At 38.6% G+C, this 144,179-nt stretch overlaps 1 protein-coding gene across 2 annotated transcripts; it reads right to left on the bottom strand.

Annotated features, from left to right (window-relative positions):
- Positions 1-53,637: 53,637 nt before the first annotated feature.
- Positions 53,638-113,858, bottom strand: pcdh19 (protocadherin 19). 2 transcript variants are annotated; one of them, XM_079838839.1, is made up of 5 exons: positions 110,623-113,858; positions 106,906-107,233; positions 80,643-80,701; positions 78,358-78,530; positions 53,638-56,250 (listed from the first exon to the last, which is right to left on the bottom strand). In XM_079838839.1, the coding sequence occupies exons 1-5, from the start codon at positions 112,767-112,769 to the stop codon at positions 55,691-55,693; spliced, it is 3,267 nt and encodes a 1,088-aa protein (XP_079694965.1). In that variant the 5' UTR covers positions 112,770-113,858; the 3' UTR covers positions 53,638-55,690. The 2 variants fall into 2 exon arrangements, with proteins under 2 accessions (XP_079694965.1, XP_079694964.1); XM_079838838.1 differs by having other exon boundaries at positions 106,906-107,251.
- Positions 113,859-144,179: the final 30,321 nt, after the last annotated feature.

Genomic DNA, 144,179 nt, shown 5'->3' on the forward strand with positions numbered 1-144,179 from the left:
GGAACCTCAGTAAAACTAGCAGAAGTGGGTGCTTACGTAGATATGTATATTTTCGAAGAAAATGTGAGTGGTGCTTGCCTAGAATGCAACTGAATGCTTCAAGCGCCTCCATACTTGAAAAACCGTGGAAAACTTCTTTTGAACAGGAAATGACAGAATATATGCACATATATTTAAAGTGGTTCTATTCGCACGGGAATTACCTGAGGTAATTTTTCTGGACCTTTTTACTGAAGATAAAAGTCACCGTGATCTTTACTGACATGTCCGTAATGATTACTGAGATGGCACATTCAGACAGTACTAAAACCACTGAGAAATTCTGGTTATAATTATTTACCCCACCTCTCCATGTAAAACTAATCCCATCCGAATAGGGATTTTGGCTATCAAGGCTATTTCCAGGATTGTGGGGCCAAACTTTGAATAGAATAGTAGAAGAGTTGAATTTCAGGTTTATCAGAAAGGGCAAACATTGACACTAGATACGTTTATAATAATACTGGTTGGTTGGTTTGCCTAATTTAGGTGCTATAAATGAATACCAATGTGATCTCATTATTATTCATAGAAACAACTATCTACATATTTGCAACATCTAAAGTGAACTACCTTTAATTTATGAATAACTTTTGAGACATGCAAATATATTTTAAATCCAAAAATAAGTTGTTTATTTTAATGTTAATGTTACATTGGTGTTTTATGTTTGCTGATAATAAGCTCAACAAGTGTGCCAAATTACTTTATGTTTGTTTTATGTATAAATAATATAAACTTATCTATAAAATGTATAGATATAAATATTTATAAAAATGTAATTATATAATATAATGATACATAATTGCTATTTAAAAGGTCTTTCAGTCGTACTATGAAATTGTCTAACTCATTTATCTGTGCCAGTACCCTCAAAGATGGTTCCAAAAATGTGTCTCCCGACTAGTCAGGGGATTCGTAAATATCTAAAAGTGAACTAATCCTTTAAGAGATCAACTTTTGCTGATAATTTACTCACCCCCATGTCATCCAAGATGTTCATGTCTTTCTTTCTGCAGTCAAAAAGAAATTAAGGTTTTTGATGAAAACATTCCAGGATTTTTCTCCATGTAATGGACTTCAATGGGCTCCAAACGGTTCACGGTCCAAATGACAGTTTCAGTACAGCTTCAAAGGGCTTTAAACTATACCAGTCGATGAATAAGTTGACTTTACTTAGAAAAAGTGAGGAAACCGATTGCCTTAAAATTTTCAAGTAAAGCAGCGTATTATTTTTTTGTCTGCAAAACTTAACAAAATTTGTACAGAAAACTTGTTAATGAAGTATACTTAACTCAAAATTATTAGTTATGTTAACTTGTTATTAGTGCTCACATTACTAGGAAAATATTAGGAAACCGATTGCCTTAAAATTCTCAAGTAAGCTGAACTTAAAAAAATAAGTGATGACAAAAAGCAACAACTGAACTCCATTCAACACTTCTTTATTACTTATCAATAGTCTACAGGTACTACACTGTAAAAACAATTAAAGGTGAACTATGTAGGATTTTTGCAGTAAAATACCCAGAAACCACTAGGCCAGTGTTATATATTTTGTTCAGTTGAGTACTTAGAATATCACAAATGTTTTCAACTATTTGTAAATCGTGAGAAAATTGCTATTTTAACCAAGGAACCGGGACGTGTGAGCTATGCGTGTGAGGGAGTCGACTGTCGATTGCGTCATATCTGCGTCACCCTCGGTTTCCGGTTTTATTTAGCAGAAACGCTTTACTCTCACTGCATTGTGAACAAGTGTCATAGCAGCCGCCGAGCGAACGTCATAACTTCCTTTTCAACACACTCAGATATATCTAATACGATAAACAGAGTTGCGTTACCTCAAACTCATGTTGTATATCATTAATGGACAAATATTTTATATATATATATATATATATATATATATATATATATATATATATATATATATATATATATATATATATATATATATATATATATATATATATATATATATATATATATATATATATATTACTTACCTTCTTTTGAAATCATACAACTATGATTTCTTGTTGCATTCCTGCATTAATAGGAAGTTAATTACTATAATATGAATGAAGTTCCTAGTGTCCAACCAAAGGGAACACTAATCACAATTATGGTGAGAGGAAGTGGAGGAAATGAGTGATAAGTCTATACAAAATTGCACCACCTCAAAAACACTTTGCCCACCCGCCCGTCCGCCTGCTTGTTTTTTTGCTTTGGCAAAATGGTACTCAAACCAGTCAAGTAATGTTTACTTGAGTTTTCTAAGTAACGAAGGCATAGCATGCAAATAAGTAAACATTAAGTAAAGTTTATAGTTTACTAAAAAAGTCTTAGTAAGAACAACTGTTGGATTTTACAGTGAAACGATCAGTTTCTGCGAGAAACCGAGCAGTATTAGCAGTATCCGCTAAGTGAGGTCAAAATACGAGCGTGGTCATAGATATATCGATCGTAGATGCCTCATTCTATTGATCCGTGCAAGCACTAATGAGGCATCTACGTATACATCTATAACCACGCTCGTATTTTGACCTCACTTAGCGGAAGTTATGGCGGAGCTCAGAGATGATCACGTTCGTCTGATAAGAGGTAAAATAATAGCATAAATACTGCTCGGTTTCTCGCAGAAACTGATCGTTTCGCTAGATAAGACCCTTATTCATCATCTGGTATCGTTTAAAGCCATTTGAAGCTGTACTGAAACTGTCATTTGGACCTTCAACTGTTTGGAGCCCATTGAAGTCCATTATATGGAGAAAAATCCTGGAATGTTTTTATCAAAAACCTTAATTTCTTTTCGACTGAAGAAAGAAAGACATGGACATCTTGGATGACATGGGGGTGAGTAAATTATCAGCAAAAGTTTATCTAAAAGTGAACTAATCCCTTAAGTGTCTGTTTTATGTACTGCCGCTATGCGGATTATTGCCAGTTTTGGTGTCTTTTAAAACATACAAATTTGTGCTTGAAAATGTTTCATATGAGTTCCTATGAACACTAATGAAATTACACTGACTATACCACTAACTATTTACAGAGATAAACTAACTCTGGTTTTAGTTATCCTGAAATCCTGATGTTCTGCAATACCTGCTGCTTATGCACGCCACTTCTTCATACAAATGAGGGAAAATACATTTATACACGAACCAGGGTTTCCGTTGTCCGGTAATTACCGGACATTGGCCGGGAAAAAAATTAAATGTCCGAAAAAATTAAATCTTTTCGGTCAAATTGTCAGATTAAAATTTCAGATTAAAATCTGACAAATAGCTCTCCAAATCTGACAAATAGCTCTCCAAGAATATGCAGAACCAGCGATCAGAAGGATTGTTTGCCATTTTACAAGCCTTGAGTCTGCGGCTCCTCTTATTGATACCGTAAGCCTGCGACGTGATGCCCTCGCTGTCATGACAGCGCTCCGTGGCTATGGAGGATTGCATTTCTCCACAGCCTGCGAAGTCCTCATATGTGATTTCAGCGAAATGTATCCAGAGTGGACCAAGCTCGCCAAGATAGCCTGTGTAATCCCTGTCTCGAGTGTTCCTGCAGAGAGGGGGTTCTCACTGCAGATTGTGCAGAATCGGATCAAGACGAAGGAGCGATCGCCTTGCGGAGAACAAGGTTACGCGGCTTATGCGCATTGCAAGTTGTGGAGAGACACTGGGAACTTTTGATTTTAAGTCGGCAGCTGCACAATTCAGCACTGCAAAAACGCGTAAAAAGTAGCCAAAAATGACGCGAGACAATGTTATAGGCCTAGTCATTTGTTTGTTCAAGTTCATTTGACAAGGAGTCATTTACACGGTGGCCAATTTAAATGTTACCAACTAAATGAGACACACTGAGTTTATAATTAAATTTGCTTGAGTAAAAACAATGCTATATTCGGATATTTTATGTGGGGAAGCGGTTGGTTTGTTAAACTATGAAATGTGAAACCATAGTAAAAAAAATTGGTTGATTGACGCCAATCGGACGTTCATGTTTTTTTTCCCGTCTATTTGAAAGTTAGGCTAATAAACATGTTGCATATACGGCCTGATTATGTCATTTTTTTAAGTTACATAAACTGCTTTCAGTTTTCCTCAACTTGAATAATTAAGAGGCGATATTTGACCGGCATATCATCAAAATGTCCGGAAAACGAAACCTCTGCCGGTCACTTTGACCGGCACCATTTTTTTCTAGCGGAAACTCTGACACGAACACTGTATGAGTAATGACTCCCTGAACAAATTAGACTTACATGAGGGGAAGTATCACCATGCACTGTGCATGTACACACTCAATACAACACCTTCATCTCAAAACAAGAGATAACATATCAAATGAGGATGTCAGGGGGAGGTGAGGAGCTGCAAGTGTATGAATTTGCTGCAATCAAACAAAGAAGCACTTTGTATAAGAAAGAGGCAGCAAATTCTATGATCAAAGGTCTTTTTTTGTTACGGAGTACAATTTCATTTCCTCCAATCTGTCTGCAAGATTAAGTGCCAGCCCTACAAATGACTGTTATTCGTTTTGATGTCAGTGAAGACAGACACTCTGGAACAATGCAATATTGAGCCTACAGACATGCAGATTGTAATCGAGGGGTATACAGTGGAGACATGGGTCTAGCAGCACTCAGACTGGAGGTATTATCTCGCTGGCATGTTTATTTAATGGGAACAGACAAAAGCGTCTGCAATGCGATGCAGGAGGATGCGTTTTGCATGCTGTGGAAATGAAGGCAAATGTGCACTTTGTGGATACAGCTGTCCTTCAGGACCACTGCCATGTCGTGATAACACAATTCAGTTCCCTGTCTTTAACCGGAAACATTACAAATTAGACATTAGACGAGTGCCAAAGGTGAATCGGACTCAAGAGATTTAAAGTTCAACAATCTTCTGCTTATTTTGGAGAAAAGATGAAAGTCGGCCACTGTAATCACCCAGCGTATTGGAACTAGCTGCAGTGTCATGGCATATAACAACCACTGGCTGAAAAGGGGGCACACATTAATAACCAGGCGGCTCCACTCCTCTTCTATTAATCATTAAGGCATATTGATTCATAAGAGCCTTGCTTTCCTCCTCAGTTTAAATGAGAATGAGCTCCAAATTGATCCATCGATCAATCATTGGTTGCATAGTAAGCATCAAGACGGCTTGTGCTTGGGCTTCTTGTGGTCTGAAATTACTGAACACCAGCAAACAATGTGTTTGATGAAGCCCGTAAGCCAGTGTAATTTTGCACCACACAGAGTCACTTAAAGGTCAGTTGAAGCTGGTGAGTGCTGCTATTGATAGGACTCTTTACAGCTTGATAACAAGTACATGAGATGACAATGGCATGGACAAATTTTGTGGGAACAAAGTATATGCATCTATATTAACCTCAAGACCCAGATGTCATTACATTGTTTAGAGTATAAGAAATAAATTAGATTTTTATTTTATTTTATTCATGTTATGCTATGTCTTCTGTAGTAGACACAGGGACTAAAATTACATGAAAAGACAAAACAATGGGCAAAAACAATGGGATTGTTTTTTTTAATTCACCAATCAATTTTAGGTTTCAGGATTTTCTTTAACCAAACTTTGTTTAAAGATGATTCTCTACTATGTTATGAAAATGAATATACCATTTCACTTTATGCAATATGTGGGAAAATGGCCATAAATGTGTTTTCCCATTTAATGCAATGCATCTAAACACTGTCTCATTTGCATATTAATGTGTTATTGGAGCAACATGTAATGAAAAAAGAAGTTAAATAATGGGAGTAATAGTTGGCAACATTTTCATAATATCTAATATTTTATAGAAATATTGATATGTAATTTCTTTCCCTATTCACTTGTTGCGTCTCCCAAAATGCCTGATAAACATGATTGAAGTCCTGCTGTCCTTTACAGTGACATGTATGAAATCAACGCGCTGTTTTGTAACAAAGTCATATTTTGAATAGAAAGCCCATAGCATTTTCCTGATATGTTGATGCATAAAAAACAATTAGACAATGAGTCAGACTTAAATGATAATGACAAAATATTTTCATATTTCTATAAGAGTGCTACATTTGATAATTCAGTCATTTTTAAAGACCAAGGAGTTGTTGTTTTCCTGGTGAAACCTCCAAACAGATGGTATATCTGAAAAGCCCTTAATGTGCTCTTTACAGGACATCCAGACATCCAAAACTGTGACATGTATGGTGTCAGATAAATTCATTAAAATATAATGTCCTTGTACGTGGACAGAGGGAACCAGGAGGTTAAGATACAGTATAATACTGCTAAAGTTGGCTAATCTGTTGCAATTTTCTCCTCAGATGAACAGACTGTTTTGCAAGCTCCCACATTTTTTTCCATTAAGGACATAACCAAAGTGTCGAAGGTTAATTTGCAAAACATGTCAGATGTTAGACTATTACAGAGGGCACAGCCTATATATTATCCATGAATTCTGTGTTAGTGGGCTTCAGTGGGGTTCTTCCTCCATATCAAGGTTAACATAAATGAAGGGGAATGAGAGCTTTAGATGAGACATTTAAAGAGAGAATTACTCACTGGTGTTTTCAACTGAATCAATGCGTTGAGTATCAAGAGTTATGTTTTATTTAAGCTTGCATGATTCTTCAATTGCAGTTGCACTGTGGAATAAATGCTCAATACTTTGCTGGGTTTACTTTGGTCTAACAGTTTAAAATAACTGATCATGGAAATTGTATTACATTATATATTACTGAAAAGTTCTTGAGGTATGCATTGTGTCTTGTGCTATTAAATATTCATTAGGCTTCTGAATACCCTTAAATCAAGGTCTTTGGCATTATCTGTCTCCTCACGGATGTCATTAAGCTCAGCTACAAGCCCTCTTGCTCCACACACATAGCGGCACATAGCAGGCCACAGATGGACACACACGGGGAGGTGTGTGATGGGAGCACGGCCTCAGACGCAGAGCTGTCCCTCACAGCCATGTAATAAAATAAACATGGTCACACACAGACACAAAGCTCGCTACTCAAAAGTAAACTTGTGTGTGCGCAAAAGAGGCAGAGAGGACACTAGCATGAGCGAGAGGAAGAGGTGGTCCTGGGGAGAGGGTGTGATTAGCGTATCAAGCATGCATCAGAAGCCCTCCAAGCTGTCATTGTGTTCGTGGGGCGTCAAGATAAGTAGCTTTAATATTCCGAGTCATCACGGCATAGCAACAGTTGCCTTACCCCCTCGGAACGGTGCTGGGGCTTTCCGAGAAGCCAGGCTTTAGAAAGTTGTCTGACCTTTCCCTTGACCCCTCTGCCCTTGCCTTCTTTAGCCCTAACCTCCCGCAGGCCTAGGAACAATGAGCACAGATCCTCAAAGGTGCGAAGCTCTTGGGAGACTACACCACAAAGCAGTGCTAATGCTTTCTGTTTATCCATTTTAATCCTCTGTGGAACTAGTCTGACCTTCTGCCCTCTGCCCTGACCCCACAAACACACCCGCAACTCCCCCTGCTCGCCAACCAGTCACCAAAGCTTGTGAACAAACCCCAACCACCCCCTCATCAGCATATTCTTTTATTATATCCTGCAGCATCCCTTAAGATGGCAGAGGCATGCATTGGAATGAACTGATTGTATTCTCAAAATAATGAATGACCTAGAAGATCCATGCAACAATGTAGTCGGCATTGCTTTTTGCAAGTTTTCTGCAAGCATTCTAAACAATAATGCTTCCATATTTTGTTACTCACAACTCTCTAAAGGAAAATAAATGTTTGAATCTGTTTTTAACTGACCAACATTTGTTATGGGTAAAAGGTTCCAAAACCTACCTAGTGAGCCGACTACCTAGAAAGCATTTTAATACACGTCTTCCCAAGGATTGTTTTAATCAAAATTATGGCAAAATTGCACATAGAGTAATTTTCATGAAAGTCGAGAAATGTCCGTTTGGTAGGTTTGTCGAAATTAATAGTTTCTTCGATGCATCGCGATGCAGACGAGGACGGTTCGGTATTGTTTCAGTAATAGACCATAACCGATTCCAATGTACTGATTCTTTTCTGACGTCATTTGTCACGTACGTGCGTTGTCGCGGTAGCATACAATGGCAGAGGGAGGCGAGACGCCAGTGAGAGTAATTAAAATGCTCCAACTACTTTAAAAGCAGACATCTGGGCACATTTTGGCTTTTATGAATAACCTGGTAAGCACGACCTGGAGAACACACGCGCTGTGTGTAAATCAAAGCTATCTGATTTATCAAAACAATTTAATTTACACTTGGGCACATAAACGTATCTCCGCAAAACGGATATAAATCCGATCTACATTTCCCGCACTATATGCAGATTTAATGGAGTTAACGTCACCGAAAACAACAAATATGAGCTGCATTTTATTGATGATCTTTGAGCCGCGTGCTGATTTCTAATTTCAAAATCAAAGACCGCAATAGGAGAGCATGGCAACAGCACTGGTCAAATCATTCAGTTTCTTTAATTTGAATGAATATGATTGTATGTTGAGCACCTGCAACTTTACTTTCAGTAGTTTGTGCATTTGCTTGATGAAGAGAGACGCAGATGTCGTATAGCCCATAACACGCTCACACATGATTTTTTTTAGCATTGTTGCGAGGAGTAAAATTTACATATGTGGTTTCAACAACCAGATGCATTTAGGCTTTAGTTTTGACTTTATTGAGTGGAGACCACCTTCTGAAGTGGCTTTTAGTATTTTCTATTTGCTCTAAATGCTCCAGTTGTCTTCTGTGCCCAGACTTGAGTTTTGTTTGATACATTTAAGAAGCGTTTTCTTTGAGCAGGTAAAATTAAAGGTTCAGTTCATATAACTGACTGACACAATTGTATAGTATACATGAGGATGCAGTGCATCGTCAATGCATTGTGATGCATCGTGATATCGAATTAAACCGAACCGATGGCATGATAATCGTAATCGAACCGAACCGTGAGACCAGTGTAGGTTCACACCCCTACCGTTTGGCATTTCAGTACTGAAAATTAAATAAATAGATAGTTGACTGTTTTATGCTTTGCTTGTGTGTGCTGTTTTTATGCTTGCTTGTGCTAAACTTAGTTTTGCAACGCTGAACTCAAAGCTTCAAGTTCACATGATTCAGTTTTCAAGTGGTATTTATCTACTGTAAATGTACGTTTTTTTGCAATTGATCGACAACAGCCACCTTGTCAGCACATACGTACTTCTTAACTCTTTCCCCGCCAGCGTTTTTAAAAGTTGTCAGCCACCGTCAGGGTTTTTGATTATTTTAAAAAATATATAATGGCCCATAGAATATTTTGTTGTATGAATATCTGAACATGCAATATATCAAACTAAATAATAGACCCTCTGCTTAAATGTTTTTATTTATTTTTTATTTTAGCTTCATGCATTCCGTTTTTATCAACACTGTAATATGGATGTTTCATGAAAAAAAGCAAAATTTTGAACAAAAAGCTGAGAAAATCACGTTTTTGTCAAAGACTACATCCAGATCAGATTCAGAACGATGATCAAACACAGATGGAGTTCAACACTCCTAATGCTTGCACAGTCCTATAGCTCATCCTGGGTCAACATTTCATTCAGTAACATTAGGCAGTTTTGATTTATATGATGTTTAATGTTGATGATCACGTTATTTTACATATGCATCTGCTTACATACGATCGCTTGTTTGTTCACGTCTTCCTCACCTGTGTTTTGATCAGGAGATTCTGTACTCATTCAGAAGATGCGTAGTAGCGCCACCTAGCGTCTAACAGTGAAAACAGTGTTTGGCAGGGAAGCGTTTTCTCACAAATAATGGAAAATTCCGTGTTTGGCGGGGAAAGAGTTAGCCACAACATGTAATTTTTTGCAGCTAGAGGTCGCTTCTTCAAAACAAAGGCATAGCTTGATGAATGTTTTCAAGATTTACAGAGAGTACCATGTTTTACCATGCCTAATATCTAACTTACTGCAGTGTGCAACAAGTCTCTCATAGTAGCCACCGAGCTACTATGAGCGAACAGAGAAGCATTATAACATGAATTATTTATTTACTTCATGTGTATAGTACTATAATTAAAACTATGAGTAGATATATATTGCAAGGAGGTGAGATTTCACCTGCTCCTTAGTGTTTTTAAAGCAAATCTTAATCATCGTTGTTTTGTGGTATAGTTTGGTGGACCCTCCTTTTCTGCGCAGCTGTTTTCAGATTTGTCTGATATCCGAATTGGTACATTAGTAGTGTACATATGTAGTTGATTAGGGTTGGTTGAAGTTATAATTGTGAACACTCTTCTAACAAACTCATACTGGCCTTCTAATAAAGGCCTTCTAAATTGAATCGTTGGGTTTGTGTAAGAAAAATATCAATAATTATAACTAGATAAAGTAAAATACCTAGCTTCTGGCGGATCGCCTTCTGTATTAAACTTACGAAGAAAGTGTAGCGCCTCTCTCTGAGGTAGGGAATAGGAAAAGATATTCCATCAGTAGAAAGATCTGAAGGTGGATTTGATGAGCAGTGTCCTTTTGTTCTGCTGACCAACTTCAGTAAAAATAACTGTTCTGAAGCTGTCTTTCCATTCCATCTGGATATCTGCCATGTTGTCGGATCCATCAAATGATTAATGGACAAGTCTCTTGGGATGGGTCTGATCAATTAAAAATAGATACTGAGACAGTCTGCAAGAGCAATTGAAAAACAAAAAGCATCAATTACAGTAAGATGTCGGTTCTTGTTTGGTAAACCACATTGATGACTAGACCAAATTTGCCGTGAAGCCATTTTCATTTAGTTTCTAAGCTCATGCCTTGCAAACTGACAAAGGAGTCATCGCTTTGCTAGAAGGCTGTATGCTTGGAAGATACTCGTTGAACATGTAAGGGGTAATAATTGCAAAATGCTAAGGACAATTAGCACAAATAAAGGAAGATCACAAATGACTGGAGCACAGATGGTGCATGCAGAAACACACTAGCATTTGTCCAGGATGTCTTGCCAGTTTCTTAGATTAATGCTGGTAAAAATTAGATTGTCCCTGCAAGTAGAGGGTTGCATTAGAGCTCTGTCTTCTGGAGCAATCTCCCCTCAGTATTCATTTATTGAGAAATTGGCATTTTCAAAGACTGCATCACACAATCTATAGTCATCATGAGTCTTCTTTTCTTACCGCTCTCTTTTTTTTCTTGAGAAAGACCGATTTGAGTTGTTTGAGCTGGAGCCTGACTGATGGATGTTTTGCGAGATGAATTATTTGCAGAAAGTTTGCCCTTGAAAATGAATTCACAGGAGCATAGAGGGCAAAGGCACTATGGCAGTGGGATTTTGAGATTTTAGTCTATGGCAATGAGGTTTTAGTCAACTGTACTGGCCACTTACCACTTTTTGCTTTGCTTATGATTGCCCTTAAGTCTTTAACTCACCCTTTGGCATTGTATGTACTTTATTGACTCAGAGAACGAGAGTGTATTTTTCATTGTGGCTGTAATGGTCTGAAATCTAATGACTCATGACAAAGAATAGTTTTTTTGTTCGTGTGATCATTTAAGTGTTGTGCCTTTTGATGGATGAAGAAATTCAAGTTATGGACTGCAAGCATATTGGCCTTGAAATGTGAAACAACCGAGCTTTAATCCTCAAGCAAAAGTGAGATTGTACTTCACTAAACCATTGCTGTACTTTTGTGTGTGGTAATTCAGCTTATTCACGAACCTCCTGCAATCCGCTTGCTGCGGCAAACTGTGGCGTGCAGATTTTGAGGGCACGTTTGTGTCAATACCTGATTCACACAATTCCTATAGGGAATTTGTCGCTACAACTAAAAAGCCAGCATGTGAAAAATTCCCCTTAGTTGTTTTTGTGTGTGTGTATTAATTCAAACGAAAAGGAAAGATGACACTAGGAAACCTAACATTTGTAAAAATTGAAAATGTCTTTTTGTCTTCGAAGGTCAAACTTTTACTTGAAGTTGTCTAGCATGACCTTTTAATGACATTTGAAGAGGTTTCAGACCTGAGTGTAGCTTGACCTTGAAGCTCTGGTGGCCCTACATCGCTCACCAAGACGATTCTTCAATTACAGGCAGGGCATTGTCTGACAGGAGATGACATCATGTTTCATCTGTACTGGACAGTCTCTTTGCTCCAATTGCGTTAGTGTGACTTGAGGCAAACCTTTGGCTTTGATGAAACCATTTTGTCCAAAGTTCTTCTTTCTTCCCCATAGAGGTTATATTGGATCAGTGTCAGCAGATAAATTATTGGTGTATGACTGAAGTCAAGTAAGGTGAAAATAGGATCATAAAAAAAAGGAAACTGAGCAAAAGAGTGGCCTTGTCCCTCTGACTCTCATTAGAAAAGTCACATGTGGTTGAGTGCACCAACAAAAGGTCAACAATGGCCAGTGTAAATGCAACCAAGAGTGAAATAATCTGATGTGGTGGGGCAATGCAGCATATTTTTACTTTTTTGTTGTTGTTGCAGTCCTCATCCTTCAAAGGCTGCGAGCCCAATGACAGTGCTAAAGGTATGAGTGCAATGACAGTGCCAAATCAATGTACTTTACACGCATCTCTCAGAATACTAATGTACAATATAGATGACTTTTGTTTGAAAGTACTTGATGGGTCTCTTTACTGACAGGACTTGATTGATTGGGCTATCAAAAGTAACAAAGCTTTTCAAACTTAATTTTGAACATTGCCATTAAAGGCAAATAGGAAGGGTAGCAAGAATCTTGGGTGCATTTGACAATGATCTACATTTTATAATGAATGCATTAAATAATGTAATGAATGCATAAAATATCATCTGATATTAAAGTATTTGTTTTTTTATTTGGTGTATATATAACAGTTTATGTTAGATATTGATTTGCTCATGTTAATTTCCCTATTTTTACAGTTTATATTACTCTTAAACAGTAAATTATATGCATACATTTACTTTAAACCAAGCATTTTAAAATATTTTTGTTTTTTTGTTTTTAGTGGTTTATAGTTTATTTACACACAATAGTATAGAATTTGAATATGATCTTATTATGCATTATCAGCCATAACATGAAAATAAGTATCTGCTTATCAGTATCAGCTATAATTTTTAATATCAATACGTAACATTCTACTTTTGTGCTATATCTCTGCCAAAATGACAATAAACCATAACTGTTGCTATAAATAAAAATACAAAAATTCTCCAGGTTTAAACACAGAAATATGTTTTGTTTCACCATTGTAAAGTGTATTTTGTACAAGGAAGCCAGGCCAGCAGGGTTTTTTTTTATATTTATCACAACCCAGTGTTTAGGGGGGAAAAGTCTGCATGTGTTTTGTTATGAACAACAGCTGGTTCAGAGATATAGCCAATAATTTCAGTCACTGCTCCATTCTCCAGACCTAGAATATGTAATAATTATCTACTGCAGGCCCTTTTACTTCAACCAGCAGATTTATTCTTTTGTTTATAATAAAGTGTATATTCCCTCTTCAAGGTAATGCGTTTTTATTATCCCAGGTAAAGGTTGATAGACATCTCAGAGCAAGCCATTTATTGATTGATTTCCAACAATATAAATAATGTGGCTGCGTGGTGCATTCAAGTATAAGCTGTGTTTGAGTATTTTTCAGTTCTGTTTAGTTCCACAGAAATTACACTTCACCTTTAATCAATTGGAAACTTCACAATATCAGAATTTTCACCTTAATGATTTCAACCATGACAGTATAAAGTCTGATCTACCCAAGTATGAACATCATCAGACCCATGGCTCATCCAGAGAGGGGGGCCTATTCAAGCACTTTTAGACCATCAAAGGGCCATTCTGAGGGCCATACAGGCCATTGAGATTGTGCTTATTACAACCTAAAGAAAGAGGCTGAATCGGAATTGAAGCCTGACATTGGAGACAGTTGGAGGCAATACAAAGTATGCTGGACTTCTTTCACTCACTTACTGGGAAACCATGAGTGTGGTATAGTCTGCAGTATGGATGGATGTACTGATATTGTCACCTCGTCTGTCTCATTCTGTGAGGAAATCTGTCTACCCAAGAAAGCAGTCATCAACAATAACAAGTCCTCTCTCTAGAGATTTGACAGAGCTCAGAAAAAGCAACGAAGTATAGCCTACAAATCAGGAGGCAGAATGGTGGACAAGGAAACAAAATTGAACAAGGATGTAATGTCTACAAAGAGGGATTGCAAGGAGTGTCTGGGCCATGAATATACCAACAACAGCAGTGTGAACATCTCAACAATGAGTCAGCAGGTACAATAGGGTTGAAATGATTTCTTGTAAAGAAAAAAGACACCGCAATTGGATGTAATGAATAAATTAAACAATGAACAAAGATGCAATTATAGTACAAGGCAAATATAGTCAAATATGCTTGCTGTATCATGATTGTGGCGGTCGCACTATATGTGTATCAGTTTTAACAAAACCCTCAATAGGGTAAATAATTAAGGAATATTGACGACGAGCTGAGGTGTGCATTATTTTGTGCATTATTAACGGCCTGGAGTCAATTATTTCGCTTAAACAACTGTTACCACACCTCAAAACATTGTTCAGATGATTTATTTCAAGACATTTGTCAGGTTTTGTCTTTTAAAACACTCTTGTGGGCTGGACTAATTTCTTACACATCTAAACCCAAGCCTCTTGAGCCTTTGATACCAGACTGATGCAGTTATTAATGGAGAGTTGTGTTTCTTTTCTCAGTGGATGTTAACCAAGGCAGCAGAGTTTTAGACTGGCAGCTAGTAGCTAGTTTCTCTTGGCATTCAATTGCTGACCACTGACATGGAGCGAATTCTAAATGCCGTTATTGCACCCTTGATGGGCATTTCGGGGGGGGGACGCCATTTGTAGGGGTGTCCAAACAGAAATGAACAAATGAATCCCTTCAGGAAGGGCCCTTCCACAGGTCCGTAAGCGAAGGGAACATACAATGGCCACGTCAAAGAAGTAATGTAATCATTTATTTGTAGGGACAGATTGTTGATGTTCTGCCCTTCACCGTGAGTAAGGCATAGGGATGCTCACTTACGATTGGATCTGTCCCTACAACTTGCTACATTTGAATCACTTGAGTTGCATTGGAGTTCAACTCATCAACTCGTTAGTAGAGGCTGCAAGAACTAAATTGGGTGTGTCTGATAAGGGAGACATACAAAATGTGCCTCCAGGACAGGTTTGAAAAGCACTGCTCTAGAGTGTCAATGTGCCTTGAAGGATGGAGCCAGAGGTTAGAGTTCCCAGGACTCAAGCGTCAAGCCTTGTGGCAAAATTGAGACTTGTGAGCAAATCGCATCCACCAGCAGACAGTCAGAGACAGCAGAGTTTGACCTATGACCCTGCAAGGAGGAACAGTGTGCTAAATGTGTGCTATTTCATTTAAGAAGTGTTCACTCAGCCTTGCAACATGAATCCAAAGCCTACATTTTTGAATTGTTGTTAAATTATAAATCCAATTAGCACACTTTTCTCAAATAAGCTGTCAAATCTGCACAGAAAGTGATTACAATGTTATATGCCTACTACACTCAAATAATTCATAACATTGCTGTCTCTTGCAATTACATAACAGTGATTTACTGATTTATGTAATGTTTTTTTTTTCATGACTTTTCCATACTTTCTTGTAGGCTGGACTTTTCCGTCACTGCTATATGAGATGACGATAACATTATTTACCCATATGCTTACCAAGGCTGCATTTATTTGATCAAAAATACAGTAAAAAAAATTGTTTTACACAAATTTAATACAATTTATTTTTTAAATGTAATTTATTCCTGTGATGGCAAAACTACTTTCCATCAATAATTTTCATTATTTCATCATTCATTTCATCCTTTCAAAATACTGATTTGGTGTCTAAAAACATCTAATGTTGAAAACTGTTGTGCTGCTTAATATTTTTTTGGAAACCATGATTCCTTCAGGATTTTTTTTGATGAATAGAATGTTCAAAATAACTTTTTTTGTATATTGTAAGTTTTTACTGTAACTTTTGATCAATTTATTGTATACTAATATTTTATAGTAAACTATAAAAGTGTTAATAACTTTAAATATATATATATATATATATATATATATATATATATATATATATATATATATATATATATATATATATATATATATATATATATATATATATATATATATATATATATAATATCTTACTCATTAACACTTCAAAAGGCCAAGGATTGGTGCTATCACTGCCGTTGAATCAGTGAAGTAGTGTAGTGCAAAGTCTTACCCAAGTCAGCTAATCCCCCTCTCGCCCTACAATCCATAATTTCATGTGGTGCAAATGCAGAGTTTGGTACAAATATATAGGTAAATCATGGCCGGCAGCACAAAACATCCCAATCACACTCACGACCTCACACGCCATTTATCTCTCATCAGACAAACTGAATGTGCCCTAAAATGGAATAAAATGAGGGGAAAAGTGGTTGCTTATCGAGGAACTCCCAGGTGGCAGTGCTTAATGTATAATTATGGCGTGTGGAATGCGGCTTTCATTTTGAAGAGAGCAACGGTTTAATTACAGAGTTACCTCTTGATAGAAGTGTCTCGGCGTCTGCTGCCGTTGTCAGCTAAAAAACTCTGTGTGATCCCATGTTCTGATACTCCACATGTCTCATTAACCTGCCGGTGCTGCTTGTGTTTTTCCTTGCAGAACTGCAAGACGTTAGTCTTCTAAAAGGCTGTAGAAGAGTGCCTTCAGCAGCCTCAGTGTTAAAATGGAATGTTTGAAGTTTCAGCTCTATATCTGATGACAGTCAACTGCAGGAGGAGGTGCAGATGGTAGACGTGCAGTCAGTGATGAATCATGCATATCCACCTCATTATTGTCGAAATGGTAAAAAGACATTGTAAACATATACCGTCTATATATATATAGCTAGCAAGCGCCATGTCTTATATGTCCTCTGAGATTTTGAAACTGATACTGAATGGCAGTCGTTTTTTTTTCAAAGCACATATTAGGACTCCATTCCAGAGACGGATTTGCAGTAGTGAGTCTATTGACCATAAGCTAAAGTCCTTGACAAACAGTCTGTATGCTGTCTTTGAGCACCTGAAAGGTCCCTCCAGAGATCTAGCTTTTGTACTCCAAGAAATACTCACTCTTACACGCAACACAAAAATAAGACCGGTCAGTTTGTGAATCTCTTTTCTTTATAGAAAGCATTAATGTTTCCAGCATCCCAGTTTCCTGCACTATAAATCAGAATATTTTCAACCTGATGGCAAGCTTTGGTTGAATGAAAATCATAGTGTATGCATTCAATTTGTACCAAGCTATTATAGATAGTCAATATGGTTTCTCATCTTGAAAAAACTTGATCCAATAGTGGGATGAAATGTAATGCTTTATTTTAAAGGAATAATTTGCCCATTAATGGCCACTTCACGAGCAAGGACCAGTTAAATCTCCGTTAACAGTCATCTCAGTTAAATGTCGGCCGTGTGATAAGGACTTCCCGTTACAACCTGGAAGGGAAGAGAACGGGATGGTAAAGATGGTTGAATGGGTGAGAGAGGGAGGGGAAGGGGATAGAAAGGATATAAGAAGGTTTTGAGAAGTCAGGTGATTGGTTGAGGCGTGGCCCCGCTCCCGAACCTCAGTTAACCCTCAGTTAACTAGTTGACTCCATATATGAGATTTAAGAGTAGTGGCCTGAGTTGTAATGTCCAGGGGGATATTTATTTTTAATGACCCTGAAAGTTTGGTTAAACGATCCAAAATATGAGTGCAATCCTTTAGCAGTTTAGTGTTTTTTTTTCTTTACTCATATTTGAGATATATGTATAGTCCTTTAAACTCACATTCTATATTCCAAGTCTGATTAATCCATACACTAGCAAGAAACGGACTGAAATTAAAGCCGTTGTTCAATGATTTGGTAAATCTTTACTTCTGCTGTATGTATGTACAGTAGTGGCCAAAAGTGATGTCCAGTCTAGAAAATTTGACAATGAAGCAGGCAAAAATTATGTCCACATAATTTGGCATATCATACAAAGAAATTATGAACGAGATGACCAACAAAATATTAATAACTGATTGTTGTAGTCAATACATGTTTTTTTCCTGTGAGCTTTTTGCTTTGCTATGGGTTTTTTTTTTGTATTGTAAATTGTAAAAAAAGTATAGTTACAGTAGTTTGCCTTTTTTGCCAAATAATTTAATTAAGAGTATAAATCACCATTTTCTTTTATTATAGGGACAATGGAAGCTCTGACATTCTCCTTGATATTAAGTAACATCAAAAAGGGTCATTCTTTTAAAATGCTTAAAATGAAAATCATGGCTTGTATCAAAACAATGACAGTAGTACAAGGGGAAAGACAATAATTTTGCATTAGGCATTTTCTCCTTAAGAAAACAGAAATAAATGCTCTTGTGATGCTTTGACTCAATATCTCATAATATTGACTTAATTATTCTCAAAACATTACAACTTTATTCTCAATGTTACGATTTCATTCTCGTTTTTTATTCTCAATATTAATACTTTAATCATCTAATGTTAGAATTTTATAATTTAAGTTGTCCTCCACATTACTTCAATTGCTACTTTTAATGTTACAATACAATTTTTCTTTTAATTTTACTTGATTCTTTTTAATGTAATGAATTTTGTGTAAAGATTACTTCTTTAAATCACTACTTTAATGTTACAGTTTAATCATAATTATTCTTGTAAAATGCACAATATGGATAATCTTTAAATCTCTTTTTCTTTTTGTATGTGTGTTTATTTTAACGTGCCACTAAAACTGAAAAACCATACCTTTTGTTTTTCACAGAAGAAAGGGAAAAAATACAGGGTTGGAACCACTCGGGATAAGTAAATGATGTCAAACTTTTTGGCTGAACCGTTCCTTTAAGCCTTTGTTATCATTTAGTACTGTCAATATAAAAAAGTAATGCAAAGATCAAAGCAGAAAGACAAGATGAACTATTTGAAATACATTATTCAGTAGTGGTGGATACTGTTGAGACCACCTAGAGCAGATTTTTTTGAATAATTGCCCCCATAATGGCATTGGCTGTGCTTTTTGATGTGAAAGAAAGATAAATATTTCACATGCTGGTTCGGAACGCAGTCATTAATATCACTATGGCATCGGGACTGACCTGTGGGAATGTGTTCTGAACAAAGAACTTCCTGTGGCATTCCTCTATTTGATTTCCTGCAGTAACCTTGGCGATCGCCTCTTATGGGCCAATTAATTCAGGTCACAGTTTTATCTTATTGGTCCATGCAGCAGAGTACCCAGCGCTGATGCAGCCTGAATACCAGCCAGGAAGAAATGATTCTTCGCTCCCCTGGCTCCTATTGGCGCCTGCCTGACACCACTCCCAAACTGGGCAAGTCCTTGGTCTGAACCCAATCTCAGCTGTCAGACCAGGGCCCTTTCAACTTCCCTTTTAAATTTACCCTGTGTGTCTTTTCCCTATGGAAAAAAAAGCTTTTTTTATTCACAAATCAATCTTTTGTAAGCTGTCTGTAAGGCTGTTCGTTTTATTTGTGCCTCATGGCAATAGGGTGTAAGAAGACTTCGGCATGCGTGTTTGTATGCGTTGGCATGAAAATGGGCAGGCTTGTGCTTCTGTGAGCAGCTTGCAGATTACAAATTAGGCCCACATCCTTTGCAGAGCTCGTGGGTCTTAGTCTGAGAACCTCATTACCTATTCAGGTCACTACAGGACAACAAAGCTGGTCTGCTCAGAATAAGCTGAATATAGCCAATGCACTAAGGGATGCTCTGCTTATTCAGGCCCTTGATTTCAGCTCCTCCAATAAAATGGCAGCTTTGATGTCAGGTAGGTAGGCCTAATGGACAACTAATGAGCCATCACATGGTGACCAGGCATTTTGAATACATGTCTGATCTTAGGATTAAAAGGCCTGGCTTGAGACACTGGGAGATGAAAGATGAAAATGGCTGACTATTTAAATTATTTTCAAAGCTACATCAGCCATGCATGTTTTAGTGCTCAAGCTTTGCCATGTTGTTGTGTTTTTATGCATTTCTACAACATGTTACTTGATGCTTTAGGGGGCTTGCCTGCCATATGAAAAGATCTTGTAGAACAAGCTTTTATTTCCTTTTTTTGTTTTTATACATGTTGCTTAATCCTCAAGGTCATTTATACACTATATTGCTAAAAGTATTGGAACACCCCTCCAAATCATTGAATTCAGGTGTTCAAATCACTTCCATGCCTCCAAACTTTGTGTGGCCTTCAGATTATCACAAGAACAGTGCATAGAGAGCTTCATGGAATGGGTTTCCATGGCCGAGCAGCTCATCCAAGCCTTACATAACCAAGTGCAATGCAAAGCGTCGGATGCAGTGGTGTAAAGCAAGCCACCACTGGACTCTAGAGCAGTGGAGACGTGTTCTCTGGAGTGACGAATCACGCTTCTCTGTCTGGCAATCCGATAGAGGAGTCTGGGTTTGGCGGTTGCCAGGAGAACGGCACTTGCCTGACTGCATTGTGCCAAGTGTAAAATTTGGTGGAGGGGGGATTATGGTTTTCAGGGCTTGGCCTTAGTTCCAGTGAAAGGAACTCTTAATGCTTCATCATACCAAGACATTTTTGACAATCTCATGCTCCCAACTTTGTGGGAACAGTTTGGGGAGGGCCCCTTCCTGTTCCAACATAAATGCATATGTGCACAAAGCAAGGTAGATAGAACACCTTTGGGATGAATTAGAGTGGAAACTGCGAGCCAGGCCTTCTTGTCCAACATCAGTGCCTGACCTCACAAATGCACTTTTAGAAGAATGGTCAAAATTCCCATAAACCTAAGTCTTGTGGAATTCCTTCCCAGAAGATTTGAAGCTGTTATAGCTGCAAAGGGTGGGTCAACTCCATATTAAACACTACGGATTAACCCCTAGAGGACTTTACAGTTTTGGGGCCCTTTAGAAGTTTTGACATGCTCTGACATTTGTGCTTTTTGCAGTTGCTTATAAACATATTAATGGCAAACTGGGCTACCGTAATATGTTAGCAAAATGTATGTACATGTATTGTATTTTTTAGAGAGTAACGTTTATGCGTGTTTTTTGAAAAATCAAAAAAAATGTGTGACACTCAAATAAGGCCACAAAACACAATAGATGTGTGTCCACAAGACTTTTGACTAATGTTGACTGATGTGAGAATCATTGTGCCTACTCATTCACATAAAACAATATATTGATTTAAATTTTGTAAGACACATTTTCTTTACGAAGCCCATATGAAGAGGCGTGAACAGTCATGAATAATGCTGTGATTTACACCTGAGAGAATAACAGAACCACATAATGAGCCACATAATTAATGAGCCTTTGAGTCAGATATGTGACTGAGAGGAGAATTCTTTACAAAATGTACAAAAGAAAATGTTTTTTGTAGTTTATTTAGAATATAGTTAATAATATAAAGTGAGAGCCAAAGGCACATTACAAAGGCCTACTATATCATCTCATGCATGCACAGGCTAGACCAGTATATCAATTAATGTGAGAACTAATGTTTTTCATTAATCATGATCAAGCATGTTCATGTCTTCATAGTAGCCTGCAGGTAAATGGCAGACCCCAAAATTGGTGGCTTAAAAGGTGTCTCCTTTTAAAAGAGAGCTGTTTGTGAAACCTTTAGTTTTTTTTGTAAAAACCTTTACCGCTTTATGGTTTTGTAAAGAGTTTTCAGATATACAGGCAATTCAAGTTCATGGTACTGAATTCCTTCTTGGCTGTGCCCAGGCATTGCTGTTGATTTTAACTGGCTTATACCATTTAAGAATAGGCCTAAAGCAGTAACATTACGACCAAAGTCCTTTTGCTTCCACAGTACATTGTGTGTAAAGGCTTGAACTTTCATGTTCATAATCATGTCATTTAACAATTATGCCATCATTAACACTTTGTTCATCAGTGTTTCAAAGGACCAAATCACCACTTCATTTGAAGGGCAGACACATGAAGTCATGAGAAGCTACTGCTTAGTTAATGATGGCTACTGTATTTGAATGCCAGCAGAATTCATGTGCTATGTGCTGCGATTGGCCAATTTTGGGGTCTGTCCATTTACCTGCAGGCTAACTCAGAGATCATGATTAATACAAAACATTAGTTCTCACATTAATTGATATACTGGTCTAGCCTGTCCATGCATTAGGTAATGTGGATTTTCGTATATTCCTTTAATAATTCACAAGTTCACACTTGCATCCAATTAAGAATGGGATGTTTCATGTGCATGGAAAGGCAGGCATTCCAAAACTTTTGGCAATATAGTGTATGTAGAATACCTTAGCAAACCCCTCAATTGTTCATAAAGTCCTGTGTTTCCGAGCTCTACAAAGAGTCCAGATTAGTGATTGATGAATTCTTTTCATAGATATAGCTTTAGTCTGCAAATTAATAGTTTGTTTGAAACGGCATGATTGCTTTTACTCTAACTGGTAATGTACCAGAGCCTGTTCACCCTGAAGGCCATCATTTGTAGGCGAGCGAGAGTTGAGAATAGAGCATATTATAATGCAATACAAATTTGTGAATTAGAGTCGATTTGAAGCAGCTCGCCTGTCGCCTCTCTCTGTTGTTATTTTGAAAGGTTATAAGGTTTATAGTACGGACCAGGCGTGTTTTGTAACCTTTAGTCATGATGTGCCAAGCCCCTGTAGGCTGATTGCTGATGCATTAGTGCTCTCACTTTGACTTCATCATGCAGTGTTTAGAGCAGGACACACTCACAGTTCCCTTTAAAAGCAGTTGTGACCCCTGCTTGCTATGTGCTGCTGGCTTTTCAGCTCGGTCCAACACAATAAGCAAGTTTCTATTGTTACAATTCAAAAGAGTAGATATGAAAGAGAAGTGTACAATTTTATCGGTGTTAGACTAAGCAGAAATGTTCTTGCCGCAAGGTTATTTTCTCAATGTATTTAATGCACTAGGGCTGTGGCACTAAAATCGTTTATCGTTTCGTAATTTAATATATATACTTTTTTTTTTGGCGGGGGGGGGGGGTTGCTGTTTCATGCATACTGAGCTTTTTACACTGTTAAAGACTTGGATTCCCATCCTAAACATGGACAAAGTTTTTTTTTTGTAAGTTGGACGTTTGATGGAGTATTTCTGTGCCAAAAATACTCCTTCCGCTTTTTCATAAGTTTCGGAAAGTTTTTTTGGAGTATGGGTATATGTGACATCAGATGGGGCGTAATGTCCTTGTACGGTACGGGCTCTTCTCCTGGAAGGGCGCGTGTGCGACTAGAGCGAGAGAGCAAGCTGGCTGCGCTGCAGTCACAGGACTTCACGGAATCAACAATGTCACCAAAGATGTGTGTTTTTGGTTGTCATAGAGACAGAGCGTATTTAGGCCACGCCCACACCGGGGGGGGGGGAAACAATCCAACGCTCTCTATTGACTTTGCATTGCGGGAGGCTGCCTCATTGTCATTTCGGACTTATAACAAAAAACAGAACAATGTCTAAAAGCTGATATGTGACAAGGTGTACAGCAAACAAGCTAAAAAACACAGAAATAAGTTTTATAAGCTGTCGACCCAAAAAAACGAGCGTTTAAGAAGATAAAAGTGGATACAGGCAATACGAAGTGAAGCTTCAGCAGGAAGAATGGGTAAATTTTGGGATCCTGACACTCAGTATGCCTTAGTATGTGTGCAGTAAACATTTTGTCACTGTTAAGTCAAATATCCAAATGTCCGTTTTATATATTATATTTACTGTCGCTGTTTACTGTTCCCCTCTAGTCGTCGTAGTTTTCAGTGTAATATGACCCGCGTGCTCTGTCTCAATGGCCTGAATCCACTTTTTTGTACTTAAACGCTCGTTTTTTGGGTCAACAGCTTATAAAAACGTCTGGGTTTTTGCTTCTGGGTTTTGTTTAGCTTGTTTGCTGTACACCTTGTCACATATCAGCTTTTATACATTGTTCAGTTTTTTGTTATAAGTCCGAAATGATAAAAAGGACGCTTCACGCAATGCAAAGTCAATGGAGACAGTTTGATTGTCCCCCCCCCCGGTGGGCATGGTCTTCAGATTATGACGCGTGTCGCTCTGTCTCTATGGCAAGACAACCCTGCACAGCTTCCCAAAAAACCCAGTGTTAATGGGACAGTGGATGGAGTTTGTTTTTCCGGAGTAGCAACGGAGTTGTGCAAGTGTTTGTTAGTTCCCTGAATTTCGGCGACGATGGTTTATAAACAAGATACAGTTCAACTCCAGATTTGTAGCTCGCCTAATGCTGAAAGATGGCGCAATCCCAGCGAAGTGTTGTTAGTTATCGATTCCATTGTTTTTCTTTGTAAACATGCATAGCTTAACGCAATAGCTGCGCGCGCTCGTCATTCTTTAGCTCTGCCCGAACGATACGCCCCCAGCCGCTCTGCTTTTTTCAGAAAGATTCGGTACAGCGTATCTGTCTTTTATCAATATAATAAAACTAAAGACTTTTCAGAGATATGAAAGATGCAATACTACTCTAAAGGTACTCAAGATTGACATGAGATGTCTGAAAATGAGTCTGAAAATTATTTTTAGATCTTTTCCCATCACATGAAAGGCTGCAGTGATGAGCGTTGAGTACACATGCAGTCTTGTTGATCGTGTGAATGCAGTGATCTCGTTATTGCAACGCATTTTCTCTCACAAAATGCTTTCTCCACAACTAACAGCAAACACAACATCGATATGAATACAGTAAGAGCTTTGTTGTGTAGCTTAACAGCGTCATTCGTTATTATGGCAGTTTGGACAAGTGTGCACTGTAGATATACTCGCAACGTGTGATTGATTATATATTATAAAGAGCATTATAAAGAGAGTGTTCTTTGATCGCTCTGTAATCCATTTAAATAACTGATTTGTTTCATGCTACCAACAGAAATGATGTGAAGTTGATCGTTTAACGTTAGCCTAGTAACTAGCTTGATTCATTGATGCAGTTGATTCAACGATTTAGAAAGAAAGTCTGTGTGAACTTTGAATAATTAGCTTACTCACTGTTTGTGGCGGTGCTGTCGAATCCATATGGTACAAATCTGTTTGTAAAGCCTGTGCTGAAATTGCAAAACGGAATCCATTTTCTCCAAATTCTCTGGGCGGGCAAAGCTGAGGAAGGGGAGGTAACCTTTCCCCATATGACGACATACAGGGAAGATTCTAGATCGGCTCGTCTGAGTTCTCATTTTCTCAAAGGCAGAGCAGGACACCCAGGACTCGGTTTACACCTATCAAAATTTCTAGCCACTTGGGGACCATATACAGGCTAGGGGAACTCATATTAATGTTAAAAACCTCATAAAATGAAAATTTCATGCCATGGGACCTTTAAGAAACATTTGTTATCATCAATGTTGAAAACAGTTGTGTAATTTTTTTTCAGGATATTTTGATGAACAGAAAGTTCAAAAGAACAGCATTTATCTGAAACAGAAAGCTTTTGTAACATTATACATTTATTTACTGTCACTTTTGACCTATTTAATGCATCCTTGGTGAATAAAAGTATTCATTAATTTAAAAAAAATCTTACTGACACCAAACTTTTGAACAGTAGTATATATTTTAAATATTTTTTACATTTATTTATTTTGAGTCGTATATTGAGGTAGCAGGGATGCAGCGCTCACTATTGGGATTGTGATGGTAGAGAGAAAGCAGATATATGGTTTAGTGAATTATAGCTAGAAACGTAAAGCATCTGTCTGACTGAAGCTCATTGTAATTGCTATTGGTGTGCCATCATCTCATTAAAATGGAGCCCATGAGAAGAAAACAGCCAACTTCTTCCCCGGTGTGTGACTTGGTCTTCATTGATGCTATAGCTCACATTGGGCACCAAACGCCTGTTGCCTGCTTCAGTAAAATAACAAAAAATTATATTAAAGCTGCAAGCAGCAATGAAAGGGCCCTCGCACCCGTCAGGAAAACAGTGAATAGTGGGCGACATGCATATATATATACAGGGCTCGACATTAAGCCTGTTCACATTCTTCACACAAGTAAATGTCATTCAATATTCTCGCCAGTGTTCAATCAGCATTGACATATTTAAATATGCATATTTGTGATATTTTTACCTTTTTATAAAGGGCATTTTTCCATAATCTTGTTAAATATAGGCTATGCTTCAGCTTTCATTTTATATTTTTAAATTTGATCTATAAATTATATTAGAATAAGACACTATAGGCTGTTACACTGAAAAAAATTATTATAGCCCTTATTAAATTAAGCTTAATAAAATTTAGCTTGCTTAAATCATTTAAATTTAGTTTTTGAATTTAATAAAAAAAATTAATTGAATTATATGTGTTTTGAACCAAGCTAAGTAAATTAATTAAATCCAGTATAAAAGTTGGTCCATTGGCTTAAAACCATGGAACTGAAATGCAGAAGGTTGCTGGTTCGATCCCAGCGGTCACCACCAGTGTGTCCTTGAACAAGGCACTTTTCTCCATGTTGCTCCAGGGGGATTGTCCCTGTAATAAGGCAACTGTAACTCAGTCCACTTTGGATAAAGGCGTCTGCCAAATGCATAAATGTAAATGTAAAAAAAGGTTGGTTCTCTGCGCATGCGCGCGAATACTGTTTCTTTGGCGCCTCTGCAGTCAGTTTCACGCATAGGTTTCACGCAGTGAGAGTTGAATCGAGTTTCATCATTCGATGGATTCGCACGGTAAGTAATATTTCATATTATACATTACTGTTTATCACAATAAATAGTTTGTTGACTATAACGTTAAAGAATATAAAAGGTTCAGAACGCATATTGGACAAATTCCACAGCGGCCATCTATCACATAAGTTACCTCGCGCGCCGGCAGCCTTATATACAAATACTACCGATTTATGTCATGTAATGTACTTTTAAGATATTTTTTGGCAAGAATGTTGCTTTATAAACGTAAAATATACCGTTTATTCATCAAGATAGCTCCTATTTAAAGTTGCTTCAACGTTTTTGAGCTCCAGTCGTCATCAGCCGTTCTCACCGAGAACAGCTTTAACGTTAACCGCCGCCAGTGCTGCTAGAATCGGCAGTGGCTTCTAATGTGTCTTTGGTTGTTACACATACACATTAGCCGAGCGCCGGGCGTTTCCAGTGGCTGAAAATCACTGTGGTGACACGTGAAACACGTAAATGTAGCGTTTGTGTAAGTTAACTTACATAGAAAAACAATGGAATGGAAAACGCGTTCTGTGTGAAAAGCCTCCAATATATCAGTCAACGACTGTGTGTGTGTTTGCGCTGTAATATTTTATAATATGTGGAGAATTTCCACATATTTCCTATAGTTCACATTCACAGTATAGCGTTGGAATTCTGAACCTTTTTAGTGTTACACGTTAACAAGGGGTTACTATGATCCTGCAAATATCTTTACCACTGAAGCCATTCATTTTTCTAACTTTAATAGTCTGATAAATGTATCCAGAATGAACAATAATAATCATTGTATGCTTGCTTTTCTTTGAGGTGTTCCTTGCACAGACGGAGTTTCCAGGTTCACATTTTAGTCCATTCCCAGAGTTTTGTTCCAACAATTTGCACAGTAAGTAGTATTTCGTCATGGAACATCATTCAATATAGTAAACAATCTGTTGACTGATTTAAGAAAATAGTGTTTATGAAGCATTATATAATATGCTCAATGCTAGAACATTTATATTTGGTTATGGATGTTTTTTTTATCTTTACTACAGAGACATCCCTTCTTTTTCCTAGCTTTAATAGTGTGGTAAATGTATCCAGAATGAACTATAATAATCATTGTGTGCTTGCTTTCATTTGAGGTGTTCCTTGCACATGCAAGTGACAACAGACGGAGTTTCCAGGTTCACATTTTCAGTCCAGTCCGAGAGTTTTGTTCCAACAATTTGCACAGTAAGTAGTATTTAATTATGGAGCATCATTCAATACAGTAAACAATCTATCTAAAAACACTAAACAAATGTTTTAACCATGCATGTAATACTAGCTTTTCCGAAATGTATGAAATATTATTTTATAGAAGGTTCGAGTGGTGTGTGTATGAGAGGAAATGGAAACAAGCACAATATGGTGCGTGTCTACTGCTACGGAGTGTGCGTATTTAGTTCATTCCTATGGAAGTTGAGCATCTTCAGGTTTGCAAGAGTGAAGCTCCCCTAGTGTCAACTGGCACGGAGCGGGGGAGCATTTTCAGTGAATTCTTATTGAAGTTGAGCGTGAAGTTCAACTTTCATAGGAATGAACAGAAAATGCTTCGCTCGCTTCATGCCAGTATTACCATTACGCTGCATAACAAATATTGCCCAGCACTTGCCCTCCAACTTCAGGGAGAAACTGCTGTCTTTCCAGCGCTATGTGATAGGCCTAAGCGAAAAACAAAACATGCATGTTCTCAGAGAGGTAATGTGGATCAAACCCCTGTTTGTCATGCCACAATCTGTCACTATACATACAAAAGAAAATGAATCAATCATTGTGAAATCTACTGGAAATAAGAACTACAGGTGATGTTTATTTTTATTGTATTAAAGTCTTTTTTTATTTTTACCAGTATTTACCAAACGTACAATATAAAAAAAAAAAAGTGCAATGTGACAGTATTTTCAATTTGGTCCTAAAAAAGGGGTTTGTCTTATATTCAAAACAATGGGTTATAATTCAGGTAATTAATTTTTCTGCCAACTGTTTATGGATTTTAAATATTACAAATTTGATAATTTTTTTCAGACAAGTGATGTCCATATAAAGAGAGAGGCTATCCTCAGAGCTCGATGTATCTACCTTGGTGAGGATGATCATGCCTGGTGAAGGAGTACATGGTGAGTGTTGGTATTTTTCTGAAGAACAGTGGGCAATTTAAATGTGCTGGACAAACTGGTGATTCAACTATCAAAAAAAGTTGTTGCTCATCTAGGTAATCAGGGCTTTTCGTGGCTCATAAATGGTTAGAAATTAAAGTTTTGTTTGCTCACCAAGGCTGCATTTATTTAATTATAAGTACTGGAAAAACTGTAATATTGTGAAATATTATTAAAATTGAAATAACTCTTTTCCACTTGAATATGTTACAAAGTTGAATTTTTTTATTTTTATCATTACTCCAGTCTTCAGTGTCACATGATCCTAAATAATTTTTTTAATTTATTTGTTTTCAAAATTATCAATGTTGAAAACTTTTTTTTTTTTTTTTTTTTCAGGATTCCTTGATGAATAGAAAGTTCAAGAGAACAGCATTTATCTAAAATGCAAAGCTTTTGTAAAAAATACACTACCATTTAAAAGTTTGGGGTCAGTAAGAATTTTATTTTAATTAGAAATTAATACTTTTATTCAGCAAGGATGCACACATCAAGTATTTTTTGAGCATCAAATCATCATATTAGAGTGATTAGTGAAGGGTCATGTGACACTGAAGACTGGAGTAATGATGATAAATTCAGCTTTGATCACAGGAATAAATTACATTTTAAAATATTTTCAAAAGAGTTAAAAGAGTTATTTTAAATTGTAATATTTCACAATATTACTGTTTTTACTGTAGTTTTAATTCAATAAATGCAGCCTTGGTGAGCAGACGAAACTTCTTTTAAAGGGATAGTTCACCCAAAAATGAAAATTCTGTCATCATTTGCTCACCCTGAAGTTGTTTCAAACCTGTATGAGTTCTGCTGAACACAAAAGAAGATATTTTGATGAATGTTTGTAACCAAACAGAGAGAGAGAGTAACCATTCACTATCATAGTATTTATTTCCCCTACTAGTGAATGGTTGCTCTCTCTCTGTTTGGTTACAAACATTCATCAAAATATCTTCTTTTGTGTTCAGCAGAACAAAGAAACTCATACAGGTTTGAAACAACTTGAGGGTGAGCAAATGATGACAGAATTTTCATTTTTGGGTGAACTATCACTTTAAAAACATTAAAAAATCTTATCGATCACCCTTGATTGTATAAACTTGTCAAACCGTTATGAATCACAAACAATGTCTAATAATGTTTTTTGTTGTTGTTGTTTTTGAATATAGGACAGTCAAAGAGATGACTTCTTGAAAGACCTGGCAAACATCACTATGGGCATGTGTGATTAAAAAGGAAGAAGGAGTTCTCTTGGAGACTGACGATATTGGAATTGTTGTTGATGGAGTAATGATTCTTGAGCAGATCAAATCAGCAGATCAAAAGTGTGTTTGTAGAAATGGACTGTTATTATGGGCAATGTTATAAACGTCAGCCATTTGTTAGCAATTGCATTCTAATAAATTGTGTCTGGTTACTTGTGTGGCCAATTGTTACCATACAGTTTTAACAAGAAAGGATGTAACTGACTGTTAATTACTGTTGTTGTAACTGACTGTTAATAAACAAGTTTGCTATATTTGCAATCATTAAAGATACGTTTACAAAATTAAAGTGTTTTCTGTGTGCATTTGAAAGCCATTTATGGCTTATTTATGTAGATGAGCTGGTAGAATAAACAGTAAAAATAAAGTAAAATAAAAAATGTAAGAAGTAATGATTAAATAGGGGTGGAATAATTTTTTTATACTAAGGTAACTAAATAAAATGTATTAAGTTCAACTAAATGTGTTAAGTATAAGTAACATGATTAAATTGGGCTGGAATTACTAATTGTTTTTATATTAAGGTAACTAAATAAAATTTATTAAGTTCAACTAAATGTGTTAAGTATAAGTAACATGATTAAAGTGGGCTTGAATTACTAATTGTTTTTATATTAAGGTAACTAAATAAAATTGATTAAGTTCAACTTAATATGTTTGTTTAAATTGAGATAAAATCAATTGCGTGCAACCACTTACGATAATTTTTTTTAGTAAATTCAACGAATCATTTTTTTCAGTGTACCAATCAAATTAAATTATTTACACTGAAAAATTACAACTGCATTAAATAATGTTATGAGATTATTTTTTAATATTTTTGAATATACAAATAAGAAATTTTGGAAAGATGAAACTAAACCACCAGTTGGTGGCTGCAGGTGACCGTCTTAATGAGTGAGTCATTGAGTCAATTCGTTCAAACGGCTGATTCATTCAAGAATTAGGCGGTCGTTTACGAATAGGTCACTGAATCTTTGATTCAACCGATTCAATCAAAAACGCTAAATCATTCAGAAACACGCAGTTGCTGTGAGATGCGTTACGTTTCTGTTGTGATCTTTGTTTGGAACTATTTTCGCTGCTGAAATGGAACAAAAACAGTCCATATTGCATCTAAAATGTAAGTGACAATGTTAATTTATTAATTGTTTATGGAACTGGCGTATGAAATCAACGTCATTTTCAGTCGTGATGGTATTCACACAAACAAGAGTGTTGTTTTCCTGATGTTGCTTAAATGTATCATATGTTATAAATATAAAAACTACACAATTTTAACTGTGTATGTTAACTCAGTTTCTTTGTATGAGCGGCACACATTTGTTTTCGATTTTCTACTCGAGAGGTTGTGCGAGCCTCAACAGGTAAACCTTGTTAACGTTAGTTTGTTTTACATTATTATCCACTATCGATCTCCACTTACACTAACTGAATGCAGAATCATTATTGAACTTTGGTGATTCCCTAGTCATTTTTTGTTTTGACGTTTTAACCAGGATACTTGTCCGTCGGGCAAGTAAAAATCTTTTTCACTTGCCCCTTGAAAAAAATCTATTTGTCCCGGACAAGCGGACAAGCATTAATGTCGAGTCCTGTATAATATAGGAGAAATACAGCAAAGTCATTTTGATGTGCCACACTTCCTTCTGCCAGCATGTGGTACTTTGACTATAACTGAATATTGGCATGTAGATGTTTTCAGATCAGGACTATTATCAAACGTGAAGTTTAGGGCAGATCGGACATTTTATGCCTGGGTTACAACAACTTCCTGTTTCGTGGCATTAATCGCATACATCAGCACTTAGCCACATGTTGCATGATTTAATGTGTTTCTAGCATGTTTGGTTCTTCATGGCATATTTAAATGAGTTTCTGGGAGGGAACTGCAGTGTAAAGCATCCATTTCCTGTTGCCAGCAGGTGGCGCGATGACTAACTGAAGATTGGCATGTAGATATCTTTAGGCCAGGACTCTTATCAAACTTGTGAAGTTTGGGGCAGATCGGACATTGTATGCCTGACTTACAACAGCTTCCTGTGTCATGGCGAAAGATCAGACTTTGTCAGGCTGCCACGGACATGCCCTTCGGCGAAAACTCATGATCTTCTCGATTTAACATCACCAAGGCTTTAAGATTAAACTGACCAAGCATTATGTTGTTCTGGTTAAATCTCAATGAGGAGTTAATCACAGTGTAAAACATGGCCTTTCCTGTTGCCCACAGGTGGCGCTATGACTGTAACTGAATATTGGCATTGTAGATGTCTTCAGACCAGGACTCTAATAAAACATGTGAAGTTTGGGGCAGATCGGAAATTGTATGTCCGAGTTAGAACAATTTCCTGTTTCATTGTGAAACATCGAACTTTGTCAGGCCGCCACAGACATGCCCTTCAGGGAAAACTCAAGATCTTCGCTATTTAACATCGCTAAGGCCTTTAGATTAGACTGTGCAAATATGATGTTGATCTGATTAAATCTCTAAGAGGAGTTCGTTAAAGTACATTGTCTGGAAATGGCAAAAACTGGAAAAAATTTTGCAGAGAAAATTTAAAATATCTCACTTCTTGTTGGGTTTTCAGATTTTGCACCCAGGGTCTTTTTTGTAGGTATTGGGCTGTTACATGTGTCTACCGAATTTCATACTCGTACATGAAACGTAGCTCGAAGGGCGCTTAATTGAAATTTTGTATGTGGTGCTATCAAGCCATTTTGCCACGCCTAATTCTGAAACCCATTCAAGATGTGAAAATTCACCACTTTTGACACATTTGTGCAAAGTTTCATGAGCATGTTTAGGCCCTCAAAAATGTGATTAATTTGGGAGAGGAAGAATAATAGGCTGAGCAATACCAATAGGGTCCTCACACCATCACTGCTCAGGCCCTAATTAATGTCACAGAGTTCCAACAGAGGGGGAGGGTTGGGCCATCACCATGTTAGTGGCTGTGACGTCATCAACCATAGGCATTTCATTTGTATATGGGTGCTTTCTAAGTATGATTATATGACAAAAATTGTGCACAGTATTAAGATCAAGCGGTGACGCAGCTTACCCCGCTCCCCAGACAATTTTCTCAACACCCACTATAGTACTTAACGGACTTTGTATGCATCAGCGCAGGCCTCAGATGAACCTGATTGACATTATATGATCAAGACGGTGATTCTGAAAGAGCAACTTGTCTATTAACTGATCCATTGAAGAGGCGCAGAACTGTGAAAACGTTTTGTCGTTTTGCCTTTGTGAATCTGGCAACAGTGTGCTGGTGTTAGAGCTGTACTGTGTGAATATAGATGAGTCTCTGATCCCATTATCTAACCAGTTTAACTTGGAAATCCCCTTGGCTAAGTAATCGCTTTTGAAAAGCCTTTAAATATGAATGAGCTGTTTGTCTTGCTAGGGGTTACAGGGGGGTGGATGAAATGATAATCAATGTTTTAATGGTGAAAGGCAATGCTGAAATTAGTCATGTTGAAGTATTGATGAGTGGAATTATTACAACAAGGAAAATGTATGATTGTGTTACTATAAAATAGGAAAATGGAATTGATCAAACGTTGTCTTGGTGTCATATTAGCCTACTGCACATCAAGGATATAAAAATGTTATCCGATTATATAAAAATCTTTATTGCACTAAAACAATTGGCTAATTCAAAATCACATCCATTGTCTTATTAACCTGAATATATGAGTATAGGGAGAATGGGCCTCATTCATGAAACTTTCGTAAATATATGAGCAAATTCTGAGTAATTTGCTCGTAAAATGGACCTTTATGAAAACTCTCCTCCAGATTCACAAATGTTTCTTACACCACGAATTCTGTAGTTAAACGTGTGCATATTAAAGTGGGGGGTTTACACTGTTAAAGACTTGGATTCCCATGCTAAACATGGCCAAAGTAAAAAAAAAAAAAAAAGTTTGGAGTTTGGAGTATTTCTGTGCCAAAAATACTCCTTCCGGTTTCAGAAAGTTTTTTTTCCAGTATGGGCCTACGTGACGTCAACAAGGGCGGAATTTCCTTGTACGGGCACTTCTCCCGGAAGGGCGTGTGTGCACACGTCGACCAGAGTGAGAGGGCAAAAGCACGCCCATAAACGCGCTTTACTCGGCTTTAGGGAAGTCGTCGCCTGCGCTGCACAGGTCACATGACTTCACGAAATCAACAATGTCACCAAAGAAGTGTGTTTTTGTTTGCCAGGGCAAGACAACCCTGTTCAGCTTCCCAAAGAACTAGGCGTTAAGGGGACTGTGGATGGAGTTTTTTCCGGAGCAGCAATGGAGTTGTACAAGTGTTTTTGTTTGTTCCCTGCATTTCGGCGATGATTGTTTTATAAATAAGGCCCAGTTCAACTCCAAATCTGTAGATGGTCTAATGCTGAAAAATGGAGCGTTCCCAACAATAAAGGTTCACGTTCATTTGTTGGAACTGCTTCAAATGTCTGTGTTGTTGGCTATCGGCGCCTAAGTGCTCATCAAGTAAACAACATGAACTAGTTAATTTATCAATGGAGCCTGGGATGTGCACTCCCCACATGTAAACTTTTTAAAATGGGAAAAAAAAAGATGTTGATATAATGACATAGAAATTAGCAATTTACACAAGCCGCTAAGCAAATATATACAGTTACAGTACATACATATATTCTGGATCATATATGTATGGCTGAATCTGATTGATAGCCATCGTTTATTTAGGACATTTTCTAAAGGCTGATTTATACTTATGCGTCGGACCTGCGCCGTAGCCTATACACCGTGGGCTACGTGTTGATTTTCATTTATACTCCTGCGTCCTTGTCCGTGGCGACACGCAGTTACATATGCAGAGGGAGCATGTGTACCCCTGAGGAAGGGGTTCTGGCAGACCAATCAGAATTGATTAATTGATGCGTTGTTAAATTTTTGGAGAGGTGCACGTCAGTGTACGTTGTAGGCTATGCGTGCAACACACAGCCTACGACATGCACTCGATGCAGAAGTATAAATTGGGCTTAAGTATGTCACAGCTTTCAGACGCATTCAGCGCAATAGCTGCGCGCGCTCCTGACTTTTTAGCTCCACCCACACGATACGCCTCCATCCGCTCGGTTTTATTCTGAAAGATATATATATATATATATATATATATATATATATATATATATATCTTTTATAAATATGATAAAACTAAAGACTTTTCAGAGATATGAAGGATGCAATACTACTCTATAGGTACTAAAGATTGACATGAGATTGACATAAACTGTGTGTGACCCCCCCCCAAATAATTTCCAAACGTTCGTAAATAGGACGCGTGTGCACGCTCAATCATAATCAGCATAACCCCCCGCCCATGATTTAAAACTGCACATGACGTGGCCAGGAACGCTGTGGAATCTTCTGGTTTTCTTTCTCAGGTTTGGCCCCAGTATTTTGCATAAATGCTAAAGAGAGTTTTTCCAGCTGAGATACTTTTGTTGCTATGATACAGAATATTCATGGCAGTAATGTGTTACTAGTATATATTTTTTTTATAATATTACTGAATATAAAAAAAACAGTAAAAAGCAATATTAACTTGTCCATTATTAATGTTCATTAGATGATTGGGCGGTGTAGTTTTTGTCCCGCCCCTCCTCGACTGTGATTGGACTGCCTGGTAAAAACTGCCTATTACCCAACGTTGAACAGTAAAAAAAAAAAAGAGACAGGGCAAATCAACTCTTGAAATATTATTATGGTATATTGTACATCTAAATGCAATGTCCATCAGTTTGCCCAAATTAGAACACATAACATTCAAATATTTTATGCACAGTTTACACGTGGTAGGGAGCAGGTGTAAACATTTTTCATACCAACTAACATTTTGAAAATACGAACATTTTCTTGAAATGTCAGAGGGGCTTTACGAACGATTACACACAAAAACACTCTGCTCGTGTTTCATGAATGAGGCCCAGAGTGTGTGTGGAGCCTGTAGAATTTATCCAAATGTTTTGTGTTTTTATTGTCCTATTAGAAACTGATATAGTTATTTTTTTTATATTATTATACATGTAAATGGCGTTTTTGTGAACGTGTCTTAATCTGATTTAAGATTACACCAGACCTCCTATCAATTCAACATTAGTTATTAAATAAAATAAACTCTCACAGGAGCTAAATCGCAGAGGTCAAATTAAAAAAGTTTCCTTGTGGACTATTTAAAGATAGAGAAGAATATATTCATAAAATTGTAAGGGACCTTTATATTCCCTTTGGAAAAACATTCCTCCACTATCTTTGAACAAAGTTCATAAAGCTTCAATTAACTAAGGTTTCATGTTATGCCTCATCCCATTTACTTTCAGTTTTCAAGGTAGTTTGAAATCCTCTGAGGTACTGTCTCCTTGTTAATAAAGCCCATTATTGTACAATATACTTTAATAACAAAGCCAAGGCTTCCATTCTACTGCATGTTTGATGTTTGATTGAGTCGTCTTTTTCATTTGGACTGTTTTTTAGGATGACCTGAATGAGATGCTGTGAAATTCTCCACCAGTTTATTGTGTGTGAGCCATTTTACAGCATGGCTACTTTCCTCCTCTAAATCCCCTCCTCTCTGCTTATCCAACCGGCAGGAAATCTTCTAAACACCAGCACAATGGGACTGTGGTGATGGCAGCCTGTTTAATAGGAGCTGATCCCCAGCTGTTTAAATATGCAGTCTGTTTTACAGCGGAAACTTTCCAAGCTTCTTAATTGATACTAAGACTTTTTGAAAGCAGTATGGCTGCCTGGCACTGCACGGTGAAATGGACTGGAATGCCATTGTTCTCTTTACAAATTGGTGGCGTTAAATGAGGACCACCTTGTCTCATACAATTGTCTCCAGTACAAATAGCAAGATGCCGAATTACACCACCCTATACATGGTTCAAGCAAACAGTGAAACAGGCGGTAAGATCACAAAGTAAAGATGTGTTTAAAGCCCCTTGGTCAACAGTGTTCTCAAACATAAGGTTTTATTTGCTTTGTCTGTTTTATTGCCTTTTGATCCAGGTTTTCCCATTGACTCGCTTTTTTTTATTGGGGGGGTTTGCTTTTTCTCCCTCCCCCCAGTGCCACCCTCCTCTTTTTCGGTTTCTTTTTTTCCCAAATCTCTAACCCTCTTTACTCTCTATAAAGCTCACTGTCCTGTCTTCTTTCTTCTTGGTTATTGCTTACTTTGTTTCATTGTAGTTGGTGCTGTCAAGATTCTCCATGAGAAGTTTATTGCTGCCATACAGAATGTATTAGTCTCACTTGGAGGGTCAATATGAGTAGATGATGGAAGCGCTGTTGATAATGAAATGTGAGTGGGTAGCTTTGCAAGGACAGTAGACACATTCCCCTGCTCAGTCAGCTGTTTGCACCTGCATTGTGAAAAGAAATGAGCGCAAATAATGATGGAGGGAGTCAGAGGAGATAGGGAGAGTGGTGAGATTTGGGGTTAAAGAGACACAGGCAAAATATTTGAAAATCATATTTGACAAATGTTCTGTATAGGGGGGTTAGCATTTTGCCAGTGTTTCAAAGTGCATTTTCACCTCCCAATTGTGATTTTATGCCTCACAACGACTAAATTTCACAAATTGCCATTTTGTTTTTCATATTTGCAGATTAATTTTCTCACAGGTGCAACTTTATATCTCCAAATTGTGACTGTGTAACTCGCAATGTGATTAAATTAAATTAAATCTTGCAATTGTATTTTTTTCTCTCACAATTGCAGCTTTTTTTTTCTTCACAGTGTTACTTTATTTTAAACTTTATATCGCACGAAAAGCACTTTCAACAATTATGAATAAAATGTTGTATTCTGCATCTATGCCACTTGAGTCAGTAAACGTTCAAGCAACAGCCTTATTCACGCCATAAACAAACAAACTAAAAAAGGTTAAGTTCAACATTAATTCATTGCACAACAGTTTAGCACAAAGACTGAAATACTGTTTGTATACACTGGAGGTTTTGAGCGCCTTCCTCATTCCTCTCTGATGAAACGATATCTCTGAATGTCATCATTAATGCCCCTCACCATGTCTACTTTGTGAAAATGGACACTGCATTTGGTGGTTCAGCTTTGCTTGTAAATTTGAATGCATTTAGAGAAAAGAAGCATGCTTTTGCCTGTCCCCTCAACCATGATGAGGTCAATAAAGCTCTTGCAGTGGATGATATAAGCTCAATGATAGGCACAGAGGTAATAAGAGAGCTTTAGATGCAGAGTTGAAGAAAATTAATCTGACCTGATATAATAGAAAGGGAAATGAAACAGCCAAATATCACCCAATAGAAAAACCAAGATTATATCTCTCACAAATGAAATGTCACAGTGCTTCATTCAGATGTCCTCACCTGATGATCCATCAAAAAGACACTTGTCAAGTGTACGCTGTCTAACTGTTTTCTTTTTCTGTTATCCTCATGCACTTCCAAGTTCTTACTTCTGTTATTTCAAACTTTGTGCAAGAGAAAAATGGGCATTTGGGTGACCTATAAATCCTTCATCGCTCACACAAGTCCAATCAATTGCCTGATGTCTGCAAGCCACTCCAGAGAGATAAGGTCACAAAGTTAGATGTCCCTGATGCTTCTAGCTTTGTCACACTCTGATTCTTCTAGTGCTTTTGCCCAAAATTTGGCATGCTGCCTCACTGCTTCGGACCCTCCTTCTCTGACTCCGACTATCAAAACAACAGTCATTAGGCAAATTTGCTTTGGTGCAAGATTATGTTAATTATCGCCAAATTATCACTTCATTAAAGCGGGTAGAGATAAATTATCTTTTTGATGAAATGGTTGCAAAATGGGAAAATAATGATCTGACTGAAATAAATAAATAAATGCAGTCTTGCGCAAACGAAATAAATAACTAATCAGAGGGAGCAGGCGGCAAGCCGCTCTCTCTCTGCACAATGGGATGTGACAGAATGAGTTTTATAGAGAGAGCCGAGACCACCCGTTCCTTCCAACGTTCCTTCCAGTGTACAGCTTTCTATAGTGGGACCCATACACTTCCCTAATTGAGGTATACATTAATCATTCCAAATACCTATTATAATGAAGGCCTTCATCAGCTTCGCACGGCACCCTTTGTTTCCAAAACAAAGTGTGCTGCTCTAAGGAAAGCCTGTGGTATAATTTTGTAGATTGATGTCTCCATAATAATCATTATTATTGTTGGTATTATCCTCATGACAAATTTTGCTCTGCTTCTTTCGGGGCGAAGGCAATTATGTTTGAATGCCACCGTGGCTGAAAACACGGCAGTGGAGGCATTCAGACTTGTTCTGAGATGCCGTAGCCTACCACATTATACCTGAATGTGTGTCAGACGAGATTATAAAGCCGGAGCCAGTGCCCAAGTACAGTATGTTCTAACTCTGGTCTTAGAATGGTGGAAAGATTGGATTGCCATGGCAACGTCAGCAGGACACCTTATTCCCTGTTGCTGGCCTGTGGTTGGTGGCACATAAAAACAGATGGAATGGGTTTGGCTTCAGAGAGCATACACTCGTGTTGGTGTCTATGCTTATGTTAGGCTTTTGTCCTTATTCTAGGGAGGCCTGAATATCTCATTGTGTCCAAGGAGTACTCTTACTGTATTTACTGTATGTTGGGATAAAAAAAAAAAAAAATTGTATAAACCTTACTAGTTTTGTTCTAGTGAGCTCTTCCATTACTTCTTTATTGGACTTGTGTAGGAATAGTTTGACTAAACATAGGCCATAAACCAGTGAGTATGTCAACATGCTATTCAAAAGTTAAATTTTAGTCAGACTAAAGCAATAATTTGTCTATTTTTAAAAATATGAGATTACAAAACAAAAGCAGCCATTACTCCAGGCTTCAGTCACATGATCTTTCAGAGCATTCTAAATATGTCATATTTATATATATCAATTTTGAAAACAGTTGTGCTGCATGTTTTTGTGGAAACCGAGATGCATTTTTTTCAGGATTATTTGGTAAGCATTTATTTGGAATGGAACTTGTTTGAAACAATGTAAAAGTCTTTACGGTCAATTTTGATCAATTTAATGCATCCCTGCTGAATAAAATGTATTTTTTCTGACTTTTTTGAACGGTAGTGTAATATAACCAGCAACTGCATAAATAAAAATGTTTGACCTCATTTTAAAAAAGCATCTCAAAGAAATTAAGTTAGCCATTTTCAAAGAGAACAACTGCATCTGGCTGGCTTTGTTTGATATCTTTTTCTGTTGATATGACCACATTATAATTATGTTTGCCTCATTTGGCAGCGAATTTATAACATGAAGTTTGAGTTAGCTCACCTTCTGTCTGTTAAATCATGATTATGTTTGCCAGCACTGCGTACGTGTTCACTAGCACAAAGCTTTTGCTCAGGCCAGTGTTCCATTTTCTTAGACATGACAGCATCTTAAATCTAGATTTCAGAGTGCAGGAAGATGAAATAAACTGTTGCCTTTGGCTGAGCTGAATCCAATGCTTTTGCATTTAGATCCCTGTGACTTCATGCCTTTTTTGCTTTTCCTTTCCCTCCACTTATCTTTTCTCTTTCAGCCAAGCAAGGAAATTGCTCCTCTCAATCGGTTGCTGTAGTAGCCCAGTGCTCCTCTGTCTGAGCAAACTGAAACTCAGTAGCCGTAGATCACATAATCCCCTCAGGGTCTAGCATTGCACTGAAACTCAGTCACTCATTGGTTACGACATCTGAATATAGGTATCTTCCTGTTAATTTCAAATGAGTTGGATATGCTTTGGAAGGACATTCAGCAGGCATGCGGCAACCTCTTCTCGAGCCTTTCCACTGTAGTTATTTACCATCGTCATGAAAGCAATTTTAGGGACCTTATATAACTTCCAAGTTAAGTGATGTGAATAAAGGCTGGATAGCAGCAGAGCATTATTGTGATTTCAGTAGCTCTACAGTTCCCGCTTCCCGCAAAGTGTAGATTGAACCTGCGACCTTTGTGTTGGCGGTTTAGAATTTAGCATATGATTTGGCCACCGTGATTAAATAAACATCATAGAATGGGCTCTCAGTCATTGTGAACTGATGGCAGACTCCATACCCTACAAGGTTATGGAAATGTCCCGGTGGTGAAGTTGTTTATGGATTATAGACCTTTGTGGTTCTTGTGCAAGACAGCAAGTGCTGAAATATTAGACATAGCGCAAATAAACATCAGTCTAATGGGGGGCTACATTTTCCGTGTACTCCTCAACAACAGTACAGCTATAAATATAATCTACTTGTCTAATTTGCAACTATCTCCTCTCTTTTTAATACAGCTCTACCTCTGATGATCTTCCCAAGTCAGGCTCAAGAGACACAAAATCCAATTTAGTCCTTCCGCTGTACTCCGTACACCTGTCCTCTGAGCTCTGGGCTCATTTTCAGCGTTTTGTTTCCACCTTTAATTAACAACTGAGAAAACAAAGGTAACATGCACCGCTAAATAGTGCAATGTCACACAGTTCAGCTGAGACTTTCGTCGACCACAATATTACTCTCACATGGAATTAATCCCATTCTGGCACACTCGCTTGCAAAGTACACTAATTCGCTGTGTTATATTATTCATTTATTCATGTGGGTTACCATGGAAATATATTCCTTTTGTTAATTGTCAGTGATTTTGTCTTTTTAATGCATTTTGATTTCAACAGCAGATATTTTGTGCCAACAAAAGGCATAATAAATTGCACTACTAAAGTAATATGTTATGTTATTGATGTAATCCACACAGAAATAAATGCATTATATAAATGCACAGTTTAGATTATATTTCTTTAGTATCACTCGTCATGCATTTTACAAGACAAAATATAAAAATACAAAAGTTTATTTGTTAACATCAGTTATCATGGACTGACAATACGTTTACAGCATTTATTAATAGTTATTTATAAATATACTCAGACAGTTTAAAGTGTAAGTTTAAAGTTATAAATATAACTAAGCATTACTCTAATTAATAAATGCTATAAAAATGTTGTTCATTAAAGTACCTTATTTATTTAACGGTAAAGTGTTACCAAAAAAGCAGCAAAATATATTTATAAAAAAAAAAAAAGAGAAATAGTTTGTTACAAATGGTTAGACAAATAAAAACCACAATGGGAGCTATTAAGTGCCTATTAACAGGTGCATGTTATTGTCTCGTGCACTCTGGCATCCACATTTTGTGTCCTTTAATTGCATGCTTGGTTTTCGCACTTGAGGAACGGGAGTTGATTAGTAAATGAGTTCTCCATTTCCACATGAATGGTGTTTAGATGCCACAGAGAGTGGAAAGTTTCACTTTGTGATGAAGGGCTTCTGATTTCAGTGAATGGTAATGTGTGAATGGTATTTCAAAACGGTATTTTATTGAAATGCGTAATCTGTTTGAGTTATCTTGCTAAAGATTTTCACTCATGTACGATATTGTTCAGTATCCTCTATGACAGAGAGACATGGACATTGTGAGGATGGGGGAAAAACATGCAATCCGAGATGAGATGGCAAATTTCCTTTCATTCTCGATTTTAGTTTTCAATTGTTTTACTCAGTAACATGAATGAGTTTGGTGAGCTGTCTTGTACGTAAAGATTAGATGTCAAACACTGTATTCCCATATAATTAAATGTTTCTCGTCTTTACAAATTGGCCAAAAGTTTCCCACTATGTAGATGTACTTGGTTATTTTGCTGTGCCGTGATCTGTACACTGCAATGACACATTGCATAACTTGGCAATATAATCTGCATTTGTTTTAGATGGTCCAAAACCAACATGCCAACGTGAGCCGAGCTTCAAAGCAAACGGCTTCCTATTGATACTGAACATTTTCTTTGGATGTGAAACAAAGCTTAAGCACAGCTAAAAGGGGGTAAAAAATCCCACATTTGAGGATTGATCCAGAAAATTAATTAGTAAACAAACTGGACAGAACATAAAAATCTTAGTGGCCAAGCCAGTGTATCATCTGTTTACTGTTTAAATCAGAGAAGCTGTTTGTTTGGCAATGTCGAAATATCCCTGTAGCTTCATTCAGCTCTCCTACAGATGGATTTCTCTCTTTGAGCTTCCTGGCTTATCTTGAACAGTTCAACATTATAATAGAAACTTTGGCTGCACAGAGCAGAAAGCTTTTCCCAGTGGTGTGAGACTAAGAACATCGTGTGTTTACTCTCCTCAGGGCAACAGGGTCACCACAGGGCAAAATTTTATTATTCTTTTTTTTTTCCAAAACACTGAAATATTGTGTATTTTTCCATTTGCCTTCCACACAAATTGAATGCCCTGGGAGAAAATCATTATTTCATTATATCATGCATAACCATTGTAATCTTTATCAAAATGACCAAATAAGTGCTTTGAGCTCTCTCGTCATGAGGTCTTTAAAAGTCATCGTGTGGAGAGAACATTCACAGCATTGTCTGTTTTAATGAATAAATGCAATAAAGGTCTGTTCCAAAACCCAGTGAGCTGCCTACTTAGACTGCATTTGAAGGCATCATAGGCACATTCCTGACATGAAGGATCCATGCTTTTATATGCTTTTAGACTATAAAATATATTTTGTTTTGTTAAAAACATACATATTGAATTATGCAATTCCGGATTGCAACGCAATGAGCTCCATTAAAAATGCATTCAAGATGGTGGACAAATTGAGATAAATGTTTATTATAAATATAAATATTATTTCATTCAGTAATGAGAAGTACTGATGTCTTTTTTTAATCCTTTGAATTAGGCAGTCCTAAAATGCATTGCAGTGAGTTACATCAACAAAATATAAACATATTTATGTTGATGATTTGAGAAAAATATTCTTTGTAAACATACATTTCAATTGAACTAAAAGAATCCCAGTATTTGTTTGTTTTATTTGTTTATGCTTATTGGAAAAATCATGTTGTTAGCATAGCAACAGGCTGACTTAAAATTCGATTGGTCTAAACTTGAATGATCTCGTGCTCGCATACGGAATGGCATACCATAATTTGGGAACACAAAAATGACAGCTTAATTTGTATGAATGCATATTGTTTATTTTATTAAAGAGAGCATGTAGTGTTGCAATACAAAATAAGTAGTTTTTTTTTTTCAGATGCAGTTATGACGATGATGATTTGATTTTGTCTTGGAATGAGTGAATCCTAATCATTCCTTACATAAGCTATCCCTGGGGTTCAGTCATTAACACATGCTCCACAACCCTGCCAAAAAACCTTGCCTGCCATCCAAATCTCCCAAACCCAGTGCTGTTCACCTCCATATTGTATCATGTACACCCTGGGCTCGTCCTAACCTTGGGCCAACTCAAGACCCCGGTCCCCTTGTAATTAATGAGAAGCATAACCAAGCAGTGTGAATTATGTTGGCTTTGTTACCAGTACTATGGCACACAGATGTGCATAAACCATGCCTAAAATAAGACCTCTCGTTTGAACATAGAGGGAAAAGCTATTAATACAAGTCATCACAACTTAATGACTCTTGTACCAAGGAGGAAGAATGGTAATCTGAAAATATTTAAAGTTGAAGCTGGCAGTGAACTTGGTGCTGGTAAGTGTTAACTTAATGCATCACATTTTTGTGTATTCTTATTTTTTGGGGTGAATGGTCCCTCCCTTGACAACTCCTAATAAAAAAAATATTTTAATTTGACAATTAAATGGTTGTAAAGATGATAAACTAACCATTTGATTAAAATGTTATTTTGGATAAATAAGCAAAGAAATCCCTCAAGATGGTTTCTAAAACTAATATGAACTATTTAGATAAAATACTTATATTATATTTTATATTACAATATGGAACAAATACATTGCATCTGGAAAGTATTCAAGTGCTTCACTTTTTCTACATTTTATGTTACAGCCTTATTCCAAAAAGGAATAAATTAATTATTCTCCTCAAATTTCAACAAACAATACCCCATAATGACAACGTGAAAGAAGTTTGTTTTAAATTTTTGCAAATTTATTAAAAAAACAACGATTATTATTTATTTTTTTACATAAGTATCCACAGCCTTTGCTCAATACTTTGGTGAAGCACCTTTGCCACCAATATTTTGTAAGGGTGTGAACCTACACTGGTCTCACGGTTCGGTTCGATTACTATTATCATGCCATCGATTCGGTTCAATTCGATATCACGATGCATCACAATGCATTGACGATGCACTGCATCCTCATGTATACAATTTTGTTAGTCAGTTAGAGGAACTGAACCTTTAATTTTATCTGCTAAAAAGAAAACGCGCTTCTTGAATACATCAAACAAAACTCATGGGCACAGAAGACAACAGGAGCATTTAAAACAAATACAGAAAATACTAAAAGCCACTTCAGGAGGTGGTCTGGGACGCATAACAGTCAAAACTAAAGTCTAAATGCATCTGACTGTTGAAACCACATATGTATATTTTACTCCTCACAAAAATGCTAAAAAAAATTAACACGTGAGAGCGTGTTATGTGCTATATGACATAGCCAGATATGACAGCGCTACTGAAACACGCATCGCCGCAGATGAGCAGCTGCGTATCTCTTCATCAAGCTAACGCACAAACTACTGAAAGTAAAGTTGTAGGTGCTCAAGCTCAACCTGCAATCATATTCATTAAATGTAAAGAAACTGATTGATCTAACCAGTGCTGTTGCCGCTCTCTCTCCTATTGCGGTCTTTGATTTTGAAATTAGCTGATGATGAATAAAATGCAGCTCATATCTGTTGTTTTCAGTGACGTGAACTCCATTAAATCTGCATATAGTGCGGGAATTGAAGATCGGATTTATATCCGTTTTGCGGAGATACATTTATGTGCCCAAGTGTAAATTAAATTGTTTTGATAAATCAGATAGCTTTGATTTACACACACACAGCGCGTGTGTTCTCCAGGTCATGCTTGCCAGGTTGTTCATAAAAGCCAAAATCTGCCCAGATGTCATCTCTTAAAGTAGTTGGAGCATTTTAATTACTCGCACTCGGGTCTCGCCTCCCTCTGCCATTGTATGCTACCGCGAAAACGCACGTACGCAACAAATGACGGCAGAAAATAATCTGTGCATTATAATCGGTTATGGGCTATTACTGAACCGATACCGAATTGTCCTCGTCTGCATCGCGATGCATCGTAGAAACGATTAGTTTCGACACACCTAATATTTTGAGTATGATGCTACAAGCCTATTTTTGGGCAGTTTCTCCCATTCTTGTTTGCAGGACCTCTCAAGCTCCATCAAGTTGGGTGGGGAGCGTCAGTGCACAGCCATTTTAGATCTCTCCAGGGATGTTTAATCGGGTTCAAGTCTGGGCTCTGGCTGGGCCACTCAAGGACATTCACAGAGTTGTTCCCTAGCCACTCTTTTGTTATCTTGGCTGTGTGCTTAGGGTCGTTGTCCTGTTGGAAGATGAACCTTCGCCCCAGTCTGAGGTCCAGAGCACTCTGGAGCAGGTTTTCATCAAGGATGTCTCTGTACATTGTTGCATTCATCTTTCCCTTTGATCCTGACTAGTCTCCCAGTTCCTGCCGCTTAAAAAAACATCCCCACAGCATGATGCTGCCACCACCATGCTTCACTGTAGGGATGGTATTGGTCAGGTGATGGAGGTGCCTGGTTTCCTCCAGACATGACACTTGCCATTTCAGGCCAAAGAGTTAAATGTTTGTTTAATCAGACCAGATCATTTTGTTTCTCATGGTCTGAGAGTCCTTCAGGTGCCTTTTGGCAAACTTCAGGCAGGCTGTCATGAGCCTTTTACTGAGGAGTGGCTTCCGTCTAGCCACTCTACCATACAGGCCTGATTGGTGGAGTGCTGCAGATATGGTTGTTCTTCTGGAAGGTTCCTCTATCTCCACAGAGCTCTGTCAGAGTGACCATCGGGTTCTTGGTCACCTCCCTGACTAAGGCCCTTCTCCCCCATCGCTTAGTTTGGCCGGGTGACCAGCTCTAGGAAGAGTCCTGGTGGTTTCTTCTTCTATTTACGCATGATGGAGGCCACTGTGCTTATTGGGACCTTCAATGCTGCAGAAATGTTTCTGTACCCTTCCCCAGATCTGTGCCTCAATACAATTCGGTCTCTGAGGTCTACAGACAATTGCTTGGACTTCATAGCTTGGTTTGTGCTCTGACATGCACCTGACATGCACTGACATAACTGTGTGACCTTATATAGACAGGTGTGTGCCTTTCCAAATCATGTCCAATCAACTGAATTTACCATAGGTGGACTCATATCAAGTTGTAGAAACATCTCAAGAATGACCAGTGGAAACAGGATGCACTTGAGCTCAATTGTGTCATAGCAAAGGCTGTGAATACGTATATACATGTGTTTTTTTTTCTTCCGGTTTTTAATTTTTAAAAAATGTCCAAAGATTTTAAACAAATTTCTTTCATGTTATTGTTTATAGAATTTTGAGTAAAATAATGAATTTAATCAATTTTGGAACAAGGCTGTAACATAACAAAACGTGGAAAAAGTGAAGCGCTGTGAATACTTTCCGGATGCATTGTAATAGGATATTTTAGAAATAAGAATGACAGTTCGGAATAAAAGCAAAATATTGCATATTCTCGTTGAATCTCTCCTCTCTGTTAGCATACAGCAGCCTTATATGAATGGTGACAAGTTAAATGACAAACCTATGTGATTTTTAGCTAGCCCTTGCACATTTCTGATCTTGCTTGAGAGTGCAATCCATCTTGTCGAATTACTGTAATGTTAGAAGAATAGTCCCAATCATTTGTCAGCCTTCTTACTTTTGGTTTTGTATAAAAGGCTGTTGGCCGAGGAAGAAATTAACAACAGCTTTCATTCAAATTGGCAAGATCTCACTGGATCGTTCGATCCCTGTGAATACAAATGCCTCAGGTGGTCTTGTTCTTTTAGTGTGTAACTCTTCTTCTGTGTATAAGACATGCTGGCATTTCTGGCATCTAGTCTTTTGCTGCAGGGTGGATGTAGTCACCTCTCATTCTCTCATATTCCTTTCAAATTATACCAAGCATCTGACATATGTTGCCAGACTATTTCACTGACATGCAGAAAGTTTGGGTCAACTAATCAACCTCTCCGTACTGTACTTCTGCCAGATTAGCAAACTAGCACTTCCTTCACTCTGATTGGAGTGGTGGATAATGCAGACTGTGAAAGGCCAGACTTTAATTTCCAATTCTTTTATCGGCTCTCTTGTCCTCTTGAGATGGGGCATTGACAGCTCTTTCTTTGGATCTTTGGCCCATGTCTGACATGCCCTGGACTGAGAGGGGTGGCTTGGGTCAGACAGCGAGTACGTCAGCTCAAGACTGGCTTCTCTAAAGGCCACTTTAGTCAAGCCTGTGGGAGTCACAGCTATCAGGGAATCAGGCGTGGTTATGATATCATCTGTCTGCCTTTAGCCCAATTACTGTGTGGTGGCTTCGTCCCAGTGCCACAATGAATCTGGGCAGCCGGCAGTAAACACAAAACACTATGTCATTTCTCATTTGCAGGGCTGATTAGGGTTATATTGTGGGGACTACATACAGATGAGGCAGCGTTTGTCAGATTTGTAATGGTGGGTAAGAAATGGAAGGGCTAATCAACCTTGTGACTGACAGTATAATGATCGACCTCAGGTCCTGTTCGTGTATAAACAAAGTGCAAATTCTTCTGTGATGCTTCTCTTAATGATGTGCCTGAGCATTTAGCCTCGCTAGAATAACTTCACTTATTTGCATTGCTACAAATAACTACATATCCCTATACAGGGCCGCCGCCATGGGGGGCATTCACAGGCTGTTTTTACTGACACCGTCTCTATCCCTATAACTGGTTCCCCTGGTACTTTGAAGAATATATTTATTGTAGTAGTTGATTCCAGCCCTGTAGTGTCACGTTTGGTTTAATTTAAAGTTTGTGAGACTGCTTAAAAAAAAAAGTTCTTTGTAAACCCCACAATTGACCTATCGGTAAGCCCCACCCCCCTTAGTTACTGTTACTAACTTGGACAAACAAACGGAGTTGCTATAGCTTACTATGACAGCTGTCAGTGTGAAAACCTTATCCCAAGATGATTTTGGACACAGAATGTAGAGTATATCCCATCCAAATGATGGCCAAACTTTACTGATGGTTTATCAAGTTTATAAATGTCCTTTTTCACTCCAAAAATCATCGTAAGAGCTGAACAAACAAAGCATAAGAAGTGTGCATTAACGTCTCATTCACAAACTATCTCTCTCCGTTGCATTACCATTAACATACACAGCAAATTACACAAAAACAGTCATACAACTAACAGTAAACAAACATATACACAGACCGTATGCCTTTTCGAGGGTGCAGTTAATAACTGGTAAACTATGTATCTGCAAAACAATTGGGTGCGAGCTCTTCCTTTCACTACCCGTAGACTATAATACCCATCAAAATAGGAGTCCTCCTTAGTAAGACAGATAATGTAGACCTTAAACATATCTCAAATTAAATTAATTTAAATATAACCAGTTTAATATGGAGAGGCACTGAAATGTAGACCTTCGTGTTTTTGACCTACAGTGTTACATGACGTGAGAACAGTTAGTTATTTTGGTTTGTATGTTAGCAGGGACTTTAATCGTAACGAGAGTATGATAAACAGAAAAACCTCACAGGATACACTGAAAAAAATGATTATGGCCCGATTAAATTAAGCAAAATTAATTTTTGCTCGTTTAAATCATTTAAATTGCGTTTTTTTATTTTAATTTTAAAAAATGAATTGGTTTTATGGGAATTGCATGTGTTTTTGTTTAAACTGAGATAACATAAATTGATTGCGACCACTTACGATAATTTTTTTTAGTAAATTCAACGAATACTTTTTTTCAGTGTACCTGGAATCAGTGTTACAGTACCCCAGGCACATCGTTTTGCCATTTTTGTAGCATAAACACCATCAAACCGATGAAAGCTTCGGATTTTCCAATGTTTCTCTTTGGCGCTGACACCTAAAGATGTCCGAGTTCCGGTCCCAGCGCAACTGATACTCAACTGCTATTGGCTCATCTGCGTTCGAGGGGAGGGGCTTACCGATAGGTCAATTAGTCCATTTTAATTATCGGATTCCCAGCAAAATACTACACTTATACACTGAATTTCAAGCCTGGCTGGATTTCAAGCCTGGCTATATTTTAGAAATTGATTGAATAAGTATTGACCACATTATATGGGTACATATCCTGGCAGACCATCTTTTCCTTCCTTCCATTATCTTTGAACCCATTGTTTTGCATCTTGTAAATCCATAACCCTATTCTCTATTGTAATGAACTCTGACTTCCTGCAATTCACACTCCCGGATCCTTCATTTGAAGAATGTCAGAGTTATAAGACGTGTACAGGGAAGAGAATAGGAGGCACTTAACATGAAGAGACTTCAGAGCCAAGATATCCGATCCACATTGCAGCTAAGTTTAGGTTCCCGCTTTGTGCAGGTGCAGGTTCTTTCCTTGTCGAGACGCTCTGCAAGGCCAGGCCAGTACATACCTCTGTGAGTCAGACAATAGATCACACAAAGGGTCGCCTCTGCTTCTTTAGACCTTTGATTTGTATTCTCATTGACATCACACTTGGGCTTCTCAGTTCTTTGTTAATACCACAATTCCCAGTGTTCTTCACTTTCAAATGAGTCTGACCTTCCAGCACAGAGGCACTCCTCCTCTTGCCTACTGTGCACCCCAGGCATCCCTACACCTAATGCAGATGGTCTGTAAGGCTGCATGCAGGTAAGCTCTGTACTGGATTCAGGTCGATCCGATTACTCTCCTGTGGTGAGGATAATGGCCTTGCCTGAAGGTGTGGATCTTTAGGAGAGGCCATTATCTGCCCGACAAGTCCTCCTTGGTCTTCTGCACAAGGCCATAGTGTTTAGGCTAGCTAGTCGCTGGAGCACATCAGTATATCACATGCACTTGACAAAATTATGATATCCTACAATGCTGATGTTAAATAATGCGACATTGTTTTTATGGAGCATAGAGTGTTACAGAGAGACAGCCAGGCATTTAATTAAATATAATGTGTCCTCCTCTAGTCAGTTTTTAAGGTGTAGTTACCCTAAAAATTTTAATTGTCATTGTTTACTCAATCTTATGTCATTCTAAACCCTTAGGAGTTGTTCTTATGTGGAACACACAAGGCTGTTCTTGCTTATACAATGCAAGTAATCAGAGACTGGCAGTCGAGCATCAAAGATAACCGAAAAACACCAGAAAAGTAGTCCATATAATTTAAATCTTCTTGATTGGTACAGTGAATAAATTTAAAGCAATGGGCCAAATGAATGAATGAATTGGGGCCCTTTCAATTAATATTTAAATGTATTAAATGTATTTCAGTGTGTTCCTCACACAGCTATCACTTCAGAAGTTCTGCTTCAAAGTTGCTTAGATCCCTTTTATGGGGAAGTTAAAAAGTTATTTTTTAATAACGTAAGGGCCTTGACAGCCTCAGTTTTCATTCACTTTTACTTGTACATTGCATAAGTGGTAATCTGCAATTGTTGCCAGACATATGGCTATATTTATACCTCATGTAACTCTTAAATTTAGTTTTTGTTGGCCTTACCTTAAGGTAAAATCAATGATGCTAACATAAAAAATTGCTTTAAGTGGTAAATTCTTTTTTAAAATTTAAGTTCATTTATTTATCAATGCATGCAAACGTTTTTTCTTCTCTTGTTTCCTTTATAAAGAAAGTTATATTTGGAATGACATGAGGGTGAGTAAATTTTTTTTTTTTAGAATTCCAGAATTTTAATGTTTGGGTTAATGTTCCTTTTAAGATGCAATTTACTATGCTGCTAGTACACCCGCTGTGGCCCAGTCCTTATTTGCAACTCTATGCCATGATGTGTTCCACAATTAGCATCCAAATTAAGAGTATAAAGAAAGAACATTGGCCCTGAGATTTATTGCCCTGTCCCCAAATGCACTCCCACAAAGGGCACAGCAGGGTGACTGGGTTATAGCCCAGTACTGACAGTACAAGTGCTTTTAGACCCAAATAAAACAGCAGTTGGTTTTGAGATATAGCAGCTGCAGTGCTTTTGATAGAATGAGGTCAATTCAAGAATGGAGATGGCTGGAACTGATTGAGGGGCCTATTCAAAGAAATAAGGTACAAACTGTTTTGTATTGGTGGAAAAGAGTGGCACCCCCCACATTCCCTTCCCCTCCTCCCACTTTTATTTCTTTACTTGTCTGTGTCAGGAATAAATCATTTAAATTGTTCTCTGATTCCCCCTTCTACCATTTGGCAAAATGATAATTGAAACATTAATAGGACGTTAATAGGATGTGCGTCCCGGTAACCTTTGAGATAAATCTCTGTATAATGGGATGAATTCACCCTGGCCAACAGGAATCTAGAGTAATTAAACATGAGGTGACGAGGCTCATTTGGGCATGTCTTCTAATTCATTTGTAGCTCAGAGCAGTGTGCGCTGCCATTGGAACGGATTTAGTAGTCTGAGGAAGAACGCATTTGTTGGTCATTACACCGAGTTTGTTTGCAATACTAATGATGAGGCCTACAAGCCTTTTTGAAGGAAATGCTTGACTTGAAAGCCTGGGGTTAAGTTGTAGTGTCCTATTAGTGACCATGAAAAACCATTAAAACAACATAATAATATAGTGCAGTGCAATCACTATAGGTCCAATATTCCAATGCATGTTTGAATGTTGTGGTCCAGGTCCTGCTTACAAGTTGTAACAGTTGCGCCCCTTTCTCCGTGTCATTTTAAATCTTTTGTCAGATGTTGTTTTGACGGATAAGTAGCTTCGCATTACACTGGGTATGAATCCAAGTAATGATGTACTTGGCCAGTTGCGTGCATCATCCACTTCAGCAAATTAGAACGACCAGCCATTTGAAATTGACACTCCTCGATTGGATGATTCTCAAACGGCTGCTTTATTTGGCAGCATTAGGTGTATTTTTTGCTGTCGTGTTTATTTTTTGCAATTAGTCAGAATCAGGATATCTAAAAATGATGTTGCAGAATGATTTTGCTGGGAAGCATTCAGATTGGACCTCAGCGAAAACTAATTTTCTTTTAATTGTCATCACAGCAGTCGCCATTGCCACACGCATTAGCATATTACTTTCGAGGAAAATTAACAGTAGATATGCATATCACATTATAGATTTTAATGAATTATGGCAAGACAAAAGATCGCTTAAGAAAGGATAATTGCTGTATGCTGAACTCGGGTTGCGCTCATTACTTTTCAACAATGCCGTCTCACTCTCTCCCTCTCCAGTCGAGTCGGATCTATTCCATTATGAGCCATTTGATGGCAAATTAAAAAGAGTGTGATGGAAACATGCAGAACTGATGAATTTAGACAAGGAGACAAAGTGGAGAACATTTAATAGTTTAATAATAAGCTGCAGTATACATTCAGTGATAATTCTGTTTTTCATGTTGCCAGAAGCTGTTTGGTGAGACCAGCAAAAACATTCAGCTACTAGATCTATATCTTTTTCACACATTGCTGCTGTTTGTACTTTCCACATTATAAAATGAGTATTGCAAAGAAACTGATTTTGCAATTTCTCTCCATCCCCCACTATGGCAATTCCACCAAATCATTTTTTTTCCTGCAGTAAAACAAACTTGTTTGGTTGGGCTTGGTACAGCATTCTTAAATGATCTGGAAAAATGGGGGGCTGTACTTGATGATAGATGGCAAAGCAAGTCTGTCTCAGAGCATCTGGGTTTGCTTTACATGGAACTTGTAACCATTTAGCGCCTCTAAAACACTTCAGAAATGAGTGGAACCACTTCGAGTGACTCGAAATGGTAGTGTTACTCTTACCCTTACTTGAGTATTAAGATTAAACAACAACCTGTTATCTTTAAAGTTTAATGTTTGTCGCAGTTTTTTGGTTTCTTTTGCTATCTCACTCTAAGCTCAATGTACTGACACACTACTGTTGGTGTTGATTTTTTGTATTTTTTTGTATTTTTTCTCTTTTTTGCCCACACAGAAACTTGATGGCACAAGAACTGACCAATAAGAAACTCTTTTACAACAAGATAGACTGCAATCAACAGTTTCCAGGGGAACACAGTGAACAAAAAAAAAAAAAAATCAATATCAATTGAAAATGTAAAAAAAAAAAGTAAAAAAAAGAAAGAATAACATAGTCAAAAAGGGGACAAATAAAAAAAAAAGCCAGTTAATTTCAAGTATAACTTACTGATAAAATAACTACACAGCATTAAATATTCTCATTATACATTTTAAATTATTTATAAAATATATTTTGGCATATATGTTTTTTTTCCTTTTTGTGTTTGTGTACAAACGCTACTGTAGCTTTAGTTGAACACCAATGTTTATTTTTTTTTTTTACTTTCGCAACAAAACATTAAAGGGATTGTCACATAACAACAGGTTATTAAAAATGATAGTAGTAAACCCTAAACAGAGTTTCACATAGCAAGACGTAAGTGACGACCCCTTCTATCCTAGCCCCATAGTCAAAATCCAAAAAAGTACAAGACCAGAGCACGAAGTTCTAGTAAACTGCGCTCCACTGGCTACAATCAGGAAAGGGCACAGGAGATTTCAAAAGCAACAAGTCTTATGTTTTTTTCTTCTTTTTATCCATATATATATTTATATCTGGCTGTAAGTCTGGGGGATCGTCTCTCCCTATTCCAGTTTTTCGGTGAGTTTGAGCTGATAGCGCAACTTCATTTAGCTCCATCTGTGATAAAAAATAAGCACTGTAACAACCTCATGGTTTGCTGACATTGGAATGTCTTGAGGGAAACAGAGAAGGGTTGTCTTATCAGACCAGTGAGAAGCCACTGAAATGAAATGAAATCTGTGGGAGTGTTCCTGTGCGCTCTCCCCCAATCGGACGGCTTACGTCAGATGGGAAGAGACTCGCTAATCTGTAGCGTCAGAGAGACCCACGTCCTCTTCGGGAACAGTGAGCGGTTTGGCAGCTGAAGCAAAAACGGCATACCAAAGAAGGCATTAGAAGAAAGTTAGAAGTCTCTTTCGAGTCTACAAGGCATGACTTTACTCAGGTGTCACCACGGTGCCCTGGAAGGTCTTTCTCCTCCTTAAGGGTAAGACGTGAGGACAGGGTGGCAGGGTGGAGCGTGTCACACAGCACACAGTAACCAGCCTGTCCACTGCAGATTGCAGACAATTGCGACGAACGTACAAGCATTGTTGTTACTACCAAGCCACGATGACAGTCTGAGCTCGCAGACACATTTTCAGCTTAGTTTGTTCGGTCCCTGGAGAATACGTTGTGCTGCACATGTGTCTCCCCCTTCTTTCCCCAGGCCCGTTCGGCTCAACGCTCGCAAAAGCACACAAATACACACACACGCACACGTCGGCACACACTCGTAGTAGTGAATGCGTTCTGTGTACACGCGGGAGCCGGTTAAAGCACGATGTCCTTCAGCCGCTTGCTGCCGGGGGACTCCTTCTCACGGCCGTCCTGCAAGAGCGTGTTGATCTCCCGCATAGCCGGCTCACTGTCCTTCCCCTCCGGCTGCCGCAGCAGGCTGTGGTTGGCTATGCGCTCTACGTCCCGGCATTTCAGTGTGTTGTAAGCGGAGGATGGTTTAGACTGGGGGCTCTTCAGGTGCACAGGGGAGGTGATGGGGCTAACGGCCTCTCGGCCGTTTCCGGCCTCGCGAACTGTGCCGTTGGTCTTGGGGCTGCAGACGGCCGGCTCCGCCGTTTGCCGCCTGCCCCTCTGTTCAGCCCGGTCCTCGTCCGGCCCATCCTTGCCAAAGGTGGCAAAAGTCCTTTTGGTGGTGCCACAGTCCTCATAATGAGGTACGTCCACGGTTGTGGCCTCGATGGACAGAGCGATGACGTTGCGGCCATGTTCAGGAGACTTCGCTTTCGCTGGCATCGGCACCCGGGGCATCCAGCAGCGATCTGAGTGGCCCAGGATACGACATTCGTCTTGGCAGTGGAAACCCTCCGACTGATCTGCACAGAGAGTGAGAAAGAGTTAGTTTTGTTGTCTAAACCAGGGGTTTTCAAACGCATAGTCAACTTGGCTGCAGATAAATTTGCGTTTCAATGGATGACACGCGCACAAAAGCATTAAAAATAAATTGCGATATTGCGATATGATTTTCAAATTGCAAATGCTGAGATCTAATTATTTAAATATATGTGCTAGCTGCTTTATACAGTGAAGAGGGTGCGTGCGACTTGTAAAAACAATGTTTTCTGTGTCTCAGAGCGGCTTGTTTCATTAAGCGCATTATTAACACAATTTGTTTGCATTACACCAAAGAATTAAAATGTCACGAAAGGCTGTTTCAGGTCTGTTTGTTCATCTCTGTCATCCGTTCAACTCAACGCTGTTTTATTTCAGAAACATGGTTGAAAGAGTGCGTTCTTTGCATTCCCCCATATGCATTTGGCTACCTAACAATTAAGGAAAATATGTCTGTTAAAAGCATTTTACATGTACACACAAAACGAGCATGAGAGCATTTTCTGTGAGATTTAAGGGTGCTTTCACACTTGAGTCGCTTAACTATGTTCAGATTATATTATTTGGGTCTGAACCACGGTGCGTTTGCATCATCAAAGCAGAATTTGTTTACCCCGTTGCTTGGTAACGATGACGAGGTATAAGGCGGTAGCGTTGCTCACCTCACTTTTATATGTCCGTTTTGAACCATTGGTTTTGTTTCCATATCTTCAGTACGTAACAACACTTGCGTCTCATCTGCTGCGAATGTACTGCAAATGCTCTCACGCTCATCAGAAAAGTGAGTGAAACACACAAACACATTTTTATCAAATCATATGTCATTAATAGAGGTTTACTCCCGCGATTATAGTATGATTGCGCACATATCAGAATCGAACCGTACCGGAGTTTACATGAACCGTACCCCAGACCACCCTTTTAAGTGGACTCGGGTACGGTTTGCGGGTGCACACCCGAGTTCGGAAGACAGTGTTCACATCATCCAAACCCGGTGCACCAAAAGTGTGCATGTTGTAAGTTTTTTTTATGGACATATTTCATCTACTCTAATGCTCCAAACGTAAATCCATATATATATAACATATAACCATATTCAATCACGTCTTCTCAAAATTAAATAGGCCTATATATGTGCATTATAAAGCTGTATGTCTGATCATGAATACGATGACACAATGAATTATTTGCCTGAACAGAGCTTTGTTGTCATGGGTTTATATTTAACCCCCCCAACCCCCATACTTTTAAATATGTTTTGGTGCGTCTTGAGATTCGTCTAAGTGGGGGTCCTGGAACTTGGAAACCCCTGGTCTAAACTGTGCCGTTTGCACAGCTTCTGCTTATTTGTGGTTCCTTTCATGGATTTCAGGCGTAGTTTGTTTTGGGGCTTTCATCTTTCCAGCACATGGCAGTGCTGGAAATGGGGGAAAAAAACTAGCACTACTGCTCCAACAAGTTTTAATGCTAAAACTTTCGAGGGCCTTTAATAAACGAATTAAAGGGTGCATTGTTAAATCAAAAGTGGATCCCCATCTTGTGAGTAATTGTTTCACTCTGTTGCCAGGCTTGATAAAAGGAGGGTTTAGACAGTGCAATCAGAGATTTCACAGTGAGGGACACTGGCAAAGAAGCCTCATTGTTAAATGCTGAACATTGTGCTCTGTCTCTGTCATCTAGCTGGCAGTTATAAATATGTAATGATGTTTTAAAGCTGTTGTGTAGTAAAAAAAAAAAAAAAAAGATTTGTCTGAGCCAGTATTACTACAGATCTGTCCTTTGTTGTGTTGGAGGGAAGGGCTTTCAAGATGCTTTTTGTATCATTATAACAACAAAAAAAGCTAAGCTCTCTCTCGCTCAAGTTGAGGAGCTGTCTGCCTCTTTCCCTTCGCTTTTATTTAAAAGAGATGAATCTGTAATAATAAGGCAGCTCTCTTTTTATTAGCAGTCAGTCCTTTTGACTCCATACATATTTCATTATTGGCCACCTGGACCAAGACAAGGGCACTCTCTCTGCTTAAATGTTTGCTAATATACACAAATGGCATTTGCATAACAAAAAGTCTCTTCCTCAGATTGCTGTTTCCACATGCACCGCTCGCATATAATAAATAAGAGGGTAATTAGAGATGCACTATTAATTCTGGCCAATAGCAATAATAACGATTATTTTTAGATCGCTGATAACCAATAAATTACTGACATTAAAAGTGGTTTATTTAGGCATCTGAATTTGTATTTGAATCTTTATTCTGATTGCACCATAATATTTATACATATAAAATATATAATAGCCTTATAATTTACACACACATTTTTTTTATTTATGTGTATCGAGCAAAACTGATACATTTAAAAAAAATCGATCAATAAATAACTGATATTGTACCAACATATGTGTATTCCTTAAGCATAACGTTACAATGTCACATTGATGAATGTTGATATATAGAGTTTGCAGTAATTGTACAGCCAGAGAACACCTGTTATTGTTGATTTATTGTCAACAAATGATTCACTGCATGACAAGTTCACATTCCATCACCCAAAATATGCCACACAGATGTTTGTTGACACATTTGGTCAGCTTCCCTATTGGTAAATCAGCCCAAGGGTTGGGACCTTGCTACATACTTGTAGCCTTCGGTGACAGCAAAAGATTGTGGGAAGGATTCACACATTTACATCTGGCACGCCGAGCTTGACGGATCATCCAATTAAAATCACTAATTATCTGCTTTTCCTGCTCTTTCAGGACTCTGAGGGACAACACAGCTTTGGGGCCTGAATCAATATTTAAAGATTGAAGCGTTGCTTTCCAAGATCTCCACTGCCAAAACTGTCACCCTTAAAATGTGATCTAATGAGATTGACAGATTACTAACTGAAGTCTGGAGACACTTCAGATATCCTGCGGCACATGTGAGAAGATGAGAGCTCCTGCGTGTTTGTGTATCTGTATCTCGGTGCGTTATTAGAGAGATTTGACCCACATATATAGACGGCATTATTCACACCCAGACCGTCGCACACACACACGCACACTTCCTCATACTAAAACTCAGGCGAGCAGCAGGGAGAATGGAGAAATCAAATTGAAAAAGTAAAAAATAAATTGGAAAGTAAAGCTCTGGATCGACTACGGTACCTCAAGTGGCTCAAATTTAGCCCATAATTACCAAGCTCTGTGAACACACACACACACACACCTTGTCCACATCTTGAAAGGGCTTTTCATCACCAAAAGTCAATGTTATCACCATAGCAACAAGGGTGAGTCTCACAATTATACACATATACCGTGAGCGACTGCCGAGGACACCACACCTGCCACGGCGCAATCTGCCTACCCAGAATTCCTCCTTTCATTTCATAAGAACCTGCTTTTCTACAGAAGCGTGGATTTATCTGCATCCTGGGGATCAATAAGAGGCACTTTAACAAGATTCAAATCGTGTTCACCTCTTGAATGGGCGACATGCAAAAAAGTGAGTGAGTGCATTTTCCAATTCCCCTTCCTTATGACGGGAGGGACACGCACATACTACTTTTCAGCCTCTGTCCTTTAGGGGGACTCCCGTGGAGCAATTCTCTTGTAAATTACATCGCTGTGAAAGCAGAACGCCATTAACAGCCCTCTCACATCCTGTCATTGGTTTATCCACAAAACTCACAGATGTTTCTCTCAAAGATCTGTGCTAACCACAAAACAAATTGCAGTAAGACATGACAGCCTGTCGACCCCTGACAAAACAAGAGTCTCTTCCTATCTTTTTTGCCCTATGAGAGATGGAAATATAATGCCAACAAATGAAGCAATTAAAGCTTCAATGCAGCTGATCTTTGAGTTGTGCAGAAGAGAGCAGTGAAAGGCAGACAGCCCTCCTACAGAGAATGTCTATTGAAAGTCATCAGGAAAATACGCTTGCCAATCAGTTCCGGGAAAAGACTTAAAATACAGTCCAGAGCACTATGTCAGAGGGAACATTTGCTGTCTAGGATTTAAAGCCTACTAATTATGGTCTTGGCTCTGGCTAGAGGTGGAAGCGTCTATGTTTTCTCACTCTTCCACATTTGAGTTTATTAAAAAAAAATGCCACTGGGATGAAAGTCCCACAGCAGTGCTGAGTATCGGACATATTGGGATTTAATTTTTGCTCTGAGAGGATGAAAGAATGCACAAGGTGTTTGGGACTGTTTTAAATATGTATACCACAATCTGCATTCTGCAAGGCTGAAGAATAATAAGGTCCACTTGTAATGCAAAGGCTCTCTTGATAAAAACCCACCACTGATGTGGGCTTGTAGTATGACTTTACTTTATAAGAGAAGATGGGATAGATAGATGGATGTCAGAAAAGTCCCATCTTACAATAAATCAGTAAATTCCTCTTCCTGTCACTCAATTCAAACTCTAATTCAACTTCCTGAAATCCAAATTTTGCACAACACTGCTACCTAAAGCGGGGTTTTAATCCATTAAAAACGTGTTATCTTAAACATGGCTAAGTGAGCTAAATTTGTGGGTGGGCTGAGTTTCGCATACACAAAACAAAAGGAATGGCTTTTCCTTTGGAAAAAAATTCTGAACATCTTTTGTGTCACTGCCAGACTTTCATCTTGTTTGGAAGCTATTACGCTCCTTCTTGGAAAACACAGTTTCTTTTCTCTCCAAAAATCGTGCACGAGCGCTGGAGGTCTGCATTGTTGATATAATGTGAGAGAGGGCCCGAGAAAATGCAGCTAATGTACCTGTTTAAATAGGCTCAGGCTCAGGGAGTATGTGAGGGAAAGTGGGCATACTCGCGCGCTATCAAACACTCTGCGACTGGTGAAGTAATTGCAACCACAGGGCCCTGCAGTTTTCACAGTGACACTATTCAGTCACTTTGGATTTACGGGCTCGGGGAAAGAATGTCATTTCTTTGAGGAACAAGGTGAAACAGCCGAAGAAACAAGCAAGACGTTCCTAATAAATCAAACTGTTCTGAGCTACATGATGCATCGGTTTAAAGATTAACTATATTAAACCTGAGCATGTTTTGATGCGGTTTTGAGCATAACGATCGTATAAATCATATTTCGACGCATTCTGCCTGAAAAACCTTATTTTTCTTCTTTGTCTCTCTCCCTCTCTATTGTTGTTCTGTGTAGACTGATGAAACAATTCAGCTACAGCTGACTCCTGTGATAAATAATCAGTTGTGCTGCTCACGTTTTCACTCTTTTTTTATTATTCTTATAGTAATAAATAATACATTTGTGTTTAATTGTTTAGAAGACTGAATGAAAAAGTAATTTAAAATTCTGTATCTTATTTATTTATTTATTTCATTATTATATAATAAAATAATTTGTATTATTATTATTATTATTATTATTATTATTATTATTTAATTGGCTAATTATTAAAAATAATAATAAGTATTGTTGTTGTTGCTATTTTATTTTAATTTTTTTATTATTTATCTTTATTTATTTTACCTCTGCACCTTTGTGGGACGAGCACTTGGCAATGGCATGAGAGAAAATAGGTGGCAATACTATTAAATAATACATTTGTGATTTAATTTAATGATTTCCTGCCAGTCTTTAGAAAGCAGACTGAAACCGTTTTTATTATTATTCTTGACTTTTGTTATTTTACTTCTATTTATAATCTCTCTTTTTTTATCGATTAATTTTTTTATTTTAGGACCTTTCTGCTTACCCACACTTTGCAATAGGTGGCACGTTAAACTGTGTGCCATGTTAATTTGGCTTTATGAGTGTCTTTAAATAAATGTCATGCAAATATTGTTCATCTCATTCATGTCATTCGTTGGAGGCACAGGACGTGGCCGGGAGGTCCTGGGTGACTTTGCAGCGCATCAGTCCAGGATGGGGGTCATGTTGTCTTCACTCTAACACTATCGCAAGCTGCCATGCACAGGCTACGACAAGCCAGGCAGACGCTGGGGGCTTCCCACGAGGGAGAGTCCAAGTGCTGCTGTCATCCCAGCCAGGCAATTCAGTCTGTGCACCATAAATCAGCCGCGAGCCCTCAGCCCTGCGGGACCACAAGATGGAGTGTGATGGTCTTGTTTTTACAAACACTGGAGGAGGATGCGTCACTGAGCCACGAAGACGGCAATCGGTGCAGAGACCTTGCCATCTAGAGCAGCTCACCAGCATTCTCACTCCATCTGCTTGCTCCCGGTCTTTCTCTTTTTTTTTTCTCCCTCCCTCTTTCACACCATTTGGAAAATTAGTCAGTTTCTGTATTACACCTGTACATCTGCTTTGCTCTGTCTTCTCCCCTCAATTTCTGTGACTCCTTCAGGAAAGTGACCTTGACATCCTCCGTCTTCCTTTGGCTCGGATATTAATTATTGAGGATATTATACTTGCTGCTTAGCCTTGTTAAGGACTGTCACACGGATGGCAAATCAAGGGTTCCCTGTGCCTGCTTCTGAGTCTTAACATTAGAACCAGTCAATTTATCAGGGAGTAAATCAGGGTCTGGTCTATCCCGCTCTGGTAAGTGTGTCTGACAGCTAGTCTCCTCAGTGAAGCCATCTGCACTCCTTTAATCTCAAACGCACACTGACAGCTTAACTTATATCTGCGGTTTACCAGCGCATAGTTCTTTTTCCAACTACTGCTTTTGTGTGAATTAGTAGCACAGCTCCTAAATATGTCTTCCCGCCTCTCCTCTCGCCCCATCAGACCCTCTGTGGCTGGTCCTATAGTTAAAGAATGAATTTCTAAACTGGTGCTGACACACAATGCAGTTGCCATAGATTGGTTCAAACATTATCTGCTTAACAGCTGTGTAACTGCTAAAATACATTGTGATGCTGTATTATGAGTCACTTTGAAGCTAAATTAAGCTGCTTTAAGTTGGAGCAGAGGAGGGTGGATGCTAGCAAATGGACTGCTTGATGTTGTAGTAATGAGGTGAGCATGTGTCTCACACAGGTAGAATCTATTTTTTTACTTTATGGTGAAGGGACAGTTTACAATATAATTGTTGTTACAAATCCAGTTTATATAAGACTATTTACTCCTGTTGTGATCCATTGCTTGCTAACATTTACTCTAGGGGTGTAACGGTACACGTATTCGTACCAAACCGTTTCGAGGGCTTTCGGTTTGGTGCACGTGTGTACCGAACGGTTTCCGAATACAATCTTTAACAGTTAACAGTCGGCTTGTTTTAAGCGCGGAACACACTTCAATCCGAGTTCCCACACGGACATATTAAGTATTCAGTCCATTTTATCACGAAATTCAAACGATAAATGCCGTTTTGACGCTCTTTAATGTGGTGTGACTGATCACAGTTCAAGCGGCCGCGCAAAGCGCGCGTGAACGCGATCGATCATCTCTTCCTAAAGAATACACATGAATGAACATCTGAAGATATGTCGAGGATACATTACAACTTACTGTCACGTATGTGGTGTAGTCGCTCAATCAGTGTTTCAATGGCGGAAAGACCTCAAAATAACTGCTTGTAAACTAAACAATGTCATAGCATCACATTTACCTCAGGCAGTCATTCAGTGTCCACAGAATTTTATTCACTAGAGAAATCAACTCTTTCACTAAAAATATGTATTATATTAGCCTATTTATTATAATCTACTTAACCTGTTAGTGATGTCTTGTTTATTTAATGTACACGTTTAAATAAACCTGTCGTGAAGATGACAGCCACTGTGTATAAATGATTATATTTCAACAACAAATTGGAGAAAAAACTATTTTATAATTAGATTTAGAAGTTATTGCAAAAACTGCCTTATGTGAAGTTTACATGTTTGCATACTGTTATTTGAGTGTTGATTATTATACCTAAAAATAAATAGCAACTTAATTCAACCCCATTCGTAAAATATGAAGGTAGCTATATATTGTCCCAATTAATATAGAATTTTTTTCTTCTTTTTTTCTCTCCGAAACTTTCTGCTTACCCACAGTTTGCAAGCTACTGAATTCTATGACTAAATCCTTTGCTGAACCACTTGGAGACATTTTGTCGGCAAGACATCTTAAGAATAGTTTAGTCATGAATGCCAACAGTATATCTGAATTGATTTAATTTAACCGTTGAAATGAAAAGGTTGGTTGCAGTTACTGTCTTTCTGCTCTTTATTATATAGAAAGCTTCAGAGCCCCTATGAGGATTTGAACTAAAGGGTTAGAATCCCTTGAGGACGACCAGAGACCGACGTCATCTCCCTGTTGCCGTGCCACTGCACACTTATAGCTCTGTGTCATGGCCTGAGAAGTAGATAGCATTCTAAAGGCTGAAGCGACCTCTTAGAGGCCACTGATATAAAACAAGGGGGATATCTGACAGAAAACAGGACATAATGTCTCTGGGTTTGGACATTACAGATTTGCTCATTAGTTCTGGAAAAGCACAGAGAAGGGCATTGTAGTGATACTCAACCCCAGAGTTTTCTTGATAGTGGCCGTCCCCAAATTAACCTGACTCATAGATCTGACATCCACCAAGGCAGCCAGTCGCAAGAGTCGACTCTTCTTTTCCAAAAGGATTGGTTGGTGGAGGACATCTTTAAATACTCTGTTGCAAATGCTGTACTCTGTGTTTAAGCTTGACCGAGCAATGTAGCTAATTTACTCAGAAACCCTTGGGTCTGAGAAGAGTGAGAGGGACAAAGCAGACAGTAAATTACATCTGTGAGGGGACGGGCTGGGCTTTGGGGGTTGAGGGTTTGGGTGGGTGGGTGTCTGATTGGGGAGGGGGGAGTGTAACAGAGGACCCAAACTCACTGGCTGCAGCAAATTAAATCATCTTGTGAGAAGCACATTGCCAAAGTCGGTGAACCCCTCTGAAATCTGCAGGCCAGCCTCTTTTCTTGAAGCAAGCCTATGAGATATTTTCCTATTACGGCTTTATTTGCTATTCATAAAGCATCCAGCCTAGAGAATGTAACTGGCTTCAGGGCAGGGGTGGCAAAAATAGATACGTGGGTGGATGAATGTACAGTTTTCCTTCTATTTATTCTGTCTTTTGACCTTCATTGTTTAAAGTTCTTTATTCAATTACTGCTTGCATTTGAGCTGAGAAAAATAAAAAAGAATAATTCACTACAATATATATTAAATGTATTCCTGTGATGGCAAAGGTGAATTTTCAGCAGCCATTACTTCACTCTCCAGTCATATGTTCCTTCAGAAATCATTCTGATATGCTGATTCGGTGCGCAAGATACTTATTTCTTATTATTATCAAAGTTAAAAAGAGTTGTGCTGCTTTAAATAGAACTCCTTTATAATGTCTTCACTGTCCCATTTGATCAATTCACTGCATCCTTGCTGAATAAAGGTTTGAAGTGAATCTTACTGACCTCAAACTTTTGATAGGTAGTGAATATAAATATATATGTTATACATAATCAAAAGCCAAATGATTCATGGACTGACCAAAGTAGAAGAGGCTATTTAAATCCGAAAAGGAGAGTCAACTTAAAAATCTTAACATCCTTTCCCACATACTGCTATTGCTTCATTTTCCTCATATTGTGCTGTTTTTATTCAATGGGAATAAAGCTGATGCGCTGTTCCTGTCAAGCAAAGACTGACAGAACCGTACCTGGACACAATGCAACCTGAGTGCCTAAAATCAGTGTGTCTTCTCTTCAACAGCTGGGCCCAACTGCGTCAGCCGAATACTAATATCTCCAGACTGCCATTCCCTGTGAGACGCGTGTGAGCGGCCTGCTTGCATAGACTGTTACATAATTAATGCAGTGTGCCTTCTCATTCAGACATGTTCACTGTGTCAGCCTTGGCTATGCGTTTTATATTCCGTTTTATCTTGTTTTTCAAGCTGGCCTATCTCATTCGCTTTCTTTCATTCTTTTGTCTTTCTCTTCTTCTGTCTCCCACTCTCTTCTTCATGCCTATATCTGCCTCTTTCTCCTATTTTCTTTTTACCGACTCCCCTCATTATTTCCCACATGCCCCTTCTCCTTCTTTCACATTCTATCTTTTCAGATAACGCAGGGAGAATGTACATTGTCTGACTGCTTGTTAACGTTCCATTCATCTTTATTTTTCAGAGATGATTTTCCTACGCATATGAAGATGGTTGGGAAACTGCTACCTGCAACGGAAGAACTGCCTTCCATCATATCATCATTGCCCGGCATGACAAGAGTAGGCAGCCAAGAGGAGGAGCCCTGCTGGCTCACCTGATGCTTACTGTACCGCCGAAGTGATATACAGCATTGAAATCCAGGTCCAGGTGCAGTATAGCATGCCACCTCCTAAGTCGGTAACCGTCTGGCCTCTCACCAGGGACGCCACACCCCGTTTTGTTTGCATATCCCTATGGACACTTATAGTATCCCTTGTTATTAGTATTTCATTAGTCTTCACTCCCCACATGCCCAAAACAGCAGCGCTGGCCAACCATTGCAAAACGTGGTGTAATACTGAGTAAAATTGACAGGCGGAGCCGCACTGCAGCTGAAATGGCAGCAGACCTTGCCTTGAAATGCAGCCAGACGGTGGGGAGGGAACGTACGCTCATCTATATGCTGCAAAAGCTTACCTTTAAAGAAAGCATGAGTCACGCACCGAGCAGAGACTCAGCAGTGGGGAGTATTCCTCAGTGAAAACCCTGAGATCACAAACAAGAAGAAAAACAGCACAGACTAATGTCAGATTTGAGTTGACTCAATGGAAGTTAGTGGGTCATTGGCGATGGAAGGCACCCAGTTGTGCCAGAGGGGTGGGTGGGATTGCGAAAGGCACAATGTGGGAAGTGTTGCTGTGGCTGAAGTTAATTGGATTTCCTTGGTGCCCACTCTTGGCCACATGCAGGGCCGTGACATTAAATGCCCTTATCTATGACCGAAGAATAGGACCAAGTACAGAGAAAGCCACAAGTCTTAAGAAGCCTTACTGACAGTCCCCAGTCACCTCTCGTGCTCTTTCACAATTCTAGCTGGACTAGGGAGGAACTGGACTGGGGTGGGAAATTACTTGGACACTTAGTCATACTTAAAAATGTATGAATTACTTTGACAATATGGCATCTGCAATGATGCTAGCAGAACTAATTTTACTCTTCAACTAATTTAGATTTTTTTCGTGGATGTGCACTATCGTTCAGAAGTTTGGGGTCAGTGCAGTGTTGTTGTTTTTTTTTATTCAGCAGGAACATTAAATTCAACACATGGTCATGGTCACTTCACACAGGTGTTCAAGTAGAATAACCCCTGGTAAGTCTTTTATTTATATATATATATATATATATATATATATATATATATATATATATACACTCACCTAAAGGATTATTAGGAACACCATACTAATACTGTCTTTGACCCCCTTTCGCCTTCAGAACGGCCTTAATTCTACGTGGCATTGATTCAACAAGGTGCTGAAAGCATTCTTTAGAAATGTTGGCCCATATTGATAGGATGGCATCTTGCAGTTGATGGAGATTTGTGGGATGCACATCCAGGGCACGAAGCTCCCGTTCCACCACATCCCAAAGATGCTCTATTGGGTTGAGATCTGGTGACTGTGGGGGCCATTTTAGTACAGTGAATTCATTGTCATGTTCAAGAAACGAAATGATTCGAGCTTTGTGACATGGTGCATTATCCTGCTGGAAGTAGCCATCAGAGGATGGGTACATGGTGGTCATAAAGGGATGGACATGGTCAGAAACAATGCTCAGGTAGGCCGTGGCATTTAAACGATGCCCAATTGGCACTAAGGGGCCTAAAGTGTGCCAAGAAAACATCCCCCACACCATTACACCACCATCAGCCTGCAGAGTGGTAATAAGGCATGATGGATCCATGTTCTCATTCTGTTGACGCCAAATTCTGACTCTACCATCTGAATGTCTCAACAGAAATCGAGACTCATCAGACCAGGCAACATATTTCCAGTCTTCAACTGTCCAATTTTGGTGAGCTTGTGCAAATTGTAGCCTCTTTTTCCTATTTGTAGTGGAGATGAGTGGTACCCGGTGGGGTCTTCTGCTGTTGTAGCCCATCCGCCTCAAGGTTGTGCGTGTTGTGGCTTCACAAATGCTTTGCTGCATACCTTGGTTGTAACGAGTGGTTATTTCAGTCAAAGTTGCTCTTCTATCAGCTTGAATCAGTCGGCCCATTCTCCTCTGACCTCTAGCATCAACAAGGCCTTTTCGCCCACAGGACTGCCGCATACTGGATGTTTTTCCCTTTTCACACCATTCTTTGTAAACCCTAGAAATGGTTGTGCGTGAAAATCCCAGTAACTGAGCAGATTGTGAAATACTCAGACCTGTTCTGTGAAATTGTGAAATTCTCAGTCTGGCACCAACAACCATGCCATGCTCAAAATTGCTTAAATCACCTTTCTTTCCCATTCTGACATTCAGCTTGGAGTTCAGGAGATTGTCTTGACCATGACCACACCCCTAAATGCATTGAAGAAACTGCCATGTGATTGGTTGATTAGATAATTGCATTAATGAGAAATTGAACAGGTGTTCCTAATAATCCTTTAGGTGAGTGTATATATATGTATGTATATAATGTTTTTTTTGTTTTTTTACTGTAAACATATTCAGCAAGTTTGGCAACCAGAAAGCGTCCAAGCCTTTTTGCCTTCATTCTGTACAATATATCTGTTGTTTCATAGTTTTGTGAAAAGTTTTGATTGAAAGTGTACTTGTGCTACACAGTATGTCTTTAAAATAAATGGCACTTGTTTTAATATTTTGTTATATAGTAAAAAAATACATCCATATATTTTTAATTGTGATTTACTGTCTCTCACAACAGAGAAGCGGTCATGCTAAACAATCAGAAGCAAAGCTCAACATGGGAGCTAATGATCCCATAAAGGCCAGAGATTAAATTAGACATCTATCACCAATGCGAAATTGTGCAAGTGACAGCTCAGATTTGGATGGAGACATTAGGCTGCCTTTTAGAACTTTTGTGATATTAATGCGACAGAAATGATGAGCAAGATTGCATATTATCCTTTAAAAAAAGGATCTGAGCCCCCGCTGTGATGTTTGGCCCATTTGATTGTGTTGATCTCCAGTCTTGCAGTGCAGCAGCCCATTTCAGCCTACTCTTTAATGGATAGTGCACGAGAGCAGGGGAGCATCATTAAAAAACCCATTTTGAGGCCTCCCTGTCTCCCATTAAACTTAACAGCCAGCCTCCCCCATTAGTTTTTATACTTCTTTTTAAAGGGTTGGGGGCAAGAGCCCTAAAACCATGAAGGTTAATTGGCTACCCAGAGGATGGAGTGATTGAGTTCAATCTCCTCTTTTTGGAAGCCTTGAAAATGGACCATAGGGGCAGCATGGAGGAAAACAAAGTCTGTTGCAGTGGCACGCTCCGAATGCACACCACACTGTCTTTTTTTCCTCTGAGGAAAACGATTGCTTAAGCTCATGGGAGAGCTGACCGCTTTGAGAGAAAGAAAGGATGGTATTTGCACGTAAAAGGTTTGCTGAGGTTTTCTGCTATGTGAAGTTGACATTATACAGAGAATAATGCCTTTGGGCAAAGTGGGGAGACTCCCAAGGTTTGTGGCCGTAACTGATCTCACTCACCAGTCCCTGTCTTTAATCTTTCATCAATAGCTGATAATTTGCCTGGTTGAAGTCATTTTTTTGCAGGAGGAAACTGAACTGAATTTTAACCCACAGCAGTGGAGTGAGTAAGGATGTAGTGAGGACAGAAGGATGAAGAAGTGACAAGATGAAGGCATCCCTGTGAACTCAGTCATGAAGGTATCCCTGTGGTCAGTCGTTCCACACAGCACAGGCATTGCTTTGATGGTACGTCTGTGCATGCATTGCAGCCGATCATTTTATGTTTACACCAGGGCAAATGAATATACATCAGAGTGACAGGATACAGAAAGGGCAGCTGCCCAGGGTTTTAACCTTTACGTAATGGCTGTTATTACCTCAGACGAGCAGGAGGCGTCATTTTAGTGTTACGATTCAGGATGAGGCGTAATACAGGAGAATTGCAATACCATAACAGGAAATATAGCATGGAAAGGGAATGGAGGATGGCTTCTATTCACTCAAATGCATACTGCGTTAATAGGAAGGGGGTTAAAAGAGAAATTCCTGCACTGCCGCAGTGACAGAGCAGCCAGTTCTCCCTTGTATCTTTTTCTTCTCTCTCTTCTCTCTCTCACACCCCCCTCTCTCTTTTCTACCCAGCTGCAGTGATAAATGTCTCTTTGTATTCTGGACAGAAAACTGCCGGGTACAATGTACTTGTCAGAAGACAGCTGATTTTTTTTTTTTTTCCTTCACCGCTGCAGAGTTTATTCGTAATCTTTCCTTGAGTGAGCGAACCCCGGCGGTCCTAGAAGAAAATGCAATACACAATTGACATTTGCTAAAGTAAATGTGTGCAACAGATTATCGTGTTTGTATAAGCGTGGGTGTGTTTTGTGAGTGCAGTACGCTCTTTTAATCAGCGAGCATTTCGGTGGACACGCGTGTAGTTTTGTCTGTGAGCGTGAATCAGGAATGTCGAGTTTTAGTGAAGCGAGCTGAGCTATTCTAATGGGAGTTAATGGAGTTGAGTCGGACTTGCTGTGGGTGCTGTGGGCTTCATGCCAGCAGGGATTTCATCCTGCCGCCTATTAAACCGTCTGCCTACCGATCGAGGCGCACTTTTTGGCAGCACTTGCCACACAGTCCAATCCAATCCCCGTCAAACAGAGCGGCTGTGAGGATGAGGGTCTGGTTCAGCTCGGCATCGGTGCTGATGGGATGCCGCTGATTGGATGAATTTCCTAGTTCTCGGTGTGTGATCTGCAATTTTCATGACCCTACAGGATTTAACTATAATGATATTGTTGGGGTTTTTTTCCTGCTGGCTTTTGCTCATATTTTCACTGATCCCAACACAAAATAATTGTTGATTTTTAATTTTAGCAATGCATTTTTATATTTGCAATGGGGTTTATTTTATTACATGTTAATGGAGATGTTTATACATTTATTTTATTTATTAAAATTATTTGTTATATATTTATCTATTTTATTTTTCCTTTGGCAAATTAAAATTTGAAACAAACTGGAAATTAATACAATATAATTTCTGTCAGGACCACTATCGTCAAAGATGATTGATTGACTATTAGCATATAGTTTGGATTGGCGGTATGGTTCTGTTCTGGGCAAAAACTCCCTGCGCATCCATGCAGCCTAACATGGATAAGAGCAGGGAGAGCAGCAACAGAACCAACATAATGTACTGCAGATATCATTAATGTTGATATTACATGTACAACGTGATTCAGGAATTTAGTCTGATTCAAGGGAAATCAGAATACCAAATCCTGACTGACAAGAGGGGGAGCTGGGGGTGGAGGAGGGTAAATGAGCTCTGGAGAAACGCGATAGCTGCTGATAGTACTGAGGAGCTATATATATGTATGCGGTGATAGACGTCATATTCCTATAGGTAGACATGATCAGCTGAGTTTGTTAGATCAGAGCGAGTTTGACTAACGTGACCTACCAGAACTGACGCTATACGCTTGATATATATCCATACATTTATAAATGCACTTTTTTTTTGTGGAAAATTATGGGATAAGATGCAATACATCATTGATTGGTCTGAAGGTCTCATGATTAGGGTAAAATAATTCCAAAACCAAACGTGTAAGTTCGCAAGGCATAAAAATGAATGTAAAAGATCAGTGAATGTAAACTTTTCAGTGGCAGTGCACAACTGGCCTGAAAGGACAAGGGACGATCCCATTTACTGGCCCAAAAGTATCTGACGCTGACCAGCAGGCTATCCTTATTGTTGAGCCCAGCTCTACCCCACATGGGTAGAAAAATCTGGGGTGGGATGCAAGAAATGCTTGTTTGGAGACCTGGGCACCCCAGTAGCAGTTGTTACGATGAGCCCATTACAGTCCAAGAGCCCTCCTCTGGGATGGACTTTGTCTCACTTCACTATTAGTTACATTCTGGTTAGAGCACAGCTGGGGATGCGATGTGGTTAGCTTCATTTTACCTTCTGCACCCAAGAGGATACTTTGCCCCTGGGCGTTGTTACTTGTGGATTTTCATGACTGCAAGAGAGAGAAAGTAATGTGGGTTTGGAAGAGGGCCACGAGTCAGGAAGGGCCAGGAGGGTACAGAGCAGATGGACATGAAGATGAAAGGTGTGTCGCCAAGAAATCCAGCGTAGTTAAAGACAACTCTCCAAAAACAAAGATCAATCAGGATCGCACAATTTGGCACACTGCAGACATTGTGGCGCCGTGTTTCAGCTGACCTATCTGTCTAAGCGGCTAAAACCTTCACTCAATGCTTTTCCTTTTGCACAGTCCCTCTCTCATTAACCCTTCGATGCACACTTTTTCATTTCTCCTTCCTTTTAGTCTCCCAAATTGACTTGAGATTGAAGAGCAGCGGTTCTTTCTCACCGTGACTATCAAACAGCACATTACCTTGCCTTAATCTTCTCCTCTGTGTTGAGCACAAGGCCAATCTCCCAGCATTCCTATCTGCGTGGAATTGCACCCAGTTACATACGTGTTCAACAAACAATTGGGATTCAGCCAGTTTTCTGAGGAGATTATTAACAAACAGTCGAAGAGCGTTGGTCGTGAATAAGCAATGGAATCCTGAGCCTTCTTTTCCTCACCGTCCCACTCTATTTCTCACTTTACGTGAATCAAAGCTAGGATTGTCTAGAAAATGAGCTGTCAACCGAGGGTTCGCAATGAGATACATCAGCCTCATTGCCAACCTTAGAAATAATGAACCGCTCCTTCCCCCACCCCCCTTTGATATGTTCAATAAGCTACCCATAACAAGTGCAGAAAGATAAGAAGCCCCTCTCCAGCTGATTAAACCCCATTTCGAGTATTCAGGAAAAGGAGATTGTGGGTTTAAGACAGAGCAATGCTATCCAGAGTTATGTGATTGTCTGAGATGTTTTCATGTTTTTGAGAGGAAGGCACACCTTCAAAGAGAACGACCTCAAGGTTTTTCTGCCAGAGTACGGAGTGAAAGCACTGAATAAAAACACAATTAATTTCCCCATTTTTACACAATGGTGTGAAGGTAACTGCTGCAGAGCTAAGCTCCAACACCTTGCAGTAATATTCTGACACCTTATAGAGATAAAATGCAGGAAAGTAAACAGCACGTTTAAGAGGACATTCCCACAGGCACTCTATCTGAGCTATTTTTTCATCACTGGTCTATTTTCACCTGGCCAATAACCACGTTCTGTTCAAATCCATTGCACACTGCCTAGCTTGTTTTTAACACAAGACATCACACATAGAACATTTTCATTTTTCTTTAGTCTTAGTAATCAAATAATCAATAATTATATAATAATTAAATAATCTTTCTAGATTTTTTTCCCGAAACCATTTTAATCGGATTGTTAATGTTATTTTTTTCTTGTCATGCTTTTGTCAACAGTTAGTTTTCCTTGGAATTATTTAATTATTGTCAAGAAATGCATTTGTCATCTCATCTTCATTATTATTGACAAAATCGAAACCCTTCATTAACGATTATTTTCATCAGTAATTTAATTGACTAATTTAACTGCACTTAGCCCCTTAAAGGCAAAAATGTGTGACATTTTGATTTGTCTTTCATGACATTTACATGAATTACATACCATACAAATGTTATTAAATTCAATAAGTCTAAATTATATATTTATTTATTTAGTCATTATATATATATATATATATATATATATATATATATATATATATATATATATATATATATATATATATATATATATATATATATATATATATATATATATATATATATATATATATATATATATATATATATATATATATATATATATATATATATATATATATATATATATATATACATGTGTGTCTCATATCAGGCAGAAACTTTGGTCCTTTAATGTCTAATTCAGTCAAATGTTAATATTAGTTTTTTAAGAAAAGTCAGCTGTCATGATGCACCCTTGAGGCTGCAGTTCAGTTCAGAGTCAAGAGAAAACCCGCACCAGACTGTCAAAGACATCATTTCTCCTGCTCTCTGCACCCTGCTTACCTGACTCTGAGTCCTCTCTCTGTCTTTCTCTGTTCCTGTCTTCATTTTGACATCTGTCAGCATTTGCATTAGGTGATCAGAGACCCACACGCAAAAAAAAAAAGAAAAAAAAAATGTTCTCCTAAAAGTTTGGGGTGAGACTGGAGTGCAAAAACTGTTATTTATAGTTGTCAATTATTTTAATATGAGGAAAACTGTCAGGAAAGTTGAGCAGTACAGTGCACATACAGACTAAGGAGGAGGAGTTTGTGATGGGTGAGGGGGTCCATCAGGGTTGATGGAGACAAAAAAGGAAACTCTTTTATCAATTTCATCAAAATCAATTAGAAACCAGTCTACTGATGGGGCACTGGGTGGTGGAGGGAGTGTAAAATCCTGGGGCATGGGAGGAGATACAAGCCCGTGGGGACAGAGGAATTGATGAATAAAAGACTCCCGGGGTCGGGGACACTCTGAGTGGAACATGCTGGAACTCAGCAGCTGCAAATTGAGCTGCCAAAGCTCCTCAATCTCCTCTGGGGGTGAGAAAAAAGAGAGAGGAGAAGAAGAGCTTAATGGTGACTGTCATTTTGTCTGGTGGGACTGGGAACTCTACAAATAGCCTTCAACCAGACCTCTGGCCTAGAACAAACAAAATCAGCAGTCAATCCTTGAGGTTCACCGATTTGTTTGGCCCATACAGGCCGTAAATGCTCTTGAAGGGACATGGAAAGTAAATGCAGAAGTATTTTTCATGCTTATATTCTATTTCTATCAGGTACCATCATTCTCAAGAGTCTTTTGCTTGTAAACTGATGTTTAATTCAACCCAGGGAGGCATTAAACACAGAGGCTCACAGGGTTTGGTCAGCGACGTCAACGCCATAACCAATTCATCAACATTTCACAGAGCACTGTGGATAATTCTCCCCTAATTCAATCATTAGTCTTGGCTCTTGACCACCACTACCCTGCTACAGTAGCATTAGCACCATCTCTCACGTTTTCCTGTCAAGAACACACCATCTCCTGATAAGTGCAATGTTTTGTGCCATAGAAGCTTCCATAAATTGCTGTATTCTTGAAAGAAAAAGGAGCGCAAACTGCAGGAAATAGACATACATCCTGGTAATAGAATAAAAAGGCTATGAAGGAAGCACCCCTGAGGAAGTTTGTGTATTGTGTATTAAGAGACTACAGTCCTAAGAGGGCTTTTTCCCCAATTCTCACACTACGTCTCACAATAGAAAAGAAGTTGGGGAGGAGCAATTTTAAATCAGAGGTAACACTGTGTCCCTGGTGCAAACGTTAACTTTTCAAAGAGCTGCGTGAATCATAAACATTTACACTGCTTTGGAGCCTGGGGAACGAGACAGGAGGGAGCTTACTATCCCTCAACTTCCTGCCTCTGTTTGTTTCCAGGAAGAATGAGGGGGGAAAACATAAAAACAAAAGCAAAAAGGGGAAACAAAGGAGAGTCTTTATATTCAGACTCTCTGTTTATGTCCTTTGGCAATTGCAGTTTAAACTTGTTTCACTGTACTAGAACAGCTAAAGGTTAGATCAGAGGTATTCCCACTACAGTCTCTATATGCCTTAGTGTCTTGGTGAATGAGTGTGTCTATTTCCTAGCTGGATATTCAGCCTCAGGTTGGTTTTGGTGAATCTGCGATTGTCTAAATTTATTACACTAAACTCTTGCACCTTTTGTGATACAAAATAAGGTAAAAGAGCCATTAAATGGGAGGATCTATCAGAACTTGCAGCAAACAGTACACCTGATGTTTCGTCCTGGGTTTTAAATGTAAGACTTTTTTTTATTTTTTTTGTCAGCGACTCAGCAAGCACACTTTAGCAACATAATAAAGTGCAACAGTTTCCGCCCACTTTTTTAGTATCCTTAGTTCCAGATGTAATAAGTTATAAGCCACGAACTAAACCAATGAGCTATTAGGTGAATCACAAAACAGCAAACTTTGTGGGGGGAAAAAATTATAGAGGGGAAAAAACTACAATCCCATTAGGTATTGCGACTGTTTTTTTTGTTTAGTTTTTTGCAGTCATGAGTAATGTAGTTTTTCAAAAGTAATTTTGCTGTTAAACATGGTTATTTCAATTTTTTTTTGTTGAAAATTACAGGGATTTTTATTTTTGAACAGTTGCACTCTAGAAGACTACAGAGATTGTAATGGCAGATGAATTCCATTATATTTCTGCATATCTAATGCCCATGGTCATTTCAGTTCATGATACATCTGCGGCTATAGACTTTTAAAGGTCTCAAATGAGAGCCGTCTGTTCACTGCATTGCTTTTCATTGGGATAAAGGGGCCTGCAACTGTTGCAGAATAATATGATAAAAGACATGCCTCAAATTGGCATTAGTATCTGATACTTGTCACCGTCTAATGGCTTTGGTTAAAACCAACTGATGACAGCGACGTTGAAGTGCTTGCTCATTTTGCTTATCTGCTATCCTTTATTTTCAATGTTTGCTTGCTCATGAGCAGATAAGAGCTTTGCTAATGATAAAATGGCTGACCTGGAAAAGCTTCATCTATTTGAAATGTTCTCTGTGTACATTTTTCTAATTGTGTCCAATTATGTGAGTGCCGAGTTGGAGGATATGTCAGAGTGCATTTTATGAGTCCTTTACTGTATATGCATTTCTCTTACAGAGAGACATCTACAACAGCTTAAACTGTAGTCATGAGACTTACTAATTGTTCATTACACGTTGACAGGAAGTTGGCAGTGAAAGAAATGCAGAAAGATATCCATCATGGAAACCCAGAGGCTTGTAGTTCCTCTCAGCTGCAGACAACACATGGACGCCACGGCCAGCCCAGCAACACTCAAACAAATCTGCTGATGCATCCAATGTGTTTACATATAAAATTTAAATGGGAGAATGTTTCCTCCCTTCGATTGCCAGGTAGCCATACATCGTGTGATTCATCTGGAGAACAAATCAGTTAATTAGCCTGCTGGAATTAGCCATACAGCATACGATCTGGACCAAATGAGATCTTAATTGGTTCACCTGCCAATTCTACATAATTCAGGCTCCTGCTTTACAGTGGGGGGGGGGACAAGCTAAATTATTTTATAGCCGTTAGCGCTGTCTTTTCTCATCCTTAGCTCTCTTATTAGGCTCTTCTTCCCTAAGCAAGACACTGAGATCTGTAAGCAGCAGTACTGAGTCAGACACAGCCAGGCTTGATTTAGAGCATCTCATGCGAGCCACAATGCCTCGCGTTCTTTAAACTCCAATCTGAGCGACCATCCTGCCAATTTTAATGACCTCATCTTCCTTAGAAATGCTCTTTATTCTACTCTTTTTCTATTCAGCAAATGTCAAGCTTTCATTGTAATTTAGAAAATTGGTTGACTAATTTCAGTCCGACAAGAATAGAGTTTTCGCTATTGACTATTAGCGGCCGCTGGAGGTATTCAATTGTTCTAAATTACATAGATCAAAGGCTGATTGAGCATAACAACACGAAACAATCGGTGCAATAAAACCATTCGGAGCCCGCTTTTGGTCTTCTCCGCGCTTTGATCCTCAGTAGCGCTGCCACTCGTCGCTCTATAACTTTGTAGCATTGAGTGGCAGTAGCTGAGAGTGAACATGACCTCCTACTGACTCCTGCCATCATACCGGATGTCTTTTAACGGCAGTCAGAGGAAAAAAAAAAGAAACATCAACATTAATTCCCTGCTAAATGATCCGCGTGAATTATGCATGAGGAGACTGCGTGATATGTAGATTTCCACCTTCAACCTTTGTCAGCCTAATTGCTGCCATTTAGGTCTGGATCTGAAGTGTTGCAGTCGACTGCAGATGTGGCTCACATCCGTCAATAATGTTCCTGGGCTTGTATCAAAGACTCCAGGAAGAGAAGTGCTGCCTGTGCATTAGCGAGGCGCCTCAAGGCCAACTATGCCTGCGAAGCGAAGTCGTGACTTTTTTTTCCCTATATGCTTTCGGCTAGTCAAGATCTTTCTGTCTTACCATGGTCATGTAGCTGCGAGTTGTTGGGGGGTATGGTCATATTCAGTACGTCGTTGACAGCCGTGTCAGCGTAGTGCCCTCTCTGAACATCATGTTCGCTGTCGGTTTGGTCGCTCTCCTCGTGCCCGCTGTCCTTCAGACTGTTTCCTTCCATGTCCTTGAATGTTGACGTGCTACAGCCAGGTGAAGGAGAAAAGACGAGAAAGAAGGATAGTGTTATTTAACTGTCAACTTTGGTTTCATCATTCTCTCTCTCTTCACCCCACACTACCTCTATTTAGCTTCTAGCCACTCAGACAGTGTAGCTGCAAAGAGGTGTTTTTTGTCAAATTCTTATATGGTGGGATAACAGATCGGAGGTCAATGGCCTGCACTCACTGGCTGTGCAGAGCTCTTCTGTGTTACTTCGGTCAAAGTTCCTACATTTTCTATAGACTATTTCAGAAATACGTCTTGTATATCTGTTGATTGCATAGGACTTTATGGGATAGTTGACCCAAAAATGAAAACTCTGTCATCATTTACTCACCCTTATGTCAGACTCTCAAGCACTTGCTTTCTCTTGTCTATGTAACACAAAATGTGTTGATGAAAGCTCTCTATTGAAAGTGAATGAGCACTAGGGTTGACAAAATCCCAATAATTGTCGAACTAACATTAACAACTATTATTAAATACTGTAACTAATGGATTAATTAACTAATGGACCTGGGGCATGGGGTATGTAAACAGAACTATTTCTATTGTTTTATTGTGTAATTGTTTTAATATAAAACGTAAAAAAAAAACAGCACAGACATAGATATCCTGTATAAAACCCCTGCATACAAGATGAGCCACATAAACATAAACCCCTGGATGTTTTAAAGAAAGAGGTTTAATAATCTGAGCAAACTGTGCTTTCCCTATTTATTTACCTACATTCAATGACTTGAAAGTGGGGTTAAAAATTTTTTTTGACAGCTGCAGTGCACAAGCCTGATTTCCCTTAATTTGATAGTTAGCCCAGTGGAACACATTCAGCTTCTGAAGCAACAGCGAGGATCAGAAACGCATGCATACACATATCCACACTGACATACATAGACAAAAGCATCTCTGCAGCCTCTTCTAAGGAGAAAGAGAGGAGGGAGAGGGGGATTCTTGCAATGTCACTGCAATGGTGGTAGTGCAGCCTCTGATTTTATCAGTCTAATTGCACCTGTCCCAGTCTGTGCGCCCACAGGCTCCGGAGGGGATTTCTTTGTAGTGTCGCAGAGCCAAAGAGCCGACACTTGAATACTCTTTGTTTATGTAAACATAGGCAGTGCTTTTTTCAGAAGATAAAATTGCTGTAATTGGTTTGAAAAATGCGGTACTGAGGTAAACCGGAATGTTCTTTAGCTCCAGGTAAGACAGGCATTACAGTTCCTGTGCACATTCGTAGCAGCCAGGGCCCCAGGCGGTCGAGGACCTTCATTAGGGACGTCCGCATGCCAATGCTCCATGCCAGGCAATAGCCTCCTTTTAGGTGGACTGAGGAATGTTGGCCAAGTCCTGCCTATACAAAGGATCTATTGTCCTAGCTCCTTTCTTCCACAATGTATAACGTTACCTTTTCCTTATCTCTGCGGCCTTACAAAGCCCTCCTTGTGTGCACTGAGGAAGAATCCCTTGGAATTCCAGGATTAAAATGCATGTAGATTTAGCTCTCTGATTAACATCTACACAGATGTAGCTTAACCACCCAGGCCTCCTCCGCTCTGGGCTAGTGCTTTAATATTCTCTAACATGTAATATGTATACACGTTTGCAGGGATTTTATGTAATTATTCATATTAGGAAAAAAGAAGAAATACTTGATGAGGATGTGCTTAATCACTTATAATACTGAATTATTAAAGCTTAACACTGGCCATTTATAAACCTTTTGAGCATTAATATCTTGCCTACGGTATGTAAGACTTTATTTTTTGGTTATTTTTAATGAAAAATGGCATGTTAAAAGGGCCATATTATTATTTTATTTTTTTGTCAGAGAGTATTAGAGAGTACTAATTGTACAGTACTGTAATTGTATGCCCATCCATTGAAAAGAATATGCAAAAACATCTAATTCCAAAATATCTGACACTTGGTACACCCAGTCAATGTGAGAAAAAGCAGAATATATACTATATTACTTGTATTGCTCTTTGCACATGCAAATAGAGTGTTTAGCATAATACAAAAGAACATGAAGAAAAACAAAAAAACAAGCTATGATCTGACAGATAAGTTAATCTGATTGCTTTATAAAGACATACCTTTTAATTAGGTGTGCTCTGCTGTTTACGTAACTGGAGTCAATGGAATAATTCTCCGTCTGGGGGAAAGAGACAGAATTAAAGAGGGAGAGAGAAAGAAAGAGAGAGAGAGAACAAAAATGAATTTAATTATGCAGCAACCAAAATAATGTCACCAGTAATTGCCTTTCAATATAAATGTTATTTTACACAAAGACTCTAGTTAGCTGCCTGGGCTTTCAAAGGCAAACTCCCCCATTCTCTTTCTAAGCACATGTGGCCTGTTCTGCTGCAGTGAGTCTGCTCCTGTCGTCACTCCTCCAGCCTCCCCCACCCACAAAACCATCCTTAGTCAGACCACGCTCTTCAAAATGTCATTAAGCCAGACTGGGGAATAGAGGAGGGGTTGGGGGTTAGAGAAGAAAGTTTCCTCTCATCGAGTGCTGCTTTTCCTCACAACACTTTTGAGGATGCTAATGTGGAAATATCAAAGAAAGAAATAAACGGAGGGAGGAAATTAAGAGCATGCCAGGGGATTTTTTTAACTTTGCGATTGCAGATGAAAAGGCCTCAATGATCTGCATTTGATGACTCTTTGACCCACATTGAGAAAGAGACTTCAGAGTCTTCTGGAAGGCAGCGCTTTCTGAATAAATGACTAGAAGTACACAGTAGAACTGGCTGTATATTTATCGGGTATTCGCAGTATATGTGTGGTAGTATTGCTGGCGTTATGAAATTTAAGCAACATCATGAATAATGCAAAGACTTTAATGCACTTCATATTTGGTCATTACACTTGTAAACAGCACGACTAATTTCAAAATCCTCTTTGACTTGTGACTTGCTGGAGTTAGAGTGTTAAGACAGACATGCTCCTATGTTGGTAATTAAATTAATTTCTATGAATCACTTTAAACTGTTAATTTCAGTCAATCGAAACTCTAGATTCAACGAAACATCTGCCTGGTCAAAAAGTCTCCATATGTAATTTGTCATATTTAAACTATTAGCATAACAATATATGCAGCGTAATATCGCTGCAAATGACATATAATGATGAGAAATATTATGTTCATTTAGTGGAAACACTGGCTGTTTTCCTTTTCAATTAAACATTTTGAATCTAACTGGCTACTATAGATGCATGTATTTTCCATGGGGATAAATCTGCCTCTCAGATTCAACTTCAGCTGATTCTAAACCGAGATAGAAAAGAATTCAGTGTCTTCCTTCCAGGGGTATGTCTAGCCATCAGCCCCTCTGACAACAGCAGTCACCCAGACGATAAGAAGGTTAATGCAGACAGTACAACAAGACCAATGATTATGCCGCCAGCCAGGGACCTCCAGACTAGCTGCTAGGAGACAGATACAAGCTATCATAATCGTAGACGGAATAACTCTGCATAAAGATCTATGATCCAAAACACATGCCCATTTCCTTCATCTGTGTATATCACCACTTACTAGGAGATACCTACAGCACAAGATGTGCATGTCAACAATGAAAACGCATCCGATTTTGAGTTGTCATGATTTAATTCATTTTAACAATATATCTTTTCATGAAATATGTAAGGAAATGTCTCTTTAGAGGCCAGTAAAATATATTTCAATATTAAATAAACCATTTTTTTAAATAATAATAATGCTCATAACTGTTCACCCCACACCTTCTTCCATCTTTAGTCAATGCTGCTGCTTACTGCCTCACCTTCACACTTCTTAATTACTCCACACATGATAATATTTTAATTACAAGTGACGGCTGACCAGGCGTCTAATTGAGATGTTTGGGCTGGTGAAATCTGAACCCACTGAAGGTTAACTTTCTCTTTAATGTGTGGTGGGTGGGAGTGTATATTATTCTTGCATGTGTGGATGTTTGCTATGGTTCTAATTAAACCTTAAGTCATTGTAATCAAAGAGATAATTTGTAAAAAGCCATTTTAATTAACATTATATTAGCAGACCTCAATTTGGAACATACACTTGTTTGTTCTAGTTGCAGCTCACAAGGTAGTTATTGGCCTCGTCGTTCTTGTCCGGCTTGACTCCATTAATTTCAAAGTAATAGGCATGAGCAATTATTTCAGAACTCTAAAAAGGATATATTTATACATACATACATACATACATACATACATACATACATACATACATACATACATACATATATATATATATATATATATATATATATATATATATATATATATATATATATATATATATATATATATATATATATATATATACACATATATATATACACATATATATATATACACATATATATATATATATATATATATATATATATATATATTACAGAGAGTTTTGTTTTTTATGCCACCTGTGCTCTACTTTAGTCCCTGTGAGAACTCATTACTGAGCCTTTCCATCTCTACAGTCGTCCACAAAAAAGACTAATGAATAGCAATGGACTGAGTAACAAGGGGAAAGCTTCATTAAAAAAGACAGTATACAAATTTCCAAATGATGTTCCTCTATGTGGCCGGCCCATAATTGGTTCTGAGCAGCGTTATCCAGATCTCTGCTGGGAGAGCGAGAGAGGCCGTCTTACACATACGAAGCTATGCTTTCACTCTCCTCGGCCACGGCACTTAAAACAAATGAGAGCACTGTTGAAACGCAGTTACACTGCACGGATCGCTAACCCTTTTACGAGAAGAGTCGCTATCGATGATGCAGACTCCGTCATCTCAGCAGATTTCCTTCTGTTGACATTTTGATCTCTCCGCTTATATCAGAGTGGGCTAATTGGAGTAATAGCTTCAGTTATGCAAATGCAGCTGCTGTTCCATAGAGACATCTCACTGCTGAAGATTACAAAATATGCTTCAGTACTGTATTCGAGCAGATATCAACACGTTCTTTGAAGAACGTGATAAGTGCCATTATTCCACAACAAAAGCATCTATTGATGTGTGGTGATGATTCACTAATGGATCATGATAATTAGTAAGCTTCCCCCAAAAAGGGATATCAATTGTATCCCGCAATGTTCTTGTTTTTCATTAATTCAGGTTGATGGCCAGAGGGCATTTAAGAGGCGCCCTTGGCCCTTAGAGGTCTTTATGCCAGAGAGCTTCCATGCATTAGCGCCAATCTTCCTGTAAAGTAATGTACTGTATGCCTACACCGCTGACCGCCATCAGATCATAAGGACTATCAATATTTCTTTCACAGAGGTTGGGTTTCAGGCTCAGAGATGAGGGCTGCTTAAACTACAGACGAGCTGCCACAAATGGCTACTTAATCAGGTTCTACAATGTGTTGTTATGATCTGAGCGGCCCCAGTTTGGCGGCCAGTGTCACCCTATCCCAGTAATTATTGTTGTGTTTCTTCCCACATACTTAAGGGTCCGGCGGGGCAAATCGCACCCTAAGAGCTCTGTGAGTGAAGGTGGAAAGGCCGGAGAGGAAAGTAATGGAAAGGGGTTGGTAAACGAGACCTTCAGAGCACTAGGCAACACCCTAACCTCATTTTTTTCTCTCTCTCTTTCTCTCCAACCTGCGGCCTCTAACCCCAAACGTACTCTTCCAACTTCAGCTAGTGGAGAGGAAAAGCAATCTCCTCGCTTAGTTGCCGCTGTGAGATTTGATTTGCCTTCTTCCCAGCGTGACAATTGGTTCCGTAGTCCGGATGCGAGAGCGTTCATAGTACTGGGGCCGGTGCAACGAGCAAGCGGAGTTCTTCAGGTGGCAAGCAAATGGGGAAAAAAACATACTTGTCACATCTCTCCTGCAATTTATGTATTATCTCTTCTGAGACTGATACATCAGCCCGTACTTGCATTTACACATGCAAATTATGCACTAATTCAAACTGCACGCTAGAACAGCAATTAATAATTATCAGACTGTACCCTTGTTTTCACCACCATAGATAAAATGCCTGTTAAAGGGTTAGTTCACCCAAAAATTTAAATAATGTAATTTATTACTCACCCTCATGCCGTTCCACACACGTAAGACCTCCGTCAGTTCAGTTCATGTGAGTACAGTGGTTCAATATTAATATTATAAAGCGACGAGAATATATTTGGTGCGCCAAAAAAACGAAATAACGACTTCTATAGTGATGGCCGATTTCAGAACACTGCTTCATGAAGTTTCGGAGCGTTATGAATCAGCGTATCGAATCAGCGGTTCGGAGCGCCAAAGTCACGTGATTTCAGCAGTTTGGCGGTTTGACACGCGATCCGAATCATCATTCAATACACTGATTCATAACGCTCCGAAGCTTCATGAAGCAGTGTTTTCAAATCAGCCATCACTATATGAGTTATTTTGTTTTATTTGGCGCACCAAAAATATTCTCGTTGCTTTATAATATTAATATTGAACCACTGTACACACATGAACTGATTTAAATATGTTTTTAGTACATAAATGGATCTTGAGAGAGGAAATGTCAATGCTGGCTTTGCAGGCCTCACTGAGCCATCGGATTTCAACAAAAATGTCTTAATTTGTGTTCCGAAGAGGTCTTACGGGTGTGAAACGGCATGAGGAATAAATTATATTATTTTCATTTTTGAGTGAACTAACCCTTTAAATCATTTCAGGACACAAAACTTGTTAAATTAAAGCTCAAAGGAGGGAGTGGTTGGGGACAAAAAATGTGTCTTGAAGATCAAGCAAGTCCCTTTTTCTTCTTTCTAACTCCACTAAAGTTCAAATGCTCCTAATATGTCGCAGTCAGAGGTGGAAAAGCATTTTCTTACTGCATTTCTACTGAATACCAATGCTACAGCTAAATAAAATTATTTTTATTTAAAAAAAGCATTATGTATTACATGAACTAAAAAAGCAAATGAAAGACCTCAATTTAAATAAAACCGTTCCATTAACTCATTTTAATAGCAGTTTGGTGCTCGCTGTTATTTGGAAGCTGACTCTTCAGTCATTTTAAGGCTGATTTACACAGTCCCAAGAGTGCTGGGAGGAAATCGGTACTCATAATGAGTCCTGTTGTTTATTTACCTCCATCCACAAGGAGCTTACCGAGGAGAGGTTATCATGAGGCAAAGGCAGGTAGTGCATAGCTATTTTCTTGTTTTCAAAAAATGGCAAAACTGGAGACAGGCTTTGTTGAGCAGGGCTTAGTGATAGGAGCAGAAATGAGCCTGTAGCAAGGGTGGCATTTTCCACAGAGGCTTAGGAGATGTCTATATGTCTACAAATGTAGTAGCAGAGAAATTACGTGTGTGCCGTTTGACTGTGTGAATGAAGCAGGGGAGTCTCACACCCGCCGGCAACTTGAAAGCCAATCTCAATATGGAGTCGCTCTGCACAGACATCACACACTCTTCCTTTTTACTTCTATGACATTTAGGCCTTCCTTTATTTTTTTTTCATTGTTTTCTTGCCTCCTACTCTCTTGAAGCCTTCTCTTTTCACCCTACTGTCTTTTTTGGTGGGTCTGCGGCATCTCGTCTCGTTCCACGTGGCACACATAACGAAGGGAACGGACCACCTCGGCTTCATCTTCATACCTGGTAGGAGTGGATTTATCCTTTCTTCCCCAGCTCAGAGAAACACAGCGCTCTTCAGCCTGGTGTTAGGTTGCCAACCCCTGATTATAGAATTTCCCATAGATCCTCTGCCATCTGCTAGATTATAGATTTCCCCCCTTCTCTTCCAGGCCGTGTGAGCCCTAGGGGAGGCTCGACAGTATAAAGGGAGGTGAAGGAGCGCCTCAGGCTCGCCCTGGTATCGGGATGAGATTACGTTTTCTATTTCTGCCTCTTCGGCAGGAACCGTGATGAATATGAGGACTTGTTGACGTTTAATAGAAGCCGGCTACCTACAAACGCAAATTATAACGAATCAATCGCCACGGGAGCCCATGTGACAAATAAGCTGTCATATCCTCGAGATCATTCCACTTCATCACCTGTCAATTCACACTCAACTCAGTTTGGCCCGTTACAAATCCATCTTATTTTGAAGGGGAGCCATTTTTGAGGATTAACGCTTTTGGAGCTTTAAACTGGCTGTATGTTTTTGTTTTAAAAAAAGTAAAGAAGTAAAACACCCAGTCAGTCCAATGTGATTTGTATTTTCAAATAAATAAAAAAATATTTATAAGTCTGTATCCTTCGGTAACCTTTGCATATGCTGCTTTGCATTATTCCACTAACTAAAACAGTGCTCCATGGGGACGAAAAACAGTGTGTTACAAATGAGTAAACACTACGCTTGCCTACCTCATTCATTCAGCGCTGCTTTTCCTGCAAAGTGTAGAAGATATATTACCTTTTAGAAAACAATCACAAAGCTCTCATAAACAACCAAACCAGAAATGGGTATTTCCCAGATCAACAGCTGCACTGTTAACAGAGAAGGGGAAAAGAAAATGCCCTTCAGTTTGATCCTGTTAAAGACTCAATCTACATATGCTAAGGGCTATAGGCTCCATTCAGTTTGTGTGTGATTAATTATGCATACATTAATAGCAGCTATGTTAATAATTCATAGGGTCATCATATGTCAGAATTCTCTGCCTTTTAGCATGATGAAAAGATTTAAATAACCTTTCCTATCATGTATATCTGCATTCCTGCAAGGAGGGTCATACTGTTGTGTTATTTGCTAATGTTAGGCCACATTCCTACTGTGACACTCCTTTCTGATGTGCTGTATATGTGAGCGTGTGTATGTACTTTGATATTTCTCTTTTACAAGAAGACTTGGGTTGTTTGTTGTTGGCCTGTGGTGTTTGGGAATTGATCAGATACTCTGTCCACTATAAATAGCTCATTGGACGTTATAATATCCTTCTCAACCTGCAGTGCATGTCTGTGTGTGTTTCATAGATTCACAATCTGCTTGGATGTTTTACAGGAAGCAGACTGGTCATAATAGAAGAAAAAGCGTGTGTGTGTGTGATTGTGGTGGTGTGTGGGTGGGGGCCTCGGCTATCATATTGCATTTTCAAAGGACAATTTAGCTATAGAAACTAATGAAACTCAAATGGCTGCAACTAACAGAAGTCAGTCCTATGGGATATTATTCTAATTCAATGCTTGGACTAAATGCATTCACTCCTTTCATTCAAAAGGCTCCTCACATCCATCTGGCATCACTTGGGATGGAAAAGGATAGTCACCTGGATGATAGATGATAGCAGGATGTACAAACCTGTGTTGGTTCACTAGCCTTCAGATAAAAGGATGTAACATGCACAGGTGACTGAGGTACAGAATTGTCTTTTAATTGTGGCTCTTAGTATTATTATTATTTATCTATCATGAAAAGATTGTGGTTAGTAATTCACGTCTTCGAAAAAGAAGTGTCTTATACTCACCAAGGCTGCATTTATTTGATCATTTGATAATATTTGAACATATTATAATAATTTCAAATAACTATCTTCTATTTCATTATATTTTAAAATGCTATTTATTCCTGTGATGGCAAAGCTGAATTTTCAGCAACATCACATATGACAAAACATTGATCTTATTATTATAAATATTGAAAACAGATGTGCTGCTTAATATTTTTGTGAAACTGTGATATATTTCATTCAGGACATACATGAAGCAACGTAACTACGTCACCTTTAAATAGTGTTACTGAACAGCATTTTTTAAAAATAAATATTGTGTACAGTCTTTACTGTCATGTCTGATCAATTTAATGCATCCTTGCTGAATAAAAGCAACAAAAAATAATCTGTAGTCTATAGATTTTTTCTTTTTTTTTCTTTTAATCTAAATACTTAAACAGCTCTGTTTGTAACATTTCTAGCGTTTTTAATAGTGCTTGTTAATTAGCTTATTCTTAAAATTAGAGGTTTACTCAAGAAAGATGGATGGATGGATGGATGCCAACCAACTCTGGCTGCACTGTTGAAAATGAAAAGAGTGAGTGCTTTGCCTTTTATATTCACAGCTCAGGATGAGCACCATTGAGCCATTTTACACCACAGTCATGCATCTTTCCGTTTCTCTCTTCCTCACAGACACACTAGCTAAGACACACAGAGACTCATTTGGCGGGTGTGAGCGGAGATGAGCGATGTGAACACCTTTACATCAGTGTAATATCCAGCACTGGGCTCCAGCAGGGAGTGCCGACTCATCCATTCTGGATGCTGCTTTTGTTATGAGTGTAAATCATATACCCGCTTGACACTTTGATCCAAAATAATGACATAGTATCTAGGGGTATGTTCTCCCAAATATCTGTCAACGTACTGCGACGTCTAACAGACCATCCCACCCTCGCCCCACACTTCCAGCCCATTTGCCTCCCCCGCCGAAAGCACGGCACCCTTTCACGATGATAAGGCACAAAAGTATCTTTCCAGGATTTCTTTTTCCCTGTGGATGGAAATTTGCAGCAACTCATTAGAGACTCTTAGTCTCCTCGGATATACTCCCTGTCTGTCTCTGCCTCAAGTGCACTTTCTCTTTCTCACTCTGTCTTTTCATCTCTCACTTTTCCCCCTCTCTAAGATGGATTGAGCCAGCCTCCTTATTGACATCTCCTTATTGACATCCCTAACAGATGAGATGCGTGGAGATGCAATGTGCAAACAGGAAGCGGTGCGGTAGAATGCAGGTGGAACTTCATCATCTTTCACTAATCCCTCCAACCTTCCCCACTTATTCAAACAAACAATGTTTACCGCATACTTGGCTTCGGATCCCAGGCTCCAGAGCGACAGTGTAGCAGTTAGCATATGGTCTAGACATTTTAAGGGGATGCTTAAATGGATGACAGATTCAAGCCTCCATCTCTTTCCACTGTGTAGCAATGTAACCGTGAATCTTATAAGGGGCTTTCAAAAATCATTCACTTCTTCACATTCAAATCAGCCACTTTAATGATATAGCTACACAGTTTTGTTACTACTTAAATGTTGTTGAGTGTCTTATCCCTCATCCATCTTTTGTGTTAGAACGACATAAAAGTGAGTCAATATTGACAAAACTTTTGGGCAAACTTTCCCTTAAATATTGCTCTTGCAATGCAGTATCACTTTTATTTCTTTCACATTTCTTTCACATTTCTTTCTTTCACATTTCTTTCTTTCTTTCTTTCTTTCTTTCTTTCTTTCTTTCTTTCTAAAATGCATTTTTATCATTTAATTGATTCATATATAGTTTTTAGGCCTACTGACAATGCGACAAAGCCAAATTAATTTGGTCAAAGTTAATATTTACCAATCCACAAATAACAAATTACAACCCTTGTGTTTAAACAAAACAATTTAAAGACTATAAATTCACCTGCCCTGCTAATACTGTTGGCTCCTTTATTTTAATCTTATTTTAATTCATTTTTGGATAAAATCATCAACTAAATAATACATTTCTAATAAATGTGTATTCTTTATTAATACTCAACCTTATTAAGTGACTACATTTTTGTAACAATATTTTTTCTGTTTTTCTAGTAATTTTTTTTTGTTAAAATAGCAGAAACGCTTTAATAAAATACTGCAAAGATGCAAAATCCAACCCCCGACTTCAAGCTCTTCCTGTTGCAGTTCATGCCCTTTTGCACTTTTACCACCTTACTAAGCGTTGCTGGATTACAGACGTAGTAGTGGCTGGGCGCTCCCGCAAAGCCCTAATGAACAGATGGGCGGATAAAAAAAACTCCACTGTAATCATAACAAGCTTGACCCAATCAGTACAATTCATGATGCAATACTATAAGAGTAGTTAGCACTCAGATTTAGGCACGCCGGACACATCTGCTCCTAATATTTGAAATGGCCTTTTTTTTTGCAGCTGTCAGCATTGGGATCAAGAGCGATGCTTTACCTTGTCACACATCAGTGGCTCATCTGTAGACCAATGAGCAGATGTGAGACAGTCTGCCATCACCACTCCACAACAACGTCTCCTCACGCTATTTGCCGTTAGCTATATATGGGGCTAATTCAAGCATGCATTTCTTTGGATTTTCAATTAGCAATTTGCTTCAAAACTGCACCACCGCACTTATTTAACACCATTCCCTACACTTCTTTAACACTGTACAAACAAATAAACCCACATACGCAGCAACACACTTTACATGCTGCTGACAGGCTCACACCCTTGTTTTACATTCCCACATCCTGGGCCCAACCACATGTGTACGCACACACTCTCCTAAGTGGGCCAGTAGGGGTGCTGCTCTGCTCCAGCTCCCAGAGAGAGTGGAGCAGCTTGTGGGCTTGCTGTGGCGAGGAGGGCCAGATGCTGCGGGCTTGACCCCACGCCGCCGCAGCAGCTGAAACACACCAGGATTATCTGTGCTGACTTTCTTTAATTTAATTTGTATTAAACCATGTTTAGGGCCAAACAGGTTTGGGGGAGGAGAGCATGGTAAGGGGGTTGTGAACAAAAAAACAACAGCATACGGATGGCACATCACCCCCTATGTGCTTAAAACATCTGCATTCACGCTGTTAAATATCAGATTGGTACTTGGCATTGTGCCAGTATAATGAGTGTAATAGCACACCGTGTGTCACACTATTGTCACCAAGACTTCCTCGAAATAAAGAGCTGAAATCATTTGGCTTGCACCGTAACCAATGCAAGGTAATTGTCTCTTATCAAAGACATCAGGGTGCATTCGTGTGCATGCACACGTGGGTGTGCTTGTGTATTTTTGCTTGTGCGCAGCGGTTTTCGGAGCCCGACATATCTTAAGGCTCACTGTGTGTCTGTACAGATTCAGATTGTGCTAGTTTGTCTTTGTGTCAGAGCAGTGGTGAACCATTTCATTCATCTCTTGTTATTCAGCTCCTCCTGATTAGCAGCCAATTTCATTCCTTGCAGGCTGATAAAAAATGTGATATCCAATAGAGCTGGACTCGTTTTATTTATTCAGAGGGCTCCAACTGTGGCCTTTCCATTTAATCTACATGATGTTTTTCAAAAGCAAAATGGTGAAATCCCTCTGCAGTTGGACAATTTAAGCTTCAAAACCCAATACTTAACTGGGATTCAAGCTAAGCTTGGGCAAAAATGGTTCCCCCTCCGTATGCGCAGCGTAGCTGTATCTCTAATTTAGCATTTTAATGCCACTCTACAGAGAAAGTAGTAGCCATTTTGCTCGAGGAGCCACAGGATTCTCTTTGTGTTTTTGTTCAGGTGGCAGGTTTGTTGATGAAGCTATCGTGCACTAAAAAAGCATAGCAATGGCACACACATGCGCACATGCAGCGGTTGCTATATGAAGTAAAAATGGAAGAACATCAGTGCAGCATAGACAGATCAAGAGTGTGAACAGCTATAAAAAGATAGTACTGCTGGAGAGTGTCAAAGTGGAGAAGAGTTAATCTTCCACTGTTTTGATGGCAAGTGGAATAATTGGGCTCTCTTACACTCATTACACGAGAATAATGCCAACCTAAGAGTTCTCCAACAGCTCCAATTTTGTTCAGTTCGAGCTTTGAAAAATAGCACTTCCCCTGATTATCAGAAACTGAGAAGATCTGACACCTGGGGTCCTGGGCTGTAGGTTAATAAGCAATTTAAGACATTTTTTGAAAATGAGTCTTTAAAATGGGGTTGTAACATCTACTGTAGGAATTTGATGGGGATTTTGGTAGCTTGCTCTCAGGTAATTATTTGCACAAAGTATGCTGTTTCGTTCTTTGACTGTTTTTGTCTTCGAAATCCTTGTGTTATCTAAAAACACTCTACATATCCATCACAGTTTTGTCTAGATGTGCCAACAAACTGCTAATATTGTAAGTGAAGCTGCTTTTTATATTTAATGACTAGACTACTTGTTATTCTCTCTATTTTTCTCATTATAATTATCACAATCAACCATCTACCTTTATAGATGCTCATACTAAGTGTTTAGTTTGACAAACCTGCCAAGACTGGCAAACAGCCCCTCGGATAAATGCGACATAATTACTGTCCTGGTTAACAGGCCTGCTTTAATAGAGATCATTAGTTAGACTAGAGCCGAGGTCAGTCTAAACAATACGGGGGTATGGGTTCTGAAGAGAGAGAGAGCATTTATCTCTCCTTTTGTTCCTGTAGTGATCTCTGATAATATGGATTTCTCGTATATTGTTAGATTCACTAATTAAAACCTGTACAGATTGGTGGCGTTGGATTCTGTGCTAATTAACACCCAGAAAGTAACTTTAAGGTAAATTCAGAGAGAAAGAATCAAGTGACGCCCCTCTCCCGGTGGAGAACAGATGCTCTCAGGAGCATGCAGTTAATAGGAGGTTAAAAAGGTGTCACCTTGTAAACAAGAATCTACACACGCGCACCTCTATTTTTGCATTGCTCCCTTAGTGATCGTCTCCCCATTGGATACTCGCTTTTCTAGACCAAAAAAGGTTGTGCTCCCTGTGCCTCTGCCCCTCCGGAGTCCTATTTCTCTCGCTCTTCACCCCCGTGAGACACATGGCAGCCTCTCGCTTTCATGCAATTTCAAACAACACATATCATGGCGTGCTGGATTAGTGCTTGTTCCCCTAGCAGCCCTGTCAGTGAGACAGCCAAAAACAAAACAGAAAAAAAGTAACACTTCATTAATGGAGCTTTAAACAAACAGGCTCAATTTGGATGCGTTCACATTTTGCTCTGTGCCTCACTGCTGCAAAAAAGAAGAAAAACAAACGTAAATAAATAATTCAAGTAATGACAACCGCAGCCTTTGTTCACCAACTTCCTTCCAGATCTAAGAGTTATCCACTTTACAAATGCTTGTTTTTGCGGTGTTGTATCAAGCGAGTAAATAAAACTTCCAGCTGTCTCGTCATCGTTCCGAAAAAGAATTGTATTCAAAGTGAAAACTGAAAGGGTGTACGTATGCAATCCTGTCAATCCACTTCCTGTAGGTAAATAAATAAATATGGGCATAGCTAAACAGCTGTGTCTCGGATTATGAAAAGGATCATTTCACACAACCCATGTATTTTAAAATGCAGCTTTCACGGTTATTTTGTTGCCTTTCTATTTAGAAATGGATATAAAGGTTTAATTTAATAAAATAAAAAACAATAAAAAAAACAATGAATGTCTATAGCAAAATTAACAGACATACATATTTCTTAATTAATTTATCCATTCTTATGAATATGACCTTTATTAAGAGTTAGTTCATCAAAAAAATGGAAACGTTGTCATCATTTACTCCACCTCATGTTCCTTTCTTTCTTTTGGCACTGTTTTTGGTCTATACAGTGGAAGTCAGTGTGGTTTCTTTGTATAGACAAAAGCAGTTAACTTTTTCTTTTTTTAGATTTAGAGGTTTTTAAGTGACTCCTTAACTTAGTTGTTTGATGTAACATTTGAAACTATGCTAGTGTAGCATATAATACGATTATATGTGACCAATGGAAGACAGATTTATATTTATAGAACATTTAGAAAACGTTTTAACTAAAAACAGCTTTAAGCTTCATAACATACTGTTTCCCTGCCTTAGGAATTAAAAGCTTGCTACTGCATGTTTTACTCCAATATTACATGACCTCACTACTTTCTGCTTGCTTATACGTGTATTCGAAGTGATACATAATCGCTAATATATGGCCACGTTATAACCAGTGTCATATATACACTTTTTTTGGAAGTCACTGGGAAGTGTTGAGGGAAGCACTGATAAGCAGCTCTTATCCTTTTAAGACTGCCCCTTAATCCGACAGTGGGAAAGCTGCAGCTTTAAGAGATTTAGTCTGGATTATTGCTAGTCTTCCAAATTAAACCAAAAGTCAGCTTTCTGTGGTTGCTCATGCAAGCTACAGCCCACTACGGTGACACGGTGACTGGGGCATTATAATTAGAAACACTCCCGGTCACTTTCCCTATCCAGCCCAGTAAGCAGCACCCAGGTAACATCTCTCTACTATCTGTCTGCCCACTCAATTTCTCCATCCTGGCAACCTGGTCCTTCTAGCGGCTAAACCTTGGGGGTTCCTCTGAACCAGGGTGAGTTGTCTCCGGCACAACAAATCTGGTCTTAAGCCTGTGGAGTAATCATTATTAAGACACGAACAGATGAAAGAGAGTCCTGAGAGTCTCTCCGACGTCCCCTAATCTGTCAGCCATGCTTGTCTGCGGTGCATTAGCACGTCTATAAAACATGCCCAGGACCGCAGGGCTATCGATGGCAGGAAGGGCTCGCTAGTACCTGTGTTCTATCTAATGGCGAGCAATGTTTTGAAGTAACTAAATCAGCAGAGGCCATAAAATATGAAAATACCATAAAGCAAACACTGTCAGCGAAAGCCTAGAGCTACATTGTCAAGCTACCTCTCCTGCACCTTCGTATTTCAGGACACGACATAAAAATAGACCACAATAACAATTAATCACGCTCTGTAGGGAGAAGCTAAGAACCCCTGAGAGAAAACTGTCTCTCTCCATTTGTTATATGAAACACCCAAGACATAATAAACAAGAGACCAACAGAGAATAACACCCCTCCGCATCACACACCACCCCCTCCGGCGATATTTATGACAGATCAACTCGCACGTTCGAGGCCGTCTTTGTGGGTCTTTGTCGCTATAACAGGCTCTGTCGGTTCGCTTTAGGCTAACGACGTCTCAAAAGTTCGGGCCGCCAAACACACGTCTTTAGAGTGACCTGCACCCCCAAGGACAAATTAAACCCTCATCATTACAGCGGAGATACAAGACTCGTCAACCCTGTGCGATTCTTCTAGCCTCTCGTTCACTCACATTCTTCATCGTTCTCTCTTTCAGAGCAGCTGTCTTGTCAGAATGTGGTTAGAGAGGCTGCAGCCCATGCTGACAGCGCAGCGCCCAGAAACAGAGCAGCAAATCAGAACACACCGATCTCATTCATTAACTTTGGCTCCCTGGCTGCAGGACATCAAATACTGGACGTGACGAGAGAGTCAAAGCAAACCTCCATTGTGTCTTGCGGAGTGGTCTCTGAAAAAAAGGGCAGCTTAAAATCATTTTTGCATTTTCTGTTGCATCATAGACATTCAATTTCAGGAGCTTTTCACTGGCTGATGTTTATTTTGGTCTGTTGGGTTTTCAAGCGCTTTTGTCTCTGCATGCCTCAGGCTTTCAGGTAAAATAAAGAAAAAACCCATGAAACAACAAATCGTGTCAGTGAAGTAGGCCTACTGGAATCCCATTTATGCAGGAGGTATGAGCAATCAAAATGCAAAACAGGATCAAACCTTTCCAACCCCTCGAAAAAAAAAGCCAGAAAAAAATTCTCACAGCATCTTGCGAAAAACATCAACCTATTTCTCACTAAACTTGAATGTTGTTTCCAAGATTCTTGGTGGCCCGTGTCAAGGCTTTCATTTACTCACCCTCATCGCTTTCCTTTCTTCGAAGAAAAGAAGTCGTACGGGTTTGGAACGACATGAGGGTGAGTAAATGATGACAGAATTTTGCTTTTTGGGTGAAATATTTCTTTAAGACAAAACAAAGAACAGCCAGAAGCGGTAGGGAGGAAGAGGGGGATATTGGGGTCTTTGAAAGAAAGTCAAGGGGAATGGGCGATAGCAATGATTGGAGTGGCTAAGGCCCCTGGAAGGATCAACCTGGTCATAGCCCATTAGGAAAGACTTGAGCGGGTGCTACAGCTCATTACATGCTTTGCCTCCTGTTCTATGGCTGAACAATGCACAATTATGTTGGCCTGCTGTTTTCTCAGTGCTACAGCTATACAGCGGTCTGCCTGCCAACAATCTCGCTGTTCATTAAACCACCTCAACACAAACCCAGCACACCCTGCCTACTAGACAAATAACCCAGTTGCCAATAGATCCACAAAGGGGCTGGTTATTCTTACTCTTGTAAACCCAGTGAATGCAGAAATTAATATCAGCAGATATATTGTGCAATATTTTGTACACATTTTCTCAAGAAAGACTTTTTTTCTTTTCATAAATATAAAGGCGAGTAATAAGGGTGAGTTCTTGATATGTAATTGACTCGATACATCAGAAGTTTGTATTAGACGCAGAAAAGTGAGGCAAGCACAGATCAATACATAAACAATTACATGTTCAGATATAAATCTGTGAAAATAAATGCACACAAACCAACCAAAAGGCACCACACATCCTAACAAACTGCACAAGGCTTTCATAACGTACAACACTGGAGATAAAGGTTCTACAAACTGTTATGGTGAACTTTCTTTCTTTCCGTCTTTCATTTATCCAATTTATGAACGCAATCCCTAGCACCACAAAAACAAATTCAGTTTGGCCACTTCAAAAGGGTGTTTGTATGAGATTTGCAAAACAATATTTATTATGGCTTTACTTTTCCTTTGTTGTTCAAATGCCACAGGAACTTCCTATACCTCAAAACGCTCAGGGAACATCCTGTTAATATCCAGAGTAACAGGCCATCGATTGATTGTGAACAGCAAATGAATAAGCTACATGTTGCTTAACAAAAGACCATGTTCTATAAAAGCACTTTCCACCTCTGCACTTGGGCATATTTCTAACAGCCCACTTTCAAATGATTCAGACAACATGGTTTATACTGTAATGCAAATTACTGATTGGGAAAAAAAACAGAATGGATAAATAGATATTCAATTTCCATAAAAGGTCTATCCATGTGCAGATCCCCTGGTAGTTTAATTGGCAAGTAGGCATAAAAATATTTGGAAGGACATCTGCTCTCACAAATCTGATAGTTTGCACATACAACCCACCAGTTTGAATTGCACCCGCTAGGATTTTCTGTGTTCTGTTTATTCATGTCAGTGCACTACACATGTAACTGTGAATAGTTAAAATAAGCAAACAATTGTGTGCCTTGTCCATTACCCTCTCTATATAATTTAATGAATCCACTAGTATTCTGATAAGCCATGTAGAAAGTTGTGTGTTCGTCATTCCCTGTGGCAATGCCTTGTGTAAGAGAATGTAGGCCGACCTTTCCCATCCTATTAATTTAACCACAGGCATTTTCAGCGCTGGCAGCTAAATCTGTGTTAATGAGAGATGAGGCTAAGAGAGAGAGAAAATCATTTATATAGTTATTTTCCTCTCTTGTGGGTCTCAACTGTATCTGTATCTGGCCAGCTACTTTTCCATCAGAAGTCCTTTTTCACAGGTTCCATCTTGTCGCCCTGATCTAAGCGATATCACACATTAAGTGTTACTTCGCAAAAGTGTGAAAAAAAAAGTGGGGGATTTTGTTTGTATAAAGTTTTTTCAAAGTGAAACCTAAAGAGAATTTCAAAATTGAATGGCTGCTACTTTATCAAAGACTGATTAGAACTGTTTAAGAAACATTGAGGAAAAACTATAAAAGATACTTTCATAACCATTCCAAATAATCAATCAAAAAGTAAAGCTCGGTAGCTTATGTAACAGTCAATTTTAGTTCTACTAAAGTTTTCATAAGCAATTCTCAGCAAGGTATATTTATTTTGAGTGTAAAATTTTAACGCACGAATGCTCTGATCTACAGGTTGTTTGATGATAACTGATCTAAACTTTCAAAAAAATAACTATATTTTCAGCTACAGTAAAATATTTCATAGAGGAGTTGAGCAATTTGTCTGTTTTTAGCATGTCACTTTGCAAATGCTTTCATATTAGAGTGTTATTTTTGCTCTCCATTCTCTCACTCTCTCCATTTCTTTTTCTTTCTTTCTTTCTTTCTTTCTTTCTTTCTTTCTTTCTTTCTTTCTTTCTTTCTTTCTTTCTTCTCATTTTTAAGGATATTACATTGTCAGATTTTTGTCCTAAATGTTTGAGAGCGGACATCAAAATGAGAGTGCTTATGTCAGCTCATGACTGGAGTCACAAAGATAGCATTAGGGTTTTTTCTCATTCCAGATGAGGCTATGAATGCCTCATCTGCAGGCTACAGTAAGACGGTTTAAAGAGAATGAGTTTTCTCTAATAATGTCTCACTTGAACGTCAGAGTTCGGCGAATGGTTGAACATTCGTACTATAATGGAACTGTGGCCCTTTTATTAGATCCAGAAATGTTCCTGTTAGTAGGCGACTCTTGAAGGAAGAATGCCAGCGGAGTCTGTGGCTTACAAATATAACCTTTGAAAACTCCCATCTTCATCTGCCAGAATCCAATCAGAACGCATCGCAAGGTGCTTGAGATAAGGCGTATCTCTCACTTCGTTATCCTTTCTTCCTGCTCTGTCTCTCGTATACTGTCTATTTTTCTCTTTGGCACATAACATAAAAGAAAGAACAGGAGAGCTCAAATTGATAAAAATATTTCAAGTTTAGGCAGTCTGTGTAGTTGGCAGTCTGTGTTGTTTTTCAACATTTCTTTCTTTTCTTTCTTTCTGTTTACTAATTCCCCACCTAATTGAAAGTGACAAAATCCGAATTCTTCATCAGAGCAGCCCAGTTCAGTGAAGCTTTTCTGAAAGCCCTTCAGGGAGGAACCATGCTGTGGCCTTTACCTTATCGTGTATGGGATTTAGAACGATTAATTGGCTTAGTCTGACGAAAGTCAGAGAAACACAAAACCCCAGAGGTTCAGTTAAGTCAAAACATTTTCAAAACCCTGACCTGAAAGGTGAAACAAATGATTTTTAAAAAGCCATTTTATGTTACAAAACAACCAAATGATGGAGAAGAAATTCACAATCTTGTGACGTTTTGGGACTGCGAGGCTATTGTAAACAGATAAACAAGAAAAAAAATGGTAATTGCAATTAGTAAAATGCAAACAACAGAATGTAGCTATGGTATAGTTCTGAGGGTTTGGCAAACAAAAAGTTTTCCAACAAAGGTTTAACTACATTAATAGGGGCTAATGTATTCAACAGCCACTCTTTCAGAAGATGCACTATGCATGAGACATATTCCTAAGTGGCTGAAATGACTGGCAGCAGATGAAACGAATGTGTATTATGTTTACATGGCATGCCATTGCTTTGTATACTCAAAATGACATAAGAATGAGACTTGTGTTGAGAAGCCTTATTGTGAAGCTGTATGCTAGATATGCTACTGATTAGTTTGGCACTCTGGAGAATAGGGCTAACATAACATCAACATCAGCGATGAATGCATAGCTTTGTTTCATTTACAATGAAAATACAACTCTCATAATTATATGTCTGTATCACTATAGTACTACACTCTAAAAAATGCAACCCATGTTTGGGTAAAATATGACAAACCCAACTATTGGATTTAAAATTGTATTTCAAAAGTTTTAACCGATGGTTGGGTTTGCCCACATTTGACCCAAACATGGGTTGTTTGGGTCAAATGTGGACGCATGAGTGTATATGTGATTAATCTAGTCAAATGTACAGATCCTTATTGACAGATTGATCTCAAATATTAAAATGTATCAGAGTACCATATGTTAGCAGTGGGATTTATGAGCTAATTTCTTCTGTAACAGAATGCAAGCATCTGGACCAACAGTACTTAAATTATTGTTCCAAAACCAGAGACGGGGATTCTCCGACAGAAAATACAATGTGGTACTAGTAAAATGAAACGAATATTGAGTTTTCTTTTTCACACTCTCCTTAAAACATTCATCTTTTTTAGGGGACTACAGTACATAAAGTAGCAGGATGCTTTCTCCAAGCACTAACGCAAAGCAGATCAATAGTTGGTAGATTTTTAGCTTATCACCAGTGACATGGTGGAGAGAAACCTCTTTTAGTTTGAGCAGACTGTCATGTGTGCTTATGCTGCAAGATGCGCTACCGGATCGGCTAGAGAGCCACATCTTTACTGCGGCCTGAACCTTATTTTGGAGACAACCACAGACAGGTTAACCACATGGCTTTCTAAAAACACTGTGACTCCTCAGAGACTGGGACCACAGAACCATCTCCAGAGAGTCGGTATCATAAACACAGAGCTTTCCCGGAGCCTTGAGATACAAATTGCTGTTATCGCTATATATATAGCTTTTATCTTCGACCCTGTTCTACCCTCATGTTACTGCCTCCTTAGGAGTCATTGTATTCCTCATTTGCAAGTCATGTTGGATAATCACATCTGCTAAATGATTAAATATATATCTTGGACAATAGTTTTCAGCCCAATTATGTGTCTCGTTCTCATACCACAAGTATATTTGCCACTGCTGTAGTGTTGTGCTCTGCATGTCCACAAAAAAGCACACTATTAAGGGTGTAACGCTACATGAACCGTCTCAGGGCTTTCGGTTCGGTGCACGCGTGTACCCGAATGCAATCTTTAACAGTTAACCGTAGGCTTGTTTTAAGTGCGGAACACACTATAATCCTAGTTCCCACACTAACATATTTAGTATTCAGTCCATTTTATCATGAAATTAAAACGATAAATGACACTCTTTAATGTGGCGTGACTGATCACTGTATAGGCGCGTCAGTGCGACAACACAATCATCTGTGAACGCGATCAATCATCTCTTCCTACAGAATAAACATGAATGAACATCTGAAGGTATGTTGAGGATACATTACAACTTGCTGTCACGTATCACATGTGGTGTAATCAGTGTTTCAACTGCGGAAAGACCTCAATATAACTGCTTTTAAACAATGTCATGTGGCATCACAGTTACCTCAGGCAGTCATTCAGTGTCCAAAGAATTTAATTCACTAGAGAAATCAAATCTTGCACTAAATATATGCACTATATTAGCCTATATATTCATTATATTCTAGGTTGTTTAACCTGTTAGGGATGTCTTGGTTATTTAATGTATGTTTAAATAAACCTGTCATGAAAATGACCGACACTGTTGGCTAAATTAATATATTTCAACAACGAATTGGAGAAAAAACTATTTTATAATTAGATTTAGAAGTTTTGCAAAAACTGCCTTATGTGAAGTTTACATGTTTGCGTAAAATGTTATTTGAGTGTTGATTATTATACCTAAAAATAAATAGCAACTGATCGAATTTAGGCTAATAGTTTGGGCTCTGCAACCTTTAAAATGAATGTGCAAGTAAGGGCCCTTAATATATTTTACAGCAATATCTTCAATAAACGTTTAGTTATAATTGAATTAATTTAAGGACAGACAAAACAATTTTTACATCACTGTTTAATAAAAATAAATAAAAAGCAATTTTGTAAAACTGCTGTACCAAACCGTACTGAACCGTGACTTCAAAACCAGGGTACGTACCGAACAATCAGTTTTGTGTACCGTTACACCCCTACACAATATGTGCTCTGCAAAAACATGCTATCAGTAGTATCAGTGTGCATCTGCTATCTATATTATCAGATTAGTTTCATTATCAATAAGCCGGCTGTGTGTAATTTTAATGAATTAATTATATGCAATATTTCTTCATAAATTGGCATATCACTCTTGAATTTTCAGAGTTTAAGCTCCAACTGGAACTCTAAATTAAACAAACAAACCAAATCTCAAAATCATGTTTGAATCATGAAATGCTGGAAAACAGCCCTCAGGCCTTGATATTTCAGGGCAAAGAGATGCACGGTTAATCACAACTGTGTACCAACAGTGTGTCCTCAGCAGACCTCTGGGAAACCCTGACTTGTAGAGTCAAACGCTTCCAAGCCCAGGCTCATAATGTGTGACAGAGCTATTATCGGTCATTTCACAGCTGCAATGTTTGATTGTGCCCCACAATACTGTATATGGGTACATAATTATACTGATAAGATTATTCATATACTGTACAGCATGTTGAATGGGGAGTCACTGTATTTTTGCAAATGTCGCACAGAAGGGGTAAGGGATATGGGCGACTGTAGTCAGCCCATCTTCTGGGACTGGAGGAGAAATATGCAAAAATGTGGTCAAAGAGATGTTTGTTAATGTCAGGTGGAGTGCCACGAATGACGAATGCAGCAGACAAATAAACCTACATCAGGACAATCGCTGGCCTAATGTGAAAACATCTGACATTAGGATGCATACACCGCCCCTCTCTCTCTCTCTCTCTCTCTCTCTCTCTCTCTCTCTCTCTCTCTCTCTCTCTCTCTCTCTCTCTCTCTCTCTCTCTCTCTAATACTGCAGTGAAACAACAAAGCTTTGCATTAGAGTTTATTGTACTATCACACTCAATATACAGGCTTATTCAGCCCACACCACCCCCCTTCCTTAATTCTTTGTCTTTTCATCAGTTGAGAAAAATAGATGTTCTTTAATCCTGCTGCTTAGGTAGTTTTATTAAAGGATTACGCTACCATGCCTAGCTATTACATTTGCTGTTACACTCCGTAATTCTTTTGTCCAGTCAGCGTGCAGCTTTAAGTCTTGTGTTAACCTGTAGTCTGACGTACTGGATGATGGTAAATTGGGCTCTGTCTGCATAATCATTTATTCAAAAGTTGGATTTCTAAATATCCTTAATATTTCACTTGATCATCTGGTGACGGCTTCAATACAGTAGCGCTAAAACGGTTTCATTGATTTCCACAGGCTTTACAAACAACGACGGGCTGAATCAGCCAATCAATGAATCAGTACAAATTTAACCTCTCTCCCTTTGCCAAGGAAACTCCTCATGTGTGCTCAGTCTGTTTGTGTAATGACGATTAAAACAGCCACTCCACTATAATTGAATTTACAATATACAGTTGAGTGCATAAGTTTGCATGCCCCTTGCAACATGTGTACAAATAGGATTAGTTCACCCAAAAATGAAAATTCTGTCATTAATTACTCACCCTCATGTCATTGCCAACTCGTAAGACCTTCGTTCATCTTCAGAACACAAATTAAGATATTTTTGATGAAATCCAAGAGCTCTCTGACCCCCTCCATAGACAGCTATTTAAAGGGTTAGTTCACCCAAAAATGAAAATTCTGTCATTAATTACTCACCCTTATGTCGTTCGACACCCGTAAGACCTCCGTTCATATTCGGAACACAAATGAAGATATTTTTGTTGAAAGCTGAGGGCTGAGAAAGGCTTCAGATAGGCCTCCATTGGCATTCAGTACATTTTCACTCCCAAGACCGATAAAAGGCACTTAAAACGTTGTTACAAAGTACATCTCACCACAGTGACTCTACAATCATCTTACGATGCGACGACAATAGTTTTTGTGCGCCAAAAAAAATCAAAATAACACCTTTATCCAACTTGTTATTGCCTTTCGTGTGTGCCTCCACGACACATGCGCGAGAATATGACGCAGATCCGGCGTTCGGACAGATGACCCAGAAGCGATTTGTTTTTCAATTAGAGGAAGACGCGCGTGTCTAAGCTGTTAGATTCTACATTGATCGTGCTTTAGGTCTTGGCGTAGTTCTCAAAATGGGACTAAAGTGCGCATTTCATGGATTCCCGAACCCCGGCGCTACGTCATATTCTCGCGCATGCGTTGTGGAGGCACACACGGCAGGCAATAACAAGTTGGATAAAGGTGTTATTTTGATTTTTTTTTGCGCACAAAAACTATTGTCGTCGCATCGTAAGATTATTGTAGAGTCACTGTGGTGAGATGGACTTTGTAACGACTTTTTAAGTGCCTTTTATCGGTCTTGGGAGTGAAAATGTACTGAATGCCAATGGAGGCCTATCTGAAGCCTTTCTCAGCCATCAGCTTTCAACAAAAATATCTTCATTTGTGTTCCGAATATGAACGGAGGTCTTACGGGTGTCGAACGACATAAGGGTGAGTAATTAATGACAGAATTTTAATTTTTGGGTGAACTAACCCTTTAATTAAAACTTTCAAGGTCCAGAAAGGTAGTAAAAACAGTTAAATCGTCCGTGTTACTCTAGTGGTTTAACCTTAATTTTATGAAGTGACGAGAATTTTTTTTGTGCGCAAAAAAACTAACAAAAATAACGACTTTATTCAACAATTTATTCACGTCTGTGTCAGTCTGTGCCAGATGAACAAAGGTTTTACGGTTTGAGGATGGCATGAGGGTGAGTAATTAATGACAGAATTTTTATTTTTGGGTGAACTAACCCTTTAAGTTCTTTTTTTATTTAGTACTGCCCTTCCTACGATGTGTAAGATATTTCCCAAAAGACAAAATGACAAATGAAGTCGATCCTCCTTTTTGAACAGTGTACATCCTCTTATTTCTTAATGCATAATTTTGCCTTATTGAGCGTCAATTAATGTTTGCACCTTTTGTAATAGTTGTGTATGAGTCCCTTAGTCATCCTCAGCCACTGTTGGCAACAGCTTAAATGATTCTGGAAAGTCGAAAAACATGCAGTAGCTGGAGGGTTCTTTTTTTTTTTTCAGTGGACAGATTCATTACTTGGGACAAATCAGGGACTTCTGCACACTAGTCACAAACATGCAAACAGTCGTTGATCATTGAGGAAGCTACACACCATCATAAGAACCAAGAATCATTTGTGTACAACATAGTTTTATTTATTCATATTTTTGTTTTGTTTTTTATTTTTATTTTATATATACATCTCAGATGATTTGAAAGATCCCTGATATTTTAATCGTGATAACTGATCTCTGGCTAATTTGGTTCTTCAAACGAATTTGCGTATTAGATTAAAATATCTGGATTAAGTTATTTGAGATTACTGCACATTTGTGTGTTCCCTGAAGAGGGCAGATGTATCGATACTCGAAACCACGATCAGCCATGCAGCGATTGGCTGGCGGCAAGACAGCAACCTAATAAAATCATATAATTAAAAAAAAACTTGACAAATAATAAAATAAAAAATAAAAAACATGACTTTCTGGACCTTTATACAGAAACGGCCAAATGACCAAACCAACATAAAAGTTATAACAGATAAATGAAATGTGCACTGGTTTTTTTCAACATGATTCCCAATTATTTATATTCACAATTTTATAGTATTTCCACACCCTTTACAGTTTTATTTCAATGTTGTAATTAGTAATTGTTTTAGTTTTTAATTCAATTTGAAGTAGATTTGTTACGTGACAGCATTCATTCAAGTTTCTTAAGGGTCAAGATCAAGTTTCGCATCTCCTGCACCACATCAAGCCACTCCCATAATATCCGTCACCACACAAATTAATGCACGGCTCAGAGTAACTGTACAGCATGTGTGTAGGACAATAACATTATAAAGTAATTATTCCATCAAAAATAAATCTTTATAGACAAGTGGCTTTGTCTATAGTATTATCCTGTAGCTCAAACAATAGAGCGTGGCGCTAGCAAACAAGGACATGGGTTCGATTCCCAGGGAAAGCAAAATGTAAAATGTGTACCTTGAATGCACTGTAAGTCGCTAAAAGTGTCTGCCAAAACGCATACATTAGAATTATACACAACGTAATACTATTATTTTCAAATACAGTTTTATATTTTTGTATATTATAAATATTATTATTTTAAATTATTATTGCCCCTGGTTCAGTAAGGAGCTCTTATAATAAAGTAGCAGTGGTGCAAGATGCAATCTAATCCTGTTTGCATGAAATAAGCGGACCTGTTGCTATGACTGCAAGTCCAGGATGAGCTTCAAAGAACCAAACAATCCAAGATCCTACGAAATCATCAACAATCAAATCCAGCTAACTAAGTTAGCGAGGTATGAAGAACGGACCCCAGGACAGTACTAAATACATAAAATAAATATATATCTTATTTTTCTAAATAATTTGCTTACAGAATCTGAAAAATGTTCATCATTAAAAAAATAAGATGCCTCATAAAAAGTTTATATAGTGTCTAATTTGTCTTTGCATTGCCATTGAGGTCCTAAAGCAACCTGATTGGTTGATTACGCCACTGTTGATTTCCCTTGTCATCGCGATAAAGCCTGCTTATCGTTGTGTAACTCTACTGCAAACAGATGTAACTTTTTTTGCCTTTTCATTTTAGATGTCCATCACAAACCACTGCATGCCACCCATGACGAACGAGAACTTATGTGCGAATCGTTGTTTTGGCAATGATTGTTCTTAATGGTTGTACCTGAAATTGCATGCATTGCTGCCAATTAGCCAGGTCAGTGCATATGGCAGATGTTCAGGCTGCAGCTCTTTTGCTCGGCACAAAAAAGAGAGAGCAGAAACAGAGGTGGCCAAATAATCCATTTTGGCAACTGTCCATTTTTGGCTGGCTCACTTTTTTTTTTATTATAAATATACCGACAAATAATACAAGCATGGATAGGTATAGGTATGCAGGCTTGGTTAAAAGAAGCCATATTTCAATTTTCCATTACTGCAGTCAAAAACAAACAAGAACAAAGCACCCGAGTGAAAGAAACCGCTAGCTATCAGTAAGCAAATTTAGCCTTTTTGACTAGGTTGGGTTAGCAGCCCTGTGACGGATCTCCCTCGACCCCACCCTCCCTTGCAGCTGGTAGCCGTGGCAGGCTGAAGGATGGAGCAGACTGGAGCAAATCTCACCTCAGGCAGCGGCATGCCGTTGATGATGAGGTCTGGCTGCTGAGGGCCCTGCCCTGTGAAGGTATGATGGTAGCCATGGTTGGGTGCAGCATTCCTGGAGTTCTGGTTCTCCACGTTGAGGAAGGTGCTCTCGGAGCGCCTGCAGCCCAGCGGCAGAGTCTGCTGGTGGTAGTCGAAGTAGTTGAGCGAAGAGGTGAGAGACGAGCAACTCACCACATTCATCTTGTCCGTCTCCTCCACGTCCCGCGGCACCAGCCGGATGTCGTTCTTGCTCAGCTTCTTCTTCTTGCTGGACTTCTTCTGGTTGCCGTAGGAGTATTCCGCCACCCTGCGCAGGTACAAGAAACTGAACAGACTCAATAAAGCAGTGCTCTGCCTTCCTCACTGCACACACAGCCGGCACCAGGTCCTCGCCTGGCTCGGGCTGAGGTGCCAGACCCACATTCATTGGCGGCGCAAGAGAGATCGGCCACTTTAGAGCAAACTCTGGCCGCCAATGGAGCCGACATCCCTCATTTGTTTGTATTTCCATGCTCGGCGATTGGACTTGTCACAAACACACATACACAATGCAAACATGCTAAACCACAGAAGCACACATAGCAACAAATGATACTAAATATCATAGCATGTGCAAGCAATAATATTCAAAGTTATTCCCACATTTGTCTGTTTGTGTGTGTGTGTGTGTGTGTGTGTGTGTGTGTGTGTGTGTGTGTGTGTGTGTGTGTGTGTGTGTGTGTGTGTGTGTGTGTGTGTGTGTGTGTGTGTGTGTGTGTGTGTGTGTGTGTTACAAACAAGCCCACTGGCAGGTGGGTTGCAAATTTGAATTGTCTGAGCTATGCTCTGTGGCTACTGCTAACTTGATTTGATGGTTTTGATTCTAATCACAGTAAATGAGAAACTTTTAGATCTTACCCCAAAGGATGCTTCAGTTACAATCTAAACATAAACTTATGAGCTCATAAAGAGATGTAATGTAGATTCGTCTGAGCTATTCCCCACTGACCCCTCTCTCTTTTTCCCATGAGGATCATTACATATTATAGCCTGCAACAATCTTGCACTTATTTCTTTTTATGTACTTTGAAGGGCACAAATTCATCGTAACTTACGGCTTTAGCTTAATGGTACGCTGGCTCTGCCTCCCCAACACAAAGCTCCCCTTTCAGTGCTTTTCATTTGGATTCAGCCTGTATCTCCCTGCTTGTTACTTTTTTCTGGCTCGGAAAAATGATAACGGTGCAGGACCTTATCTTTTTAGGAGGCATTTAAAAGCATTTTTCCCCTCTGTGCGAGTTAAAGCACACACACACACACACACACACAAAACAAGTTAGGCCGTCCATAATAACTGGGCGAAATTTTTTTAAATTATGTTGTCAATGTAATAGTGAATTTGTATCTTTTGTTAATGAAATTAAATTGCAAATATGTGTGAAGACATTTAGAGCAGTTACTTTCCGAAGGCTATTCATATGTATTATGATGTTAATTATTATTATTATAAATATTATTAGGTGGTGTAGCTGTCTGTGTTTTAATACAACTATTAGTTTTTGTTCTGTAAACTGCAACAGCATTCAGGGTATTTTATTTAACTGTGTTAATAAACACATGTCTCTATGGTCATATGTGTTTGGCTCTCGACGCAGTGAACACAATCCAAAGAATCTCAGATGAGCCAGAAAGGAGAGTCAGTGAGCACAGCAGAAGAAAACCGTATCAAGCACTCTCACTAACCCCCTGTTGGGAGAGCTGAAAGCCTCCATCAGGTTTCTATCTGGAGAGGAAAATAAATGTTAACGACAGCAATCTAAACCCAGGCCATCTCTAACCATCTTGTGATCACGGCAAGGTAGATACTTTGCGTGCCTAACCTTCTTCAAAATGTTCACTTGCATACATCTCTTTTAAGATGGATAATTTACTGTATTCTGCTGCATTACAAGACAGAAACAACATCAACAACAATTTGAGGTAAAAATATGGTAATGGTTTCAAGTTAAATTTGCAAAAGCAATTTATATGGAAATGTTGAGTGGTAATGTAGCAGAGGGAAATCAACAGAGTGGCCAATGGTACAGATTGATAAATCTTCATATTACAGTAGATTAACGAAATAATATTCTCCCCACACACTATGTCAAAGACTATTATAGTTATATACATTTGCATGATTTACTTTTTATGAGCATAATTGTTATTATGAAAGTGTGGCTACTATGCCCTTGCTATTGCATTTTGATATAGTGACCTCTACGATAACTATGATAAATCTCTAAACGTGTTAGTAAATAATGGGGGATAGTCAATATTAATATTAGAGCAAATCTGAGAGAGGACCTAAAGGTCATAAAATTACACCAATAATTTATGCGGGCGCCAGTCTCAGTCTTGATGGTGTATGAGGAAAGGCCTGTGCTTGTTTTCCTTTCTTACTTAGAATGCTTCGGTCACCAAGTAAAGGGTACATATATCAAATTAATTGTGCACCCTATCATTTAGCTTTATTTGTCTCAAGTTTACTTATTTCTGAGATATGTCTTAGTAACAATATCACTGTAAAAAAAAAAAAAAACACTAAACGAATTGCTGCTTAAATTAAGTATATGCATTTTATACCACTTTGAATTGAATTTTGAAAAAGACAGTTAATCTGAAACTCAATTCAAAATCAAGTAAAAATGACACATTCTTGTGATATGTTGAAATGGTTGGAAACAAAGATGTTTTCAGAATTATGAAAACATTATTTGTTTTAGTATTGCTTTTTATTTACTATATATATTTTCTATTGATTTATTTTAAGCTTATGTGAGGCTCTCCTCATATAGGCTATGGCTTTATAATTGAGGAATAAAAATAAAACGATTCAGCTTTGTAAGAAGGCATATTTATGATGGTGTAAATATAGGCTAATAATCATGATTAACAGGTCAGGTGTAATGATTATTAAAATGATCTCCTGTTATGCTTATATGACATCAGTAATGGCAGCAGCAGAGCAAGGCCTGAAGCGCATGCACAGTTGAGGACACGGCGCGTGCACAGCCAAGATACACATCAAACATGCACTCTTAGCTATGTCTTAATCATTGTATTCTGTCTCATTCATTAAGCATTGTATGCCGATTCATTTCCAGTACATATATATGCAGGATATTCAACTAGACCAGAGTGCGAATTATGGAAGGGTTTGTGGGGTTTGACCCCCTAGTCAAGGCCGGAACTCACACAAGTAAAAACAACTAAAATATTTGTAGGCCTATACATATTTTACATTTACATTTCTGTCAATAATTTTTTAAGCCAATTATTGGAGGTTAATCTTTATCTCAGGCAACCAAAATTGTTCTTTGGCGCCCTTATCACAGCTAACCATTAAATATGTTTTAAATAAACAACTTTTTTTGTTGTTATTTACGTATGTAAACAATGATGAATGGTTACTGTGATAAAACAAACAGTAGGCCTACTTATGTTTTGTCGATATTCCATACTGCCCTAGCCGAAAGACCTCTAGCAACGTCCTGTTGCTATGGTTACCACCTCAGGTGAACAGTTTCTGTCGGTGAGCGTGCATTTTAGCGCAATATGACTTTTATGGTAAGGCCTTTCCTTGACTCTGTTTTCCCTATAAGGTCAGTAAATAATTCGCACACTGAACTATGTTGTGTGTAACTTAAAAGGATGTATCAAAAATTGTTTGGGTACCTGCAGTTGTATGTTCGGATTTCCTTGTTATCCCTTTTGCACTTGACTGCCACAAAGATCATTGTGACAAACAGGATGACTGCAATAGAACCCAGGGCAATGATGAAAATGAGAGACAGGTTGACGGGTCCGATTTGCTCCTGTGCATTGAGATCAGGGGAGAGATAAATGACAATATAGGCAGAGGCAGAGAGAGAAGTTTGGCCGTGGTCGTGCGCCACCACGGTTATTTGATAGGATGGTTTCGCGTTCTCCCCAAACGTCTTTGTGGTTCGCACCTCGCCGTTTATCTGGTCAATTTCAAAGTATGCCATGTCTCCTTCTGAAATTGAATACGTTAACCTTCCATTTTCCCCCTCATCGTAATCATCAGCTTTTATTTGTGTAACCAAATAACCAACTCCAGCATTTTTTGGAATCGACACCTCCGCGGTGCCATTCACAAGGGGCGGGGTGGTCATCACAGGTGTGTTGTCATTTACATCCAGTACAACAATGCGCACGGTGGCGTTGCTGGTCAAAGGTGGATCTCCTCCATCCTTCGCGGAGACTTTAAACTCAAAAGTCCGCGTATCTTCGTGATTGAAAGCCCTAACGCCGTATATTTCGCCGTTTGAGTTCACAGTAACGTAAGATTCCACAGACATGCCCCGCACCTCCGATTTGATGATTTCATACGACACAGTGCCGTTCATGCCCAGGTCTGGGTCCCTGGCGGACACCGCCAGCAAAAACGCACCTGGGACGTTATTTTCGAGGACCATGGCTTGATAATGTGGCTTGGTGAAGTACGGGGGGTTGTCGTTTTCATCTGTTACTTTCACTGCAAACGATTTCGAGCTTCTTAGCGGGGGATATCCGCTGTCCTCGGCTAGAATGGTCAAATTGTACATGTCTCTCTGCTCCCTATCCAGACGGCCATCAACAAGTAAGGTGGAGAAGCTCTCGAACTCGTTGAGTCTAAAAGGCACATTGCCCTGCAGTCTACACTGCACTTTTCCATTCGCTCCCGAATCGTAGTCTGAGACTCTCACCAGAGCTATTACATATCCGAGAGGAGCGTTTTCGCTCACCTCTACCATCTCACTGTTTTCTGACAACAGTTTGATTTCTGGCGCGTTGTCGTTTATGTCAATTACATTAACAATCACTTTGCAGTGGGCAGGGATTGAATTTGGACCCAGATCTTTGGCTTGTACATCAATTTCGTGAACGTGCAGTTCCTCGTGGTCCAAAACGCCATTCACGGTGATTACGCCTGTTTTGGGGTCGATTTTAAACATTTGTTTGGTCAGGTTAGAGACGAAGTTTATGAATGAGTAGACCACCTCGCCATTGGTTCCTTCGTCTGGGTCCGTAGCGTTCAGGTCTATGACTAACGTGTTTATGGGGGAATTTTCCAGCACGTTTACAGTGTATACTGGCTCATCGAACACGGGGTTGTTATCGTTGGAGTCGATGACTTTGATGTTAAGTTGCACAGTCCCAGACTTTGGGGGGTCTCCACCATCCTCCGCTGTGAGTTCAAACGTGTAACGAGACTGCGTCTCTCTGTCTAAAGTCTTTTCCACCACAAGTTCTGCGATTTTGGACCCGTCTCCCCTCGTCTTAATCTCAAGACCGAAAATATCATTAGGGGTAATTGTGTACGTCTGAATGCCGTTGCTCCCCGAGTCCGGATCACTTGCCCCCTCTAGGGGAAATCTGGTACCGGGAGCGGCATTTTCCGAGATTTCTATGTCAATGTGGTTGGTGGGGAAGCGGGGCGCGTTGTCGTTTACGTCGATAATCTCAATTTTAATCACGCAGATCTCCATCAAGTTCGACATCACCTCCAACGAAATAAAACACTTCGGTGTCTGTCGGCAAACAGCATCCCGATCAATTTTTTGCTTTGTGATGAGCAGTCCGGCGGGGCTCAGATTAACCCATCGCGGCTCGGAATTGGAGATAACCCGTAAATAAGGCTGTCGGTTTCCCAGTGCAAAACCCGCAACTTTTGCGTCCGCCGTCACGTTGGCTATCTTTGTGCCTGCACGCAGCTCTTCTTCCACGGTGTATTTCAAATTGAAAACGGCATTGACTCCAGTCCAGCACAAGAGAAAGCACAAAAACATTTGTACGAAATCCATGTCCTTGGAATGCATTATACCTGTTGATGTCTGTCTTCACACGCTCATTTGCATGGTATTTTGTTACCATTTAAACTTATGCACATTCGGCACGACGTAAAAAAGCTCCGACAGGTCAAACGAACAAAATCACAGTTTGGTAGATATCCTTTAAAATGAACAAAAATGTTTATGCCTGCGATGAAATTCATCAGACTTACTGATTACGCAGTTGGTAAGTTCCATTTACTTTATCGAAATCTTATCAGGCCACCCATGTCTTGCATTATTTTTGAAAAACATATGAAGAAAACCAGTGAATAATTCTTCATTTAATGAATGGGAAAACATTGTGAACGAAAAGCATCGCTTCAACATGAAAATTTGCGTAGTTCAGGGTAACCGAGATGTAAACCGACCATTTTGAGCCAGTGAAAGAAATATTCAGTAGGCTAAATGTCCGCTGGAAGGTCCTCAACTTGTGAACGAATGAATGAAAGGAAGGAAGGAAGGATCCAATTCAAAATATTTGCTCTCTGTATCATTCGCGATGAGCACTTGAAATTGAGTTAAAACATCGCTCATGTCTAATCAATCCATATGATGATGCTAAGTTAGGATGTCTCCTCCTTGATCCGCATTTATGTCCATGCACATATCCAACTGAAAACACAGTGATTCCAATTTCAGAAGGAAAAAGCAGTAGGCTACAATCTCTGAAACTGAACAACGATGGAAAACCAATATTAATACAATATCAGTCCAGTTCACAATTCAGTGATATTCCCATTCGAGCAAGAGGTGGGTCTTGTCCACTGAAGATTTCTTTCAACAAGCTTACATTTCTTGTATTAACGTATTTCAGCTGGCCTTAGTCCAGAAAGAATGAAACTAAATCCGAGTAAATCACTGAGAAAAGATCAGTGGGAGAAAAAAAAGAAGAAGACAAAAAAAACTCAAGCATTTGTAAGTGCAGCTGGGCTCGTCTCGCCGTGATAAAAGCGCCCGGTCAGAAATATCCAGCCTCTGGATGAAGCGAAATAGTTCTTGATATAGTTCTTAAATGTGGCTCACTGAGGTAAACGCACGGCGCTCATCTTCAGCGCATAGGCTACTGTCGAATGCACAGCTCAGTGTCTCGCGCTCAGTCTCAGGACCCGCAATCCCCACAGCCAATCAGAGGTTACACTGGAGAGCTGGATTTGCTGGTGGGTGGGGCAAAACTACAGATATGAACTCGGCCAACAAGCTCTAGTTAATGCAACACACCGTCTATGTCACGCGTGCCAGTTATGTCTGGACATACAGTGTGTGTGTGAATTGTACAATTGTTGATTTTCCGGAGGGTCAACCTTTTAAAAGGAATTTCCGTGATAATTTTTTCAAGGTGCAAAATAGTTAGATAGGCTAATGGCTTTTAAAGAACGACGCCAAGTTAGGCTGTAACCCATTAGCTATCATTTTATATAAAACGAATTAAAAACAGACTACTTGCATTATTTTATTTTATTTTATTTTTTTGTCTAATGTTTCGTCCGATGCTTCGTGTTGCTATGGTTTCCTCCATATTTTTCTGCGATTTCCGTTCTCAATTAAACTTAGTTTTGTCCGTTTGTTCGTAGTTTAGTTTAAGTTTACCCTAGAAAATGTAGCCTACTATGTATTATAATAACTATTTATATCCATCCAGATAAAAAGTTGACGATTAATATTCTCAAGCAAAAGTAGGCTAACTGAATGGATGGCTCTTGGTTAGGTATAGCCTATGCTATTCAAAATTCATCTATTTTATGTTTTCTTGACCTAAAGCAGGTGTCCACCTGTTTCATCCGATGGTAGAATAAATGACCATTTAGTAGGTATAAAGCATACAGTAGCCTACTCTATCAGATTCATTAGTAGAAATGAATACCCTACTCCTGCCTAATTTTAGATCAGTCAGTTCTGAGTATTATCCACGACACGAGCCTGATCTCGGCAAATAGACTACGTTTTTACTCACTTGTCTATATGAAATTCAAATAAGATGTAAAGGCGATGCACGTGTTGCGCTAAGAGTAGACATGTTAATAAATATTATGGCATAGGCTAAATGGAGCCATATCAAAACTATATTCGCTCTTGAAATTATTGAAATGGCGTTTGCGCTAATTACGAATCTTCCAGGTTCCCATCATCGATGACGACCACAACATATCAATGACTCTCTCTCTCTCTCTCTCTCTCTCTCTCTCTCTCTCTCTCTCTCTCTCTCTCTCTCTCTCTCTCTCTCTCTCTCTCTCTCTCTCTCTCTCAGAAAGAAATAGAGGCGCGCTCGAGCCGAACATGATATGAAATGCTGTGAGACTGAGGGACAAATAATATTAATTATTATAATAATTAGCCTAGCAATTATAATAACATGATTATTAGCCTATTATTATATTTTTTTTTTATTATTAATCCGCATGTTTTTGTCATTAACCTTCTCAACATTCTTTTTCAATATTACATACAGAGCCTTTTTTATATTATTTAAATTCCTCAGTAACTGGCTCGTGGACACGCACAAAGAGTCAGGAGTCATGTGCACACATGACAGCATGTTGAGGGTAAATCGTGTTTAAAGTCACAAGGCTGACACCTAGCGGCCGACACCACTTTCTCCTCATATTTAAAGACACTTTTGTTTGTTTGTTTGTTATGCAAATAAATAAATAAATAGAACCACAAATACAAAGTAGGCTACAAACTTATTTTGGTGCAAAAAAATTATAAAATATATTAAGCATTTTAACAACACATTAACATATTTTATATTGTTTATTGATGGATTATTTATTTAGTTTAGTGAAGGAAACTACTTCTGCCACTTGATACAATTAATCTGTATATTCTTTGGGGTAGTTGATTCCAAAAGATTTTACTTGACCAGGGTCATCGCTTCTTTGTTTGCCATTCAGTCGCGAAAGTTCTCAAGCAGTCATATTCATGAGCAAGCACAGATGTCATCATCTTTAAATATTCCAGTTCATCTCTGTTTCTAGATTGAAATGTTTCGGGACAGCTGTCAAACTGTTGCTCTGCTGACTGTTGAAACCTGCTTCCAAAGAAAAACCAAGAGACTGAATGTGTATTTTCACAGATAGTTGTATCATCTTGTTGTAGAAATATGAGGATGAATGTTGTTTTTCCTTTAGCCTTTTACATTTAGCAGTGCTATGTTCCACCAATGAAACACTGAAGGAAAGGTTGTATTTGTGCAGTAGACTCCTGCTTTGACAATTTGTTTGCTATCTTACTTTCCTCACGCAGTACAAGCTCACGTTTTGACATGCACCTTCACTTTAACATCAAGGTTAATAGATTTACCTGTTTTGTCTGTCAACACACAACAGAATGCATTACGCTATACAAAGAGGTTTATGCTCAAATGAGAATATTTGTTGATTATTGTTGTGCAACATTCCTTTAGTACTCAAAAGACTTTTCTTTCTTTCTGATTTCCTTCATTCTTAAAATTCTCTTTGATATGACGACAGCATGTGGAGATTTTGATTCTGCAATAAGTAATGCATACGGATGGGGGGTTTAATCTTGCTGTGTTCCATTCATTGTAATGAATGAGAAATGACCATCAAAGACGGAGTGATTTCAGCCCAGTAGTGAGAGACCGTATACCAAAAAAAAAGCAGCGATGGTTCTCAAATAACTAATAACACTAACCAATGCTTCAGAGGAGGAGTGGGGGGATCTGTCTTTCTATCAGGCTGTTCGTATGGTGTAAACAATACTATCTTGGTGCTGTTGCTGCAGTGTTTTCGACCCAGTACCCCTCTAACTGCTAGGACCCTTTGTGTGAATTGCTAAGTAAAGTAGCTCAAAGGTGCACACAGTCTGCAGTCCAAGCTACTTTGTGCAGCAGGAGCCACTCAATCATGCAGTGGTTTTGAACTTTTTAAGACATTTTTTTTTTGCTCCCAGCTACGAGCCAACACTTTCCACAGTACATAGAGAATAACTGATTTGATGCTATATTTTGCTGCTAAAGCATGGCACACTTCTGTAGCCAGTCCCTTCTGCTCACTTTGAAAAGAATATCTGAGCTCGGCTGATATGTTGCTGCCTTATTACCCTTAGTGTGCAGCAGTCTATGTTCTACTGAATAGCATGGGCGTTCACCGAGACTCAGAACTACAGGTGTCCTTTGGAAGAGAGATACAGAGAGAGAGATGGATTGAGGAAGGAAAGAGCGTGATTTATTCGATTTCACATGAGATAGAGGCTCTTTCTTTGGCTGGATGTGGCTACAAAAAGGACCACTCTGTTATGGTCTTCATCTTAGGGTATTTCAGGCATTTGATTTCCTCCAATGATCGTGGCTGGAAGTAGGCAGCAAGATGACTGACATGCCCATCTTCAGTGTCCTTGTCCTGCTATCAGAGCCTTGATGCATTGTGTTAAAACATCCTTTCTCCATCTGAGCCCCCCTGCTAAGCTGGGAGGGCACTGTTGCATCAGCGATGGAGCTCTCGATATTGAAATGCTCTTGGTGAAATGAAGTGACAAAGGGCAGTCTTTTATTTGAATTACAGACGATTCATTTTTAGCACATTGTTTGTGTTTGTATCTAAATATTTTAGTTTCATATGCATATATTTATCAGGAGATTGAGTGTCGTTTCCAGCAAATCACTGAGTGCTTCACCATCATCTGCCCCTTGCTGTGTCTGGCACAAACTGCTAAGCGGAGGTCATAATAACAGATTTGGTCTATTGAGCTGAGCTACCCTGCATTGCAGGACCTTGAAGCACATTCTTAAATGTTTTATTGACAGTAGAAACCATACAGGAATAATTCTCCAGCTTAGCCTTGTCTTGTCTCATTTTGGCATAGCCGGGCAGATGGAGAACTATTTAACAATTGATATGTGATATTAACATGTTGCTTTAAACACAACAACTGCTTCCACTGGAACCTCTAATAGCTATTATAAGGCGATGAGAGATTTTAGCGATGACTGTATTTAAGATTTCATTAGGAAGAAAAAAATGTTTATAGTGTGAAATGAAACTGCTGTTAACTGTTGTTGGCAACGGTTTACACCGCCTGAGTACAGACTGGCACAATACCAGAAAACTATTTGCTTCAGTCATATATAACAGTGCATATCGTGTCATGTTTTTACAGATGTCTAACTTTGAAGCTATTTCATTTCTATAGTGAATTAAATTGCAATCATGTGCAGAAATGAACGACTATTTAAAGTGGAAAGTCATAAATGTGTTTTCGATTGACAACATGTACTATGCTATTAGATTAATGCTAAATTATAAGCAATTAGTCCATTTAAATTATTGAAATAATATTGCCAGCTTGGCCTCGTAATGTCAAAGACTTGCTATCAGCAAGTGCTGGAGAGGAAATACTCGAGGGACGAAATGTACACAGTGGTGCCAGTCACGTCGTAGGATTCATCACTGTAACTGGCACTCGGCACAGCTGCAACCAATTAGATTTCACTCTACTCTAGGCCCAAACAAGATTGAGCTGTATTCACACTTCATTGTGGAACTTATGACGGCTGCAAGTGAGACTAATAATTAGTAACCCAACATCCCATTTGCCTTCAGTATGACGTGTTTAAGAGCACCGTGCTCTATTTATGCAAGATTAATTTTAATATTTCAGCATTTAGATAGCAATTAATACATGTAGTTCTAGCATCTTTATGGCAAATTTAATCCCTGTAAGAGTCATGTTTTTTTTCTAATTGCCGTAATGGTACGTACCTCTTGATGGTGAGTTTTGAGAGCTGAAATAGCTTTTGAAAACAAATCCACTATGCGCATGCGCCGAGCGTGTCTTTACGCGCTCTAGGGTAGTCTATACTTTGAAGGGCTTGCACGCTGAACTGAACGCGAGATGGAGCGGGACGCTGAAAATGAAATGTACCCGTGCCATAACCCTTAACCCATCACAGAAAACTTTTCTGCGATTTTTACATTTTCAAAAAACAGTGCCTAGCAAGCAATTTTACATTTAAAAGATGTCTAATAGCCCTGACGTCTAAGACAAACACAGCCCGACGTCTAAGCTAAAACAAGGCAAAATTTGGGCTGTCAGTGAAAATGTGATGACTTGTCATCTAACATGAACATGTCAAAGAAATAAAACCAAACACCTTGTAATCACTGTTGACTTTGCTTACATGATGGAATATCATACATTTTGCAAGTTATTTTGGCAAAAACGACATGTAACCAAATTCAAGGTTATTTTGGCTAGAAGTGGGTTACTCAGCTGGACTATATCAGGTCTATAGTTAACCGAGACTATGATTTATAAGCTATTGTCCCACATGGACAAGGATTTCGGATATTGCCATCCTTTTGGGGCAGGGCCGTGCAGAGAGTTCTTCAGGGGCAGGGGCTCAAATGTAAAAAAGGGGCAATATGTAAATATATATATATATATATATATATATATATATATATATATATATATATATATATATATATATATATATATATATATATATATATATATATATATATATATATATATATATATATATATATATATATATATATATATATATATATATATATATATATATATATATATATATATATATATATATCTTGTGCTCATCAAGCCTGCATTTATTTAATCAAAAATACAGAAAAAAACAGTAGCCTAATATTTTGAAATTTTATTACATTATGTTCTTTTTAACTTTTTATTAATAAAAGAATCTTGAAAATAGTATCACAGTTTCCATCATTGACATTAAATCCTCATATTAGAATGATTTCTGAATGATCATGTGACACTGAAGAGTGGAGTAATGATGCTGAAAATACAGCTGTGATCACAGGAATAAATTATATTTTAAATTATTTTAAAATAGAAAACCATTATTTTAATAATATTTCACAATATTGCTGTTTTTTATCAAATAAATGCAGGCTTGATGAACATAAGAGACTTTCATAATGCTGCATAATATTCAAAAATGGTAATATAATAAAGTCCTTTCACGTAACCATTTCGCCGGCCTACACTTCACATAATAGGCCTGTAGGAGCCGGTGGCACTTGGGGTTTGTTAACTTTGATAGTTTCATGAAATAGTAAACGGTGTATCAATATACATAAATACAAGTGAATTTAACACTTACCATTAATGCGACTATTGCTGCTGCATGGTTTTGTGCAGGGATTTGTTTGTTAAAATCCATTTTGTCAGTGATGCAATTTAAAAAATGAGACAAACCGCAGGAAATCGTTCCACAAACGTTAGTTCGTCTGTCCATGTAATTTTCAACCGATTTATGAATAAGAACAGAAAATTACCGCTCCACATCGCCCAATGGAATTTGAACTTGCTTTGCCAGATCACGATTGGTTGGTGTATATACATGACAAACGGGCATTGGTGAATTGTGTAATACTTTAAAATATATAATATATAGATTTGTAATTAAATCAACACATTAGCTTTGATTATGGATGAAAAAAAAATATTGGTTTACTTTTTTCCCGTAAGGCCACACACTCTCTGAAAGGACCATATTTGGCTCGAGAGCCGCTTCCGAACAGAGGAAAATCAGCAGTCAATTAAAACGCACGCGACCCATAGCAACGCGTTACGGCAACGCCTCAACAGAAATTGCCCGACTTTTGAGCCGTTCGTTACCATTGTATACATTGTCATGTTATAATAATCACATTTATTTAGTTTTATTGACCACGATATTATCATTGATATTTGTCTGAGAGGGGCACTTTTGATTCATTTTGAAAAAGGGCAGGGGCTCGAGCACCCAAAGCCCCCCCCCTCTGCACGTGCCTGTTTTGGGGACATAGTTGACCAGGATCCACACACACATTTTTCCATGTTCATTCATTCAACAAAAGGCAATGTAAAATTAGTTAAAGTACAGTTAAATATATTTCAAGTATAAAAAATGTATTAATACTTAATTAAAATGAATACCTAAATAGGAACATAGTATGATGTTATAGTATGATGTTATGTTCACTTAAAGAAAACTTACAAGTATCCTTACAGTAAAAAAACGAAACTATTTTTTTTACTGAGAGTACGCTTCAAAGTGTACTTTCATAAACAAAAAAAAATTACTAGTATTGAAATAATACCCTGCTAGTACAATATACTTATAAGTACAATTGTAGTACAGATGCAGTACAAATGAGAAACGTAGTTGTGAGCTAGTTGTGCACTTAAAGTTTACTGCTGTCTTAAATGTATATTTTTTAAATACTTAAAGTGGGCCAATTTAATTCCAAGCAGTATTGAAACAGTATACTTAAAAGTTTACTACTAGTACATTGATATTAGTATACTTACTACATAAAGTATACTTGAACTTTACCTTAAAAGGGATAGTTCAACCAAAAAATGAAAATGCTGTCATAATTTTCCAAACCTGTATGAGTTTCTTTGTTCTGCTGAACACAAAAGAAGATATTTTGAAGAATTTTTGTAACAAAGCAGATAGAGCAACCATTGACTACCATAGTATTTTTTCCCTACTATGGTAGTCAATGATTGATCTATCTGCTTGGTTAGAAAGCGGATAGAGCAACCATTGACTACCATAGTATTTTTTCCCTACTATGGTAATCAATGATTGCTCTATCTGCTTGGTTACAAACATTCCTCAAAATATCTTCTTTTGTGTTCAGCAGAACAAATAAAATTCATATAAGTTTGGTACAACTTAAAGGCCTGTTCCCACCAGGACAATTTTCACGCGCGTTTATCGCCGACGTTTAACGCCTCGTGACTAAACAAAGGGATGATCAATGTGAGTTTGAACACTTAAGATGCGCCGAAAAACGGCATGAAAAACGCTGGCGATAAGCGCGCACGATATTCGTCCAAGTGTGTACAGGCTTTGAGGGTGAGTAAATGATCACAGAATTTTCATTTTGGGTGAAGTATCGTAAGGGGAACTATAGCAGTGCCATTTCAATCGCTCTGAATGAAACTAAGCGTGTTTATGTGCTCTTACAGGTCAGGGGGAATCAGCTTTCATTTGTATTTAGATACATTAAAACACTATGCTCAGGGATGCTGTTAGTTTTGAGTGCTTTATATAATCAGGCTATTTAATCTCACAAAGTTCCTCTTGAATGCAAGTTTTTTTTACACCAGGGTCAATACAGTACATATAATATAAACCTAGTCTTTCTATAAAGCCTATGTTCTGCTTTGCAATTTTTTTCTGGCCAAGAACCACCCACTTAAACAAGACCATTTGAGTATTTTTGAAAGCTTTTTCTGTGTTGTTTTTTGCATGCATTTTAAAGGGGTCATGAATTTAGAAATCAACTTTTCATTCAGCCTTTGATTGATAAAAGTTCATCATGATATAAGAATATCTTGTAAGTTTCGGAGCTGAAAACTTCCTTGTTAGTCAAAGAAAAGCTTTTATTGACACCAGACCCAGCAAACGCTGGATCTCACAATATGTCAACCCTTGACATCAGCGTGTGGTGAAATGCCGCCTCAATAGAAGAATAAGTACACCTGATTCTGTAGCCCCGCCCACAAACTCGTGGAGCTAAACAAATTGTGCTTCCGAGCAATAAACATGCTGAAGATAGCAAGATATTGCGCTTTGCCTGGTTGTGGAAGAATACAGTCGCTGCTTAAGCTGTGTGGTTAAGGAATGTGTGGTTGAACTTTATTTTTTATGAAATTCCAGCTCACGTGCGTTTGTTCGCTTCATTTCACCACAGAATCGTTTGTAAACAAGACACAGGTCGAGACTGGATTTGCAGACATATTGAGATTGAAACACAATGCTGTGCCTTCTATATTGGATCCGACGGGAATGGTGCAACACACTTATGTGAGTAAAACATGTTTTTTTTATGTGATAGTATTGCATTATTACAGATCGTTTGATATCTACTGAATATGTTGCAGAAGTTTTGTACATGCTGAAATGTCTGTAGTGAAGTTTTTCTGATGCACGTACTTGGCTGTGTGCGTGTGTGTGTGTGTGTTAGTTATGCACGGTTTGCAGATATATCCACCGATCAGGCGGGTCAAGTAATAAAAAATAACATTAATTGTGGATGGATGAGAGATAAATAATTGTGTTTGTTTGATAAAGACATTTTGCGAGCCCTGTGGGGGGATTCCGGCAGCCGTTTCTGCACATTGGAAGTTTTTAAAACAATTCCCCACATGTACTGACGGGGGGACCCAAAACTCATTATTATGCAAAACTGTTATCCAATCATAGCAGTGGGCGTTTACTTCCAAGTCTTCAGTGCGGCACGCCCATAACAACCGAGCTTTCCAGGAGAGAGGCTCAAAACCAGGGTAGAAAATAGCCTATTACTTATTAATTATGATGTTTTTGAATGTAAAAACCAATGCAAATGTCATACGTTGACCTCAGACAACAGTTTAAAAAATTTAAAAAGCCAGTTCATGACCCCTTTAAGCCATGCCCTAAACCAGATGCACGGTAAAGCAACAAGCGATCTCTATCATGCTAAGGGGGGGGGGGGGACTAATTCTATTTCATGCAACTATTTTGCAACTAAACTTGAAAACTATTTCAAGTTTACTTCTAGTACATTGATATTAGGTTACTTACTACATAAAGTATACTTAAAAATATACTTGAACTTTACTTAAGTATACTTCATAAAATTAACTTGAAGTATATTTCTTTTTCATAACTGGAACTATATAGGAGTGCCATTTTTCCCCCTTATCTTCTTAGCATTTCCGGCAATGGTCAGAAATATCAAGTAGAAATATCTGCCATCCAACTTTGAATGGCACACAGCATAAAAGCCATGAAAATCACATTTGGATGTCAAACGTTAGTTCTTCTCCAGAATAGACACACCCTACTGTTCACTTTCAGCATCAGATGATAAGGACTCTGAAAGTCCCAGTTTCTACAGTTCCCAATTTTCCATTTGAGCGCTAATGTTTAGCATTCTTTTCTCACCTGCAGTACCCAGACAATGAGCATAATCATGTGTTCAATACACCAAGAGAGACTGGAATTCCAGTCATGATTACCCCTATATGCAGAAATCAGTGGCCTTTGTTTAGCAGTCAGCACAAGTGCAAAGACCACCTCACAAAATCATAACCACTAAAAACTACAGTAGCACGCCGCAGCCCATTCTCGTTGCCTTCGGAATCAGCTGTACTATGGTCAATTAGTTTGATTTTATGATTATTTTTCATTTCTTTTTTAAGCCCAGGGTCTGATTGATGTCAAAACACGTACGCTAAAACACCTGGAAATGTGCAGCCCTGGGCGGGGCAGCCCTTTGTCTGATAGCATCAGCAGGATAGGGAGCTTATCAGCCCTTGTCCCCCTGGGTGTGTGTTTACAGCTGTTCTCTAGTCAAGACAAATTAGTAGAGTATAAGCCATTAGGCCACTTCAGACACTTTTTTTTGTCTGTTCGTAAAGGAGGTGTGTGTGCTTTTGTGTCTTAGTGTTCTGTTCAGATCAGATCATTTCAGGTAAATGAAAGCCAGTGGGTGGTGAAAGCATAATCGAAAACAGGGCACAGACTTGAATTGGTCTTGGGCACAGCTTGACAGTATGGTGAGAGAACATATGTGACATCAAGTGTATTTATTCACAAGGGCTTAACAGGGAATGACAAATTGCTTGTGTTTATTTTCCTTCTAAGTATGTCTGTCTAATCTAATATTTAAATATATATATATTTTTAGTAGCTGGGGCAGATTTATCCCTCATATTACTGCAAATCTCCTTCAGTTTCTCCAGTCAATTGTTAGCTTAATCCAGAGGAAAAAAAAATGTATTGAGTAGAGTGCAAGTCATCGCTCTGAATGAAACTAAGCGTGTTTATGTGCTCTTACAGGTCAGGGGGAATCAGCTTTCATCTGTATTTAGATAAATTAAAACACTATGCTCAGGGATGTTGTTAGTTTTGAGTGCTTTATATAATCAGGCTATTTAATCACACAAAGTTCTTCTTGAATGCATGTTGATAAGTTCTTTACACCAGGGTCAACACAGCACGTTATATAAACCCAGTCTTACTATAAAGCCTATATTCTGCTTTGCAATTTATTATGGCCAAGAACCACCCACTTAAACAAGACCATTTGAATATTTTTGAAAGCACTTTCTGTGTTATTTCTGCATGCATTTTAAGTCGTGCCCTAAACCAGATGCACAACTGCAGCGATCTCTATCATGTTAAATCGGGGGTCTAATGCTTTTTCATGCATTCTGACTTACCTATACTGTTAAAGAGCTAAACATGGTCAAAAAAAAAAAAAAAAATTAGTTGGATGTATGACAGCGTATTTCTGTGCCCAATACGCTCTTTCAGGATTCAAGGACATTTCGGAAAGTTTTTTTTTCGAGTATGGCCCTGTATGATGTCATAAAGGGTGGAATTCCTTGTATGGACACACATCAACCAGAGCTAAAACAAGAGCACACCGATCAACGAGCTTCGTTCGGGTTACGGAAGCTGTCGGCAGCACTGCCATTTTGTTTTTAGATCACGAAATCGACAATGTCACTAAAGAAGTGTGTTTTTGGTTGTGAGGGAAAGATAGCCTTGTTCAGCTTCCCAAATAACCTAGCGTTAACAGTAGATGCAGTTTGTTTTTCCGGAGCAGCAACAGAGTTCTGCAAGTGTTTGCTTGTTTGTTCCTAGTCATGAGTAGGGTGACCACCTGTCCCGCTTTGCGTTGTACCGCACAGCATTTTCACCCCTTGTCCCGCATGTCACATATTGAGAAAATGTCCCGCATTTTCACTAGTCTGTTGATTTTTAATGATCATATTGAGAAAACATGCATGCGTTCGTTTGCCTTTTTAAGAAAGCATTTTATTTATTATTTTTGCGGCATCGTTTTTCATCTATATTTAACAGCGCTTCGTCAGAAGTAACATCCTGCCTTACACAAATACAAAAGCCGTTTTTTAAACCATATCCAATGGTTGAAAAGAAAGGAGTAAACACGGTCACTAGTAGGTTGTGACGGCTGTCAATCAAAATGTGGAGCGGTGATTCGTTCCATGTGTTCCCTGTCAGAAAACGAATGGATAGTTCTGTATATATATATATATATATATATATATATATATATATATATATATATATATATATATATATATATATATATATATATATATATATATATACATATATATATACATATATAATTTTTATATTAATCAATTAATATATAAGATTAACTAATTTAATGTTGTTTTATTTGTTTCATTATTTATTTAGTTGGATTTTTGTTGCACTTGGTCAGAACTGTTTCCAAAGTAGTTATCTGCATGATGCCTGCTGCCTTTGGGCTCAGTGATGTTGAATTCAAGATTATACAACAGTTTCAGGTTATGTTTTAGTGTTGGTAACATGTCCCACATTGTCCCACGCAAACTTAGTAATCGTCCCACATTTGGTTTGTTTGATGGTGGTCACCCTAGTCATGAGTCGAAACCCGCAGGCGGTGAGTGAAACTGCATCATATGTCTGTGTTTTATTGGCAATCGGCGCATAAGCACTGCATAGACAAATCAGCGTTTGACTTGAAGCAGTACATGCCGGTTAGAAATTTTGTCTGACTCGAGAGCTCAGACGTCACGTCATCATCAAATATCGCGAGAGCCATTAAATAGCAGTTGGCTGGCTCGTTCTATGCAGGATTTTCAGAGCTCTGACGACGACACACTTTTTCAAGATTGACCAGATTCACAGATGACAAAGATGATGTGTGTTAATTTTGACAGTTCCTCTAATGCCCACAAATCCATGTTTTTTTTTTTTAATAGCATGTAACAATGTTAAAGGTTCAGGGAGCAAGGAGGCGGGAACCGGCCAAGCGTTCAACGTAACTTAAATCATAAAATAAACAAACACAAAACGAAAAGAAAAGCGTCAGTCCCTAATGAACGACTTCCGCACAAACATAAACAAAACACTATGTAAAGTCCAGGCCGGGTCCTCTCACGTCTCTTACTGTCGTCACTCCTTCCTTGAGACTCGAGACCAGTGTGGTGTGCAGGTGATACTCTTTGCCTTACTCACACAGTAAAAACTCTGTTCATGTAATCTTAATGTTATAACAAAATGTATATACCCTATTCTATTGGTGTCTGAACTATAAAGACTACTATTTATATAGACTAACATTGTAGAATTAAAGCTTTATTTGATTTTATTAAAATAAACTTTATTGGGTTTATCTAATTGATTTGTCCAATGTATGGACCAAAAGAATAGAAGAGTTATCTTAACTTTTGACAGTAAGTAAAACTCAAAAAAGCAGGCTACACACAGTAAGTTGTGTATTTGACAGATGTTGCATCTAATTCTTGATAAAGTATGCAAACACCACTGCGAGAGCGTCACCATCTGATGCAGAAAGTGTCCATTTTCCTGTCTCCGTTTTCAACTCTTCTCCCGGCGGCAAGTGGCAAATCTTGGCCATCGGCAAATTCTCCAGTTTTAGTCGCAGCCGAAGTTAAGCAGGTAGCTATGCTCGCAACGAAATTGGACATTGGCCCACTCCTCATGTATGCTGTCTGGTGACGTCATGAGATGACAAGTTATGAGCTTAAGAAACTGCACTAACGTGCCATGGTTTGTGATTGATTATGTTGCATTTTGCAGTGCATCATTTTTGCTTCTTATTAAATTTTTGTAAAGACGTTTTAACCCTGTCCTCCTTATTTTTCAACACAGAAGTAAGCTATTATCTGTGAATGTGCAAAACTTCTGATTAATTAGCTACCAATTCATTAGCCTTAGCCATAATACGTTTTTATTTTTTTTATTTTAAAAATAACTGGAAGCAGATGTGGTTACAAAGGGCCATGTGTGCTAAAATAAATTTACAAGTTAAAAATAAGGTAGATAAAGCCTATTAATTTCTAAGGCTTCTAAAATATTTATATGAGTAATTTGTTGCACAGAATCAACCACATTCCTTCTGTCCTTATATGTCATACTTTTTTAGAAAATAATAATAATTTTAGTCTATAATTAAAAAAATTCCACCTTCTAGCTTTGAAACACATATCAGAATTTCTCTCTCTCTATATATATATAAAGTTACAATAAACTGTTCAATTTTTTAAACTGTGATCAGTATGCAATAATAGCATTACTGAGTTAGTCTGCCAGAAATAAGACACAATGTTTTCACAGACATAAACAAAGTGGAATATGCAATTCTGCTTAGTGCTTCAAACTCAGCTTTTTGTGCATATATATTGTGCATATATGATTTATTGCCACTAACCTAGGCAAGTGTTGGCAAATTTAGTGTATATCTAAACCTACATTTCAGCAAAGAGGCCATTAAAAATTTATTAAATGCAACAACCAGGGTAGACCCCTGTCACAGCAGCAAATATTGATGTTGTAGAATATTGGACAAGTAATAGGTGTATTACACACTCTGACACATCTATACTCTTTCATATTTTTGTTCTAGATCTCATAATCTTTGCTCTCTTCAATAGCTAACAACAAACCCATAAGAGAGCTCAGACAAACACTGCCAGAAAGCAGCTCTGTAGTGTGATGTAACCGGGGAGGTTTTGCCAACCAGGCCCTGCCAGACTACCCTGTCCAGAAGAAGTGACAGGGAATTGCAGTTGTTTTGTTTTTTTTCTATCTGAATGGTGATATCAATAAAGGTAGCTGTCTGTCGGGACTACTGTCAATCCAATTCCCTCTTCCCAAAGGATAGTTATAAATGGCTTCTGTGTTGTTTACGTGTACATTGTTCTCAGAGGTGTCTCGGCTGACTTTTTAGATTCCACACATGTACCCTGCAGTGCCCTTCTGCCATTGGATGAGGCTCACATTGGTGCAAGAATTAAAGGGGAAGGCAGGGATGAAATAAATTAATATGGAAATGAACCCGTATAACGCCTCAGACGATTAAGGTGCTTTAAGGGCCAATGAGAAGGTGGCAGTTTCCAATGCAGATAGCTGCTGTATTGCAAACGGAGGGATATTGAGATTTCATTTCTTGGGAGGATCATTCTCCTCCCCGCTGTACGGATTTAGGAAATAGCTTCTGAGAGGCATAGCATGCTGTTTAGTGTGCGCTAATTGCACATCCAGTATTGAAAAGTCTGTTCTGAGCAGATTGTGGTTTTTCTATGTATTTTCCATTTTCTCTCTACCTCTCTCTTTTTCTTTCTTTTCCTCTCTGCAAACTCTCTGTACGAGATTTGTGTTGAGCTTTGATCAATAGTAGCGGTATACAAGCATGACTAGCTTATTGCTTAACTTGATAATGCAGATACATGCATGAATATATTTGCTCCTTAAGAGGGTAGGAAGTCCAATTGTGCATGCATTCACCGAGAATGGGTCAAAGTGTGGTTGAGGGTTGGCTTTTACTAGATTTATCTATTTTTATCCCCTGCTTTTTTATCTGTGGTGGCCCACCCCACCAAGGCTTATCCTCGGGGCGAAGTGCATTCGTAAACATTGGCTCTCGCAAGGTAATTGTGGCGGAGATGGCTGCTGGCTTCATTATCTGGCTTTGCAGGTAACAGGCATTAGCACGTACAGGAGGATGGGATGGCCTCGGGTTATGGGAATTCCTTCACTATCAGTGGCAGCCAATGTTTACTCATCCCTCAGGGACAAGGGAGGATCACAGGGTTTCGAGACCCTCGGGTCCCAACGTGTGGGCTGTGCAGACGAATAGAATTCCCTCAGTGTCAACATTTGTTTTGTTCATTTGTAATTTTCCCAAAGCTAGAGTCTAACGGAACACACACATACACAGACACAATATAAAAAGGAGATCATTTTTGTCTGTGCGTGCTTATTTGACAGCAACAGAATCGTTCAGAACATACTACCCAATAAAAATATTATTTACAGCCCATTGTAAATGGATGCTGTAAGTAAGACAGCTCTAATTTTTTTTATGTGTTTCTTTGTCTTTTTTGTCATCTGTTTCATCCTAGAATATACTCGAAATATACAAGACATTTTTTTTTTTTCAAACTCGGCATCACTGGAGGTTACAAAGACATTCCTCTGCTGTTTTTATATCATTCTAGTGACAGAACACCCCAGGAATCCTTGATTTTTTATAATTATTGTAGTGACACTAAGGTTGATGTCTGTGTCGGTGTAATATCCTGCTACATAATACTTTCTAAGAATTCCCAGACACCGATAACTACTTTTAAGCCTTTTCCTTATAAAACAGTAACACCAGTACTCATATTGATTCTTTCTTCTTAAATAACGCAATGCTAAAAACAAGCTAAGTGCTGCCTCCCTCTCCTCAAAGATCAATAGCGATTATTAATGCTAGTCTTTCTTACGCCTATCTTTCAAGCAGGTGTGATGAGAAGGTTTGTTGTTAGCTATGGCAGATTTTATGCACACATGTCGAAATTATAATTTATGGCTTGCATTCCCTGCTGAAAAAAATCAGCATTGCTGGTCACCAGCTTTAGGTATGTTTTGCACATTGGAACCAGCTTGGGATACTGGTTGCTGGCTCGCTGGTCCCCAGCATCCCAGCTAACAAATATATGTGACTCATGCTGGGAAAATGAGTAGGAATGCACACAGGCTAATTTCGAGCTACAGGCAAAACAAGTGACATTTTTTTATTTTGGTCGAATTTGAAGTTTTCACAAAAACAAGTTCCTTAAGCCTAAAAGTATCTTTATTTATACGTTTTGTGAGAGGAGTACCTTTCCTTTGTCCATGAAAATGCAGTTTTTCTCTGCTCGCTACTCAACAACTTGTGCTTCCCCTCAGCACAAGCTTGGTATCGTTTTAAAGCACATCATTCCAACTGTATCAATGTATCCAATGTATCGATTCTGAAATATCTGAAACGATACAATACTCATTTTCTACAGTATCAATATCAGCTGCGCTCTCCTCTCCTCTCCGACCGACAGCGAGTTGACACGCACCCGCCTCCTCTCATTCAGTCCGGTTAACCCTCTGAACATGGAGAACGGGTGTTCTGCTGGATTTTTCCTCATGACAGCGTGTTAGTGTTGGTGTGACCGGTCTAAATTTCGCGCAGGGTTGCACATAACGTTAATTCTACTAATTTCCGCAGATTTCGCGGCCGCATCTGAAGCGCACACTCACATACCGTAATAAAGCCGCCTCTGACATACAAGTGCAAAAATGAGCTCCTTTTTCCAGTTTATTAATGGTCAAATACACTCAAAAATGTCTCAATACCCATCTTGATGAGTTTTAATGGAAACACAGTCATAACCAGCTCACAGGAACAGTTGGATCCATGCATGCATCAGGTCTTAAAGGGACAGAAGTTATTTATTATTCAAACTACAAAAAGACTAACGATCACTTACGAGCACACATATTCTGAATGCCTTCGGCAGAATTCAAATGTGCCATTTTAATCTAGATTAATTCCAAGATTACAGTGAGATTAATCTAGATTAAAAAATGTATCTATGCCCATCACTAACATATACACAGCATTACAGTATTTAAAGCGACATTAACTTTTGGCGTTCTAGCAGTTAATAAACAAACTGAATGCGTCTTGCGGAAGAACATTGTAGCCGGAGCTACTTCTCTCTGTTCATGTCTATGGCGAGTCACGCAGGTACTGTGCTACTCCACTGTGTGTACAAACCCGATCACGAAACATACAGTGTGGTTTACTGTACGCTAGGAGGTGCTAGGAGGCTGCTTAGGTATCAGCGGCATAGAATTCGCCAGTAGTTAAGTTTGTTCTATCACTGAAATAATTATATTATATTATATTAATTAAATAAGAGACATTATTTTAAGGTCGAAAAACGACATAGTGTTGTTTTAATGCTGAGTATTCAGGCAAACATTATCTGTTATGTCTTAAGTGAACGTTTGGTTAACTGTTGGGGAAAAACATCTGATGTGTAACATTATATAAGAGCCGTGCGGTACAGTAGGGCTTAATATATAGGGCTGTCTGTTTCATTAATGTTAATCAAACAGCTGTGGTATAATATATTGAATATATAAGTTGAATATATATTTTTCCTATAGATATTTGGTTTTGACTGTCTGTCAAATTTGGTGTTATTACCAGGGATTTGAAGGTGGTTGTTAGATGGTTTTATTTTGGAACCTTCAGAAACCTTTAACTCGATATTTCTCAGAATTGACTTTGCCTGTTTCGTCTTCAAACAGGTGTATCTCAGTAATTTTTTGTCTGATTCCAACAAATCATAAATCATTTTGAAGTTTTTTTCAATAGACAATGTTACAATAAGAAAATAACAATAACACATTTTTGAAAATTTGCTCATTGCAACTCATTTTGTCAGCATGGGTCACATACATTTCTAACATTCTCATTAGGTTATGAAAACAGTATTTCCGAAAGTATTGTTCAGACCATTTAAAAAATGTTATGCACATGTTAAGGAAACATTCAATTTAATTATTTGGCAAATATAATGGAAATGTCCCTCATGACTTTGAGAGAACTTTGCCAGAACATTAAAATTATGGTATGATGTAGTTGATGTCTGTTGCCACTAGAGTAACCTTTAGATGGGCACTTGGCCCTTGACTTTGGTTACATTATTTCACTTTCAGCAATTATGATATAAAAAAAGGGTAACACTTTACAATAAGGTTCATTAGTTAACATTAGTTAACTACATTAGTTAACATGAACTAATACTGAACTGCACTTATAAACCATTTATTTATCTTTGTTAATTTCAACATTTACTAATGCATTATTAAAATCTTGCTAACATTAGTTAATGCACTGTGCACTAACATGAACAAACTATGAACAGCTGTATTTTTATGAACTAACATTAACAAAGATTAACTAATGCTGAACAGAGGTGCTGTTCATGGTTATTTCATGTTAACTAACGCATTAACTATATGTTAACTAATACAACTTTATTGTAAAGTGTTACCAAAAAATGTTAGTTACATATCACTGATGATTATTTTGTCTCTTGAATAAACTGTCATTCACATTTTACCAGATGACTATGCTATGCAATTCCAGATGACTATGCCACCAGCTTGATCAGCACTTTATCAGAACTAACCAGCATAAACCAACCTGGAACAACATGAAATAGTGCTGGTTTATGCTGGATTTTTCAGCAGGGTTCACCATGCGAGTAGTAGGTTTACTTGCGTATTTGTGCATTTACCTATTAGTCAACAGGAACAGCTCTCAAAGCTTATAGTTTGAGTAGGAAGGGGAGCGGTGGTTGAACAGGTTACCTCCTCTTCTGTGAAAGCACGTGTGGGCGTGTGCACAAATATGTAGAGAATATGAATTCGGCTTCTAGAAACCTTGAATTTCAGGGCAACAGAATGTCATACACATTCACGCACGCTGTATACATGTTTCTTTTTAAAGCTAAAATGTCACACAAGAGCACTCAGGGACATATCATTTTAGAGTTAGCGTTGTGAGAGGCATGTGCTAGGGTCTTTGTTTTAACATCAACCGCGACTGTTTCTTTTCAGTCATACTAGCTCACTGAGACCAAAGGGATTTCAGTTTTTGATCAAAAAGGTCAGAACAGTAGTGTTTCCCCATCACAAGAGATACATTTTGGGTGCGAAAGGCCAACATCATTCTCCATTGTTTACTGAAACTGTGGCGCTTGTGATAGATGTGACTGAAAAAGAGATACCGTAGCATTTTAAATCTGGCTTTGAGCAGCAGTAAATGCTTTAACTAATCTCCTCTTGCTGCATGCGCATATTTCGGGCTGGCTGATTTTCTCTGCCCTCGGGGTGGGCTCTCAGGACAAGAGATGAGGGCCGAATTGCCTTTGCAAAGCTTTGCCTATGGAGAACATCAGAGAGAATCGTCTGCACACGTACAGACAGATACACAAACAATCCATGGCTGTTGCACGCCACCACTTCTATGAAGGCAGCAGTGATCTTTGCCAGCACTGGTAAACAAAGGAGCAGGGGAGCCTAATCCGCCAGTAAATCTGAGGATCATAAGTAAATCACCTATTTTAGAGATTAACTCCCATAACCATCCAAAAAAAAGAAGAGGGATTCATTTGCAGGTATTTCTCAAAGGCGGTGTGGTCTCGTTGTTTTCTCTTTCTTCTCACTCGTCTCCCTCACGTGCATTCGCTGTTAGATAAGAACGTAATGTGATATACTCAAAGCTCGGTAACTAATCTGATATTTCACCTCGGTGAGAGATAGGAATGATATAAAAACACATTAGGAGTGGGCACTAAGAGGATTACAGTATGGAAACGGATGTGTGCTGGTTGTCTAATCCACTCATGTTTAACCCTTGCAAGCTAGCCAATCCAACGCAAGCAAATTATTATTCTTTGTCTCTTTAGTTGATCCCGCTTTAAGTTTAGGCCGATGCTGATTCGACCACCCTCTCTGGAATAAAAGCTGATGAGAGCGAGCCCCAGCCCGGCCTTGATTAACACCCTCTGTCTGCTGACAGCACCATGCTGCGTTTGGGTGTGTGAGCTTTAATCTGCTTGGAGACTGTCATTAGGAGTTTAGTAGGGTTTTACGTCTGGCTGCTGGAATATTTGCAGTGGAGCAAACATGTGTGTGTGCTTTGTATTTATGCTGATTTGCGCATGTGTGCGCTCAATAGCGATTATTCCGAACTCTGAAAGGCACTGAATTTCACATTTAATCTTTGTCTTCACCTTAGTCATTTTATACCAAGACTGGAGATCAGATGCTCTCAAACAAGCCACTGCAGCACCGATTGGCTTAACCCACAGTTCAAAGCCTGTTGCTTGACAAAGCCGTCATTATAGCAGTGACTGTAAAGCCTAAGACTTGAGAAATTACATAGAGGTGATAGTCGTTTTACCCCTGCGGGCCGTTCTTCAGAAGTTAAAGATCCGAGCTTGAGGCACTGACCTTATGTCACCTCCCCTAATTACCACATATTAGAGCTGTGTGACCTTCAGGAAGGCCGTGGGGATCAGTTACGGGTCTGAAATAACAGCTGCCAGTCTTCATTAAATAGGATCTGCTTCCTTTCAAAATTCCTTATCAATCATCAATTAAGAGGAATGAGACTGGGGACACTTGTAGTATGTGACATCCTAATTAATTGCAGCTAGAATGAAGAATTGACACATCCCTTCCTATCAAATCCTCTATGTCACCTTGGACTGTTCCATAATTAGCGGGAGTGTAACGTTCGGTTCCGGTACATTAAACAAGGCTCTGTCGGACGGTACAGAATATGTACGTGAGATAATACATAAGAGCCAGAGAATTGTAATGAGTTTAAATCTGTGCAAATTCGTATGCATAATATGTGTGAAATAATGTGGTTTATTCTGAATCGTTAATAGACTCTGGCAAAGAGATGTAATGCAGTGGTGCTGTGAAATCACAATTGAAGTTCCATTATCAGATTAGATGTGGTGAATTAAAAGACATGTCATTTGAATATTTAGTTGACCCTCAGACTTCATGCATTGCTGAAATGCAATATCGCTCTGACCGTTTTTACCGGCTGATTAGAGATTATTCACTCAGAGAATAGATGGAGAATAATCAAGTGAAGGAAAATGAGCAACACTTGAAATACAGACACAGATATAACAGTGCTTCCTCACTATAGTAACACAATGGATGACACAGTTCCATGCTCGGCTCCACTGTAAGTCTCTGCTCCAGTTAAGCTCATCCCTTCTGGGCTGCGGTTCATTACTGGGCCAGGTGTCTGCATTCTGAAGGGAGCTCATTGACTCTGGGTTCCCTGGAAAGAGAGTTAGGCAGTACCATTCATTTTCAGATTCTCTTTACTCAATATATAGGAATGTATTGTAAGGCTTATTCTTCTACTGTTAGCTTTCAGCTGGAAATCCATGTATTGAGGGGAAAAAAAGAAAAAAAGAAGAAGAAGCTGTAATATTAAGCTGTATGCACTCAAGTGCTCTGAAAATTCAGCCTACATGGATTCCATACAAAATACGCTGTCATTTCTATTGATCAGGTGTGCTTTTGATGTTTTAATACAATTTCATTCACAGGCTATCCCGTCTCCATGGTGCTCAGCTTCTTAGCGAATTGTCAGCCAACTTGCTAAGTGAGTTATGGGCCCTAAGGGGGGGGGTCTCGACAAAGTGCACCACTGGCAGTTTCCACCATGTGTTACTGCGGGGCCGGTAATGCCATCCTGATCAGTACGATGACAGCCCGCCGAAACCGTGTCTGCGTGTAACACACTAAATAACTCAACAACCAAACACCTGCTTCAGAGACAGAAGACGTCTCTCGGGTCAGGACTCATGTAAACACTGTGAGAGGTTGCAAGCGGTATTGTAGCTGAAGCTCCGTCACTTTAAGATGATCAGATGGTAACGTGTATTCTGTCAATAAATGCAGGTGCATTCAATTACTCTAGATTCTTTACAAGCAATGCTAAAACCTCCAGAGAGTGTTTGGTACTTCAAGATTAAGAGCAGGAATTTAATTACATTTCATTCATTATACTGAGGCGTTTGTCCAAGACAGCACAATGCAAATGTGCAATAGGCGAGTATGTCTTTTGATGTTTGTTGTACAGGTATTTTAAGGCCTTTTAAATGCACAATATGTACGATTTTTGTAATAAAATTTCCAAAAAGAACACTAACACATTGTGATATATTTCATGCAGTTTTGTACTTCCATTATGCCAAAAATATTTGTAAATCTAGAGAAATTCCAATTTTAAAGGCCCCCTGAAATCAAAAAGGAAGTTTTTTAGCTTTTAGTATGACTATGTTAGCCTTAAGGTTATGAATAAGCTGGTGTGTTCCAAAACAATGACATAATTCACAATTAGGAGATATAAGCATTCAAAACTTAGTCTCTCACTTCCGTTAAAATGGATCACAGATTTTGATGACATCATCACAGACTTCACCTTCTCGTCAAATCTTCTGTCCAATCAAATCTGAATCTGAAGCGCCCGCCCCCTACTCTATAAATAGACGCTGAAGCAGCGACTGAAATCGGTCAGCTGTTCACACATTTACTATTTTCTACATGGAGAATGGCACATAGCACACTATACATGTGATGGGAAACGATTCAGACAGTGTAAATATGCTTTCAGTTGAGGCAAATTAAGTCTGGTTTCACGTTACTTTCACGCACCGCTGCAGCGCGCACACACATAGGTTGCGTCTCAATCAGCTCCCTAGTTCAGTAGTCAGGGCACTGATCAGGACATAAGTCAATGGGCTGGCTCCCTGATCAGTGCCCTGACTACTGAACTAGGGAGGTAATTTAAGAGACGCACCCGTAGTCTAGACCAGAGCCGTTGACTAGAGACACGAGACGAGAGCGCAGCGCGGATCATATGCACGAGTCGGCGCATACAACAAAACATATCTGAACCATTTAAATTCTGCACAGAATACTTTATTTCAAAGCAATATGGAGGAGATTATGATGATAAACAGTTAGAGATTAGGAGGAAACTCTGGCTTTACCAAACAGAAAGACTCTAGTCAAACTGTGATATTAACTAAACGCTATTGGCGGTTTCAAAAAAGGGGAGGGAGCTGCTAACAGCTTGAGCCGTTTCAGGGGAAATTACGTCAACACATTGAATAATGCTGCGTGTTTCAAGGCACTTCAGTGGGCCTTTAAATAATGGCTCGCCCGTTGTCACCATGGCAAAATGCAGAAGTGGTGGTTATACAGCATCCAGCACGCTGTTGTTGTGTCATCATTATGGATCACAATTATTCATTGGCGAGTACAGCAACCACCCCCCAAATCAATATCGGCATGGCATTTTAGAGATGGAGAGAGCTTCATGACAAACTTGGACTTGACAGAGACTCTGCTCTCGCATGTGTTTTAATAGACAGGTAAGCAAATATATATTATTTATTGTACAAATACTAGTCATGCAATTCTGTGTGGGTTATGCTGATAAATTACACAAACAGTTATATTGCACTTTGTTTGTACTTCAGTAACGCTTAAAAGTCTATCAAGTCTATGGCAGTGAAATTAAATACACTATGTGTTGCACAAAAATTACCATTACTTCGTTCAAATGTACTTTTAGTACGATTGTTATAAACACATAAAACTGTGCAGGATTAACCCACCAAATCATTTGACAAATCGTCACATATCAGTAACAGGCTAATACAGCATTAAATTTCACGTTCTTTACAGTTAATTCATTATGATTACATAAAACATTTGTGATCAAACATACAGGTAATGCGAAAACTAATTCATTACCTCATCCGTGAACATGATTCATGAATTCCATATATCTCTGGACAATGAAAACGACATCTCCCATCGTGCCACTCTCCTTCATAGCGTCATCAAGCTTCGCCTTTGTTATTGTTTTGAAAATGCGACCTCTGGCAGCGAAAACGTACATATTGTGCCTTTAAATAAGGATGTGCCCGAAGCCAAATACTATGTTCTGAATGGAAATTATGCATTCTACGGAGCACCTACCTAAAGGGACATGGTGATGGAAAAAAAATATGAGATATATAAAATTTATTTCAATGCTTTTGCGTTTTCTCGCAATTAGATTGTATATAATTTGTGGGCATCGGGATGTGCTATTAATATGTGGGTACACTCTTAAAAACAAAGGTTATTTGGCATGGTGTATGGTTCCATGAAGAACCTTTAATATCCAAAGAACCTTTCCATTGCACAAAAGGTTCTTTGTAGCGCAGAAAGGTTCTTTAGACTATAAAATAGTAAGAAAAAAATTGTTCTTTAAAGAACCTTTCACAAAACAGTACTTCAGGGAACCAAAAATGGTTCTTCTATGGCATTGCCGTGAAAACCCCTTTTTGGTTCTTCCTGGCACCTTTATTTTTTAAGGGTGTTGGTCTATTGAAATACCTTTTGAATGCATGTTTGCTTTTTCTAATTCACGATTATGAAGAGTGGCGGTACTGACCACACATTTTACAAGATATGATATTTGTCAGTGACACTCAGGATATGTTGCACAACAAATTCCTCCGACATCGTCTTACGTGATAAGTGAAATCTGTTGTACTAATGTAACCAGCTACCACAGCAAGCCTAAACATGTGCCTTTAGGGGCTCCGTACAATTGCGAATTCATGATTTGGGCTTCGGGGAGCATCCCTATTTTTAAGTATAACATTTCAAAACATTAAAAAATGTGTAAATATATCCAGTGCCATTCAGAAAGTCTGAAGTCACTAATGAATGCTTCAGGTTTTGAATGTATTTGGCATTCAAGCTAGCGGACATGAAGTCCACAGGTTTTTCTAAAACCTTTTGATGATGTTCTCCAGTATGATTTGAGAATGATCCAAAGAGAATACCAAGAATATCTGACCTTTTTGTACAGCAGTTCACATGATCACTGTCACAAATTTTCTTATTTGGTTAGTGACCTTTATGTGACAACTTTAAGTCACATTTCTGGAATACTTGATTCTGATTGGTCAGTTGCGGCATTCAGAGGTTAGATATTTTCTAATAATTGCCATCATCCATGGCAACACTCAACTGTATATCATTCTGCTCACCTGTGCAAATGAAACTAGCGTTACGTTCATGTCTTAATATCTAATTCCCTCGTTTCATACAAATATCATCTAGTGTCTCAGTTACTGATTGCAGTACAATGACCTCAGACAGGGGCGTAGTACAAGATCCCGGGCCCTATGCATAGGCAGTCCTGATGGGCCCCCATGTTCCATGTTAAAATATTTTCCAGACTTTTCAAGGGCCCTCTCTCCCCTTTGGGCCCTGGTAATCAGTTCTGGTTTTACCCCCAGTCCGACGCCCCTGACCTCAGAGGACTTCAGCATTAATATTAATTTAATGTTGTTGTATTTTGTGAGTTTTAGTGGAATATTTTACCCCTAGTGGAAGCTTTAACACACAGGCAGCATAGTAAAATATTTGAACTCAAATTGATAATTCCACATCTTATGGTAGGAATTTTGATCACACTGGCGAGGTTTACTTTGCAATAATGACCGACTGACTTTACAAATAAAAATTCTGAAATTTTCTATTTATTTCAAGGATTACATTAGACTTTGAATCTCAGATTTTCCTTGTGGTGTCATTATTTTGGACCTTGTACGATACACCCATAATAATCAGTGGGTATTTGAGATTTACTGTCTATATCTATCAGACTCAAAGTTTTTGAAACATTTTAGATGCAGATTCCTGCAGGAATATGAAGACATGCTGAGTGAAGACATCCAACCACCATTAAAAAGTGAAGTGTGTATTATTGAAAAAAGCTTTGACTCTCCAAATCAATAAAGAATGCAGTTCAGGTCTAGTTTAAAGAGCTGTGTATGTGATGGAGGAAGCGTTTGTCCTGATTCTAGCACAGTGTGAGATAACCAGCAGAATGAAAATGTGTTGCCTCATCAGCGAGACTTGTTCACGAGATGAAATATTAATGCTTGCGGACGGGAGCAGTAAGCATTTGGAGACGCTCGCCTGATGAACGATCACAGGGCTGTATTTGCATTGGAGATGAAAATGTTGAACAAGATTCATGACTGCATCGTCGAAACATAATATATGTGACTGCACAAGAGATTCTCGATTAATGTCATAATCTATGGCTTGGCTTTCATCGAAAGAACGCACAAACACAAGGGGGAGGGAGACGGTTGAAGCCTGGAGATGTAAAGGATGGGAGGGGATTTTATTGGGGACTTTTTGGTGATGCTGTGTTTTTATTAGGTCATTGTCTGGCTCTGTTGTAATTCCAACTTCCATTCTGCTTCAGCCTCACAGCTGTTGCACTAATATCCACATTAATTTAAAAGTGACAGCTATTAACAGAGCAACTATAAGCTCTAGGACTGAAATGGAAGTTTTTCTTTTGGGTGAAAATCTCACAGTGCTGTGCTGAAATTAAGCGAGGGTTCGGAAGCAACTACAGCCTGTAACTGCACTGTTAAATTAATACACTTATAAATATCGTATATTATTGTTTAAATATTGTATTTACTAGTTACCCTTAAATGCATGAATGTTTTGCCAATCTTTATTACATATTCTGGTCTTTAGCCTATATCTAACACAGATGGTTCTCCACCTGTCGTGATAATATAAAACTCTCCTGATATTAGAGTAACAATTACAGAAGAATAAAATAAAGTATATTTCGACCATCATCACTGTCCTTGCCAGAGCTCAATTCCCAGTACATTCAGCATCTGGCTCATATTCGCCATCTCAATATTCTCAATACTATCATTTTCAACATCTTCAAAATCAATATTTTCATCACTGACAGCTGCTTCACCAGATCCACCATCAAATGACACTAATATATGATATATGTTCAGTACTTACTCTTCAGTAAGTCACTGAGCCATTTCAAGTTTTGCTGATGATACTTACTATTCTTTTGTGTTCTGCCTGGCTCATTTCATCATTGTGCATGATACATTGCCACATTGTGGAATAAAGGTGAATCGCACTTATTCAGCCATCAAAGATTTAAGTATTGTTGTGCAGAAAAAAATACACTGTTTCACACCTCGTGTCGTTAGGGACCCTATACAATTTTTACAAAAGATTAATGGAAAAACGGGCATTCTTTTATAATTTTATTATTTTGTTTGTGTTATATTGTTTATAATGAATAGATTGAGGAATACTAAAAGGTTGATGTCTGACTTTAAAAAAATGAACAAGGAGGATGGTAGTTAATGACATCCCGGGTCACTAAAGACCTGAGGTGTGTTTAAGGGTTAAGACAGAATTGTCAAATGTACAGAAACACAAACATAATTTGACGTAAGCATGTACTTCAAATTGATTGACAACTAATTTTAGAGATGTATAGACTGATTTCTATTTCAAAATGGTCAGAAAATAATGGACCTCATTCTGACAATTTGACATTTGTTTTTTAAAGAACAATTTACACAGAAATTCGTTCTGCTCATGTTTCATTAGTGAGACCTGATGAAATTTGAGGGAAAAGGACTTGTTTAACAAGCACATGTCAAAGAGGTAAATTGGGCCACTCAGTCATCTCAACATAAAGAAACTGATCCAATTTATCTGAATGAGCTTACCATAGTCCAGATTCTTGGTTCAGTCTGGATTGTAAAACATTTCTCTAAAATGAATATAATTATAAACAAACATATTGCATACAGTGGACAGAACAAGAGGTCCACTGATTGTGATGAAAACAGAGAGTCTGGTGGGGTGCTACAAAACTAGATCTATATTTTAATCAACAGAGCTGTCAACATACATGCACCCGCTTCAGACGACGGGCACCCTGTTTCTATTTTTGACCAGGTAACTGCTCAGGCACTTATTTTCTTCCGTCTGACTAAAATAACATTTTATTTATAAATATCATGTGTGAGTTGATTGCTAAGAGCTGTATTCATTTTACCTTTAAATAACTCCTCATTAAAAGCCAGCTTGTGATGTTTTTAATGTTTTATTTTACTTTAGGGTTCAGTTCTCGCTATTAACTAGTTGCTTATTAGCATGCATATTACTAGGACATTGATATTTGTTTACTTATAAAGCACATATTAATGCCTTAATCTGATTGACTTTATTCTACATACCTTAACCCCTAGGAGTCTGAGCTGTTTTGGGGCCCTTTAGAAGTTTTGACATGCTCTGACATTTGTGTGTGTGTTTTTTTTTTTCAGTTGCTTATAAACACATTAATGGCAAAAGTGTAATTACACTGTATTAAACACAAACTGGGTTACCATAATATGTGAGCAACATGTATGTACATGCTTGTATTTTTGAGAGAAAAATGTTTATGCATGGTTTTTGAGAAATTTTTTAATTAAGGCCTCAAAACACACAATAGATATGTGTCCACAATACCTAAATTTAAACTCTACAAAAACTACCTTACTAACTATTAATAAGCTGTAAATTAGGAGTTTATTGAGGTACAAGTTGTAGTTATTAATAGTGAGTATGCGTTCCCCATACTAAAGTGTTACCAAACTAAAGAATCCTGAATAAAACATTGGATTCCCCAAAAATATTTAGCAGCACAGCCTATTTTTTATCATTGATAGTAATAGCAAATGTTTCTTGAGAAACAAATCAGAATATAAGAATTATTACAGAAGGATCATGTGACAATGCAGACTGGAGCAGATGCTGAAAATTAGGCGTTACCATCACAGGAATAAATAATATTTCAAATGTATTTAAATAAAACAAATTGAAAATAGTTATTTCACTGTTTTTAACGTTTTATTTTTTTAAATGGTGAGCATAAAATACTTCTTTCTAAAACATTAAAATGTTTTAAACAGTAGTGTATATTACATATTACACAGTTATACTATTTCAGCTATTTTGTTGCCAGGTTAGAAATTCACAATAGCATTACGCATCCCTTATTTTTGGTATACAGCTATGCAAGTCATTTTGGCTACTAAAAGTTTCTGTTTCTTTTTCATTCTTTCTTTCTTTTTTGCAGGGCTTTTTGCTGGACAGACCAGACCTCCTGGAACTAAATGAATAGCCCTTCCCTATATGTTTATTGTTTATAACTGCAATAATGATTATTTTGATGCATTTATTACAACCCCCCCCCCCCCCCACACACACACACACACCCCAAAACCAGTCTGTCCTCATCAATATCAGCCTCTTGTTTACGGTTTTGATTCTCTATGCAGCCTGCAACCCGCTGAGCCAGTCTGGGCATCATCAGCTTTTTGAGACGGCTTAATCTTGTCAGTCTTGACAATGAAGCCTGATCTCCTCTGTTCTTTTTGACGGCAAAATCGGCCTACAGCTCGGCCTATTCAAACAGCCCCGATTCCTGTTGAATCCGTAATCATTTCTATTAAGAATATGAATATATCCGACTTTGAGAAGTGAAGGCAGAGATCTGCATTCAGTTGAACATAAGCCAGTGAGAGTGAATACAAAATGGCTTCGCTAAATTCCGGCAGCTTCACTACTTAACGCTCCGAGATACGAATAAAGGACGGAGGGAGTGAAAGAAAGAAATAATTTCTCTGAAAATGAGAGTAGAGACAAATGTCTTTGGGAGCATTCACAGAATGGGCAGCGGAGGGAGAGAGATGGAGCTTTTGGATCTGTATTAGCACAAGGCCACTTATGCCGCTCTGCAGAGGGCACTTAATCAACCCATTTGTAATGGAGTATTCCTTTCCTCACCCTGACTGTGTTCGAAAGCACACTCACCCACATCAAAATCCAAAACGGAGAAAATCAGCTCAGAGCCGAGTGCCTCCTGCTAAAAAATGACGTTTATTCAAAATATAGCTTTCTTGTGATTCATTTCCATGCAAGTTATTCACGTAGGAAGTTGTATTTTGCTAAGAGATGATCAAAGAGGAGTACAATTTCATTTACCGTGATGATTAGTCATTAAATACTTGAGAATATTTGGCATCATGAAG

Source organism: Gobio gobio (genome assembly GCF_949357685.1).
Source record: "Gobio gobio genome assembly, chromosome: 16".
NCBI lineage: Eukaryota > Metazoa > Chordata > Actinopteri > Cypriniformes > Gobionidae > Gobio > Gobio gobio.

Excerpts from the sequence above, each read along its gene's own strand:
- pcdh19 (XM_079838838.1), bottom strand. The coding sequence starts at position 112,769 with ATGCATTCCAAGGACATGGATTTCGTACAAATGTTTTTGTGCTTTCTC. Across the intron at positions 78,531-80,642 it reads AGAGCACACCTAATTAAAAG|CACGTCAACATTCAAGGACA; the intron begins GTATGTCTTTAT and ends ACCTGGCTGTAG. Across the intron at positions 56,251-78,357 it reads CTCGCAGCTACATGACCATG|ATCAGTCGGAGGGTTTCCAC; the intron begins GTAAGACAGAAA and ends CTCTCTGTGCAG.